This window comes from Saccopteryx leptura, chromosome 2 (assembly GCF_036850995.1).
Source record: "Saccopteryx leptura isolate mSacLep1 chromosome 2, mSacLep1_pri_phased_curated, whole genome shotgun sequence".
NCBI lineage: Eukaryota > Metazoa > Chordata > Mammalia > Chiroptera > Emballonuridae > Saccopteryx > Saccopteryx leptura.
The window spans coordinates 183,498,416-183,638,824 of NC_089504.1; the positions used below are offsets into that span (position 1 = coordinate 183,498,416).

The 140,409-nt window shown below is 48.8% G+C and overlaps 5 protein-coding genes and 1 long non-coding RNA gene across 13 annotated transcripts; 5 read left to right on the plus strand and 1 right to left on the minus strand.

Moving 5' to 3' along the window:
* The first annotated feature begins 4,284 nt into the window (after window positions 1-4,284).
* HOXC4 (homeobox C4) lies at window positions 4,285-64,212 on the plus strand. 5 transcript variants are annotated; one of them, XM_066369661.1, is made up of 4 exons: window positions 4,285-4,381; window positions 61,055-61,181; window positions 61,352-62,569; window positions 63,062-64,212. In XM_066369661.1, the coding sequence occupies exons 3-4, from the start codon at window positions 62,131-62,133 to the stop codon at window positions 63,415-63,417; spliced, it is 795 nt and encodes a 264-aa protein (XP_066225758.1). In that variant the 5' UTR covers window positions 4,285-4,381; window positions 61,055-61,181; window positions 61,352-62,130; the 3' UTR covers window positions 63,418-64,212. The 5 variants fall into 5 exon arrangements, with proteins under 5 accessions (XP_066225758.1, XP_066225757.1, XP_066225756.1 ...); XM_066369660.1 differs by lacking the exon at window positions 4,285-4,381 and adding an exon at window positions 26,659-26,745; XM_066369659.1 differs by lacking the exon at window positions 4,285-4,381 and adding an exon at window positions 28,673-28,796.
* HOXC9 (homeobox C9) lies at window positions 9,516-12,660 on the plus strand. The gene is made up of 2 exons (XM_066369663.1): window positions 9,516-10,053; window positions 11,738-12,660. Exons 1-2 carry the CDS (start codon window positions 9,516-9,518, stop codon window positions 11,980-11,982), a joined length of 783 nt encoding a protein of 260 aa, XP_066225760.1. The 3' UTR covers window positions 11,983-12,660.
* On the plus strand, window positions 18,723-22,205 carry HOXC8 (homeobox C8). Its single transcript, XM_066369664.1, has 2 exons — window positions 18,723-19,204; window positions 20,554-22,205. Exons 1-2 carry the CDS (start codon window positions 18,769-18,771, stop codon window positions 20,844-20,846), a joined length of 729 nt encoding a protein of 242 aa, XP_066225761.1. The 5' UTR covers window positions 18,723-18,768; the 3' UTR covers window positions 20,847-22,205.
* On the plus strand, window positions 26,628-39,953 carry HOXC6 (homeobox C6). Of its 4 annotated transcripts, none has more exons than XM_066369667.1 (3): window positions 26,628-26,745; window positions 37,721-38,066; window positions 38,791-39,953. In XM_066369667.1, the coding sequence occupies exons 2-3, from the start codon at window positions 37,913-37,915 to the stop codon at window positions 39,096-39,098; spliced, it is 462 nt and encodes a 153-aa protein (XP_066225764.1). In that variant the 5' UTR covers window positions 26,628-26,745; window positions 37,721-37,912; the 3' UTR covers window positions 39,099-39,953. The 4 variants fall into 4 exon arrangements, with proteins under 4 accessions (XP_066225764.1, XP_066225763.1, XP_066225765.1 ...); XM_066369666.1 differs by lacking the exon at window positions 26,628-26,745 and adding an exon at window positions 28,686-28,796; XM_066369668.1 differs by lacking the exon at window positions 26,628-26,745 and adding an exon at window positions 28,736-28,796 and having other exon boundaries at window positions 37,904-38,066.
* Window positions 42,294-43,809, plus strand: HOXC5 (homeobox C5). The gene is made up of 2 exons (XM_066369669.1): window positions 42,294-42,747; window positions 43,433-43,809. The coding sequence occupies exons 1-2, from the start codon at window positions 42,294-42,296 to the stop codon at window positions 43,645-43,647; spliced, it is 669 nt and encodes a 222-aa protein (XP_066225766.1). The 3' UTR covers window positions 43,648-43,809.
* A 20,855-nt stretch (window positions 64,213-85,067) lies between the features above and the next one.
* LOC136395232 (uncharacterized) lies at window positions 85,068-89,725 on the minus strand. The gene is made up of 4 exons (XR_010749297.1): window positions 89,592-89,725; window positions 88,772-89,495; window positions 87,317-87,387; window positions 85,068-86,555 (listed from the first exon to the last, which is right to left on the minus strand). It is a non-coding gene; the product is annotated as an uncharacterized lncRNA (long non-coding RNA).
* Between the last annotated feature and the right edge of the window lie 50,684 nt (window positions 89,726-140,409).

Sequence of the window (140,409 nt, forward strand, 5' to 3'; positions counted from 1 at the left end):
CAAGTGCTCCCCACCTATCCAAAACGAGGAATAAACTTAACCGCCGGAGGGGGACACTAGGAGCTCAGCCACCCCCCACCCCCACAGCAGCAGCAGAAGCGCGGCAACGGCAGCAGGAGGAGGCGGCGACAAGGTAAGAGAAGAGGTTTCTTGTTCTTCTCTTGGCGGCAGAGTGGGGACTAGCGGCGTCCCCAGGTGCCTGGTGCACAGCGGGCGGAACAGAGAGGAAGGTGTTTCGGGCATTCGAGCTTTCTGAGAGCCCAGGCTTGCTTGTGGACGCCGGAAGCAGTGGGCAGTGGCGGTGAGCTCCCTCTCCTCCCCTCCTCAGCCCGATGCTGTGGGATTCGGCGGTTTAAACGGGTAAATTGGTAGGTTTTGGCTTCTTTCTCTATGCCGGCACTTAGGGTCGCCTCAAGGTTGACACATGGGTCTGGTTGTTGTTCAGTCTGGTTGTCTGCTGGGGTAAGCAGAGGGAGGGTGGGCTGGAGAGGACTGGAGATTGAAGCTTAGGTTTTTCTGCTGGTTTGGATGTAAGCCTTATCCAGGCTCTCAGTCCCCAACCGTGGGGATTTGCCAGGCAAGTGGCCTGATTGGAAGAGGCTCTGGAGCACAGGCTCTGTGATTCCGCTACCCATAAATACAGGGAAGCCAGAGTTGAACTGAGAGTGAGAGGATCACAGGGAATCTAGGAGGAGAGTGCAGAAGAGCCAGATGGACAAGACAGGGGACCCAGCTCAGGAGTGGAAGGACACTCCAGCTTCCCCCAGGGCCAGAGCCAGAGGCAGAGGAATAGGTCCACTGCAGTGCTGGCGGTGGGGTGGGGGTTTGGTGACTGGGGGCCCCATTTCACCAGTTTCCCTGGATAATTTGTTTAGACCAGAAGCTGATGAGGCAGTCAGACCCCCTACCCACCCAGCCACCCAAAGTCTAGTTTAGTCCTTAGGGAGGTTGTAGGGACGGAAAGGGGGACGGGGCTGAATTTCTTCCTTCCCCAACCCCCTTCCCATCTCCTCTTGATAGATGCAAAGCCGAATCTCTGGCCCTGCTTGCTCAGCTGATTTGTGGCTTAGGTAGTTTCATGTTGTTGGGATTGAGTTTTGAACTCGGCAACAAGAAACTGCCTGAGTTACATCAGTCGGTTTTCGTCGAGGGCCCCAACCCACCTATCCCGCTCCGTTCCTCCCCAGTGGGACAGCCTCACAGCCCCCTTCCAGGTAGAACACCCTGGATACAGACTGAGGAGGGAAAGCTGTGAGTGGGGCTGGACAAGCCTGAAAACCCTACTTTCTACTGCCCACTCCTCAGCCTGTCCCAATCCCTGTGGCTCAGGGAGAGGAGTTTCTCCTGCAGCTATTGTTTCCTAGACTCAGCTGATGGACACAGACAAAGAAAGTCTAGCCAATTCCAAGGAAATTCAGGAATTTGAGTAAGAGGTGGCCTGGTTGGCCAGCCAAGGTAGGGCAGGGTCACTGGGAGAGAGAAGAGCACAGAAAGAGAAGGGAGTCTCTGAAAGGGTTAGTTTTTCTCACCTGCCACCTCAAAGGGAAAACTATGCCTCCAGATAGCTGGGGCTGAGGCTTTCCTTTAGAAAAATGGGGTTCATCAGGGTTTCCAAGAGTTGGGGACCTCTGAGCACCAACTGAGCTACATCCTCTTGTCTTCCATAACTCCATCACCAGGAGAAGGGCATATTTAGGATGTTAGTAGGTTAAAGGAAAGCATCAAGTCCAAGTAGAAACACATACACCCTACTGGGAAACATTAGGGCAGGAACCTAGCTCTGGACTCTGTCTAGATGTCTGTGGCCCATAGGCTTTGGTCTGTTGTGTCTGTGGTTGTCAGGCAGCTGCTTGTTTTTGCACCGCGTGGAAATGTCTGGGTGAACAGTGGCTGCCAGTGCCCACCATTACCATATTGTAGGGAAGGTTGTTGGCTGATGCCAGGGGGAGGAGGGAAGGATAATGGAGCAAGGGGAAATCTGAGCAATGTGGAACTTTGCAAAGCTTCTTCCCCTCTTTTCTCCACCCCTCAGTCTTGGTCCCTCAATTCTAGACCTTGTTGCTAGAGAGAAGCTCTTAAAAGAGGTTGCTCTTCCTGCAGAGAAAAAACGGGGGTCAAAGAGAGTGGAGAGATATACTCCTGTTCTCAGAGAGGCCGAGAAAGAGAAAGCCAAATGGAGGACAGGTTTTCTGTTCTCTTACTTTGGAATTATTATGATTATTAAAACATTATAAACTTTCAGACATGAAAATAAAGTCATGTCCCTGTTAATATATATATATATATATATATATATATATATATATATATATAGAGAGAGAGAGAGAGAGAGAGAGAGAGAGAGAGAGAGTTTCATAGTCTTTCAATTGTCTGCTGGGGGATATCTGTAACCTTGTATGGGTGTGTGTCTGTTTCTACATCTCTATCTCCTCCAGGCTCTCTCAAATCTTCTGTATATATTTATGTGCATGCTCATTTATTTTTCTCTATCTTATACAAAAAGATTTCTTTTCACCCCGAGGAGGCTAGAGGAGAAAATGGAAATAAAACTTCTCTTTTCTTCAGCTAAATTTGTCAGTTTGTCTTTCCGTCTGTCCCTTAGCCATTTGTAAGGGGGACAAGTCTTTTCTCTTGGATAAAAGTGCTCAGATCTCTCTATGACTCTCTGAGAAACAGGGAGGTTTTCAGAGAGGAAGGCCAGCTGGTGAAAGGCAGACAGGGGGCACTCCCCGATTTGGGAGCCCCTAGCAGCTTCTGAGTTTTCAGACTGTCAGAAGCATGGGGCCAGTTAAAGCAAAGGGAGTCTCACGTAGGAACAGGGTGCTCAGGAGAGCCTGTCTTGGAGACAGGGTCCCTAATGGGCCGAAATTCACCAATGAAGGACTTCTGTGCTTTGGGTCTCTCTGCCTCCATTTCCGTTTCAGAGCCCGAGAGCTTATGGGGGGGGGGGAGGGTCACAGAGCCATGAGTCTGGTTGTCCACCCCAAAAGAATCCTGGTGAATGGGGCAAGTATCTCATAGGGCCAAGGTGATGACCAGTGTGAGGGCCAGTCTGGTGGCCAGTGCCCGCCCTGGGGCCCTGGGGCCATGGATCATGGCTAGGGTGGTGGTGATTATTTATTCGCTTCGCTGGAAGGGAGTCTTCAGAAGAAACAGCGTGAAACGGAGGGGAAAAATTATCTCTCTCGTCTGCGGATATTAAGATGGATTTTTATTTCTTAAAGGACCCTCCCCGCCGAGAGCGCATAAGCGTAAACTTAATATATGCTCCACAGCCCAACTCCAGAAATCGCAATAAAAGTTAAAACCTCCCCTACTGGTTTTTTTTTTTTTTAATTATGATATGGGAAAGAGAAGCAGGATTTATAGAGTTGAATTCTCGGCATTGACTGTTTAAGACTTGTGGGAGAAGGAGGAAAAGGCAAGACCTCGCCAAGGAGAGCCTTGGTCTCTGAGATATCTCGCCGGCTGCGGGACCTCTGGCTTAGTCCGGCCGATCCTCTGTGGCTTCCCCGGGACCTCTGCTCCCCAGCACCCTCCGCTCAGGCCCACCGCCTGGCCTCCACGGGGAAATGCAGCCCTTTCGGAAACAGGTGAAGGGCAGCGGCCGCGGGGATGGGAGGCTGCGGATGGGAGCGTCGGGGCACAGGGCTTTGTGTGGGTCCCGTGCAAGGGTTGTTTGCAGCCCGGGGGCAGGAATGCAGCCGAAGTACGCCCTGGAGGGCGCCTTGGCTGGGAGAAGTGTCCAGGCCGGGCGCAAGAGCACAGGCTAGGTGGATTGCGGGCGGACTTTGGCCGCAGATGGAGTGGAGCGGGCTCCCGGGCGGAGGCCCGGGGCCAGACGGACAGCCGGATGTTGAGTCTGTAGGAAGGACCTTGAGGTCTGTAGTGTACGGGCTGCCTGGGGCGGTGGCCCAGAGTCTGTGTGGCGCGCAGTGCGTGGGGCGCGGCGTTCCGCGTGGGCAAGGCAGCGGGCCTCGCCCCCCTCTGCAGGGCAGGACCGCGGCCAGAACATGGGAACCGAGGCTGACTCGGGCTCAGAACATGAAAAGTAAATGCAGTTGAGGGCCTTTTCCCTGTCTTTTGCACATCAGAGGTCTTTTCTTTTTTCTCTCTTTCGGAGATACCTGGATTTGATCCAGAACAGGTTGCCCGCGGGAGGGCCCGTGAGCGGCAGCGCGCGAGGGCGGGAGAGAGGGAGGGAGGGAGGGCGGGAAGGAGGGCGGCGGCTCTCCTCCCGGAGCGGAGGCGGCTGCCTGGCATCTGTGGCCGTGGGGAGCCGAAGAGCAGGTAACGAAGGCGCTTCCCAAGGCGGGATTGGACCAAGCAGGAGGGACCGAGTCTTCCAGGTCTCCGCCCAACGCCCTGGAGGGGAGAGAAGGTAGGAGGTCGGTGCCCGGGGCCTGGCAGAGAGGCCCCGGGGAATGTTGAACCTGTATTTGATTTTATGCTCACACTCATGTTGTGAGTCAGTCTGCCTTTGGAGTTGCGGTTTGCCTGCCTGCCTGTCTGTCTGTCTGTCTGTCTGAGACGTCTCAAGCCCTAGGCTCTCCTTCCAAAGGCTGAAAAAATCGGGAAAATCTGTGGGAATGTGCATTTTCATTCATTGGCTTCTCTGCAACTCAGCAGGGCTGATTGCTGCGCCCCCAAGTTGGAAGGGAGCTTGACTCCAGCCTCCTGGAAGCCAAATTCTCTGCTTCCCTCCGCCACGGGCTGTGTTTCGGCTCCAGGTTCGCGGGTTGCCCTGAGGTTGGAGGCCAGACAGATCCCAGTCGCGCAAGGAGGGCAGAGGGCGGGGAGAGACTAGGGCTCTGGCCCCTTAATTGTACCCGTATTGTCTCTCCTTTCGCCACCTCTGCTTCCTCAGTCTGGGCTCCAAAGTCACTGCAAGTTTCCTTGCGACACACACATCACATAAGGATCAGGTAACAAGGCGCCCAGGGCCACGGGGGCTCCAGGCAGAGAGCACCCCTAGCGCTGGGCCCTCCCCTCCAGCCGGGAAACGAGGCCGGTCGGGGGAGCCGGAAACAGCCCCGTTTGCTGCGGGGCCGGGGCGGCAGGAGTGCAGGCCGTGGCGTTGAGAGGGCCACGTTCACAGGTCCCAGGGGTTTCACTCCTGCTGGGCTTAGGGGCCCAACCGCAGGAGCGGAAGGCTCCCGGATGCCCACGTGGGGCGGGGGCCGGACGCGTCTCCTCGCGGCAGGCCCGGAGAACTCGGCTTCTGCTTCCAGCGCGGGCCTTAGCAAGGAGGGGTCGTGTGTGGATGTGTTTTTCCCAACAAAGAGGGATCAGGAGAGAGAAGGGGGGAAAGGAGAGGGGAACCGGGGAGGGGCGGGGAGGGGGCGAGGGCAGCGAAGAGGTGAAATGAGCCCATTTCAGAGGGATAAGGAAAATGAAAGCAAATGGAGCAAAGCCTCCTCGGCGCGGGCGGTGCTGACGAACCCGGGAGCCGGTTCCCTGCCTGTGCCGGCCGGGATAGCCCACTGGGAGCACCGCGGAGGGCCTGTTTTAAATTTAATCCGAACTTGACGGTGTGGATTGAACCGGAGGGAATTTCAATCACTAAAAAGGAGGCGCAGGGCAAGGGGAGAAGGGTAACTCTATAACCTGTCTGCCTCTCTGTCCCTCCCACGGCGGTACTACCTTGGTTCTGGTCGCAGCTGCTCAGGTTTGAGGTGGTGGAGTAAGGCTGTCCCTCCCCCTTAGGGGGCTCTCCTGTGCCCAGTGAAATCTTTTAGGGTTGGAGAGGAGTTCTAAGAACCAGAGTAAATGCAGAGCTGCCAGCCAAAGCTGGGGTTACCCCCTCCCCAACAGGGACTCCCAGTAGCCTCCAGTCTCTTGGGTTTGACCCATCTGCACTGGGAGAAATTGAAGGGAGTGGTGGGGGTAAAAGGAAGTCTTGGAATCTGGCAGGAGATTCAGCAGGAGTAACTAAACCTGGGAAGAAAACCTCCTTGTTGGTGACCCCACATCCCTGTATCTCCTACCTTCTAGGCCTGGATTTGATGGGAGCCTGAAGGTCTGCTTTAAAGCCCTGACCTGCCACTCTACCTTGAAATGCAGGTAATGGAAGTATAAGCCACATGCAGTTGTAGAACCACAGGGACCTGGGCCTGTTGAACTCAGGAGCTCCCAGTGTCTTCCAGCACCCCTCCCCAAGGCTGCCTCTCTCAGCTAGGCCTAGGCAAAATGGGGTATTTGTGGGGAGGGGGCTGTGGGCGAGGCCTACTTCCTGATCCATAGCTAAGTCTATGCCTGAGTGGGGAAGGTCAGTTAACGCTCTAAAACTCAGGTGACAGTCTCCCCTCAGTTTCACAGGGAATTTGACAGCAGCAGGGAGGGTGGGCAGGATGATCCTGGCATCCCCGCTGCTGCTGCTGCTGCTGCCTCTGCCGGGTGGCCAGGCAAGATGGGCAGGCTCCTCAAGAGTTGAAAAGAAGGTAGTGGCCAAAGAGGATAGGGGAGAAACAAGCATCTGTTTGCAGCCACTCTGCTGAAGGGCTCTCTCAAAGAGTAGAGGCCCACAAAAAAGGGTCTTCATGGGCATCTCTCTTCAAAGAAAACTGAGATTGGTGCAGATGTGCCTTGTTGCCTGCTGAAGATGCAAAAGGAGCAGGGTGTGAAACCTTCTCCTTCATCATGTCTTCTTTGCTCCTCGACTAGAGCATGGCTCAGCCCCAGCTGCCTGGCTGGCTGTCTAGGCTGAAATGGGGTCCTATATCCCAGGAGCCTAGTGTACCCACAGAAGCAGGTCGCTAGGAAGAGCAGGAGGAGGCCTCTTCCTCCTTTGTGTCCAGACAGAAGTGGCCGCTAGGCTTGGAGCCTGTCCCGGCAAGCAATCGGACTGCACAATGCCATGGCTGCTCCGCCAGCTCTCTCTCTACCCGTCCTGCCTGCCTATAACCGCCCTTCCTCTGTCTTGCTCTCTGCATGCCTTCCATTCTCTGCTATCCTATCTCTTTTCATCTTGCCTCCTCTCTTTTCTTTAATTCTCCCCTCCCTCCTTTTTTATCCTAATCCTCCGTTTTCTTCTTTCCTTTCCTCCTTCCTTCCTCTCTATGGGCTGCCGCCCTGTGTTTCAGTTGTTCTGTCTCAGGTTTTCTCAAGCTCAGTCTCTCTCAGGCTCTGTCTCTCGCAGGCTCTGTCTCCTGATATCTTGGTCACAGTCTGGCCCCGGGCCCGCCAAAGGCTACATGTCTGCCAGCAGCCGCCCAAGAGCTGGGCAGGGTCCTCAGCCGCCAGGGCTGGGGGGAGGTGCTGACAGCACTAAGGACTTGGAGAAAGCCTCGGCAGGGGGACAGGAACCTCCTGTCTTTTCCTTGAACTAGTGAGGGAGAATTTTTGATTGACAGCTAACCCAACTTCATCGAGGCCAAAGAGATATTCTTTTTCTTGCTGTAATTTGAATTTTCCAAAGCAGTCCAGTCTGGGGGAGGAGAAGATAATCAGAGCAAGGGTGAGGAGGCTGAGGCCCCGGGTCTGCTCTCCCCAGCCAAACACTTCTCACATCCTCCCATACATTGCGTTGAAATCCCAGCCCCGCTTGGCCGAAAGGGAAAGAACTGGAGAGAGAGAGGAGCAGAGGCTGGAGAGGGGGCCTTGAAAGCTGGGGTCAGTGCTTTGGACTTCAGATCTATTTCCCCTCCTCAACTTTTCTCCCCCCTCCAACACACATACCACACTTTCTGGGACACCCCTCTCTAGCCCTTCTCTTCCCAAAAGGAGACAGGTCAATCTAGGTGCAGGAGAAAACCAGCCTGTGCCCCCACCCCTGGCGTTTAGTCCCCTCCTGGGGACAGGAGTGGGAAAGAAAGGAAAGGCAGGGATCTTGGATCTGGGAAGCCTCGTTCTTCCCTGCTGTCTCAGAGCCTTCCTCTCAGCTTCAGCTTCTGCCTGTTTCTTCTAGCGCAAATTGGGACTCTTCCTTTCTGATCCTGAAATTGCACACCTCCTTTAAACTCACTCTGCCATGCCTCCGTACATCTGCCTCTAGGGATATCACCTGCTCTTCTTTCCCACCAGCCAACCTTCCTGCCCCCTCTTTTGCACCCTTACTGAGAATTTCCTGCTTGCTTAAAGCCCACCTTTACTAAACCACCATAGGACAGTCTGATGGAAAGCAAGAGGGCTGGACTTCAAATCCCAAATTCACACAGGAGGGTAGCAAGCAACTTATTGGGGGGGGGGAGCAATCCTAGTTGTCTGATCTTCCCTACAATCACGCTGCTCCTCCAGAATTCCTGTGTCTGACCCCAAAGAAACTGCTTTCTCCCATTCCTCCGATGCTTTTTTCTCATTCCAAAAACAGCCTACAATTTTATTTAATGAAAGACACATTTATGAACAATCAAATGATCCTCATAAAATTTTTATTGAAGGACGTAAAAACAAGCTACTTGCCCACGACTGAGGTCGTTCTCTTGCCTTGCCCGCTCTCACCCTGGCTTTCTGCTGGCAGAACCCAGGGGTGACTTCTTTTTTGGGGGGGCAGAGTGTCGCAGAGATGGAATTGAGGGCAAAAGAGAATGAGCAGGAAGATGGGATGGGGTCGCCCCACTTAAGCTGTGTAGATCTTTTCTCCACTTCTTCAAGCTGGCAAAGAAAGATAAACAGATATAGATAATAAATTTAAAATAAAGGCGCTTGCATATCTGTACCAAAGCAAAGAGAAGACTTCTGACGATAAAGGTGTATGAGGTGCAAAGACCCTACCCCTCCCACCCGCGGACCGCCTTCCCCGACCTTCCCCTACCCCAGGTTTGGGGGGCTGAGTTGGCCAGTGGCAGAGGGACTCTCCCCTTTCCCTCCTTCCTTCCCTCCACCGCAGCTTCCCCAGTCCCCTCCCACCCTCCCTCCCTCTCTGCTGATGCTCCTGAAAGAAATACATACATACACACTATTTAAAAACGCATTTTTAAAAGCCACGTTCCGAACTGACAATCGCTGATCTCGGCTCGCGCAGAGACTGCGGGAGCGTTGGGGCCGACAGAGACGGATTACGTCAAGAAATAGTTCCTCCACCTACCTCGGCGGCCACTGCGTCCCTGAGGGGCTCCGGCGCCCAGTTCGGCCCTGGGGGTCCAGTAACCCTGGCTTCGAGGACTGGAATTTTCAACCTACTAAGAAATCCTCCTGGGGGTAGGGGCGGGAGGCCATCTGCTTAAGTGTGGACATGGGCAAGGGGATTCTCTGACGAGATACGAGTTGTCCTGAGGGGGTGGCCGATGCCTTAGGTCCAGAGTTCCGGACCCCCAGGAAAACGCAGGTCGCGGGGATCAGCAGAGAAGGGGGTGGGAGAAGGTTTAAAAAAAAAAAAAAAAAGGCAAGAAAAAAAGCCCCTGCGCATTGATCCGCGCCGTATTTTTGGGTAAATACGATCACGTGGGGGTTGGAGAACCAATGAGCTGCGAGGAAAAGGCTGGAAAAATAATTACCTGCCTTGATTGTTCTGTGAGCAGATAAAAAGTACATATACAGTTCATACAATAATCTTATGTATGTAAAACCCCGTTACGATGTCGGCGACGGGGCCCATCAGTAACTATTACGTGGACTCGCTCATCTCTCACGACAATGAAGACCTCCTAGCGTCCAGGTTTCCGGCCACCGGGGCGCACCCCGCCGCTGCCAGACCCAGCGGCTTGGTGCCGGACTGTAGCGATTTTCCGTCCTGTAGCTTCGCGCCCAAGCCGGCCGTGTTCAGCACGTCGTGGGCGCCCGTGCCCTCGCAGTCGTCCGTGGTGTACCACCCGTACGGCCCCCAGCCCCACCTCGGCGCCGACACGCGCTACATGCGGACTTGGCTCGAGCCGCTGTCCGGCGCCGTCTCCTTCCCCAGCTTCCCGGCTGGGGGCCGTCACTACGCCCTCAAACCGGACGCCTACCCTGGGCGCCGCGCCGACTGCGGTCCGGGTGACGGCCGCAGCTACCCGGACTACATGTACGGCTCTCCCGGGGAGCTGCGTGACCGCGCCCCGCAAACCCTGCCCTCGCCCGAGGCGGACGCCCTCGCTGGCAGCAAGCACAAAGAGGAGAAGGCCGACCTAGACCCCAGTAAGTTGGGAGCAATTTTCCTTTACAGCCAGCGCGGGAGGGGAGGGGAAGCCGGGCGGGGGGAGCCAGATTACAACCCCTCGGAGCGGCGCAGGGAGCGCGGGAGAGGGGTGAGGGCGAGGGGGCGAGGACTCAATAAAAGCGAATTACCTTGGGGAGCTTTCAGGGGCAGGAAGGTCTGAGAAGGGGGCCCAGGGAACCAGGTTGGGAGAGGGCTGAGGGAGGCTGGCTTTGATGAGAAACCACGGCCCCTACACCCCCAACCTAGGCTTTTTGGCTCAGTTGCTACTTTCGAAGAAATGAAGACAGGGCCAGGGGATGGGGTGGGGGCGAGGTTCATTTTATGGTTTGAGGTGGGATGGGGCACAGATGAGGAAGACACTAGGGGCAGAGAGGAAATACCCCAGGGAGAAAAATCACCCCTATCTCCCAGCCAGCATGGGAGGTCTTCACTCCACTAGAGATTCATAAAACAGAAGGTCCATGGACTTCTCTACCAGGAGCACTGAGTGAGGGGTATGGGGGATTTTACAGCCTAGGAACTTGGAGAGACAGACTTCCAGAGTTGGGGGAGAGAAGTGGGGTCCCAGTCTCAAACTTGAAAGTCTTCTTCTGAGGGTCTGCAGGAAAAAAGGTAGAGAATGGGGGGTGTCAGAATGGAGTGGGAAGAGATTAGAATATTATATATACACACATATACACACTCACACACATACACACACTCCAATCAGGGAGACAGGAGCCTTCTGAGTGTTGCAAGGAAGGGCAGGGATAGGTGGGGAGGGGCAGGTGGGAGCTCTAGGGCCAGAGAAAGGAGAAAGAAGGGAAACAGCGGGGGTTGGGGGGGTGCAGCCTCTTGGGTGTGAGGAAGTATCAAGGGGAGTCCCAGGAGGGGGCTCCAGGAAATCCTTTCCTCCAGCCCCATAAGGGGCCAGGGCCTAATTATACCCCTCTGAGCCTTCCCTTCTTGCCCCCAGCTACTCCTATAAACCTGAAATTGGAGGCTTGGCTCCTGCAGAGACTGTCCTGAAGCTGGTAGGAGGGGGGCACTGGAAGCCAATCTGGGAAGCTAAGATATAAGGGAACCTGTTTCCAAGGCCAGCAGTCTCTGTGGGAGAGGAGGAAGGTTTTTCTCAGCCCAGCATCACCCTGAGAATTCGCCTCAGCAGGGTTGTACTGGGAGAGTGAAGAGAGTGATGAGCACTGGAGAAGGTAGTGAGGGGTTTAGGGACTTTCAGGGTCAGGAAACAACTGCTGAAATTTCAGGGCTTGGTCGAGGGCTGGGAGGATGGGAGGGGTAAAGGAGGAGGGAAGTGGGGAGGAGAGAGACCTTGCTATAAAAATAAAAACAAGAGAGAAGCGTTTATGGGCCTATGAAACGGTTGGGAATTTGGACTTTTTATGAGGATATTCTCGAATTACTACTCTTGAAGCTGAGGACCAGACTGTAGTGGCTTTGATAGCTTTGATTTCCTATAATTTTATGTGCTGGAAACTGAAGAGGGGGGAGATGGGGAGGAGGCAGAATGCAAAAGGAGTGAGGGGAAATTCCTAAAGTAAAACTTGTCCAAATTCAGGTTCAATTATTGGGTTTTGGGAGCCTGGCTAAGCCTGGGGGTGGAGTGGCAGGGATCCTGGTCTGGAAAGGGTCTCCACTGACCCCTGCCTGTGTTTGGCCCTCCAGGCAACCCCGTGGCCAACTGGATCCACGCCCGCTCCACGAGGAAGAAGCGCTGCCCCTACACCAAGTACCAGACGCTGGAACTGGAGAAGGAGTTTCTCTTCAATATGTATTTAACCAGGGACCGTCGGTACGAGGTGGCCCGGGTTCTCAACCTCACTGAGCGGCAGGTCAAAATCTGGTTTCAAAACCGGAGGATGAAGATGAAAAAGATGAATAAAGAGAAAACCGACAAGGAGCAATCCTAAACCCTGCCCCGGCCTGCTGCCCCGGCACAGCCAAGGGTAAAAAAAAAAAAAAAAAAAAAAAAAACACAAAAAATCCCAATCCAGGCGGGAGAGAGCACGAAAAAGAAAAGGAAAGAACAAGATAGAGAAAAGTCAATCAGCTTAAAAAGAAAAAAAAAAAAAAAAAAAAAAAGAAAAAAAAGGAAGGGGAAAAGGATACTCTTGCAATTTGGGAGGGTTCAGTGTTGAGAAATTGGTGTTTTAGAGTTAGTTCTACCCAGCGAGGAGCAGGAGGCGGGGAGAGAAACAGCATTCTCTTCTCCCAGCGCAACTGAAATAAATGACACACAAATGTGATTTTTTTCTCCTTTCTTCAGAGAAGCCAGTACTTGAATTACTATATTTCTATTTTCCCCCCTGTATCATATTGGTCCCAGCCAGCCCTCCCCAGGCCTGGGGTGTTCTGCTTGCAGATTTTGTACAAAAAAGATATACACACATACACAATAAGGATTCCCAGCCCAGGAGCTGAGGGATGAGGACTGGGACGACGGTGCCGCAGGCTGGGTCCAGCGGCACAGGCCGGCGCCTCTGGCATGTACATAGTAGTGTTTCCTCTCATCCCCAGCGTCCGTCCTGTAATGTGCTTATGTTTGTTATGGTAGAACAGCTCTGTGTTAATATATCGAAGTCACTTAAAAAACCAGAAACCCAACTGCATCCAGTTCTCGTTATTTCTCCTCCCTGTGGCTCCCAGACCGCTGTCCTGAAGGAGGCAAGTGCTCAGATCCTTTGGGGGAGGCTGGAGCCAGGAAGGGGCTCCCTCGACCTCTGAAGGGCAAGTGCCTGCTGCTTCTCTCCAGGCAGGGTGGGGTGGGGGTGAGGGCTCCAGGGCTGGGGTGGAGGCAGATTAGGCCCTGGTACAGTTTGTGCCTGCTCCGATAGCTGCCTGCGAGTTTCCTGGTAGCTCAGTGGAGTCCAGGGGGTGGGGGCATCGCATGAATGGTTTTCCCTGGCTGTAATTAATTGTAATAATTTATGAGTACATGAGATGGGAGGAAAGAGATAGGTGAAGATGAAAGTTGGGTGCTGGGTGAGGGCCCAGGCTGGATTCTTGCCTGGCTGCATCCATGCTTCGAGGAATTGCTGAGGGGAGTGAGTAGGGAGGGTGTGCGGTGAGGAGGAGGAAGGCCCCAAAGAGCAGGACAGGCACTGAGGACTGCATTGAGAATAAAAAGAGGAAAATGCAGGAGGAGAGAATAGAAAGGCAAGAAAGGAAAGAAGGAAGGCAAAAGATGGCAAAGCTAATATAATCAGTTATATTGTTTTCGCTTCTCAAGGCATTCTCAGCTTCTTCATCTCTCTCCATCTCCTAGTTCTCTCTTTTTTTCTCAATCTTCCTGTGTCTCTTGATTGTTTACTTTGAATGTTGTTGGTGGTGGTGGTGGGTGACAGGGTTATGTTTATGCTGTGAGGTTGCAGCATTTCTGGGGGATGGTGTGGCCAGTGCCCAAGGAAGCTGGTCAAGGATTAGACAGGAATGGGGTATTTTCTGGTGGTTGTGGGACCCCAGGTGTAGGATGTTGAGATGTGTGTATAATAGCTCAGTGGGGCTGGTCAACTGCACTGTACCCCAGAGTGCCTTCCCCAGAACTGGCAGTTTTCATCTGCTAATCAGAAGCAGACACATGCTGCCGGGTATGCCTCTGCCTGAGCGCCCCCTTTCTCGGAAATCCCCCAATCTGGAAACTATTAGACTCAGACTGCCTGAAATATAGCCCTTTAATATCTCAGGCTGCCCACTCTGGAGAGGGTGCAGAGTGTGGCTCTGAATACTTGGGGTATACCACTATAAAAGAAAATTATTGGGGAGCCCAGGCCCTATGCAACTCCCCAGGCCATTACATCACCTTACAGGATTGGTGAGGCACTTGTAGGGACCAGCCCCTCCCCATCATTTGAATGTCCTACCCCCTCCTTCCATTAAACACTCTAATTTTGGGAGCTGGAGGAAGGTGAGAAGGGGTGAACATTTTGTTTTGATAATATTTTGAATGGAGCAATCAAAAGTCGCCAGCAATGGTGTGGTTTTCCCAGTAGCTGAAGCACTCTTTCCTCATTCCCGCTTAAGAGACATCCTCCTCAATTCCAGAAACGATTGTTTCCTTGGTCCTTTTGAAATGTGCGTTGCCTGTAGTTTTCTCTCTTTTCTCGCTTTACTCACTCTTCCCCTTGGCCATTTTGCTGTTCTGCGACCCCGGCCTCAGTTCTGCACCCATTGGAGAACAAGGCACCCATCTGCCTGGGGTCCTGACCGCGGGGACTCAGGCTTCTCTCCCAGTCCAGAGGTTGAGAGCTTGGCCGCCTTTCCGAGCTTCCAAGCTGTCCCTGCTCTAAGGCCCTGTCGCCTCCCCTCGTCCGTCAGCGGGGCCTGCTTCCTGCAGCCTCCCAGAGCCGGCCTCATTACGGGCAGGAAGGAAGGCCGCAGGGCTCCAGGGCCCTGAGGAGAGCCTGGGATCCAGAGAAGGCCCACTCCCACCCCACCCACTGTTCACTACCAGCTAAACCGCCTGCAGGTCAGAATTGGATTAGATTTTTATTTACTATAATTTGTAAGTTAAAACCACCACAACACAACACACAGCTGGGGAAAGAAACGAAAGCTAGGGGAAAGAGAGACTAAGCAAACGCCCTCCTTGACCTAATCTTCCCTCCCACCTCTCCTCTGCTCCTTTGTCAGAATCACAAAACCCTAAAGGTTGTTCCACTTGGGAAGGCAGAGGATAGGTACATTTCCGTAGCACCGAAATGCCACTTTTATGGCGCTGTTTGTCTCCCTGCTCTGAATTCTGAATGGGGCCGAACAAAACAGCAGCGCGGAGCTGGCTAGACGTCTGGGCTTAATTGTTTTATGGTTTAAATAAGGTGGACACTCTTTCCTTTGAAATCAGATTATAGGAATGTTTTGTCTATGGCCCACGGAGAACAGGACCTCAGTGACTGGGAGAGAGGTGGAAAGAACGCGCGTGAGAGAGGGATGGGCTACAAACCAGGGGGCAAACGGCCGGGCGCGTTGAGAGTCCCACCCCAAAGTCCGGCGGGCAGCGGTGGAGTAGGCGGCGCGGAACACGAAGCAGGGTAAGAGGAAAGAGGAGTTTAGCGTGCGCGCCTTGGGCGGGCAGGCGGTCGCGGGAGTTTCAGAGCGTGCATGTGCGTGCGCAGAGGTGTTCCCAGCCCAGAAATGCTCCTGAATTGGGGAGGAGGAAGATCGGGGCAGTTCTTTTGCACTGTCTCTTAATGCGGGAAGAGCGGGTGACATAAAAAGAATAGTGTGAAACCTTTGACAAGGTTTATTTCGAGACTTATAAAACAAAAGAACAGAGGTTCCGGGAACTCCCTACCAGGTCCACCCTACATTGTCCCCCCACCCCCACTCCGCACCGCACTTGCACCCATTTAGAAATTCCTTCCTCTCACTTTCCACCTTTGGGCCAAGCTTGAGGACCTGCTTGCTTTATCCGTTGGCTTTTTTTTTTCCCGGCCGGATTGTATTGGAGAAAGTGGACGCTAGGTGGCGCTGTTGCTCAATGTTAGAGGCGGCGGCGGTGCCCCTAGCCGACCTGGCCGCACTGGCATTTGAGGCCCGGCTCGGAGAAGCCACGGCGAGAAGGCCCCGCGCCAGGGTCCAGCCTGGCCCTACTGGCTCTGAGCAAATCAATCCTCTCACCTGCGAGGTGTAAATAAATCGCAAGTGCCGGCAGGAGATGGGCCTTTGCTCTGGCAGCAGGTTCAGGAGGCTCGGGAGGGCGAGCGTCGAAAATAATCGCTTTGCGGAGGAGAGGAGATAACGAAGCAGGCAGTGCGTAATTAACACAAAAAGGCAGAATGACCCGAACAAACGAACATAAATCCGTAGTGCCTAGGGGGGCGGTGCAGGCCTTGAGGCGAGGGACAGAGACTCCCCAGCAAGGGAGGCTGCTTGCGGTTTTTTATTTCCAGGCTCCAAAAGCAAAATCGACCAGTTATGTATAAAAGAAAAAACAATCAAATGAAAGGAAGGAAGGAAGGAAGGAAGGAAGGAAGGAAGGAAGGAAGGAAGGAAGGAAGGGAGGGAGGGAGGGAGGGAGGGAGGGAGGGAGGAAGGAAGGAAGGAAGGAAGGAAAAGAAAAAAAGGAAAGCAGGGACCCCCCCCCCAAAGGGGAAACCGAGTCCAGCCAGGGGTTTCAGGACTGGTGAGCGCTCGGAGCCGGCGCTGGTGGAGGCACACTCGGGACAGTCGCATTCCAAGACACAAAGGCCCGGAAGAATAGCTGTGTGGCAGGGATTTCACTGGACCATAAACTCCCGAGATATCCCCCCCCAGCCCTCTAAAAGATAAGGCGCAGGCCCCAGAGCGGATCTGGCCTGCCGAGCCTTCCCCAGGCAGGGAAGAGAAAGTATTTATGACAGTCCCCAGCGACCCAGAAGCTGGGAACCCAGAATTCATCTCGTTCAGCTCGGTACTGCAGAGCAGGCTCAGAGAAGGCAGGGCTGGGACCAAGGCTGGAGCGTGTGTTCTGGTGATAGATGAGACCCCTGTCGTGCCCTTACTATCCTGGACCCTAAAGAGACCTACAGCCCTGACACAGTCTTCCTCTGACCCTCTCCTCCTGCTGCTCTAGGGTCCATGTTCTGGGTTTCACAGAGTCTGGACAGTCTCTAACTCAAATAGGGGTGGGTTCCTCTGAATTCAGGGAATAGTGGAAGTGTCTCTTGCTGGGGCATCAGTGCATCTCCTTTGGGAATTTGGCTGAGGGCAGCCATTTCCCCAGTAATTATTTAGATATTAGAGGAATGGGGGGGCGCATTCTCTCATCATCCTCCCCTGAACTTCCATTCCTTCCTCCATTTCTAGAGCTGGGCTCTGGGTGGGGAAAAAAAAGATCTGGTTTTCTAACTGCCTCCTTCACCCAACCCTGAAGCCCTAGATGTGAAAAAAAAATTGGTAGCAAATTTTTCACGATGCAGAGAGCTAAAGATGTATGTGCGTTTGTTAGGTATGATTTCCCTATGTGCCTGGGTGTGCACATGTGTGCACTGTGTCTGTGAAGTGAAAGGAGTGTTTCAAGACATGTATGATTGTTTAGTGAACATGCATGTGTTTTCTTCAGGGTGGAAGGTAGCACATACAGTATGTGTATGTCCTGAGTGTGCCTCAATGTTGCCCTGTGTGTAACAACCTCACACACTGTATAGGGAAAGCTTCAGAAAATTTATTTTTATTCCTCTTCTTCATTTGTATGCACACAGCACACATATCTACAGCTCTCTCACTTTCTCCCTTTTCTCTGTCTGTGCTCAGCCCACACAACTGTACACACATGTGGCCAGAGAAGGGTGCTGATGGACTAAGATTATTTTATTCGTTAGAATTAATCTGAATTTACCCTGTCTTGGGGGAGAAGGAACCCCTCCCAGAGAAAGTATGGGTAAATATTTAAAGAGTATCTGATGGCAGTTTTCATCCACATCCTGGCCTGGGCAGCCTGCTTGGGAAAATGGGGGTTTTGGTGAAACCAGGGGGCTGTCCAGGGTGAGCTGGCGTTTCCTTGGATTTAGGATAGGTGGGGGGCAGGTAAGAGGCCTGCTCCAGTCTCCTCCAACACTGATACAAGTTGTCTCCTAAGAAGAAACATCCTGAATCAGTCCAGCCAGAAGCCAGGGAACCACCAGCTGCCCTCTCCTTCTCTGTCCCCACAGCAGCTTTGCTCTCAGAGCCTTCAGCCAAGCTTCTGGCCATCGCTTGGGCTACATGCCTCAGGCAGGAGCCGGAGCCTAAAGGGGCAGTGCAACCTGGACTGGGTATATGCAGATGCAGGGCTCCCACCTCTGGCCCTCTTCTCTACCCACAACAGGCAGGCCAGAGAGCCTTAAGGACCTAGGGAAGACATGGTAGCTCCCCACCCTGGGGAGGAGCAAGAGACGTGGAGAGTTCTGATGCTCAGAGTATTTGGGGGATGGGATGTGCTTGTTCCTCTTCAAAGTCTCCAGACTTGAGAACCCCCTGGAATTTCATCCTTTGGGTTAGGGGACTTGCTTTCCCTTGCTGGTATTCAACCCCCTGGGGTTCTTATACCTGTTGAGGTAACCTGATGTGACCTCCTGGCCCAGGTAACTATCTCTGAGAAGAAGGAAAAGAGAAGGGGTGGGGAGGCACCTTCAGATCTGAATGCACCTTGGAAAAATTGGCCCCAGCCATTAGCTGGGGCTGGCTCACCACACGCACACACACACACACACACACACACACACACACACACACACACACCACCCCATCCCTCCCCCTTCCTCCCCTCCCTTCAGGTCCCCCCAGCCCTGAACCCCTCAACCCCCCCATCATCTCTTCCTCCCTCTCTCTCTCTCTCTCTCTCTCTTTCTCTCTCTCTCTCTCTCTCTCTCTCTCTCGCCTGTCTTCATGTCGTGGATTGATGAACGCGAATCGCGTGTAAGCGCCGCCACCGCCGGGAGTCTGAGGAATTCGCCTGGGCTGTTAAAGGAAAGAGCTAAGTGAGGGAGCGCGAGCTCTACCTACCGACAGTGAAGAGAGCCGCCGCCGCCGCGCCCGCTGCCGCCGCCGCCGCCCGCCCAGCCCGGGAGCTGCGTGAGCCGGCCGGCCGGCACCGGCGCCCCCCACCCGCCCAGCCCGGCCCAGCCCCGGGGAGCCAGCCGGCCGGGGGTTCGCTCCCGGGGGGAGGGGAGTTTCGGGGGTACCGGGCGGGGGAGTCGCGAGCCAAAGGGGAGGGGGCGGCGGGTTTTCATGTGCCCAGCATGAGCTCCTACTTCGTCAACCCCCTGTTCTCCAAATACAAAGGCGGCGAGTCCCTGGAACCGGCCTATTACGACTGCCGGTTCCCCCAGAGCGTGGGCAGAAGCCATGCGCTGGTGTACGGGCCCGGCGGCTCGGCGCCCGGTTTCCAGCACGCCTCGCACCACGTCCAAGACTTCTTCCACCACGGCACCTCGGGCATCTCCAACTCGGGCTACCAGCAGAACCCGTGCTCGCTGAGCTGCCACGGAGACGCCTCCAAATTCTATGGCTACGAGGCGCTCCCCAGACAGTCCCTTTATGGGGCTCAGCAAGAGGCGAGCGTGGTGCAATATCCCGACTGTAAATCCTCCGCCAACACTAACAGTAGCGAAGGACAAGGCCACTTAAATCAAAACTCGTCTCCCAGCCTCATGTTTCCATGGATGAGACCCCACGGTGAGAAGCCTTTTCTCTTTCCCCCTTGGTCTCCCGCTCTCCGGGGTCTCCCCCCTCCCTTGCCTCCTTTTTGTCTGCCCTAGCTTTCCCTCTTGGCTTTGGGGTCTTCCCGGCCCCACCTACGTGCCTGAGCGGGTTTCTCAAGGTTGGGAGGTTCAATGGGGGTGAGGCACGGGGCTTGCTTGGGATATTTTGGAGACTGGGTTAAGGTGGGGAGAAAAGTGGTGTCTGGGTGTAATGGGTTAAAAATTGTTTTCTCCACCTATCTGTCTGTCTGTCTCCCCCTTTTACCATCCCTAAGACAAAAGTTGGGGAGGTGGCTGGGAAGGGGCCTGAGGACCCTAATGTTCTCAGGCTTTGGAGCAAACCAGTGTCTTCACAGGCACAGAGCCTTAGTCCAGGGCAGTGGCTGTCCTGGGGTAAGGGGAGACTCCTGTTTCCCTTCCTTAGCTGAGTCAGAGGGTGGTGAGACCCCGAGAACAGGTGTTCTGGTTCTCTGGGAGTACCCTCTGCCTTCTCTCAGTGAACAAGCCTTAGGGCCACTACCCCAACTCTGCTGCACTTTTCTCAATTGAAGAGAAGAGAAGCTAAAGAGGAAAAAAAAAAAAAAAAAGAGTGCTCTAAAAGAGAGGGGCCATGCAGAGTAGAAGACTCTGAGGTCCTGGGGATCCTAGTCAAGCTACCTCCAATCAAAGGCTAGTGGGGTCTCCCCAAAACCTTAGGAATGGCTCAGGGCATGAGCCTCTCAAAGGGTGGCCTCTCATGGCCCAAATTCGAAGTAAAGGGGGAAACCAGAAAGCGACAAGTTCCAGCAGGGATGGTCCGTGATTTATTTGCTGGTCTCCAGTTAGCAATCAGGCCAAGCAGTGATACATTCCAGAAGATCAATTATTTTCTTCTTGGCAAAGCATTAGGCAGAGAGATTCAATGAGGGGCAGTGAGGAAAGCCCTTCTTCTTTACCCCAGACCTTTTCCCTTTCTTTTGGAAACAGACTGTCCCCAGCCCTGCACACCAAATGCCACTCTGCATTTGTAAACAAAGCTGCAAGGGCCAGTTTCCTGGGACTGCAAGGCCCAGAAGTACTCTGCAGTGCTCCCCTGGCCCCTGCCATCCCCCAGCTTCCAGACAGACCCTCGGTCCTGCCCCACCTCAGCCTACCTCCCAAGGTGAAGCAAACCAAAACAAGCCCCCAAACTTTCCTGCCCTTGTCTGCTTTTCGCTCTTGCCTTTTCTGCAGGAGGGAGGGGGAACTGAGAGATCAGAGTGGGGACTTTAGGGGAGAAAGAGTGACAGGGGAAAGCTGAGCCCCCACACAAACATAACGAGACTGGGGTTCTGTTCTGTCCAGCTCCGGGGCGGCGCAGCGGAAGGCAAACTTACAGCCGATATCAGACCTTGGAACTAGAAAAGGAGTTTCTCTTTAATCCTTATTTGACACGAAAGCGCCGGATTGAAGTCTCTCACGCCCTGGGACTGACTGAGAGACAAGTGAAGATCTGGTTCCAAAACCGAAGGATGAAGTGGAAAAAGGAGAACAACAAGGATAAACTGCCTGGAGCCCGAGATGAGGAGAAGGTGGAGGAAGAAGGAAATGAGGAAGAGGAGAAAGAAGAGGAGGAAAAGGAAGAAAACAAGGACTAAGCAAAAAAGAGATCCCCCCCCCCCCACCCCTTTAGCAACTCCCTTGAAGTTTTGTTTTATGGTAGCGGATAAATTGAGAAGTTTACGACTGTCATTTGCTTTTATAGAGAATAGAATGACACTCACAACTCTAACTACCTGTCAGATACTTGCAGTTCTGGTTTTATTACCTTTGGACTTCCCCTGATCTTTATTTGTTCGAGGGGGCTGGGGGGGGGGACTGAGACACAGCGAAAAGTTCGGAGTCTCTGTCTCAGTTGTTGCCCTGACACACACACTTGTCCTTACCCCCACCCTTCAGAGAACAGCCTGGATTTTAAGGTCTGAGACCTGGCCTCTTTGCCCCCCTCTCTCGGACCCTTCTTGCCACACTCTCACCTCCCTGCTTCTTTAGTATTTATTTTAGAGGGGAGCCCCCCTCAAAATGAAGAAGACTCATGGCTTTGTTCTTATGCTAGGATTAGTGTATTATATTTACTTTTTTTCAAAGGAAAGAAAAAATGAAGGAAGAGAGGAAAAGAAAAATGTTGAAAGAAAAAAATTTAAAAGGCTAGCAAGAAATATCCCTTCTCCCTTTCTGGGGCTTCCCCCCTTAGAAAGACACTTTGACTTTCTCTAGGAACCTGATAGAAACCTGGAGGAGATGTCGGTCTCTGCTCTCCCCCCTTTCCAGGGGGTGGATAGGAGCCTGCAGTTGCGCTAAAACCCTACCTAGCCATCCCATGGTCACTAGGGCCCATGCCTCCCTCCCCTTCGCTATCTGATTTCTGTTATTGGGCCCAGCTTCCTCTGAGCTCCATTAGTGTTAGTGCTCAGAAATCACCATAATCATGAAAATAATAATAATGATAATAATACTGATAAATCTTTAACATACTACCTAAAGGGAACCTGCAATAACCTTAAAAAAGGAGAAAAGAGAAATTTTAAGGAATCCTAATATGGGAGAAAAAAAGAGAAAAAACTTAAAATAAAAAAAACTCCAAAATATTTTATCACTACCTATAGAAAGAATTCCTGTTTTGAGAGTATTTGTAATGCGGTTTTGTTGTCGTTTGTTGCTGCTTATTTCACTAAGAAAACCCAACAACTGAGACTGCCTAGCTCGCCGGTCCTGTGCGCTTTTATGCTTTTATTGTGCTTCTAACCCCAGTAGAGTAGAACTAAATTGCACTGAATGTATAGTTACTCTGTCTTGAATTCTCTGTTTATGCAATGTGCTCGAAAGAAAAAAAGTTTAAAATATATCTATAATAACTTTTGGTCATTTGTCTTTATGTCCAGCTATGAATGTAGATTTTGTGTCCCGGCAGCCCTGTTCCTGGTCCAAGTACTTTGTATTGTATACGTGAGTCAATAAAAAAAATGGGGGAGAAAATATTTGAAGCTGGAGTGACTTTTTTTTCTTGCCCTCCTTATCGTTCCTTCCCAACACTCTGGATAAAGGTCTTCTCCACTAACCTGACTTTGAAGGGGGTGTGTGGGGGGGAAGTCACGTGGAGTTGAGAGAGCAGGCTGAGCTTGGAGGGCAGGTGAAAGAGGGAGGTGAAGAGAAGAAGAAGAGCAGTGCGCTCTTGGGAGAACCTTGACCCCAAAATGGGTTTCTGGATGCCAGAATACCAGTGGGGAGAAAGCACCTCCCCACTTACCCACCTTCCTCCTCCTCAGCCCTGGGCTAGGCCCAGACAAAGAATCCGTCCCCATGCCCTTCACACAGCTAGGCCTTTTTCTTTCAGGGTCTGAGGCTGGGGCTGAGGCAATGGGGTTCATTCTGATCTCCACATGCCCCTCAGGGCCAACCCTGGGCACCCAGCACCCAGCACTAGAACACTGAACAGGATGGGGAAAAGATGAGGCTCAAGGCAACCTGGAGGACCAGACTGTAATGATGCCTAAGGTTCTGGAAGGAGGAAGTTTAAGCTTGAGGGAAAGGAGAGAAGGGGAAGATGATTGAGCTGCTACCTCAAGCAGTGTGGATCCACATTCTGAACTTCAAATTCAGCCAGCACAGAACCATCACTGTCACCTAACCCGCATGCACCAACTCCAGCCTCTCTTCTTCTTGTTTCAAGCCCACTTCAGATTCACCTTGGCAACTGGGCAGTGTGCCCTGCACTCACAGTGGGGTCATCGGCCTGGGGAGAAGGGACTGGCTTGCTAAGTGGATAGCCCTCCCACCTCAGCCACAGCAGGGTAGGGAGATTCTTCACTGGACTCTTCATTCCCTAAAATAAAGGGTGGAAGACTAAGAGACTCAGGGGGCCAAGGGGTCTCTCACTGCTCCCTGGAAGGTCCTAGAGAAATCTGTTTCTGCCAGAAAGATTCTGGTCAAATAATACCAAATTCCAGAGATACAAGTCATATGGCTCAGTCAGGAGAGGAGAAAAGGGGAGGAGAGGAGATCTTCTGGTCTAAAAAAACAGATCCCGAAGACTGAAATATTTTTGAGGCCAGATATGTCTCACTCTCGCTCGCTCTCAGTCAATGATTTTCCCAGACTTAGGCCCAGGCAAACTCTTGTTTTGTGTAATTTTACCAGTTTCTGCGTCCTGGCTCCCATGCAGAGTGGTCCTGAAATCAGGATTGGGTAGGGCATCATGGATAGGGGGCTACTGCCATCTGAGAGAAGGTGCCGATTGGAAGCACAGGCTGGGGGCAGCCAGAAACAGCTTTGAGCAGCTCTGGGGAAAATATTTCGGAACCTGGAGTCCCTGCGGAGTGCCGCGGAGCCAGCCAGGTAACCCTGTTTGCTGCGGAGAAACACCGGCTACCCACCGGCGAGGCCCTAAAAGAGAACATTTCCCTCCAACCTTGGACCTTCCCACGCGCGTCCGCTCCAGACTCCGAGGTCCGGCGGAGGGCCGGTTCATTTTTAAATATGGAATTATGAATGTAATTAATAAAAATCGCTGCCCCAGCAGCACAGTGGGCTACGTTAAGTGGCTCCAAAGAACCTCGCCGAATTTCCCCCACACCAAATGTCCCATTCATCCCTGGCCCTGCTCAGCAATGCCCGTGGCCCCAAGCCCATCGTCGGAGGGCGGAGTGCATCTGGTGCCGGGCATCTCTTGAAATGTGGGCCAGACCTAGAGAGCTTTAGTCGCCTCTCTTGCAGCACCCACTCCTCCACCCCTTCTGCCCACCTCCTCCGTTTTCTCGTTTGGAGAGAAAAGGAGGTAAAACCCGTTTTCTGGAGGAACTTAATTACGAGCGAGATGCACTCCCTTTAGAAAGTGTCCTCTCAAACGCTCCCGCCGTCCTATTACCCGAATGGGGACCATTCGGCTGCAGCATATAGGACTCTCTCCCATTCCTAACTTTTTTATTAGCCAATCAAAGTGGCTTCCGAAAGCTATTTGTGATTTGTGAAAAATAGTATCTTTCAAAATGCTGAGTTGAAGCATCTCTCTTATTTTGCCTTGAATTTATTATTCTAATCTCAACAGTAGAGACAGCATACTGCAGCTATTAAGTTGGGGGGCAAATTCGTTTCTCTAGATTTAAAAAAATCTCGGCATTTCCACTCTCTCCCCCACTTCATTGCAGAAGCCAGGAGACGTGTGGGCCTACAGGGAATCCAGCGGGTGGGGTGAAGGTGATAGTGAGTGTCCTAAAAGGCTCCTTGGTGGACACTGGGAGGAGAGAGTGGATTGGGCAAATGAGATGCCCCAGGGACTGGAAGGCGGCTGGAGAACGTTACCCTGCCCCAATTAGAGAGAACTCCGGACAGGTTATGCCACAGACAAGAAGTAAAATTTCCGCCGAGCTGCCCGCGGTGCTGTCCCATTCTCCCCGCGGCCCATTGTGAAAAGCTGGGCGAGCGCTTCCTTGTCGTAATTTTTAACTACCTGTTATAAAATTTATGGGTAGGTTTGTAAAAGAAACGAGGTCCCTGCATCCGGCTAAGGGAACTGCTTCGCTTATGTGGAGGAAGTTTGGGGAGGAGATGAGGGACCCCTGTTGGGTGGGGTAGAGCACCCAGCCGAGGATGTCGCCCTGCCAGCTCCATTAGGGACCAAGAAAAAAGCTATGGGCCTTCAAATCTCTAGCTGGGAACAGTGGCTGGGCAGTGACTGGTTAGCAAATAGTCTTTATGGGGACTTCATTCTGGGCTCCCCCACACTGGACTCATCGCTAAATCTGGGGGTCTGGAGAAGGGTGAAGGGTGCCTCAGGTGCTCAGAATTTAGCACAGAAGGTGGAATTAAGGAAGAAATAAGGTGGGGTGTTTTTTTTTTGTTTTGTTTTTGTTTTTTTCAATGACTCCAAGGTGTGTCTTAGTTGCTTCAACACTGGAATTTTCTGAAAAAGGCGGGCAGGTGTGGGCCACCTGACAAGAAAGAAAAGGCTTCAAACTGCCTTGCACCTAAAGGAAAAAGAAGTGGCAACCAAGATTCTGGGCCTTCATTTTACTTTACAATCTAAAACAATTGGGAATAAGCTGCCATCCCAACCTTGGAATTGAGAAGACTAGACAATAGAGATAGTCTTGGGGGAAAATGGCATTCTCTCTGAAAAAGGAACCTGGAGATGAAGGGTGTGTTAGGGGTTTAGAGGCTGCCCCCAATTCTTACCCCTCCTACTGTCTCTGCAGGACTTCCCAGGGCCAGTCTAAGCCCTGTCAGCTCTGCAGACCACGGTCAGGTCAGACTGGCTTGTGAGGCTTCCAGAGGCCTGCCCCTCCCATTCCTGTCTGGGGTGGAGTGGGGGGCTGCTGGGACACCCCATTGGGAAGGATGTTGTTCACTTACCCGGGGGAAAAAGGCTGGGGTAAGGAGCAAATTCCTTCTCAGTCTCTTCACCCTGCCAGCCCTCACTGTCCCAATGCCACAAACCTTTGCAAAGCTTCGGTCCCCCCAGATCCAACCTTAATGCCCCATTTATTAAGGAAAAGATTTAAAATTCGGCAGGACAACGGGAGGCAGCCAAGTCAGCGCCAGAATCCTTCCTTCCTTCCTTCCTTCCTTCCTTCCTTCCTTCCTTCCTTCCTTCCTTCCTTCCTTCCTTCCTTCCTTCCTTCCTTCCTTCCTTCCTTCCTTCCTTCCTTCCCTCGTCTCCATCCCCCTTTGCCCTATCGCTAGCCTGGAGCAGTCTGGCCCTTAGGGAGTGGGCGGTGGGTGGGGGTGCTGTGGGAGTCGGGGGATGCTCCCTCTCCGAGAGAATTGGGTAAACATGGCGACCACGGCGCCCATTTGCACACGCTACACAAATGCATCGCATTCCCGGTTGTTTGCAGAAAATTTACAGCTGAGTAATAAAAGTTTACGATCGACTCACAAGTTGGATTGGCCACAAGAAGTCATGTGGATTCCATCCATGAACGTGAACTTTTTATTGTGGTTTGTCCGTTCGGAGCGCTCCGCAGAACAGTCCTCCCTGTAAGAGCCTAACCATTGCCAGGGAAACCTGCGCTGGGCACTCCCTTCATTACCAGTATTTTTTTTTATTAATCTGATTAATAATTATTTTCTCCCCCCCCCCATTTAATTTTTTTCTCCCAGGTGGAGTTGCCAGAAGCTGGGGACACCTGGGGAGGGGGGAGGAGGAGAGGCAGGAGAGTTGAGGGCACCTCTCTCTCTCTTCCCGACCCTCTAGCCCCCCAAGGGGCAGGAGGAATGCGCGAGCAGGAGTTGAGAGAGGGAGCTGCAGATGTCTCCCCCTCCCCTCTCCCAGGCTCTCCCTCCTACCCTCTTCTTGCAACTCTCCTTAATTTTATTTGTCTTTTTGATTATTGGGACTATTCTTTTTATTTTTTAATTTATATAAAGTATATATATATGTGTGTGTGGAGCTGAGACAGGCTCGGCAGCGGCACAGAATGAGGAAAGACGAGAAAGAGAGAGAGTGGGAGAGAGAGAGGCAGAGAGAGAGTGGGAGAGAGAGAGTGACAGCAGCGCCCGGTAAGTGTTTCCTTATTGGTTCAAATATGTAACTAATGGTCCGTAGCTGGGTGGCGGTTTCAAGATAAGGACAGCAGCGGCTGGTCTGGGTTAGAGAGGAGAGGGGGCTGACAAGAGGGTGGGCGCGTGGCAATTATGGGGAGGAAATGTGGAGGGGAGAGAGATTGGGTTAAATTGGAATATGGTAATGGGGAAATGTGTTGTCCTGATGTCAACGTACGCGGAAGTTGGGGGGGGGGAGAGAGCTGCGCCTGTGGGGCTCAAGGCCGGGGGTCTTGTGCGCTGACCGGTTGCCTCATGCCCACGGTAACCTAACCTGTTACATAGAGTTGCGGCCTCTTGGCTAATGGAACTGGGACGAAGGGGGCCCAAAAGCTCAAACTCCAGGGCAGAAGAGAGAACCTGTAGGTTGTAACCCTTGCCTCTCGAGCAAAGTCAGCTCCCCGACCCCTAAACAAACTTTCCATTGCCCACTCCCTGCTCCGCAGTCCCCCCCTCCCCGAGAGTGCGGCCGCGGGAGCTCACACATGCGCAGTACGGGCCCAAGTCCGGGCCTCGGAGCAGGAAGAGAGTGCGGCTCCGCAGGCGGCGGAGCCTGTTAATTGGCAATTAGGGGGGAGGCTGGTGGCTAGTGCGCGTCAGCAGAGGGGAGAGCGTCTGCCCACCCCCTGCTCCCGCCCTCACTCGAGCGTCTTGGAAAGATGGGAGGTGACCTGCACTGCGGGTAGATGGTGGGGGTGGGGGATGTGGTACTCATCTCCTGCTCAGAGGAAAGGGGTCTGCCTTCTCTCCGCCAGCGCGGCGTCTCTTACCCCCAAAAGCGGGCACCCCACCCAGGATACCCACTGGTCTGCTTCACCCACCTCATCCTGGCTGCACTGGGTTAGGATCAGCCCTGTCTGGGCAGGAAGTAGGAATTGGGGAGGCCCCAGGCTGGGTGGGGACAGGCCCAGGCCTCGCTAGCTAGCGGGGCCTCTGGGCGAGTGGAGGCCGCGAGGGCTCAAGGCGTGGCTGGCTCTTGGGGGTAGGGACGTCAGAATGCGGCGTCCCGGAGGGTGCTGGGCGCCCGGGCTCTTCCTAATAATTGGTGCTAATGGCGCGTTGTATAGTCTTAACCCGACACATATGGTTTCATAACACAGTGGCTTAATTTCTTCCAAATGTACGTGGCCCTGAATGTGTTGCAATTTGATATATGACCCCGCCCTGCTCCCTGGCCTGGGTCCGAGGCGACCGCTGTGTGTATGAGCTTCTGTTTATAAAGGGCGACGCACACGCAAACGCTTACACACCCTGGCGGACAACATCCCAGAACTGGGAGAGGGGGCGCATATTCTTTGAGAGGGCTGTGAGTCTAGAGGCCAGACTCACCTTCGGTCCGAGCCAGGAGCCGCCCCCTCCCATCCTCTCCTAAAGGCGCGGCTAGGTTTCTCCTCCAAGCCCGAGTGGGGGAGGGGATCGCTCCTCGATTTCCTGTTTAAACCCTGACCCGTCGCCTGGGGGTGGGGTGGGGGTAGAGAGAACCTGTTTTTATCAAATTCTTAAAAATATAGTTCGACTGCGTGCAAATAAAATCCCTTGGGCTCGAGTTGACGGTGAATCTTCCCTCCCCTCCCCCATAATCCCCTTGCCTTCCTCTCCTGCCCCCCCAAAATTCCCCTTTTGCCGACGACATAAAGGCCTCTGAGGTATTCTCACGGGGGAAGAAATGGCACTTTCTCTCCCCCTTCTCCCCCCCCCCCATAGGACTGGTGTGTCTGCGGAGGCGTCTGCCGAGGGGCTAATTTCGCGTTCCTTGTTTACGATCGAGAAAAGCGCTTGGCTCTCCCCAAATGGGCCCAGCCCGCCGCATGCTCTGGCTGCCGCGCGCGCTCTCCCGCCGCTCCAGCGCGGCCCAGAGGCTGCCGGCCCGGGAGCCAGGCCGCAGACATCGAGACTCGGAGTCTGTGGGACCCAAAAAGGGCAAGGGGAGTACACTGGGCCAGTGGAGGGGCCTCGGAGGCCTGAAAATGGGAGCCTTTCTCCTGGCGTAATGTGGGAACCGCCGACCGGTGAGGTCTCTATTTCTCTTTCGCCTATATTTTGTCTGCCCCTGCAGATGGCCGTACTGTCTGGGGGTTGGGGGGTGGGCACAAGTCTTCTTTGTTCGCCCCCCCCCCGGAAAACATTTTCTGGAGAGGCCAGTCGGGCCAGTGGGGATTCACCTAGGATATTCGAGGGCCCCCTCCCTTCCAAGGGTTGGGCCTGGGTGAGGCGGGGGTATTTCTCTAACAGTACAGGGGGATGTGTCCGAATGTGCTGTTGGTGAGATTTTAGGGTGTTAGGGTTCGTGGTTGACGGGTTAACAGCACCATCCTGAGATGTCCTTGCATAATATTTTTATCAATTGATTTTCTGTCTCTTTTTGGCTAGGGTCCTATAGGCCTCCAAGCCCTTCACCCCTAGACTCTTCATGAGACAGAAAGATGCAGAGAAAGTATATCAGCAGTGACTGGCCCTGATTTTCCAGTCTACTAGTCTGGCCAGGAGATAACCCCAGCCCCAAATACCGGCCCCCTTCTTCCCTCTTTACTTTCGATTTTCTTTCTTTTTCTTCTCTCCTTCTCTCCTCCGGCACTCAAACAGAAGCACAAGAGGGGCTACTAGTGGCAATTCTCAGACTTCTTGCAGGCCAAATTCCCTGTAGACATGGTCCTTAGTGCTGGAGAGCACTGCAGTGATTATCTATCTAATAATAGCCAGGGTGGCTGAGAATAGAATCTGGCTCAAGGACTGCACACCCGGGGCTAGGGCTGGTCAGAGGCACTGAATTTGTGGGTCAGCATCTGGCAATGCTCCCTGAAGCCCAGGCCCCCAGTGTTCAGCTATGAACCCACTCTTTGGGCACCTCAGTCCTGCCCCTTACAGGCTTTGTCAGCCCTGCCATGGGTTGTATTGCATGCACCAGTTCCTAGCTAGGAAAAAGTGGGCAGAGCAAACCCTTTCTCTCCCTGGTTTGACAGTTGTGATCCCCATGAAGAATGCGACCTTGTTGGAGAAGGCAGCCTTGTTGGGTTGGCTGTTGTATTCCAAAACCAGGCTTGGTAGGTTTATACACTTATTATATACAGGTTCAAATGTACAGACTCAGACTTTTGCATGAATATATACAGAATCATATTTTCTCATTGGTTAATTATATATTATCATGCCTATATTCGCTCAAACACCATTTTATGTGCGTGCAAAATTTTGTTAGCCTTTGCTACATGTGCATGGGCTCAAGGAGGCACTGGGCATACCAAGAAGGTTCTCTGTGCGTGCTCTGCTGAAAATATGTGCATGCTGGCATCGAAGTATGCGGGTTTCAATAACCAACGGATGCTATAAAGGCTTTCTCAGACCTTAATTCCTCCACTGTCCAAGCAGCTGGGCTGGAGAAATACTGATCCCTTCTGTTTTCTCTCCACATCTCCCCCCCACCTAATTTCCCTAACTCAGAGACCGTTTTACCAGGGGAACCCAGCTGTGTTGAAAGTGAGTTCTGTGGGAAACTCTTTTGTGGGTAATGTGGGCCTTGAAGCAGTGGGTTGGGCCCTGATGCTTGAAGTCTTTCTGGGGCAGTGATGTTGATATGGTGGCCTCTGGGTAGTGGTCTGGGGTGGCTGTGAGCTTGGGTACTTGGAAAGGCCTGTGGAGAAGGTGCCAGAATGGGTAGGGGTGTGGTGAACATTTACCCTTTAGCTCTGATCACGCTGTCGGTTTGGTTTCCCAAACCCAAGATTTGCCTGTGTCGTCTCTGGGGCAGATTAGGGGCTCTGTAAATTCCCCAGATACCCAGATCTGGTTACTAATGGGAATCTGTTTTAATCCTGTCTGCTACCCAAGCTGGGGAGGATGCTGATGGGGCAGTTCCAGAGGAGAAGCTGGGTCTAGCCGCCTGTGGGCCTGGAGTGTGGGCTGGGGCAGGTGATAAACCAGCTTCCTTTCCTAGTCTTTCTCCCTTCCGGGGGCCACAAAAAGACTGGGAAAGGGGGATATAGAAATGTCTGTAAAAAAAAAACCCATAAAAGAAAGTAAGGACAGGAGAGGGGCTGGCAGCATTTTTCTCCACTCCTAGGGGATCAGGTTCCTCCCAAGACTCTCCTGTCCAGACATGCTGTGGGGGCCGAGGCATGCAGCTTCCTTCCACCTTCTTTCTGTTGGCACCAAGGGCAGCCATGGGTCTTCAGGCCTCGGGTACCCTTGGGTGCTGGGGTGATGTTACCCCCAAACTGTGCCCCTCCCCTGGCCCACGGCCTCTGCTGCGGCGCTGCAGCCGCCCCTGTTTATTGTGTCTGTGAGGAATTGTTTACTTGTTTTGTCTGCTGCCACCCTGCGTCTGAAACCCGCCAAACCAGCAAACTCACCCAGGAGAACAAAGTGCAGTGCTATCCTGAACTCCCTCCCCTTTCCAGCACCCCACTCCAGCCCTTACCTCTCCTCCCTCACTCTCCCTTCTGAGGGGAGGAAGCAGAAATTGCCCCAAAATTAGGCAGCTGTTTATAGGGTTGGGGGAATTATGGGGACACCATAAACCTCCGGTGTCCTGGTGGTGGAGAGACAGCCCTCCCCTTGTCTCCAGCTTTTCTTCCTTCCCCCTGGCAACTACTTGGTTAAGGGGGCCACAGTCATTGAGAAAGTTGAGCCCCCCTCACCCCTGTCTCTCACTCCTTTCTGCAGTTTTCCCTGAGACACAGGTTGTTGGGTTTTAAATCAAGGTAATGTTGGCAGATTCGTAAAGCTAGATAGAGCATGTCGCTCACCCTCCTCTCTCCTCAGCCCCCCAAAATAGCAGTGAATTTAAGCAAATTCTACAAAATTAAATTGCCCCTTCACTAAAGATCCTATAAATTTCTTATCCTGCCAGGTGTAGAGTCAGAGACGCTGCTGCTTGCCTCTAATTTTGCTTCTGGCTATCACATCTAAAAGGGTATCATTGAAGTAAATAATCTTGTTTCTGAAATTAATTTCCCTCTCCCCATCTCTCTCCCTCTTTTCACCAGCACAGATTAAATGATTCCTTCAGATCTGCAAACAATAAAGGGTAAAATTATTTATAGGGAAGTAAGGACTATGTTTTATTGTTGGTTTATTGTTCCAAAACATTATAACATTTTATTTTCTAGTGGGAGAACTTAGACCAGGAGAAGAAGGGGGAAAGGAAAAACAAGTGAGGGGAAGCAGGGCATCTACACACACAACTCCTGCTGTATATAACTTTTATGACATTTACAATTTCTTCATGATAACACTGTGACGTCAAAAGTGCCCCGTTCTTGAATTTTATAATTTTTGTAAAGCTCCAAAACTGGGCTAAGCAGTGCTTGCTCAGTGTGGAGGGATATAAGAGAAGCCAGGATATTGGGGATCCTTTGGCCTCATTCTGGGGGCCAAGCATATTCTGAATAATTTGCACTTTCATTTTTCCTCCTGGACCAAGCTGAACCACTTACTTTGCCTCCCTGGACTGTCACTCGGGGTCTGAGTTCTATCCCCATTCCTGAAGGCTCTCTGCATGCCACCTCCTTAGCTAATAATTAGCTGCTTGGGGTAGAGGTGGGCAGGCGGCTTGCGGACCAGGCCCCAAAATCCAGAAATAATTTCATTCAGAGGGAAACAACAGCGGCTCAGGACTAAGTGTGACAGAACAGAGATGCTTGGGACCTATTTTACTTTTTAACCTTCAGCCAGAAAAGTGAATTAAGAAGCTATACAAACACCGGTGTGGGAGTTAGTGTCTACTGATGGTAGCATTAAGTGGAGTGGTAGTAGTGAAAGGTCAGGCAGAAATCTGGAAAGAGAGGGAGGAGAGAAAATATGATGTGAGTTAGCAGAGCTCCTCCTTGTACGTTTCTTCTCTGTTTAATGGCAAATAAAACAAAAGCAGCTCAGGCAGCCTCTACACCTCTTAGCTCAAAAGAAGTCACCAGCCCAGGCCTCTGAGGTGTTTGAGGCAGTTCTCAGGCACTTGACATGCCCCATCTGGCCTTTTCCTTCTCCCCTATTCCCTGTAGACCCCCAACTTTATTCAGCTGGCTATCTTAGGCCCTGTTCCCATAATATCAGCACCCCCAAATGGAATCCATTTCCGGGTTGGATGTGTCAAATTTCACTGTTCTCCAAGTGCCACCGTGCCTGAGCTCTGAAAGGAGAAAGAGCATGTTGGGGAATGCAGTGTGTATATGGGGAGGCATATGCTCAGACAGCTTCTCCCACCACACCTATGAGAAACTGGGGGCTCCTCCAGTGAGCTATTCTTTGATGTCCCCAGGCAGACCCAGTTCCCCGCATTCAGGTTCTCCGGTGGACTAAGACTCTTTGCAATCCTTTTCCTCCGGATTCTGTGGAGATCAAAGGAGCTCATGCACAAAACACTAGGCATTTGGAACAGGATTTATTCTTTTAATTTTTAAGTAAAAAAACCTAATCGTAAGCCAGTCGGGTCAACTGAATAGTCGCGTTAGAACAGCAAAGCCTTAACCAAACAGTGCGATTGTGAAGTGAGCTGACCACCATTGAAATTCAGCTTTCTGTGCAAGAGGGATTTTAGCCCTTGCCCAATGGCACAAAAAGGGCCAGTGGGGCATCTGCTCCTCTCAAGTTCCAGAAATCGAGAATTGATGGGGTGGGTCAGGCAGCTGCAGAGGCTTCCAGGCAGCCAAGCGCCCAGGCTGAGCACTGAGTCCTTTGGCTCCAGTGCCTGTGTCCCTGAGCAGCCTCGCGAGGCGCCGAGCTGTAGTTGGTGGTGCCGGCAGCCAGGAATGGAGTGTGTGTATCTGCGAGGCTGGGTGGGTCACAGACATCTGAGCAGAGTTTGGGGGTGTCTAGGAAGAGAGAGAAAACCAGCAGAACACAAATTTAACAGGACCTCTGGAAAAGAATGCCCTCAAATGAAAATTTCAGATCTCATCCCTCTCACTTCAGATACCCTTCCCTAAGAAATTAATATATTTCCCAGAGCAGACTGGACGGCAGAGGCGTGCAAGGTGAGGTCTCCTTATGAATCTTTTCTGGGCCAGAGCCCAGTCCCACCCATTCTCTCCTCCATTCAGAGGTACATAGGCCCTAGCCCCTGGCCTGGAGAGGGGTAAAGCCAGAGTAGGAGCGCTTGTCTCACCCTGGGAAACCCTCAAGTGCCCAGCCTCCAATACAACCCTTAGCCTTGGGGACTCCAGGCCAGTGATTGCTCCCCACTCAGGCCTATGGCATGCCTGCAGTAAGTTCCTCTCCTATAATTAGTGCTCATGAAAAGCATGTGTTTTGGATTGGGGGGATACTGGAGCAGTAAGCGGCAACTTTCTTGCTTGATTCCTGTTCTGTGTTTTTTGAATTCTGTTTCTGAATCCACTAATTACAGCTCCCAGAGCAAAAATCTGCTCCCGCGCCAAACCCCCTTGGAATGCCTGATTCCTGAGGCCGAAAGGGCAGAGCAACTCAGAGACCTGAGGGCCTGATAGGGGGTGTTTTCTGACTCTCTAGGCCTGTTTTATAGAAACAAAGAACGAGTTCTCCTCCCCTTCCCAGGACCTGTACATATTTACAGAACTCAATTGCAATTTTAATAAAACATCTGTTCTTGCTGCTGTTGATGACTTTCCGTAACTGTTTTCAGACAAATTTAACAAGAAAATATAAATATATTTAGAAAAACTCAAGTCCTAGTTTTCTCCCCATCAACATTCTTTTGCAAAAAGAGAGAGAGAGAAGAAAGAAAGAAAAATAGAAAAAGAAATTAACATGAAGTGAGAAAAGAAAAATTTAACCCAGTGAAGGGGAGATCGGTTTATCTGACCTGCTCTCCCCCCTTGGAACGAAACCTTCCAGCAAATTTTAGCTACATAATTAAAGACCTAACTGAAAGAAGAAAGCTTCTTTCCTCAGGAATGGAAAGTGATGGGGGAAGAGTGTGTTGGAAATAAATTTTGCTGAAAGTATTTAAGCCTTGGGAGGAATTATTTGTGTTTCTTCTTCCCCTTCTTTCCCCCTTCCAGCATTTCTGCCTTTTTGCCCCAGCAGCTGGTTTCTGTTCATTATAAATCTGCGAGACCTTTCAGTCTCTGCCCTCTGTTTAGGGACGTAATAAAACACTTAACTTTCCGGGGCTGAGACTTACATTCTGCTCCTCAGGTTGCCCACCCCCACGCCCACTGCCTTTAGACCCTAAAGGAAACTCTCCCCAACTTTGGGGCCCTTTTCCCTGCTAGACTTGGTTTAGGAGGGTCTCAGGGAAACCCAGGCATCCTTGCTGGGGAGCTGCAGCATGAATTTCCCCCAGAAAGTCCCTTCTTTTTTCAAAAGTCCTTCCTTCCCCTACCCACCCATAAAAGAGATTTTAAAATACATAGAAAATCAACACTCATTGAAAGCCAAACCTCATTAAGACATCCTATCTTCTATCCTTCAATTTGTTGTACATTGCAACAATTTAATATCTTGAAGGAAATATCACTGACATGATTTATCCCTCTAGCATTCTCTCACTGAAAGAGGGGGATTACTTTTTTTTTTTTTTTTGCCTGTTCTGTGTTACACCACTGCCCTTAGGGTAGAAATTAGACAGGGGAACTCTGAGAGCGGCTACTTGTGTCTAGGGGTGCACTGACTTGTTCCTTAGCTCAGCCCCCTGGGTCTCCCCGCCCCTAGTTCTTTCTCCCTCTCCCTTTTGCCCTCCAGGGGGCCTGGATCCCCAGCCAGCTGTTGGAAACCTCTGTCCAGGCATGCCATGAATTGGAGGACAGCTGAATTCTAGACCGGAAAGCAGTTCATGCTGGTGTCTGTGTTTATGTACCTGCCATATCACCCCCAAATGAGACAACTCATCTCAAAATTTCTTAATTTAAGAACCCTCCTTTACCCATTTACCTTCATCTCCTTGGAGAGAAGAAAGTATGGTTCAAGAGGAGGGACTTTGTAGTTACAGGGGCCTTTCCCATACCCTTCAAATACCAACAAATTTCCTTCTCTGAAGGACTGAGCCTGTATTTTTAAAAGCCAACACAAATTGTCTGGCAGGGAGACTCTTTAACCCGGTAAGGAGCTTCGTGTATTAGCTAACATGTTGTCACCATCAGCTCCTACGTACCGTCTGCTTTTGGGTCAAAACTTTATTCTTTCCCCCCTAGCAACACTCCAGGGAAACCTTAACATTACAGAAGATGAATAAATGAGTTTTTTCCACCGTAGTCCCGTTTATGGCTTTATTGCTACCCATTGATTACTCCGCTTTGTTACACAGAAGGAACAGATCATAAAATCTGGCGACATCCGGGTCCTTGTTATAGCCAGTCCTTCCCCCCACCAAAAAATTATGAGAAAATATGAGCTTTCATTTCTCCCTTCACTTACCCCATCAGCCCTTCATTGTCAACTCAAAGCGTGTTCAGCCTATGTCATGATAGCAAATTAAGTTTGAATTAATCTGGAGTAAAATCCTATCTGCACACCTTCCGCTGCTTCAGTTTGCCCACTGCAGCTCTCTTAGAAGCCTCGGACTCAACCGCCTTTCCCTAACCTCTTCCTTTTCTTCAGCCTCAAGGTGGAAAGAAATGGGGGTAGGGGCTGCTGAGAGGCTGGGCCCCACCAGGTGTAGCTGGCCCTTGGGTACAAGCTCCTCAGAAGCACTTTGCTGAAATATACAAGCTCCAGAGCTCAGGTCCAGGGGCACCTCCCTTAGCAGGGCAGAGTCTGGAGGGGGCAAGGGGCTTCTGACATGTGCAAGGGCTTGAGCCTGCAAGATGCTATGCATCCATCAGAGCTCCCCAGCCTTCTCTTTCTAGCTGGATCTTATGTGAATTATCCCACCGGCCCTTGCTGGCTCCAAATCATAAATTCTCACCAACATAAACAGGAGTTGATGTCTAGAAAGACTCTCAGAGTTCTTTCTTCTTCCTTTCCTTTCTCTCTCTCTCTCTCTTTCACATTTTACTTCTTTCTCTCTTTTTTCTATTGTATGTTTATATATTCTCCCTTTTAAGCAAAAGTGTTGCCAGAGTTTCCCCAAAAAGGGAGTCCTGTGGAAGAGGCAGAAGGGAATTAGGAAGAAGAGGAAAGCAGATGCCTGGCCCCTCTGCCCACCTCAGCTTTGCCACTCTACCCTGAAGTCTCACCCTTACCCATTGAGACCTATTTGCTCCCCACATTCCCTACATCCAAGACTCAGCCACACCCTCCTTCCTCTGAGCACCATGATTCATACCACTTCTTCCTACTCCTGATTTAATATATACTATATTTATTTTATATATATATGTATGTATATATATGTTTGAAAGTATACTGGTTTGGTAGAGAGGACTCACTTCATGAAGTATCAAACCAGGATTTCCCATGGGTTTCTGAGGATCACCCTGAGTTGGGAGGGAGCTCCTCCCATGGAGAAATCAGGATGTAATTTTAAAAAGGGGACAGAGATAAAAAATGAAATCAGACTGAAAATACAGGGAGTCTTCAGCCCTGGCTCTGGCCACTGCACAGCAAAGTTAGCTGGGGCTGAGAGGTTTCCTGGGAGTGCAGCTCTCCTTTCCTGGGCCCCATGGCCCTGCTCACGGACATTCACCCTTCATTCACCTCCAAATCAATTTCCTAACATATATATATATATATATATATATATATATATATATATATATATATATATATATATATATATATATTAAAGAAATCCAAGTCTTACTTTCAAAGCACACACTTAGTCTCAACTAGGGAATCAACAGAAGCAGAAGCGATTTTTTTCCCCCTTCTTGACATCTGGCTTGCGATTGGCTGGAAAGGGGTCAGCTGACTTTGTCATTTTGTCTGTCCTGGATTGGAGCCGTCCCTATAACCATCTAGTTCCGAGTACAAACTGGAGACAGAAATAAATATTAAAGAAATCATAGCCCGACCAGGTAAAGGCAAAGGGATGAATTCCTACTTCACTAACCCTTCCTTATCCTGCCACCTCGCCGGGGGCCAGGACGTCCTACCCAACGTCGCCCTCAATTCCACCGCCTATGATCCAGTGAGGCATTTCTCGACCTATGGAGCGGCTGTTGCCCAGAACCGGATCTACTCGACTCCTTTTTATTCGCCACAGGAGAATGTCGTGTTCAGTTCCAGCCGGGGGCCGTATGACTATGGATCTAATTCCTTTTACCAGGAGAAAGACATGCTCTCAAACTGCAGACAAAACACCTTAGGACATAACACACAGACCTCAATCGCTCAGGATTTTAGTTCTGAGCAGGGCAGGACTGCGCCCCAGGACCAGAAAGCCAGTATCCAGATTTACCCCTGGATGCAGCGAATGAATTCGCACAGTGGTGAGTTTTACAGCTCCGAGATATAAATTAAATAAACTGAACTGGCTTTATGACCGGCTTCCCTAGAAGAACGGGCGGAGAGAGTTTTTTATGGCCCCATAAAAACAATCACGCTCGTCTCCTCGCCGACGCCGAGACAGGGCCCCCTCTTTTGCCCCCTCTGCTCGCCTCCTGCTTGCTCGCAAGAGCCTGGCCCCCTCGGCCCCTGACGGATTGGAGGGCTCCAAGGCGAGCTGAGGGGGCAGGAGCAGGGCAGAGGATGAGGGGGGGAGGCAGAGGGTGGGGGAACCCCCAAAGTCGAGTCAGTCTGAGAAGAAGGGAGGGAGAGAGGAGGGGGAAGAAAAGTGGGGGAGAAGTTTTCAAGGAGCTACGGTGCTTGGGGAGGTGGGGGAGTCCAGCCGTTAAGACAGGGGGCCCGCATCCCCAGTGTTTGGGATTTTTCAAAAACCAGCTTTTAGATTTACAGCCTGGCTCTTGCCCCCTCCAGCCCCCTCCCCAATTCTTTGGGACACATCCCTACCACCCTATGGGGGAACTGAATGAAGTTGGGATCCTGGTTGTTCCTCTAGCGGGGCTGGGCTAGGCCGAGTGGGAGAGAGCTGTAGTCCGAGGGGACCCTGAGCTGCTTGGTCAAGTTGGGAGGGCCAGGACTTCTCTAGGCTAAAACGTCTGCGGAGGAAGCTTTGCTGATTGTTTTTAGTGTGTTTTGTGCCCGGATCTCTAGGGGTCGGCTATGGAGCGGATCGGAGGCGCGGTCGACAGATCTACTCGCGGTACCAGACCCTGGAACTGGAGAAAGAATTTCACTTCAACCGCTACCTAACGCGGCGCCGGCGCATCGAGATCGCCAATGCACTCTGCCTGACCGAGCGACAGATCAAAATCTGGTTCCAGAACCGCCGGATGAAGTGGAAAAAGGAATCTAATCTTACGTCCACTCTCTCAGGGGGCGGCGGAGGGGCCGCGGCCGACAGCCTGGGCGGAAAAGAGGAAAAGCGGGAAGAGACAGAAGAGGAGAAGCAGAAAGAGTGACCTGGACTATCCCTGCTACCCTTCTCTCTCCTTTTCCCTCGCTTCCCCAATCCCTCCTAACCACACACTCTGTATTTATCACTGGCACAATTGGTGTGTTTTGACTCCCTAAGACAAAATTAGAGAGTCATATATGGACCTGAAAGTCAACTCTGGACCCCCTCCCTCACCGCACAAACTCTCACCAGGCGCCGCCTCCTCCTCCTCCTTGCTCCCTCGCTAGTTAGCTCGTTCTCGGCTTTTCTGCAGCCCCCCCCCCCCCAGGCCTTGGGGGCTCTGTCCCTGAACCTCGCTTCAGACTTCACTGTTCTTCCTCCAAATGAGGACTTGGCCTTCCACCTCTGAGGTGCCCCCCCCCTGGGCATAGAGCCGGCTCCCGGGCCTGGGGCCTCTGCTCGGGGCCTCAGGGCCCGGCCTGGCCGCGGGGGAGGGCGGGAGGCCCAAGGAGGGCACGTCTCGGTCCCACAGCAACCCCCAGGGCCTCCCCGCAGCCCCCGCCCGGCCCCTCTGCCCCAGCACATGCCCAACCCAGGCAAATTGTATTTAAAGAGTCCTGGGGGTCATTATGGCATATTACAAACTGTGACCGTTTCTGTGTGAATATTTTTAGCTGTATTTGTGGTCTCTGTATTTATATTTATGTTTAGCACCGTCCGTGTTCCAATTCCATCTTAAAAAGAAAAAAGAGAGAGAGAGAGAGAGGGAAAATTACAAAAAGAGAGAAAAAAGTGAATGACGTTTGTTTAGCCAGTAGGAGAAGAAAAAAATTTAAAAATCCCCTCGTGTTACCCCCCTGTATAAATCCAACCTCTGGATCCGTTCTCGAGTATTTAATAAAACTGATCTTATTTTTAAAACTTTATATCAGGATTTCTGTTAATTCGCTCGCACGCCGGCCTCGGGGTGAAAGTTGGAGCAGGCGCCCAGCACTCCGCATTTGCCGGCCGCCTGCAAGCCCTTAACCCCTTCACTCGCTTTTCCCAGAGCCAGGAACCAGCCCAGGTCTCCCACTCTGGTGATCGCGTTGGGGGGCTGGGAGGCCTCTCTGGGCTCCCTACACGGAGCAATACACTCACCCCACAAAAAAAGGCCGCATGGGATTTCGATGGGGCTGGGGGGAGGGGGAAGCCGGGGTTAGTCGGATTGGTCTCCAGCCCCACACAGGCCTTTCTTCCTGACTGTGTTAGTCTGGGGTCCGTCTTCTCAACCCCGAGCCCCCAAAGACCAGGAAAGCAGCATTATCCAAGACACCAGGTCGTTCCTGCTCACACCCCAAGTGAGGAGGGGGAGCCCTGTGAGCAGTCCCCTGCCAACACCAGGCCCACAGTTGTGAAACGTGGCGGAGGCGGAGAGCAGAGGGGGAAAAGAAGACCGCGGGATTTGAGCTCTTCCCCGGGGATTGAGCGATTCAAGGACACCTCGAAAAAGCCTGGAAACAGCTCTCGCCTGCTCTGGGACTCCTCACGTGGCAGGGACAAAATTCCTTCTTTCTCACAGTCTCAGCCCCAGTCTGGTTCCTGACTCTTCTTCCCTCAAACTCCGCGGGTGAAGAGCGCAGCCAGGCCTAACCTTTCCCCAGCTCAGGCCTTCTCTCCCTAAGCCCAGCCAGAGAAACCTGAGTGGACCTAGGGGGTGAGGTAGTAAGGGGGTCTCCCCGAGGAAAAAAAATCTGCTAGTTTTCCAGACCTTCCAGATCCCCGCCAGCGCCCCCTCCAGCGCCTCCGCCTGCGGGAGTGGAGGGGCTGGAGAGGGGTTTCTCCTGGCAGGGGCGGAGATTTCCAGGGGAGAGGCATGCAGGAAAGAATAAGACTTGGGGCTTGGGGAGGAGGATCAGAAAGGGGCCGAATGGCGGCAGAGTCCCTGGCCATGAGCTGTGAAGGTTGCCCAGACGCCTGCTCTGCCTACCCCCCCCCCCCGCCCCCAGTGAGTTCTTTCTGCGCTTCCATATAGCTCAGAAATCTCTCTCCTGTATACATTGTGGATCCAGGTCCCTAGAGAGCCTGGTGCAGAGACCTTTTCCCCACAGGGCACAAAATAGAACTTGTCCCCTGCCCTGCTCATGTATTTGTGGAGGCTTCAATCTTGCTTCTTCATGCCCCCAATTAACATCTATTTTCTATCCAAAATAACTGACATAGATCCCACATGCAGGTCATACATAGGGCTGAAAGGCAGGCCATTGTGTCTGGTTCAAAACACACACACACACACACACACACACACACACACACACACACACACACGTTTGGAAAATTGCCTGTTGCCACTTTGGGGTCTACTCAGCTACCCTGGCTCCTCACCTCCAGGCTCATCCCAGAGCCCCCAGCACTCTCAGCCTCATGACCCCTCCCACCCCCATCTAGTTCTGCCCACCTAAGATCCCTTCTCCTGAGCATACTGACTACCTCTCCAGAGGCTTGGTTCATTTTTCCATGCAAACAGGCATCTTCTCAGCAATAGCAACGCCTTGGGACATCCAAGGATAGGGACCACCAAGTAGAAGGACATCCAATCTGAGATAAACCCCTTCAGAAGTCCAACCAGGGCAGGTCCCCCTCTCCCCCTACCTAAGTCCCCTTCCCTTAGCCATTTTTGAAGATTGGAAGGTCCTGGGAGTGAAGAGGACGGGTATATCCTTAACAGAAAAAACCCTCAGTGCATCCTAAATGAGGCCTCATCTTTCCTTAAAATGAAATGCAATTTAAAAGGCCATTTCAGGGGTTTGTTGCAGCAGCAACCAGCTTTTCCTCTACAGGGTAGAAAAAACAGCGGTCTGGAGGGCGAGCCGGCGAGGTAGGCTGCAATTCTTCCAAGTAGGCACCAGGTGTCGCTGTGGGCTCGTTGTCCCGGCTACCCCCAATTCCAAGAAGCATTTTTTTCCCTCCCCCTACTCTCTCTTTCTCGCTCTCACTCCCTCTCCCCCCAGGTTAGGCTTTGCCAACATATCAAGATGCGTTTCGCCGGCTTCCATCACTAACCTCCCGGAGGTCATCAAGCCAAATTTATGAGTGGCCGCTGGAGTCACGTGACTCTATTTAAGGCTCCCTTATTTGGGAAGAGCGCATAGGATAAAGAAAGAGATATCTCCACCTATAAATTGTGCACTTTGGAGAACAAAAAACCCCTCAACTTCAAAGAGTCACAAATCACCCTTAATCAAAAAGGGTGCAGAAATTTTTTTGGGCCCTCCCCGCCATGAGCTCCTACGTAGCAAATTCATTCTATAAGCAGAGCCCCAATATCCCTGCCTATAACATGCAAACTTGTGGCAACTATGGATCGGCCTCAGAGGTGCAGGCATCCAGGTACTGCTTCGGCGGATTGGACTTAAGCATCACTTTCCCACCGCCTGCGCCTTCCAACTCTCTCCACGGGGTAGACATGGCTGCCAACCCCCGGGCTCACCCCGACCGCCCCGCCTGCAGCGCCGCGGCCGCTCCGGGACACGCTCTGGGCAGAGATGAAGCGGCTCCTCTGAACCCCGGGATGTACAGTCAGAAGGCAGCTCGGCCAGCGCTGGAGGAGCGAGCTAAGAGCAGTGGGGAGATCAAAGAGGAGCAGGCGCAAACAGGGCAGCCTGCCGGACTGAGCCAGCCACCGGCCCCGCCACAGATTTACCCGTGGATGACCAAACTGCACATGAGCCACGGTAAACTTTAGGACTTCATTTTGCGCGCTCGGGTCCGCCTGGGTTTTATAGGCCATGCGGGGCAAATAAAGAAAAAAAACCCTGCGGCCATAAATTTTACGATCCAGGCATCAATGGCTCGTAAAACTGTCCACTAAAAGGCTTAGAGGCTGTGTGCGCCCAAATTTACGACGACATAATTGGATCATAGGAACAAAACGTGTATAAAAGGCAATATTCAATTTTGGGGGGAAAGGGAGGGAGTAAAAAAAATAGAGGGATCTGAAGAGTGAGGAGCGCGGGGATCCCCCCGCCGCTCCCACCCTCGCCTGTGCAGCCGGCTCGGCCTGCGCTCGCCGCTCCGGAGGATTCCAGCGACTCGGGAGGGGCGGGAAGGGGGGTCCCCGGTGATCAGGTCTCGAGGGTGCTTATTGTTCGGTCCGAGCCTGGGTCTCCCTCTCCCCCCACCCCTTAGCCCCTCCGGCTGCTGAGTGAGGCTGCGGAGGAAAGTTTTCCTGCCTAGGCGGAGGCGCCTTTCCCGGGGCTGGACTGGGCCCGGCCCGCCTGCGGCCCTCAGGGCCTGTCTCGCCCTGTTTGTCTCCTGTCCCTCCCTCCGTGGGTCGGGGCCCGGGGCTCGGGTGGGTACGCTGAGGCGCTGCACTCTATTCACCCCTTCCTGGCTTGGGGGGGGGGGTTTATATTCCAGAGACGGACGGCAAGCGGTCCCGAACCAGTTACACGCGCTACCAGACTCTGGAACTGGAAAAAGAATTCCACTTTAACCGCTACCTCACTCGCCGCAGGCGCATAGAGATCGCCAACAACTTGTGTCTCAATGAGAGACAGATCAAGATCTGGTTCCAGAACCGCAGGATGAAGTGGAAGAAAGACTCCAAAATGAAAAGCAAAGAGGCTCTTTAGAGGCAGCGGGGGTGGGGTTGGGGGGCAAAGCACCCCGATCCCGTTTCGCTCTCCTCGCCTTTCCTTTTCGGTTTTCCCCTTTCTCTATTTTGGGGCAAGGGCGGTGGCTGGAGCACCGGCTCGGGGGCCTCACAGACAAAAGCGCTTTCCCTTGGCATTCCGAAGCCCGCCGACCCCAGGTTCCCAAGGGGCTGCGCGCGCTGTCCTGACTCCTCTCAGTTCTACTTAGCTCCGGGATCCCAGAACTGTGGCTTAAGAGCTGGTGCTGACCATACCTGGCCTGGGCCGCCTCTCAGACTTCCAGCCCCAACCTGACCCGCCGGCCCGAATTAAGGTGGGCCCTGCGGTCGCCTCAGGCCTGGCGCCCCGACCCTCCAGCCTCGCCTTCTCCTTTGTTCCCGCCCTGCTGACGAGGCGGCTTAGGGCTGGTGAGAAAATGGTTGTGCCTGGGGGAGTCTGGCGCTAGACTCGGGGTACATCCTTGTAGCGACTAAACTCAAGTTGTTCATTTTTTAATTATTTGCATAATAAAAGGGGGAGATGACTGAAGTTTGCCTAGGGCCCCTTTGGTTGCTCTATGCTCTCCAAACCTTTTCCCCCAACCCCAAAGCCCAGAACCTCTTCAGTCTGCGTCCTCTGCATGGCCTTTCAGGCTCCCAGTCTTAGACCACTAGCTAGCTCAACTATCCAGGTTCCCTGCCACAGGACCCCACCAAGTGGTCCTGGAGACTTCTGGCTGCCAGTAGTCTCTGCCACGACTTTCTGTGCCCTCTTGCCCCATTGCTATTGTACAACTATTTATTAACTTCAGGTCTTTCCTGGAACTATATTTTGTCATATTAAATAAAGACAAAGAGAACAGGACTAAAGATGCAGTGGCTCCTCTCTGTTTGGGGCACATATTGGGCAAAAGTGTCTAAATGGGCTGTGAGGTGTAGGAGGAGGCCCACAATTGTTAAGCCTTTCCTTTAAAAAAAATTTTAAGAGCTTCTTGAGGTATTGATACAAGGGAGGTGAAACTAAGCTCCCGTCTTGATCCCTGGCTCCATGAAGGACCCCCCTTTGGGGGTGGGGAGAACACCCAGGTGCTGTACTGGCCTGTCCCATGCTGTGGCTGTCCAAGGCATTTAGGCCTTGCTACCCCACTCCCACTTCAGCTGGATGGATCTGAAGCCTCTAAACTGACAGAGCCCCTCACTGCATGTCAGAATGAATCTTCAGGAATTGGTGGCTCCGATATGCTCTGAAGACCTCTCCTGGGGCTAAGTGATCCCTGAGGGTCCTCAGTGGACATAGAGAGAAGGCTGAGCCCTCAGCCTAGGGTCCCATTTGGACTTAGAAGGATGCTCAGAAAGAGTTGATGCTGCTTGGTAGAGGGGTGCTGGGGAATTTGGAGGAGGTATGTCTCAGCTTTCTCAGATTCTGGTAGAGGTTGAGTAGGAAAAGCGAACTGCAGGGTATACCTGCCTGGCAGGAGTCTTCCAACCTTCCTCCACCTTCTAGGGCCTAGGGCTATGCAGGGCATTTAGCTGGGGGAAAAAGCTACATAGACCAGTGTCTGAGTTGCATCTGTTCGCCAACGTTTAATCTAGGATCTGGGATTTTATGTAGGGAGAGGGTGAGGGAAAAGGACGGAGAAAAGGCAGATAATTCAGGTGGCGCCTGAGGAAGGCTTAGTTGAATGAGCTCTGCTCTGCTCTTGGCTTTTGGGATGCGATGGGGGAGAAAGTACTTTATAGGAGAAACAAATGTGGGAAGTATCCATAAAACTTTACTGCATATCCTCTTCTCCCTCCCACAATGGGGTGATTTCCGAGAGCCAAGCCTAGCCCCCCCCCCCACTGAGGTAAGCGGGGGAGGAGAGGCTCAGGAGCTGGGCTAAAAGGCTGCTCTAGCAGCCAAGAGGGAAAGGAACTGAGAGGCTCTGAGGAGAGGGAAGGGGGAATATTTGTGATTAATAATGCTGATGCTCCTGGGATTTATGATAAGGACTGACTTCCCTGCATCTTATTGCTTAAGCCACCTGTCATTTTTTAAAGACCCAAGAGCCTTTCCTCACCCCATGCTAGCATGTAGGAGGTCTCACTAAATGTTTATGGAACTGCACCCATTGCTGTACCCTTCTTCATACTGCACTCATTCAGACCAGATTAGTCTCCCAAAATGTCTCTCCTCCACTAGCACACAGCAGACAGCCTGGCACCAACTCACCTCCTCTTTTCTTTCTTTCTCTCTCGCAAATAAAATGTGTAATTTTCTTCAGGGAGTTATTTTAATTTTTTTTTCATGCTGAGTAAAACTATTGGGCAAGCGGTGAAGCGTGGAGAAGCGCTGGCATCTCCAATGGGTAGCAGTTAACTAAGAAAGAGGCCCTGGTGCCTACCATCACCTGCCTCAACCTCCCTGGATGCTGAGGCCCTGCATTTCTTCCCCAGGGGATGCACTGCCCCAGGGGGGAGAGTCAAAGGCTTTGCCAGTGGTGGGGGCAACACTGCTCAGACCTGCTGGGCAGAGCGCACCAGCACCACTATGCAATGACTGCCTCCTTCCCACAGGGTTTGGACCTTTCTTTCGCTGGAGGAGTTGGAAGACTGACTTGAGTTGTACAGGCTTGGGTAGATGCAACCATTACTACCTGTTTTCCCTGCTCCTGTCACAGTCTGCAGGTTCGTGCCAGCCCCCAACCTCTGTTTCAGCAACATCAGTGGCCACAACCCTGCACTGGGAGTTGAGTACAGCCCAGACCTTTGCTTTCTCCCTGAGCAGAGGCTTCTACTTTGGAGTCTGAGGTGGTTTCCCCACCGGCCAGCCTCCTGGAATAATCTCCAAGTACCAGAGTTTAGCATTAGTCTGAAGGAGTTTGTTGAGGGGCTTCTGGGTCCCAAACAGAGACCATGAAGCCTGCCTCTTTACCCTGAAACCCACCCCCTCTGGCATCAAGAAAGAAGGGGAAGAAGCATGACTTACCTTCCCGGGGGAGTGGGAAGAGGGGGACACGACCCACTCTGAGCAATTAGAGGAGAGGAGGTAAAAAGTAGGAGGAAAAAATATCAACACGACCTCCTCGAAGGCGACAGGTCCTTATGGAAATAAGTAAGTAAATAAATAAGGATCCACCCTCTCCCCACTCCCCACCCTGAAAGGGGGGTGTGGGGTGGGGCAAAGGAGCAGCTCGGGGCTTTTTAGTATAACTGAGCATTAGAAAAATAAGCATGGCTTCTATGTGAATTTAGGAGTTTGAAACTTTTGGAGGTTATTTATGTGAATGGCCTGAAGGCAAGCCCGTGAGTGGCTCTTGGGGGACCACGTGATGTCATTAAACCAAGTTTTATGGTGTAGGGAGAGCTGACAAACCCACAATATATTTACATCATATATAATCTTAACTGTCCAGCCACGCAGCTGCTGGCGAGGTTTAATGCTAGGACAGAGGGCCTGGCAGTTAGAGGGGATTACGGCGCTGGGGATGACGGTGAGAGAGGTTACATCTTCGCAAATGAATCCCAGGCGAATGCTGTAAGTTAATTTTCTGTCTCTCTGACCCTTTATCCTGTTTACCTCATTTTCTCTCTTCAAGAGAGAAGGCAGTTCCCACTCATTAAGGGGAGGGAAAGGCCTCCTCAGGCTGGGGTGGGAAAAGAGAAGCCGCTGGGAGTGGAAGATAGGGGAGCTTGTCTCCCCAGACCAGCGCTCCTCTCCACTCTCCTTATCCCCTGTCTGTGAGTCAGCTGGGGCAAAGAAAGGCTTGAGTTCTTTAGAGCTTTGCTAGGTCTCCCTCACCCTTTCTCCCTCTTCAGTTGGGAAGAAAGACAGCAGCAGACACATGGGTGTTTGGTATTTTAGGAGTGTGTAAACTCTAGATGTAAGCGCAAAAATGCCTCTGGGGCCCTCCTGGTCCAGGAAAGGGCTGAGAAAGGAGGTCTTTGGGACTTCTGAGCCCACAGGCTGTGAGCTGAAATGGCAGAAGCATCTTAAAAGTGACCAACTGAACCCCAGGGGTTCCAAAGCACCAGTGTGGTTTCATGCCTCCTCCTCCCTCTAGCTGTTGGGGGTCTTTCCTGGCACCCGTAGCCCTTGCCTAAGGTAAAACTAGGCCTGGGAGACCTAAAGGTTAGTGTAACTGGGTGGGGAAATGGAGGCAACTGTTTTTATTTGGCTGGCCAGGTTCCAGCTCTGAAGAGAGTGGGTTCTGGGGAAGGAGACAGAGCCATCAGGGCCCAGAATGGGCATGGCACCCTGGGGCCAGTCTTAGGCTGGGGCTCCCTTCAGGTTTCTAAGAAGGAGCAGCGGAGGCATCAGGCCTGGAAGGCACGTGTCCTCCACACCTGTGAGTGCGCACCCCTCCCTGTGCGTCACTCAGAGTTAAGCCACGAAAGAGAAAGCGACAACATGTGAACTCAGGCTCCTTGAAGGGATCCACCAGAATCTCAAGGGATTCCAAAACAGGGTAGAAGTTGGTCCCATGGAGGGCAACTTGAGAAAAGAGGAAGGGAGAGGAGAGGGAGGGAGAGCCAGATCTGCGCTTTCCCAGAGTAGCGGGTACTACCTTGGAGTCGGAGGGCGTCTGGGCACCCACTTTGTGGAGAGATGCATTTGGGAAATGGAGAGAGGACATTGTTAGCGTGCTCCTGCCACCCAAGACACTGAGGAAGAAGCAGGGATCAAGCACAAAGAGCCCAGGCAGACTCTAGGAAGGTGATGGGAGACAGAGACCCAAAGACACCGGCATCTGGGTTGCCCGGACTTAGCAGTCTGTTGTCTGAGTGAGGAGCGCAAGCGTGGGCGTGGGCGTGGAGTACTCCAACACCTTTCCTCAGGGCCTCAATTCCTCCCCAAAACTGAGCCTCCACACCCTCCCTCCCACTCTTTTATTTCCCAGGGAAGTGTTAGGATCCGAGAGGATTCTCCTCAGTGGTCCATTTGAAAAGTTAGCTCTCAGGTTCTCCCTTCCTCATTACTGGCCCCTCCTGGACTCTCCCCCCCCCCACCTGTCTGTTTTTGAGGGTTTCTAAAAACTTTCTATCCAAGCAGCAGGGAGATGGGAGTTTCTTCCCTTGGTCTATAACTTCTCTCTCTCTCTCTTCTTTTTTAAAATTTTCCATTGATTTGGGAGAGAAAGGGAGGTGGGGGAAGGGGAAGAGAGAGAAGCATCTACTTGTTGTTCCACTTAGTTATTCTGTTTAATTTTGCACTCTTTGGTTGTTTCTCATATGTACCCTGATCAAAGGATCAAACCTGGGACATTGGCGTGCCGGGAGTGACACTCTACCTACTATGCCACCTGGTCAGAGCAAGAGTCTAATTCTTTAACCCATAATTTAGACAGGGCAAAGACCCACACCCAGGCAAAACTTGCAGGCTTCCCTGACTCCTGGTCAAATCTCAGTCCAATTCCCTTCAACTCAGTGTAGAGTGGTGTACACATGTGTTTCTGTTTTACAGATTTGCACAGAGTCTCTTGGGAGCCTATGACTTCCTTGTCCCCTTTTCTGTTTCTTAGGCTCAAAAATATCATCCCCTCTTCCAATCTCAATAATAATAGATCTAGATCGTCCTTCCTCTCAAATAATTTACTTCAGTCAGTTTTTGCTGTTTTGTAGGACAAATACAAATGGAAGTAGGACGAATAAAATGGGGCCTGAGGTTCTTGGTTTTATTCACCCCCTCCCCATGCTTCAATTGTAGGGGGGGAATCCTTTGTAGAGGGGAGATAGGCAGTCAATCAAGTGCCAAGGTGCCCCAGACAACCCAGAAAGCTTTAAATTTTGTTCCTAGGCCTTTAGCCTAGAAGTGTCAAGCAACCAATCAGGAATGCTCTAAGCAGGGTCATATGGCCTCCACCAACAAATCAGCCCCAAAATACTAGGTCTCTTTCTTGCTCTACCCCTTCCACTCAGCTTTCTCCCTCCCTCCTTTCCCACTACTCCCTATAGCTCCTGGGTCCACCCTATTCCAGATGCTAAGGGGATGAATAATGCTGAAACTATTCCATCGTCCTTCCTGTGTCCCAGAACCAGCTATGGAGAGTCAAGGACTTGTGTCCTCTAGTTATAACAAAATTGTATCTCAAAGTCAATCTCAATTGTACAGTGATCTGAAATTGTGAAGCTGTTCCCTGGATTACTCCCATTTTGGCCTTCATGATCCTACCCAATTCTCTGGGCTTTGTAGATATAGATATATACTCTAGATCAGGCTGTACGGCAAGTGCAGATATGAACTCAAGCCCTAAATTCAAATTCTGACTGTGATTATTCCCTATACACTTACCTTGTACAAGTTTTTATTCTCTTCTGATCTTCTTGAGGGCAGGTGAGATGATTAGAAGAGAACTCTTTTAACTTGTGTTTCTGGAAATGCTCCAGGAGCCATTAACGTTATCTATGTGATGATCCTGTGGTCTGGCCCATAGCTATCAAAGGACAGAGCCACTGAAGGTGTGAATTTCAGGGTTTATGTTTACATGGGTCAGATTAGAACAATCAGTGGATGGGGAAACTGTTTCTGAGGAAGAGCATCTGATGGTACAGAGAGAGTGAATGTATGACAAAAGTGTTTATATTTTCTGAACTTTTTGGGCTGGGCCTTGAACCAACCCACTCATGGGTCCAAGACCAGGTATTTCTCTCTTCATCCCCCAGTCAACAGGGCTTTATTCCAGGGTTAATTTTCTGTTTGAGTTTCTCTCTCCTCCCCTTCTCCTTCTGATCTCCTATCCTTCTTGAGCTGACTAAGGGGCAGGAGTTTTGATGGGCTGTGCCACTAAGAATGCTAAGCCCTCCTCTGCAGGCATCAAAGGTGCAGGCATGGGAGGGGAAGCCCTGTTCGAGCTGGGCTCTGATTGCACCCTCTTGCTTGTTTGTCTTCTAGGTAGGGCAGATTTGGGGACCATGCCACAGGTGGGAAGGATTAGAATGAAAAACCAGAGAAACTGCAGCTTTTCTCAGAAACCATTGAGCCCCCACTTTCCACATTGCCTTCAACCACACTGCTCTATTGACTTTTTTTTTTTTGAGTTAGAATGAAAGCAAGCACACTTCTTTTTCCCTGGTAGATGATGTGGTAGTCTTGACTGAGACCAACCCTCACCTCACCCTGGAGTTTCCAGATTTCATGAAGCTGGGGAAAGACAGGGGGCATTGGTTGTCTAAGCAGGCACTGGAAAGAGATTTTATCTCTTCAATCCCTTCTAATCTTTCTGCCTCCTTGACTCTCCTTATTTGTGTATGGTTGCTTTGGGCTGTTTCTGACCTGAAACATCATTGTCCTGGGCTTCAATTCTGTGTTGTTGTCTTTCATGGAGATGATAAACACCACTCTGAACCTCCTCCTAGTGGGCCTGTAAACCTGGGAGCCCTTTGAGGTGCAGAAGGGAGAGAATCAGGATCCTAAGCTAGGGCTTTTTGGGCTAAAGATTCAATGTAAGGCTAGAGATTCTCTAGGCTTCTAGAGAGCCAAGAAAATCACATCCCCTTTTACTGGGTCCTTGTAACCCAAAACGATGTCTCTGTTCTGATAATATCTCCTTCACAGGCTTTGATGGGACCCCAGGAGCTAAAGGAGTTTGAACTGAGGAACTGGGGTGATCAAGATTCTTGGTCCTTGAGTCCTACAGAACCCTGGAATCCATCTCCCTCTCCTATTTCTAAGGCTCACTGATGGGCAAAGGGAGCAGAGACACCCAAGAGAAATCAGTGTGTATGTGAGGAGCAGGGAAGATGAAATTTGGGACTTGGGAAAGTTGCACTAGGCAATCCAGCACCTTGTTCAGCCTCTGATGAGCAGGCCTTAGATGCTACAATGACAGATTGTATAGAACGCTCTGGGCATGCTAGGGAGCCAGCGCACAGAGGAGACTAGTTCACACCTGACACAAGTACAGAGAAATTTCTACCATGATCTGCAGCCTGCTTGTGCTGGGTGGGACGTGTCAGCTCAGTTTCCCCGGGATCCTTCAGTATTGCATAATCCACAGTTCTCAGAGAAGTAGAGCAGACTGAGTTCTGCCTTAGAAAAATTCCTACTTCTCTCAGCCCCTGGCCCCAAACACCGCACCTAAACACGCAGAAGTACATGTATGTGCACAAGTGTGGTATGAAAGAGTTCTGAAGCTCAGGCTATACAGAGTAAACCAGCCTTGAATCAACTTCCCAGTTCTGGTCCTGCCCCATTCTTCTTATCCACCCAGCCTGGAGACCATTTGTCCTGCCCTCCCCACACCTGCCCTCAAGCCCTGGGCAATTGTTCAGTTTTCTCCTTTCTGTTTCATTCCCCTCTAGAAAATGAAAACCCTGGAGCAGCCCCCACAAATGGTGGCAGCCAAGCTCTTGGTGACTTTTAGTGTCTGCTGAGTTGTGAGGCATTAAAAAAAGAGACTATGAAGCCAGGCCCTTATCTGATTAAACCCCCCCTTTGCCCTCTGTTCTAGGCTCAAATTCCAAATATTTCATGACTGATTCTTTGCTCAGACATTAGAGAAAAATCTTGTCTAGTAAATACTTCTTTAAAAAGTCAACTTTCTGGCTAGAAAACCCGATGTGTGTGTGTGTGTGTGTGTGTGTGTGTGTGTGTGTGTGTGTGTGTGGTGAGTAAGGGTCAGGTCCCTCATTTCAAATTGTGTCTCTCCCCCTGCTCTGGATAGAGGATGGGGGAGTGGGCCAAAGTTTTATTGAGGGTGCTTTTCCTGGTGGGAGTAGAGACTGGGTCGTAAAAGCCTAGAGGAGGCTGTTTTGATCTGGTAACTTCTCAGGAAGTAGCATCTGAGGTTTTGCTTTGTAAATCACTCTCCCTCAATCTGGCCAGAGAGATTGGATTGCACGTCCCCAAGCCCACCGGGGTTTACCTCCATTTCCCCAAGTAAACTAAACAAGAAAAATGAAAGGAAATCCAAGGCTCCCAATATCTTCCACTTCCAAAAAGAAAAGAGTTCATTGGTGATTTTCCCCCCTCAAATTTCCAGAATTAAAAATTGATTGAGCAACCTTTCATTTTCTTTTGTCCACACAGACCTTGGTCCCCCAGCCCCTCAACTAAAAAGGAACCAACATCCAAGGCAATCAGCTTCTCAGCCTTGTGGTAGATACCATGACTCCTGGGACCTCTGCTCTTTTCTGGGTTGCTGTCTCCCTGTGACCCTTTCCCAAGCCCCAAACTCCTTCTTGACAAGGTAGAGCAAGGGGCATAAGAGAGAGTTTATGGAGAGAGGGGGTTGGAGGGAGGCATATGGAAGACCCCATCTAGCACCATATGAATAGAGGAAATTTTGTAGTCCTGTGACTGGTTTTATGTAATTAAGATCAGTGCAAGGATGTGTGTGAAAGCCCACAGACTTCTTGCACCTCTTTCTAACAGAGCCTTCTCCAAACAAAATCATATTTTACCTAAATGGCTCCATTTTGTAATGTTAATGAGCCTTCATCTCCTATAAGCACCCCAATTTCCCATGGGTCTCCCCTGAGCCTGGGGTTAAGGAGCTGAAGGGGAAAGAAGTAAAGAGCCCTCTACCTCCATCTCAGTTCGGGATCTGTAAGTCAGGACATTCTCAGACCCAGGCATCACTGCTCCTATCCACTGCCAGAGAAATGAGGCCACAGGTTATATGAGTTCCTGGGCCTTCTTAGCAATTGCACAGGTTCTAGTGTACCTTTGCTTATTTCCCAGAGAGGTCTGGGCTGGGGCATCCCAAGCCTACAAGCACTAAAGAATCACCCTCATTTCTAGGACTCCACACAAATACACATGTCTTTATAGAGAGCTGAGCAATACTGTAGCTATAGACATGAAAATGCATTTATAGATCACTCTATGTCTCTGTAACAGGATGTATGTTTTACATCTCTCTATTCCACATTTAAATGCAGATTTATAGATCTCTGGATTTATAAATCCATATTGAACATAACAATACTCTGTCGAATTCCTGTGTGCACATTACCAATCTTTCTATAGTGTTGGATGTACATGTTAGGATGTATTGGTTCAGCTCTCTCTCTCTCTCTCTAAACATCTAGATGAATATTTGTTTTTTTCCCCCCTCACTTGGAAAGAAGTATGTGTGTGTTGCTCAATCTCTATTTTGACATTTTTTTCCAGATTTATGCAAGGGTCTCAACTCATAAAATAACTACATATTGAAGAATACTTGGAGAGCTTTACAGTCTGCAGCTCTGCTGGAAACTTAAATATTTGACCATGTGTTTAGAGATGGTTTCATGTATATATCTATATGTAGAGGCATAAATCTCCCTCTGGAATGATTTAAACTTACTGTATCTCTCTGTCTCTCATCTCTTTGATCAATAAAATCATCAGGTGAACAGGGATAGGGAACAAATATCTTTTGAATGTTTTGCTTATTGAAGTGAGCGATTCTGTTGCAATCTCCAAGGCTATCTTCAAATCTAGTCCAACTGAATTGTCTGCCCCCTGAAAACCCACTCTAGGGACCACAGTTTATCTCCAGGCTGTCTCTGGGACCTGAAATCCCAGCCCAGGTTCCCCAAACTGCAGTAACTTTTAAGAGAGCCACTACAGAGAAGGGGACTAAAGAAAGGGAAGAGTCCCTTCAGCCAAGTTCCTTTTGGCTGCTAGGATAGAAAGGCTGACAGAGGCATGAGAATCTCCTTCCCACCCTAACTAGGCCTTTGACTTTTGGGGAAGAGGATATTCAAGTCCCCAACTATTTTTATAGCGTGCCCAAATAGTGCCAGGTCACTGCCCGACTCATAGGTGCTCCATCCCCAATTGTTCTTGGTGCCCAGGGCCCAATTAAGCAGCCGCCCAGCTCCCGGCAGCCGCGCTCTTATCGGCGGGATTGATGCCTCCGCGGCCCCTGTATATCATTTCCAAGATTTTTTCTGTTCAACTCCTCGGCTCCTTTGGCTTCCACGGCTTTGACTAATGATTGCTACAGATGCCAACGTCTCCAGAATCCTAATAGCCAAGCAAGCGGACTCTTATTTACCCAGCAACATTGCTGCGGGGAAGGGGGATGGGGAGCAGAGGTTAGGGTAGGTAGGTCGGAGGACGAGGAGAAGGTTGTGACTTCAAGTTTCACTGAACTTCTTCCTCAGTGAGAAAGATATTCCCAATTCCCTCCTCTCCCCATGGGAAAAATATAATCATAAAATACTGCTAATAGTAACTCAGTGCTTGCTTCCTTGGAAAGGATCAAAGAATGAACAGGCCGTGGGAGAATAATCAGAGAGGTGTTTATTAGTTGTAAATAGACGAGAGATTAAGCGGAACACCAGCGATTTGGGGAGGAAAAAGAGTTTTTTGTTTTTTTTCTTCCAGAGGCGAGAAAGGGAAAGTCAGCCACGGTGGGAGAAGGGGCTGCTTTTTTAAAATTTCAAGTCTTCCCCTTCCACTCCCTACCCCAAATCTATGCTACTTATAAATGAAACTTCCTCCCCCTCTCCCTTCCTTCGCCTCACCTTCAGTCCCTCGGGTGTAGAAACTGCCTGGACGGAGGTGCCGGAGGTCACTGCTGACGTCCGAGGGGCCTTTGTCGGGGCCTGTGCGGTGACATCAGACCCACCGGCTAAATGCAGTTTGGGGGCTCCGAGCCGCCAGCCCGGAGGTCCGCTCGCGTTTAGCAAATGGAAAGTTGTGACCGCATTTGCTTCTCTGGGAGCTTCTGGGCCGCGGGCGCGGGGCCGGGTCCTGGGAGACGCGGCCGGAACTCCCCGCCCAGCCCGGAGCCCGGAGCCCGGAGCCCGGAGCCCGGAGCCCGGAGCCCGGAGCCCGGAGCCCGGCGTCGCGCTTCCTCGGGCCCCGGGGCAGACCTCCGAGCACCCCTTCCCCGCGCGCGGAGGAGCCCGGCCCGGCGTGCGGCGGCAACTCCATCGCGGGCCGTCTCTCTGCCCGAGAAGAGCGGGCACGGAGCGACCCGGGGCGAACGGGCGGGACCGCAGGCTCGGCCCCGCGCGGCCCGGGGAGGACCGTTCCGTGGGCGCGTAGGGCGAGGCCGCAGCGGGACCGCAACGAGGCCGCCCGAGGCTCAGCCTCTATTCGCAGCCCGTCGGGAGGACTCGGAAAGACAAAAAAAAAAAAAAAAAAAAAAGGGTACGGAAAGATTTAAACCAGTCGGAGGCAGAGGCGTCCCGATGCGGTCAAAGCGAAAATCAATCACGTAATTAAAAGGGGGAGAGGGCGAGAGCCTAGGCTGGGCGTCCGGGGTTGCGAGGAGGCGCCGAGGTGCGAGCCGAGGTGAGGGCTGAGGCGCCGGCCGAGGCGGGCGAGCGCCCGGGGAAGGGACTCGCCCTCCGGTTCCGAGCGCGGAGGGGCTGCGGGCAAGTTTAGGACAGATCGCTATTGATCCCCTCTTGGCTGGGAAGAGCAGGCTGGATGTCCTCTCCCAGGGCGGATCCTGAAGCCGCCGATGGACTCTCCCATTTTTGTGGGATAATGGCAGGTAGCTAAGGGCTGCTCCCGATCCCAGTGGTGCCAGGGATCTGTCTAGGAAAGTTTGTCTGAGAGCGCAGGTGGCACCGAGATACTGCCTCTGGGTTTAAGGGGACAGAGGAAAGTGGTGCCCTGGTTTCAGGCATTTTAGATATTGGCTTGGGCCTTGATTTCCTCAACCCAGAAATCAAGGTTCAGACTCCGGATCTATGGGCCCAGGCTTGAAAGAGAATAGGAGGCAGGTGGGCTTATTAAAGGGGAAACTTTGGGCTGAGCAAACTGGGCCCCTCTGGGCAGGGAAAGAAAGGGAACAGTTCCTGAAAGAAGAAAATAAGGCACACAGGAAGCTCTGTTTTGTGAGGAAACGATGTTCTTGTTATTATTGAGGTTAATAATGCTAATGATCAGGTATGGCTGGGTCAGCCTGGAAAAATGATCTCTACACAATTTCTCACAGAGGCTTCTCTGGAGAAGTCAAGGCTTTCTCAACTTTGCTGTGATTGGGGAGAATAAAACAAAGACCTTCCTTTCTTCCCCTGCCCTTTTCTCTTCCATTCCTTGAGAATTCCAGCAAAAAGGGAACCTTATAAAATCTCTATGCCCACCCCCATAATTTTTCTCTGCTCTCTCCAGTTCACTAAAATGCAGCCTTTTGGCATTGGGTTTTCGTGGAGAGCCCTTCTTATGAAGTTCGGCAGACAGTTAACAGACCAAGTCCCCACGAATCCTGTCTCTGACCCTGGAGGAGACCCAGGATTCCTTGCCTGCTCCATGGAATTCTCCCTCGATCTTCACCCTTTCCCAACCTCTGCCTGCTTTGGCCCTGGGTACCTGATCCCATGGGTCTCTGGCAGCTTAGACACCAAGAACAGATGAGGGCAGATGTCCTCATCAACCCCCAAAGGGATCACAGCTCCCTATCCTCACCTTAATTCTGAGAGCACCAGGGCAGGTAGCCCTCCTTAAACTACCCTAAAGCCAGACTGGCCCCTGCATCTTTCAAAAGTGCATTTAGCTCTTTTATTTTTTTATTTTTTTATTTTTTTAATAGTCACTCTGTAGTTTAATTATACTTGCTAACCCATTCCATCATTTAGCTCTTTTAAAAGTGAATGTTCTCCCCCCACTGACAGGAAAGGCCAGGTCACAAATCTCCAGCAGTGCACTCTTAAGTCAGAATTTTGAATAGCAACAAAAATAATATTGATAATAAGAAGAATTAAAGCATGCATCAAAGGGAAAAAGGGACACCCCAGCCCAAGTTTTACAGGGTTTATAATCCAGCAGCTTTGGACAAGAGTGGGGATCACTGAGGCTAGGATGAGCAAGGAAGGGGGTGGGGAACCCAATCTCCAACTAACAATTTCTTCAGCATAAAAATGAAACATCAAATTCGTTAGCCCAGGGCCCTCATTTTTCCCCTTCCACATTATAACTAGTTATTGAACTCGCTGGAAGATCTAAAGGCCATTTGCGAAGAGACAAATTTCAATGGCGTTTCCCCATCAATAACCCCATGGCAGTGACCTATTGGAACAAGTCAAACACCCGAGGTGAAATGCAGGTCACTCTGTCTAACCAATATTAAAATGCGGCCACTTTTTAAAAAGCCACTTTAAACGAGATTTGAAGAAAATTGAATTCCAAGGAAGGCAAGTCAAGGAGGGGGAAAGTCACAAGAGGACCTTGCTTATAGTCTCTGAACAAACAAGGGAAATTTATCTTTAATATTTTAGAGGGGGGGGAATTAACATTCCATGATTACTTTTTTTTTTTTTGAGACTATAAGCAATTCCAGGAGGGAAAAAAAAGGTTGAATATTTTCTGGTGACATATCCGGGTTATTAAAATCATTTTAGACCAATTTATTACTTTTACTGACAAGAGATTTAAGGAAAAAATCAATTAAGCATTTGCATATTCTTTTGCATACATTAGCCCTGCCTGCTGGCATTAGAAAGGAACAAAACACACATATATACATACAAGCACACACAGAGGGAAAATCGGTATAAGAGTCTTGCTTTAGTTTGGGGTTTTCAAGATGCTTGGAGAAAAGAAAATGAAATGAATTATTTGATTGCATACCATCTAAAAGTCAATTTATTTCAGGAAGAGGAAAGAGAGAGACATGCTGCAATTTTTAATCTCTAAAATAACAAAAACCACATACATACATCACCCCCCCCCCCAAAAAAAATCCTGCCCTTCTGGAACAAGAAAAGGAATGCCTCTCATTTTCCTTCTCTTTGCCTTCTAAATCCTACATTGGTCCTCCCATTTATTTTCCTCTCTAGGAAAATTCAGGGAGTCTGAGAGGTGCGTTTTAATGCCGCACAGTCTGTGGAGCCACTGAGGTCTCTCAGCCGGCAGCTTGTTACTGGGGAGGGGAGGAATATGGGTTATCCAACGGTCAGTATGGTAATCCAGGCACAATAAGGCCTCGTACACAATGGACACATATTTTTCTTCAGCAGTGTCAGAAGGGAAGCGCTTTGTACTAAAACATGCTTCCAAAAGAGAAACCAGACAGAGATTTAGAGAGGAGATGGGTTCGGGGGCATTTAGAGAGTGTTTAGAAGCTGGCAAAAGGTGATCAGAAAAAAATAGAAAATAAAATTGGGATAGAGAGAGACGAAGGGCAAAGCTAGGGTGGAAAAATCTTTGGGTTGGCAAGGCAGGAGGCAGGAGGGTGAAGCACAAAAGGAGGCAGCACCAGATACTAGGCTTCACCACAGGCAACAGCAAGCTTTAGTGCCCACCCCCTACCCCTTAGCCATTGCTAACTGCAGGAGCCTTTGGAAAGGGTATGATTTCTGTACTGTTAAGTAACTGAAAATGTTTGTATGTGTGCGTGTGATGCAGTCTGGCTTGCTATTTTCCCCATGTGATAGGCAACTTCCTTGCTATTAAATGATAGGAGCCCAAAGAAAGTTCTTTTAGTAAATGATGTAGATGAGTGTGGGCATATTGGGGTGAATCTCCCTGATTTCATATTATGGATGTGCATGTTGAATTAGTTGTGCAAACCTGGAATGAGAACCCCACCTATTTGTGGCTGCATAAGGAGCCATTTAATATATTAATGCCTATTAATAGTATGTATGCATATATATTTGTTAGCCATAATAACCAAAGACAGACTTGACATTTAGTTGGAGGCATCTGAACTCTCTGTATCTACTTACACATACTGGCCCAAAGTAGGTTTCTTGCTGCTCCCACTCTTTCAAGCCACCTGCAGAAGCTCAGAATCTTGGGGAAGTAGCAAGTAGGATGAGCAATGCCTTGGGAAGTTCTCCCTAACAAGCCCAAGGGGGTAAAAAGTTGAAAAATTAAGGATTGAGATGGAGGCAGGGCTGCTAGAAGGTGAGTGTTAGAGCTGGGAGAAAGAGCGAGGCCACAGCCTCATCGTGTCAGGTGGGGATGTCACCTGGGCATCCCTGGAAGGGATGTTAGAGGTGAGGCTGGAAGGCTTTCTTTTTCTTCAGCCACCCTACCCCCACCCTACCTGAGATTCCCCTGAGCTTTGGCTCTCCCTTTGAGGCAGTCTGGGGCAGTGATTCAGACATTTTATGTAGATCAGCATTCAACATTGGTTTCTTTTTGCCTTCTTCCTGCTCACCCCCCAAATAATTACAAAAAATAAGACCCTCACACACGGCAAACCATTATTAATAAAGCAGTTTCAAGTTCCTCTTCCAACCAAACTAGACAGCCCTCACACGAAGAGGATCCCAGACAGGAGTGGGCAGGGGTTCTCAACCAACTGGAAATTTGGGAATCTTCTCCAAGAGATGGAATACCTCCATGAAGTTTTTGATCCCTCACCTGCCTGATAGCAGGGGTCAGGGCACTGCCCTCTTGGGGAGAGGGTATCCAGGGACCCCCCTCCCACAGGCACTTTGGGTGAGTGTGGGAGGCCTGAGCATTGGCAAAGGAAGGCAGCCAGGGGCCCAGGGGGAGAATCAGCCCCTTTGGGCATCAGCTGTGGTCCAGTGAATCTCTCATTCCGCCTTCAGGGTGAGCCCTGATTTTGAAGTGGGGACCCAGAGGTGATGAGAGAGAGGTTGAGAATCTCCCACCTTCAAATCTCCCTCTCACAAGGGCTTTGTTTTTCTCTTTCCCCTCTTCATTTCCTTAATTGCATATGTTCTAATTAAACCCTCAAATAGTTGTTATGCCATTTTAAAAGGTACTTATTCAAGTGTCAACCAGGCTGGGCTGGGAGGAGGCAGTGTAGGGCGTTGAATTAAAGGTAGATTGACTAATCACGGCAGCGATCATAATAATAAAATCAGAGGGAAAAAAATCACATTACGACTTTTCATGGAAAGGAGGGAGCAGGCAGCCAGCGGCCGGCAGCCTTGCGCTGCCGCCGACACAAAGAGTGCGGGCGATTCCGGAGACTGATTTATGACGTTTTACAGCCCTATAAAAGCTGCACGACGAGGCAAGCACTCCTACCACCGCTGGCAGATTTAGTCTAATAAATAAAACATAAACAGTTAACTTTATGTGTCACTTTTATTGTTATCAAGTAAAATATAGCCGAGCCCCGGCAAGCTATGATTTTAAACTATAATTGTTATCAAGTACAACAAGGGGACCCAGCTCACTCCCTGGGCTCTCCCTTCTGCTACCCCCCAACTCTGAGTTATGGGATCAGTTAATCGGAATTGGTGGCATGATGTGGGCAACCCTATGGGGGGGGGGGGTTTGAAAAGCAGCCCTTCTTGCCCCCTCTCCCTCCATGGCTCTGCCACCTGGCCACCAATGTATTCTTGTGGATGGGTAACAGAAAGAGGGGAGGGGGCAGGAATGAACTGGAGACGCCCCTCCTCAGGTGTGCCCAGCCTCCCCAGCTTGGTGAGCTCACCCCTCAGCTTTTGGAAGGCAGCCTGGAGCTGGCCCTTGGGAATGTGTGTTTACACATGTGTTACGTGGATACAGTCTCTGGCTGGAAGCAGGCTCTATCCATACAGGCCTCCCTCTTTGCTAGGTCTGCCCTCTGTGGGGATGAAGAAGGAAGAGCTCCCAAGGCCTTGGCTGGACACCATCGTGGGAGCACGGACTCCTGGCTGATCTCGCTGCTCCTTGCCCCAGCTTCCTAGGAAGCAGCCTTGGAGGTAGTTGTCAGAAAACAGCAGGCCTGACAAAATGGAGAGTGGAAACAGCAACCAGCAGAAGAGATCCTCTGTTCCCTGAGCTGGGGCAGGGAGGGTCAGTGGGTATTAGGGGAGGGCAAGGCTTCTGAACTCTGCTTTTGCCAACCACTTCCTGTCTCTCTTCAGCCCAGCCGGGGCTCAAACCCCCAGACCTCCAGAAATGATGTCAGAATCTTTGCACCCTGCTGCCTCTTACCTGCCTTGTCCAGCTGGGACCCTGCCTCGCCGGCCCCAGGCCAGAGGGTTGGGTGAGTGTGTATGGGTGAAGGAGACTGGATTCTGGTATCCTTGGATAGGGGGCAACCCAGGCTTTTGAGCTTTCTGAGCTCAGTCTGGGTCCCTCCTCATCCAACCTCCACTCCAGTCCTCATTCAACTTCCTCTTCCTGAGAAAGAGGGGCGCTGCCCAATGACCTACACAGACTGAGACAGGATCGCCATGAATGGAGACCTTTGGAGAAGCTCAGGAGCTGAGACCCAAAGGGCCCATCGGAGGCCCAAGGGGAGACTCTGCCAAGGGGCTGAATCCCAGCATCCCGACAGCCCCTCAATGCCCAAGCTTTGGAGGGAGCTGCGGGCTTACCATCTCCTTTTACAGAGGAGGGCTGTCAGTCTGCGGGGTGCGCACTGGGGGACCCCAGCCCCTGCCGGCTAAATCCATATCACAACCACCACCACCCCAGCACCAGCACCAGCAGCACCCCAGAACCACCACCACCACACGCAAAAAAAATTGGATACATTTTGAATAAAGCGATTCGGTTCCTTATCCGGGGACTGGGTTGCTCTGTGTGATTGGCCGGCGGAGTCACATGGTGAAAGTAACTTTACAGGGTCGCTAGCTAGTAGGAGGGCTTTATGGAGCAGAAAAACGACAAAGCGAGAAAAATTATTTTCCACTCCAGAAATTAATGATCATGAGCTCGTATTTGATGGACTCTAACTACATCGATCCGAAATTTCCTCCATGCGAAGAATATTCGCAAAATAGCTACATCCCTGAACACAGTCCGGAATATTACGGCCGGACCAGGGAATCGGGATTCCAGCATCACCACCAGGAGCTGTACCCACCACCTCCTCCGCGCCCTAGCTACCCCGAGCGCCAGTATAGCTGCACCAGTCTCCAGGGGCCGGGCAATTCGCGAGGCCACGGGCCGGCCCAGGCGGGCCACCACCACCCTGAGAAATCACAGCCGCTCTGCGAGCCGGCGCCTCTCTCAGGCGCCTCCGCCTCCCCGTCCCCAGCCCCGCCAGCCTGCAGCCAGCCAGCCCCTGACCATCCCTCCAGCGCCGCCAGCAAGCAACCCATAGTCTACCCATGGATGAAAAAAATCCACGTTAGCACGGGTAGGCAACTTTGCTTTTTGCTCTCCCCCTCCTTCCCCTCTTCCCCAGCGCTCCCCACCCTCCAGGCCCCCTCTGGCCCCCGTCCTCCTTTCTCTCCTTCCCCCTCTCTCTCCAGGAGCGACTCTGGGTTAGCACAATTGAACTGGATTTACGAGCGAGAATGGGTAATTACATCCCCCATAAATTTTATGGCTTAGCTACTCTGGGCAGTCCAAGCCATGTGCTACGATCTGTTATGTATGTGTGAAAACTATGCTCGCTTTCTAAGGGCGCATAAATAATTCAGTGTCGTTACAATGAGGATTCCCCTCTTATTACACTACAAAGTCTCCAGCTTCCTTCAACTTCTTTATAACCCATTTAGCTTGATGACTTTATTGCCACCACCCCCTCCTCCTGTTCCACAGAGCTGAGGTTAGGGTGAGGGTGGGGGGCAGGGAACCTGCTGCCTCTGAACCCCACTATTTGCTTTTCTCCTCCCCATCCCCCTAGTGAACCCCAATTATAACGGAGGGGAACCCAAGCGCTCGAGGACAGCCTACACCCGGCAGCAAGTCCTGGAATTAGAGAAAGAGTTTCATTACAATCGCTACCTGACCCGAAGGAGAAGGATCGAGATCGCCCATTCGCTGTGCCTCTCTGAGAGGCAGATCAAAATCTGGTTCCAAAACCGTCGCATGAAATGGAAGAAGGACCACCGACTCCCCAACACCAAAGTCAGGTCAGCGCCCCCGGCTGGTGCTGCGCCTAGCACCCTCTCGGCAGCCACCCCGGGCACTTCTGAAGACCACTCCCAGAGCACCACGCCACAGGAGCAGCAACGGGCAGAGGACATTACCAGGTTATAAAACATAACTCACACCCTGCCCCCACCACATGCCCCCATCCTCCCTTCACATACAAATTGACTCTTATTTATAGAATTTAATATATATATATATATTTTTTGGTTCGTTTCTCTTCTTCCCACCTATCCCTTGTCAATTCCAAACAGACAAAACAGATAAACAAGCCCCCTGCCCTTCTCTCCCTTCCACTATTAAGGTCCCTTTTAAGCATGTGATGTTGTCTTAGCATGGTACCTGCTGGGGTTTTTTTTAAGGCCATTTTGGGGGTTATTTATTTTTTAAGGAAAAAAACTGCAAAAATTATATATTGCAAGGTGTTATGGTCTAGTTTGGGTGAATTTCAGGGGAAATGAGGAAAAGAAAAAAGGAAAGATTTTAAAGCCAATTCTCGTCTTTCTTCTCCTCCTTCTCCCTCCCCCCCCCCCACCCCCTTCCTTAGGCCTTTTGCATTGAAAATGCATCAGGGGAGGTTAGTGAGAGAGAAGTCATTTTAAGGAGAACAAAGCTATGAAGTTCTTTTGTATTATTGTTGTGGGGGGGAGGCTGGGAGGAGATGGGGAAGACAGCAGACAAAGCTAAATGCTTCTGGAGAGCCTCTCTGGCTGTTCAGTTTGAGAAGCCAAAAGAAAATAAAAATGAACTTTCAGTACAGAGAGGCAGTCTATAGGTAGAATATTTCCCGCCCCCACCCCCCGTTGTGGTTATTGTGTTTTTGGACCAAATTTTTTGATTATTGTAAAACCTGCAATAAAGAATTTTAGTGTCGATGTGAAATGCCCCGTGATCAATAATAAACCAGTGGATGTGAATTAGTTTTATGTCAGTGTCTGATGGTTTCTTTTTATCCCCCTTCTCTTTCTGGCCTGGTAACATCCCACCTTCTCTCTAGTTGCCTAAGTTTACTCTAAGCAAACACACAAATCTTAAGCCTGAACTTTAGTTTTCCAATGTCCTTTGAAGACTTTGGAAAGAGGTTTGGTTCAGGGGCTCCTCAGAAGAAAAGATGTGGAAGATTAGGGCTGATTTCTCCTGTCCCTTCCCTCTGAGCCTGCAAAGAAGTCAGACTCTTCTGGGGGTACAAACAGTGGAGCTGGGAGGGGGTCTCACTTTTTCTATAGTCAGGCACAGTGCCTTCTCTTTTCTATTTCCCTCTCCTACCTTTTCCCTTCTCACTGCTAAGTAGGCCTGCCTAATTTGCAGACAAGAAGGCAAGCTTAGGTAGTAGGAGGGAGAAAAGTTTCCATCTTTTAGGGCTCTTTCAGGATGAGGGCTTAAGAAAGATGCCGCCTCAACATGTGCATTCTCCTTAAAAGAAAGATTTTTGAGTTGGTGTTTCTAAAACAGCAAAGTAACCTGTCAGAATGACTCTTCTGTTTGTTTAGACTTGGAAAGAAGGGTGAAGTGAAGGCCAGAGGCCTGGGAGGCCCCTTGCATGGGTAGGCCTCAAAGCCTGATGCCTGGAGATAATGAAGAACTTTTATTTCCCCCTTATCTTTTATTGTGGACCTGCCAGGTGTTAAGAAAAGATATAGGAAGAGGCAGGAACCACCACTGTTCCTGCAACCTTCCAGATCCAGGCAAGGTTGAGGGAAGGCTAGAACAAGGCTCTCTGGATGTAAAATTTTTGTCTTAAAATTATTTCCTCAGGGCTAAAAAACAAAAATTGAAAACAAAAAGAAACAAAATAAGAAAACTGGTCTAGATTACTTAATTAATTAAAGCCAAAGTTTCCTAAATAATTCTGGTCCTGAAGACCAAGCTCTAAATAAGACCCGCTCAGATTTTTGTTTTTTGGGGGGAGAGGGGGAGAAGGTGGAGGAGGCAGTTGGTGAGCCTCTTAGGCAATTTATCCAAATTTTAGGATGGAGAGCTATCAGAAGTAGAAGAGAGAGAAAGAAGAGATCTGGGGTGTGTAGGGGAGCCAGGGATACTCTTTTCCCCTCTCCCAAAATTCAGGAGTGAAAGGCAACAAGGGGACCAAGTTGTGAAAATCTGTTTGTGTGCTCTGGATTTATTTCTTCTTGTGCCACTTGGTTCTTGGAGTAGAGTGCATGGGTGTGTGCGTGTGCACACCCGCTGGAGTGCATGTGCTGAGGGCAATCACTTGGTCCTGTAGGTCTACTTTCTCCTCCCTCAATGGTGCCCTGGGGACAGCAAAACATGCTGCCTACAGTTCCAGGAAGCAGGACCAACAATCACCTCGAGTTATTTTAAGTAATCAAGTGAATTAGGGGCCCAATCTGACCGTCGCTGCTGTCATCTTGAGGCAGTTGACTTTGGGGCAGGAAGAAAGGGTCTAGTTGTGCTTGGGAAGGAAAGTCTGAGATGTGGAAAGAAAGGGGCTAAAAAAGAAATTAAGATCTATAGTCCTCCAACTTTGCTCATTTAGTTTTAGGGGAATTTATTCCCTCTCCTCCCAAAGTTGGAAGAGATGAAAGCCAAGAGGGAAAATATCACTGTCTTTTATTTCTTAAGCTTCTCCCTGAACTTGCTGAAGGAAAAGCAACTTTAAAGGATTGAGACAGTTCTTTTATTTCTTCTCTTTGGGGGCTCCGGTTTCTCTCTCCTTCTCTCACACATATACACATAGTTATCTCTATCCCTCTTGGCCCAAAACTTCAGAAATCCATAATTTTTTACCAATAAAACAAAACTAAACCCCTTTACATTTGAGTTTGTGAAGATTTCAGCCTCTGGCCTTCCCTCCAATGGGTTCCATTCTCTCCTCTTTCCCAAAAGCTCTCCTTTGCCTTGGACCTGACCACCCAGAATGGGATCAGGCTGTTCAGTCGGTGGGTTGGGGAAAGGGAGATGGGGGTCAACCTGGGCCAGAGCCCTTATCTCTGGCAGGCGTGGTTTCCCGTTGCTGCTGTTCTACCCGATGCTGCTACAGCCTCACTGGGAAGCCCAGCGCCAGCCAGGGCTGGGGCTTTTACTGAAGTTGGGTTGAGCAGTGGGGAAAGGCTGGGGTGGGGGGGGAGGGAGTAACAGCCTAGGTTCACGAGAAGGACACAGCATTTTCTCTCCCCTCGCCTTTATATTCAGCAGCGCCTCTGACCTCTCCCCCACCCCGTCTCACACCCTCCCAAGCCAGTCCTGGCTCAGCCGCTGGTCTCCAGATAGAAAGCCACTGCCTTTGTGGGGCTGGCGATTTCTTGATTTCTTGCCCAGAGTAAATGGAAGAGGCAAGGTGCATGAATGCCTGCTAGTGCATTGTATCTCTCTCTCTCCAATGACCAAGTAAAAAAGAAGACAGAGCGAAACAACGACACCAATCTTCTAAGGTCCTTCTCTGCAAGCACAAGGAGATCCCCACAGGTCAAAAATCCCCTTGACATGTAAGTAGTTAGCACTCGATCTGTTCTGCGGGTGAGAAGCATGCAGTTTCAACTCTATCTGTTTGCCATTCACATTTTATCTCAACTCCAGTCTTGGGGAGGGAAAGCGGGAAATCCAACGTTGAACAGAGGGCTTCTGCTTGGGGAAAATGGAGTTTCTGCGCTGATTCATGTACTTGAGGAATAAAGAAACTTGGCTCAAAAAGGGGAGGGAGCCCAGAAAATGAGACTAAGGGAAAGGACAGGAGAACTTTCTTTCTCTGAGGGTCTCTCACTTCTGTATGTATGAAGTTTCCTACAAAGCTTTTCTGCAATCTGTGCATCAGCTTTTTTCGTGCATGGACTTGATGGTTTGCAATCCAGATTGTGTGTGTGTATTTGGGAGAGTGGTAAGGAAGATAAAAACAATTAAGGGGTTCTACAGAGCTTGGGGAAGCCCCTACTAGTCACAGTTTGTCTGTTTTCCTAAGATTATGGGACAGTGACTACCAACGGAATCCTTGAGATTGAGGTGCTATGACAGGGAGGAATAGGGGACTGGGGCAATTTTACCATGCCTTTTTCTGCTTTTTTCCTGGGAAAGCATGCCCTCCCAAAGCCACTTTTCATAGTTTCCACAGCTTCTATCTGGCACTCCACCTTTGGAGAGCTAATTCTAATTAAAATGTTCCCTTTTCAAGAAACTGTTTTCAAGCTTTAAAAAAGAGATGGAAGATCCCTCAACTCTAGCGGCCATCAGAGCAGAGGGAATATTTATTACCTCTCTGGATATCATTACCTACAAATACAATTTTATGAACCTCCTAATCTGTTAGCTTGATTTATCTGGATGGGCAGGAGCCCAAAGTAAACACTTGGAGGATTTGGTAGAAAAGGAAGTCTTTGCCTCTGACCAATCTTTCTACTAGAACTGACCTTCTCCCTCCACCTGCTTTTTCCACACCCCAGATCACCAGCCTCATTTTAATTTTTCTGCTGCAATGGTGCACGGATTTTTAGCTGCCTGTTGGGAATGAAAAATGGTAGAATGCATTGTTTGAACCAGAGATCTGAAGGGGTCCCTCAGCCACATTAAAACTTGCATAGCTTGAGGAGCTCAGATCCCTTTAGGATTTGGAGAGCAGAGAAGAAACCAAGCTTTGCTCACTGCCCTCCAGATCCAGGGGCCCCTTCTCAGAACTGGCTCTCCCTCCATTCCTTGGGATTTTTCTGCTCTGCTCTCGGGTGTCAGCTTTGTAGCTTCTTTGAACACAGGGTCCATCTGTCCAGAAGCGAGCCCACATCCCTGTAAGCAGGGGAAAGGGCCTCTGCAGCTCCACCTTCTTGCTTCCTGTTCTTGCAGGCCCAGCTAGCTGATAAATCAGGAGGCCAGGAGAACAAGGATGGTAGAGAGGGTCTCAGAACGTGTTTGAGTGTGAATAGGGTTACAAGCCTAATAAGGGGAAGGGACGATTTTAAATTTCCACTTTCATCAACAATGGCCAGATTCCAGGAGAGTTGGGTCCTCTGAGATCTGCTCTGCCAGTCGAGATGGGGTATGAGTCAAGCCCAAAAAGTGTCACCTCTACTCACTCCTCCTTTCTGACTCTTTCTTCCCAGCATCAGAGATTGTGAGAGCAAAATATATTCGAACTTCTAGGCAGAGAAACCCTAAAACGGAGCATGTAGGGGAGGCACTGCCAAATAGCCTAATCCTAGGCTCACGCTCTGGCTTCTGACTTCCCAGAAGCCAGACACTAGAGAATGGGGCACAAAGCGGCTTGCCTTCACCGGAGGTCCCAGCGCTGGGGATCTTGACAATCGCGATGTGAGCACAGACGAGATGTAAGAGGCCGGCGGTAGCCTGGCTCCTCCTCCGGGTTCCACTCGGCATCCGCCCTGGGGCGCGTTGTTGCCCTTAGCTGGGTCACGACCCCGAGCTTGGCTCTCGGACAATAGGGTTGGACGCTGGAGGCCACGGGCTGCGTGGCCGCCGAGCGGGTTCACTGCGCGGTGAACTCTGCTCCACACCCCTGGGGTTTCACCCTTTAGAGCCCAAGCTCCCTTTTCTCTTATTCTACCTTCCATTTTTTTCATAGATAATTGAGTGGACTCTCAATTGCTCTTCAACTGACCAATACCCTAATGTTACAATCACCAGATAAGATTTTATTTTCTTTAGAAATGAAAGGATAGTTTTCTGAGTTACAAGAGCAGGAAAGGAGACCCTCTCAAGATCTGGGGAGAAGGGAATGGAGATAGAAGATCTAGTTAGTAGTGGAAGCAGTCCCTAACAGGGACTTGGCGGGACTGAAGAATCCCAGGCCGTCAAACCAACAGTCTCTTCCATCAGAGGGAATTCCAGGCCAAGAATGGATCTCTCCCCCAACCACATCTACCTCAAATCGTAGGAAGAATTGCCTCCTTGATCTCCTGGCCTTTGTCTGTAGAGGCCAGGTTAGGATCAGGGCTCTTATAAAAGAGGAAACACATTCTCAAATCTGATGGGCAGGGACAGAGCTGGGCTATTCTTGGGGGTTGGGCGGGTGGGTGGGGGATTGGGTGAGTCACTTGAAATATTTCCCCCAACCAGTTTGTTCTTGTGGGGGAGATCTGTCCTCACTCCATGGCTCTTATTTGTGACTCTGTTCCTTTGGGCACTAGCACAGTGTTTGTAACCTTGTACATGCGGAATCTTCCCATTCAGCTGGAACAGATTTTGGGAAATAAGGTTACAGAATACTCTTGAGTTTCAGCTCGAGGGAAAAAAGGCAGACTGTTTGGGGAGAAGAGAAAATGGGGGAAGTATGGACTATTCCTCTTATATATTTGCTTGTGGCTTTAGCTGCCTTCCCTAAGTCTCTCACCTCGCCCTAACTGGATTCAAGGTGAGGTGAGGCGATATGGGCCTCCCAGCAAGAAACCTTTCTTCTTGGACTCAAGTTTTCTTGATAATTTTGAACTGTTTTAATGTGACTGCTTCCAGCTCTGTCTTTGCTCAGCTGTTTGGAGATCTCTCCCCAACATTTTTGCTGCTCTCTGTGTTCCGTATTTCCTCACATCCTTGCTCCTCAGCCCCTCTCATCCAGCTGTAATCTTCTGGGAAAATCTCCAGCCCCAGCACTCCTCCTCGAACTCCCCTCCAACTGAGAAAGCAGAGGAAGAGGAACCAAAAGGTGAGGGGGGGGGGGTGCAATCTGGAAGGGATAGCTGAGGTTCAAAAGTTTCTTGCTGAGCTTCCAGTCCAGACCACCTCAGGGGCTAAGCTGACAGCTCCAGAGTGGCCCCTGGTTCAGCAGCGAATAGAACAGGTTTTATAGCCTGGGGCAGATGTTGGTTTAGCCATCTCACCCAGATTCCCCTTTATCTCTTCTCCACCAAAGAGGCTTCAATCCCCACTATACCTTTGTTCTCTTTCCTTTATCTCCCTCCTCCCCCTTCCTCTTCTTCCGTTTGATCCTTCCTGCTTTCCCCCTCAAATTATTTCTTTAGATCTGGAGGCATCTGTTCCTGCCTGCCCCTCCTCCCAACACCCTCCTTCCCTCCTTTCCCCCATCCCTTCACCTCCAGCAGTCAAAGAAGTCCCCAAATGGAGCCTCTGTCCTCTAGCCTGTTCTGTTACCCCAGGATCCAGAAACCTTTAAGCTCAAACTTTGAAACCCCTCCCCAACCCCAAGTCACTTTCTTTCATTCTCCCAGCTGGAGAGGGGCCTGGAATTGCACAACTGAGTCTTGGCCTGCCAGGGACCAGCCTCTTCTCTCTCAGGGACAATTATTCATAATTCAGGTTTAAAAAAAAGGGAGGAATCTGAAGTCAGATGGTTTGGTGCTGAATTATTTAGATAATTGCCCCAGTTGTCTGCTGGGCTCTTTTGGGCTCCAGATTTTGAACATATCTTCAATTCTGATCATACAGGGGAGATGGCCTTTTCTAACCTCTTTATCTGGTTGTTAATTATCAGCCTCTCCATCATTTTCTGAGCAATGAGAATGCCCCTTAGTACTTCGCAGAATTCCATAACGTAAACTGAGAAGACCAAGGCAGTGCATATTGGAGGGCCTTTCTTCTTTGTCTTCCAAAAAATAAAAAAGAAACAAAACAAAATTACTCCTTCATATCCTCCTTCCTCTACTCATATTCAGGAATATGTGGCCTCCCAAGCTTGAAGGAGAGGGTTGTAAACCCAACAAGGCAGACTATTGCCTGTCTTTCTCTCTTAGTCAATCCAGTTGTATGAGTCCAGATAATTCAGGCCCAAGACTCTTGAACTCTGGTTGGTAGACCTTTCTCTAGCAACAACCTACCTTATATCTCAGAGCACCAGACTAAAATATCCCAAGGTCCTTGTTCTAGTGCCCACAGTTGAAAACTACTAGAAAAGAGTAAGTCCTCGCCTGACCAGGCAGTGCAGTGGTACAGTGGATACAGTGCTGATCTGGGATGCTGAGGACCCAGGTTTGAAACTTCAAGGTCACAGGCTTGAGCATGGGCTCATCTGACTTGAGCATGGGGCCGTCGCCTTGAGTGTGGGATCATAGACATGACCTCAAGGTCGCTGGCTTGAGCAAGGGGTCACCGGTTCGGTTGGAGTCCCCCCAGTCAAGGCACATACAAGAAAGCAAGCAGCCTGACCTGTGGTGGCGCAGTGGATAAAGCGTCAACCTGGAAATGCTGAGGTCGCTGGTTTGAAACCCTGGGCTTGCCTGGTCAAGGCACATATGGGAGTTGAAGCTTCCAGCTCCTCCCCCCTGTCTCTTTCTGTCTCTCTGTCTCTCCTCTCTAAAATGAATAAATTAAAAAAAAAAAAAAAGCAAGCAATGAACAACTAAACTGCCAAAACTACAAGTTGATGCTTCTCATTTCTCTCCCTTTCTGTCTGTCTATTTCTCTCTCCCCTTCACAAAAAAAAGTAAGTCCTCCTCATTCCCTGCCCTGCCCCCTCTTCTATCCTTGAACCTTGAAGATTGGTGGCTGACCAAGACCCCCACATTTGTGCTCCCCATTGCTCTGCCACTCAGTTTTTATGGTGATGAAAGACAACTGAACTATCTATCTCCTCCCCTTCTCCACACCACTGGTTGTATGGACATAAGACCAGCCATGATGTTCTCTGAGGGAAACTGACCTAAGAAAGATACAGGTGATGGGAGCCTGTATTTTGTTATAGCATCTTTGATAATTAATCAGGATGGATGGAAAGACTGGGGAGAGAGTTGCTCCTTCTAGCCTATAATTTCATAGACTTTACTTTCTGCACACATGTTTACCTAAAGGCACACCCTCAAAACACAAATAACACATACATGCAAGGACCTCAACACATTCATTTTTTCTGTTCATATATGCATGAGTAAGTGACTTTGCTAATGGTGATGTGTGTGTGTGTGTGTGTGTGTGTGCACGCGCGCGCAGAGGTGATAAGTGACAGAGAATAACATTCCAACTAGAGCACCTATGAAGTAGGTTCATTGATTTATCACTGATGATACGGGTAACAAAGGCTTTTGCTATTCCCTTTTCCCATACACTGCACTCAAAGACCTGCACCTTTGCTGAAGACCATGTGGCTTAAGGACTCATTTTTGATCCTACACTTATCTCCTTAGACCTGGGGTAACTAGCAGAAGCAGGTGGGAGTCAGAAGTTTCCAGAAGATCAGATTCCTTTGCTTAATATTCTTGCTTCTATGTCAAAGTTAAATCAAAACCACAAACATTTATTTAACACTTCAATCTATACTATTCTCATCATATGGCAGGACCTAGGAAACAACCAACACCACCACAATAGCAGTAGTCATTACAGAGCAACTATGTCCTAGAGTTGTTAACAACCTTGCCATGGTACTGTAGGATTAAGAAGATTAATGTATGAAAAGCACTTATATGACTATTAGGGATACAGTAAAATTTCAGTAAGTGCTATTATTATTATTAACTATAAAGGGCCTTTTCTTAAATGCCGATTATGTACCAGGCACTGTGCTAAATTCATTATCTCATTTGAGATTTATAACAACACTGTAAGGAAGTTGTTATACTCCCATTTTGCAAAAGGGGAAGCTAAGTTAGACCCAAGAGACTAGTGATGTGTCCACTGGCAGAACCAGTACTCCAATAGGACTTGTCTGACACTAGAGTGGGTTCTCTGAACCTCTCCACCTCTTTGCTTATGATGGTCATGGGCACTGGCTGTTAGGATGGGTCTGAGATTGGCAGGGTGCACTAGTGACGATGCAGGGTGGTGCCTGCTTAAGGACAATAAGCCTACAACAATATGGGTGTTGCCACCTAGCTTGGTTTTACCTTGGAAGTTTCTTGTCTTTATTGGCAACAGGCTCTAACTCAGTGATACTCAAGCTTTTTGGTCTTAGGACCCCATAACCCTTTTAAAATTTATTGGAATCTCAAAGAACTTTTTTTAATATCAGTTATTCCTATCAATATTTACCTTCTTAGAAATTAAAACTGTAACCTTTAAAAATATTCTAAATAATAATAAATCTATTACATGTTAACATAACTTTTTATGAAAAATAACTATATTTTCCAAAACAATTTAGTGAGAAGAATGTCACTGTTTACATTTAGGCAAATCTCTTTAATGTCTAGCTTAATAGAAAATGATTGGATTCTTATATCTGTTTCTGCATTCAATTTGTTGTGATATGTCATTTTGATTGCAATATATGAAGTACAAAGCCTCATGCAGATATGTAGTTAGGAGAGAAAGGACCTCATAGAGCTCCTGAAAGGGTTTCTGGGACACTCAGGGATCCTTGGACCACACTTTCAGAACCACTACTCTAACCAACTGAGATAACTAGCAGAAATCACTTCATAATAATTATATTGGGCACCTTTTTATTCTTTAGTGGTGCTTTTAACTCCAAAACCCATCATCATTTTACTATTCTATGCTATATTCAAATTGTGTTATCCTAGGCAAGTTACTCAATTTTCCTACTCCATAAATAGATTAGATAGATGGATATGTAGATAAGTAGATATGCTATGCATGTTATAAATGTATAGTCATTATTTTTTTAAATTTTATTTATTCATTTTTAGAGAGTTGAGAGAGAGGGAGAGAGAGAAACAGAGAGAGAGAAGGGGGGAGGAGCTGGAAGCATCAACTCCCATATAGTCATTATTTTTTTAGCATGAATATGTACAGTAAAATATAGATTAATAGATGAAATAGCTTTTATATATTTAACATTATTTGACATGGACAGCTTAGCTATTAATATTGATCTTGTTTTTCAGAAGGGGAAACTAAGCGAAAGAGGGGTGATGTGAATTGCTGAAGATTATATGCTCAACAAGTGGTGGACAGTAGGCTAGACCTCTTGTCCTCTGACTCCTACACCTATGCTCACCTGCTCAGAATCCCTTTCTCTAAAGATGTGAATGCATAGCATACATATGGAAGGTGGATGTGTGGCATGCACAAGCTAGTTATGGAAGCACACTGCTCACAAAAATTAGGTGATCAGAGAACATGCAGATACTCAAGTACTTTCAGCCTTCTGTTAATTTTTTTTTTTTTAGAGAGGAGAGAAAGTGAGAGAGAGAGAGAGAGAGAGAGAGAGAGAGAGAAGGGGGAGGGAAGAGCAGGAAGCATCAACTCCCATATGTGCTTTGACTGGGCAAGCCCAGGGATTTGAACCCGTGACCTCAGCATTTCCAGGTCGACGCTTTATCCACTGCGCCACCACAGGTCAGGCAACTTTCAGCCTTTTGTATAGTGCATTTTCACCAATGAACTAAAAGTTGGTTCTGCATCTCATTTGCATAATCGAACAACTTTCTTTGACTTGTCATTTGCTTTTCTGATGTTCATGTTTAATAAAAAAAAATCAAATGCTTTTTTTTAATTGCTTCATATTCATTTTTAAATATCCCTAATTTTTGTGAGCAGTATATGTAGATTGTTATTTTTAGCTGAACACACCTATGTATGAGAGGAAAAAATATTTTGAACCCTTGTGTTCAAAGTTACAGTGTGACTGAAAGATACAATGTACCAGCCTTCCAATGTTTTCCGTTTCTTACCAAACTCTCCAAGTGTCTGTGATTCAGGGCTTGATCTATCCATTGTCAGGGGCAGGGACAACTTTTCCTTCCAGATTCCTTGTTGGTACATTCTCATCAAAAGTATGATAGCCCAGCTCTTCAAATGAGCACATACAATAGGCACACATAGAAGTAACAAATTTTTTTTGTATATCATGTCTAACATACCTTTTAAAAATAAGTGATCTATAAGTGTACAACCAAGGAAAGCATAGCTGTTCAGTTGAGGTGTGTATTGTCTCTGCAGATGCAATGTGGAACCCTTGCACATCCATATATTTGTCTAGGTATGCCTCATGCAAATGTATGAACAACTGGAGCCTCAGTTCTTTCATTAATCAGATAGGTATTTACTCACAAGTTCTATATTTTATGGCTGAATGAGGCTCATCTTTATGCACAATGCAATGAGAAGAACAGTCAGTGGGAAGTCAGACTGCCTGAATTCTAGTCAGAGCTTTCCACTCCCAGTTTGCCTTAATCCTCATCTGCAAAATGGGGGGAAATCATTGTCTCAGCTATCCAGATGGGGAGTGTATGGGGAAATAGTAGGAAATGCTTGAGTGAATGTTATTCTTTTCTACTAAGGAAAAGTCAAATGAAATAATAGAGAGAATAATATAATCAAACACTCACGCATTCATCACCTCACTTTGACAATGATCGACTCACAGCCAATCTAGTTTCATCTAAATTGAACCCAACCCTACCTCATATATTTTAAAACAAATCCCAGACATTCTATCATTTCTTCTGTGAATACTTCAATGAATATCTCTATAAGATAAAAAACATTTTTTACAATATACTCATAATATGATTATCAAACCTACCTAAAATTTTACCAATTTTTTTTAGCTTTTGAAGTATAAAAAAGATCTAAAAAATGCAGAGCAACTGATTCCCTTGTGCCTCAGGCTCAAAGTTGATAAATATCAATAAGGAGAAATGAGAATGGGGAGGGAAGGATGAAGTTTCCTTTTTTATTTCCACCTTAATATCCCAGTTCACTTCCAGAGACTCCTCTCGACCCATTAGGTACACTAAAAATGGGCTGAGAGGGGACCCTGGAGGTCCAGATGTTGTGGAGGCAGACAGAAGGGGAGTCCTTGGCAGATACTGCAGACCTCATCTTGGAAGAAAATGACTTTTGAGCCAGAGGGATGTAAGCAGAAGGACTGCCCAACCATTTTCCAGCAGCAGATTTCATCCTTGGTTTGTCAGGCATTTGAGAGACTTCTGAAGTCTCACTGGAGCTACTGATCTCCAAATACATGCAGATACATGTAATAGCATCCTCTTACAGAAACCCAAAGGAGATATGCACAGAGGCACAGACAAATCTACCTGCTCATACACAGATCATGTACAAAAGCATGCAAACAGTCAGAGACAGATGCAAATGTACCAGTACATATCAGCAAACTCAGGCATGTGGGATAAACCCAAACACTTACACATATGTGAATATGCAAGGATGCAAACATGCAGGTCCTGGAACCAACATATAAAAAGTCAAATACTAAAGCCCAAAAAGAGACATACAAATACACATCGGGCCTTTTCATTTTGTTTTGTTTTTTTGATAGCGAGAGGGATGAGAAGCATTAACTCATAGTTGTGGCACTTTAGTTGTTCTTTGATTGCTTCTCATATATGCCTTGATGAGGAGGGGGTTCCAGTTGAGCCAGTTAGCCCTTGCTCAAGCCAACGACCTTTGAGCTCAAGCCAGCAATCATGGGATCATATTGATGATCCCATGCTCAAGCCAGAGATCAAGGTTTTGAACCTGGGACTTCAGCGTCCCCAGGACAATGCTCTATCCACTGTGCCACCAGTCAGGCTGGGCCATTTTTACTAGTGACCAGTTAACATGGCCAAGCTCCATTCCAGTTGACTCATTCTCTCTCATCCCAACCAATGGGCCAGTTACTGGCCAAAGCTCCACTCTGAGTTACATTTATGCAAATGTGCAACTGAGATAAGTCATCCCAAGATTTTCTTCTCACTGCCCTCACCAGAGCAAATTTTTTACCTCCAATTCCTCTCTCTCCCCAAAACACAAGACTAAGAGTGGTGTGGCATGGTATGTATGTGTGTGTGTGTCCATATAAACACACATTTCTTTGTCCTAAAAAATCAGTTCAGTGAGGAAGGGGAAGGACACAGGGTAGGTACAGATTTTGAGTCACCTTGTCAAGCTGACAAGGGACCATTTCCTCACCTACACTGTGCTACAGCTATAGGTTAGACTGATTTTTTCACTGAATTGATTGACCCAAATGGGTGTTTTGGCATCGTATAGACTTGACCTGAGAGTGCATTCTCTGGGCCTGAGTGAAGTGGTGTCAATCGTCTGGGTTGATTCTTGGGAGTAAATTTACCAATCAATTCAAAGAATAACAGTGATGGAATTGATTAGGACTTGGATGGCCACAGAGTGACTCTGAGTCAAAAAATATGGACAGACTCTGACAGTTTAAAAACAAGATCCATCAATTAAGTAGAGATAAACTGGTGGAGCTATTTGGCCCTATGTTCACCAAAACCAGGCAATTGACTAAAATGTTCTCGTTTCAACCAGTTTTGGTGAGATGTAGCATGTCAGGGGACCCAAATGTGTTTGTATTGCCAGTTGGATCTACACTGGTGTTTAGAGTAGAGAAAGGCTCATGTAAGTGACTGCACACTCAGAAGGATAACATGGTAATTCGAAGCTGTGAAGGTGATGACATGAGTACCTGCATCTAGAACTGTGTCCACTTACTATTCACATCACCGGCAGGAAAGGAAATGTAAATGTTGTATAGTATAACCTGGACTTTCTTTTTATATAGAAGCACAGAATGTTAGGTATTGGAGGGACCTTAAAACTCATGTGGAAACTGAAGCATGGAGAGGTTTAAATGTCCTATTGAAGGTTACACAGGAAATGAATGGCCAAGACATATTTAGACACCATATTAATTTGCTATGGCTGCCATAACAAAGTACCACAGACTAGATACTTTAAATTTATTTTTTTCACAGTTCTGGAGGCATGTAATCCAAGATCAAGGTGTCGGGAGGGTTGATTTATTTAGTTATTTATTTTTACAGAGACAGAGAGAGAGAGAGAGGGATAGACAGACAAGAACGGAGAGAGATGAGAAGCATCAATCATCAGCTTTTCGTTGCGACACCTTAGTTGTTCATTGATTGCTTTCTCATATGTGCCTTGACTGTGGGGCTACAGCAGACCGAGTAACCCCTTGCTCGAGCCAGCGACCTTGGGTCCAAGCTGGTGAGCTTTGCTCAAACCAGATGAGCCTGCGCTCAAGCTGGCAACCTCAGGGTTTTGAACCTGCGTCCTCCGCATCCCAATCCAACGCTCCATCCACTGCGTCACTGCCTGGTCAGGTGGGGAGGGTTGATTTCTTCTGAGACCTTTTTCTGTGGCTTGTACATGGTCTTCGTCACATGCTCTTTCCTTTGTGTCTGTCCTAACCTCCTCTTCTTATAAGGACAACAGTTATATTGGATAATGGGTAGCCATATGACCTCATTTTACCTTAATTACCTCTCTTTAAATGCCTGTCTCTAACTACAGTCACATTCTGTGGTACTGTGGTTAGAACTTCATCACAGGAATTTGCAGGGGGACATAATTTAGCCTATAACAGACTCCAAGGCTCTGGACCACTGAGTCCAGTGCTACTGTGCTTACATCAAACTGACAGGGGATCTGGTTGATTTTTCTCTGAATTGGTTCAATTTTGTTTTGTTTCTTAGGAGTAGGGAAGTTGTTGTCTAGGACCAATATAAAATTTTAAAACGTCTTCCAGATCCAAGCCTGAAAAGTAAACTGAGTGAGCACTGCCTGAAGAATCTAGGATTAGACAGACCACCAAACATTGGAAGAAGGACATTTCCAACCAGAATCTTTGGACTAGAAGGAACCCTGTGAGGTTAGCCTGACCATCTCGGGAAGGGGGTGGGGGTAAGAACTTACCTGGTATATTCAGAGAACACAGGTGTCCAACAACTCTCATGGCTGCAAGGTCTTTCTTACATATAATCAGCATTCCTTGTGCTAAGCTCAGCTCCCTTCCCTTGCATTCAGTCCTCAAAATTGGACAATAAGAGTTTTTCCTCTAACCTTGAGGAAGGCGTGACAACACATTACGGAAAACTTTCTATTCGACAGCCTCCTCTTTCTCTCTTCATCTGAGGTTGTGGATAGTAAGTCAGAGGCAAAAATGACACTGTTACCCTTTTGGTCTCTGTGCTGGAAACTTCAGCTCCTCTCCAGGCCCTGGTCAGCTCTAGGGAGTGGACTGAGGTGGTGGATGTGTAATGTGGTGCAGACACAGGGGAAGAGAGGCCCTCTAATTTCACAGAAATCACCGATGGGCTGCGGGAGGAGTATGGAGCATGGTGTAGGTATGTTGGAGCATGTGCCAAAAAGTGGCCACAGTCAGGCAGGACAGCCCACACCATTATGATGGTTGATGCCTGTGTTCTCTGCCATAAAAAGCAAGCTTGAATTCTGGGGTTTAGTGAAAGTAATTCCAGTACTATGCAGCTGAAATGCAGTGTGGTGGTAGAAAGAACTCTGGTTTGAGGATCAGAACACCTGGGTTCTAGTCTTTGTCTGAGCCTCAGTTTCCCTTCCTTTACAATGAAGTGGTTCAATTAAGTTATCATTAAGATCCTTCCATCTCTTAGTCTCTAAGCAAAAACTAGAGGATGCTGGGGGGCAGGGAAGGAATACTCTTTATAGCAAATCAAATGATGGACTATGTGTCTCCGTGAACCAAACCAGGCACAGAAAACTCTCTATCTTCATTCTAGAGTTGGTGGGGGGTGGGGGAGTGGGGATGTCAGCTGTGGAGCTGTAGTGTCTCTTCATTTGACAACTCAACCTTTTCCACAGGGCCCCTGCAGACATACCATGGGGGGCTGTTTTCCTGAAGGACCCTGCCCCTGAGGGGAGGGAGGAAAAGACAAGATGATAGGGAGGGTATCTGCTTGATGCTAGTCACCAGGTAAAAGCAGAAATCAGCCCACTATCTGCTTAGTTTCAAATATCAGAATGAAGGGATCCAATTTTACAGCTTTCATCTGAAGTTAACAGATAATGAGATGCAGGATCAGCTTTATGCAGCGATGCTGTTTAAAACCCCTGGGAAGGCTCTGCTTCCCCCTCCCCAATTATCTTGCCACTGAAATGCCTCAAGTTTGACCATTAGAGCACATGGTGTTAAGTGTAGTCCTACCAGATCACATCCTTTAAAATACAAAAGCACCACAGGGATACTTTATCAAACAAGGATAGAACCAGAAAAGTAGTGCTTAGAGGGGAAGCTCAGGGAGATGAGGGGCTCTGAAGATTAATCTCTAGATACTTCTCAGCTCACATTGGCTGGCCTTGTGTGAAAGCTATACTCTGCCTGGGGAAGTAGGAACTCAAGGACTCTTCTAGAAACAGATAGATGCCTGAAATATAAGTATATTTCTGGTCTTGGGAAAGAGGTGGGTAGCTATCATGCTGAAAAATCACAGGCACTGCCAGCAAAACTGCATTCAGGGAGATGAAAATTCTGATAGTGCAAATGCACTTGGATAGAATGCCACTGTAGACGCCAGTGTAGAAGTGCCTTGTGGAGCCACCTCTGTATGTCCAGAGGATGTAAAACTATTTCAGAAAAAAAAAAAGTTTTCATTTCTGTGATTACCTGCTGTTTATCTAATCCAGGAGTCATGATTTGGAGTTAACTCCTAGCAGATGGGGAAACACACTGCCAGGGTTCAAACCTGGTTATGTGACCTTGGGCAGGTGACTTAACCTTTCTGAGATTACACTTCCTTATCAAATACAGCATAAAGCACCTGGCATTATAGTAACCCTCTAGAAATGGAAGATATTATATAGTTATGAATACGGAGGGGGCTTCAGGGCACTACTCATGAATTGGACCTAAATCATGGAATGCATGACTACCATGTTCTCAAATCAGAAGCTAGATCCTGATAATTCATGCATAATCTTCTTACCTGGATGGAATCCAGTTCTTGTCCCACTTAATTTTACCTCTCAAGATAAAAGAAGCAGAAAAAGTCCTAGATTCCTCCAAGCAGCTTGGAAACCTTAGGTATGAGACAAGTTTGGCCTTACCCACATACAGGATGGGCAGTGCCTCCATGATATGGTTTTTAAAAAATCATAAACCATACTCACACAAATTTATATCAAGCCACCTGCCATGGGTCTAAAATTCTAGCATTACAGGTATTTCCTTCCATCTGGGCAATGGCTTCTGAAGACCCCTAACAAAAGCACACAGTTTCCTGGAAGAAAGTGCATTTCAATACATTGGTGAAGTTTCCTAATCTGGCACTCTGGCTCAGTAGATATTGGGCTAGGACTCTAGACGAGTAAATTTTGATAGAATTGGGGATGTGAAAGTGCCAGAGGCACACAGTGGAGAGCATGGGTAGCGGAAAGATATTAGGACCATGGAAAGAGGAAAAGACACTTCATGGGCTATGGGACCGACCCACTGAGAATGTTAATTATGCCACCTATGATTTAGAGAGCTAAAAGTGCATTCAGTTCCAATTTTTTCAGTTCATCTTGATATTGACTACCTGGCTCTTATACTCTCTTGTCCAGTGCTTCTTCCTTCACAGGCGCAACTGTGTACTTGGGCAGAGAAGTGGAATGCTGACCTCAGTGTCTAGGTAGTTTGAGCAGAAATACCCAGGATCTCAATGACAGGCCAAGCAGCTTTGTCTCTGACCTAGACTGTTACAACATCAGTACAGTTCTCCACCCTGGGTTGGGGCCAAGGAAATGAGTGTCTAAGAGTATGCTGTGCAGATAACTGGGACTCTAGGGGGCCTTTTAGGTGGTCTAAGTATCCACCCAGAATCTGTCATCCAAGAACATGTGTCTGGTTTGTGTTTTAATTATAATCTCTGATAAGATCTGAATTTATATATAAAAGTATGAAGAAATGAATATTTTAAAAAGTATAACCATTTTCATGGTTACTCACTCAAAAATGTGTATGAATATTATATATAAATGTATATTTATACATACATATACATATACACATACCTTCCTTCCTTCCTTCCTTCCTTCCTTCCTTCCTTCCTTCCTTCCTTCCTTCCTTCTTTCCTTCCTTCCTTCCTTCTTCCCTCCCTTCTTTCTTTCCTTCCTTCCTTCCTTCCTTCCTTTTCTTTCCTTTGCCAAAAGAGGCCAATGAGATATGTGGAGCCTGAGTTCTGTCTGGCTTGAATAATCTGAAAGCCACTGATGTGGATGTTACGTTTGCAGGAACTGGGCATGTTCATACACTTGAGTCATCTTGGCAACACAAATCCTCTGTCTAACCTGGTCTGCCTCTAAGCCCTGTTCAGGCAGTTTCTGCCTCAAAAGATCAGAGAAGTAAGACTTTGGTTCCCCACACATTATCCTAAATACTGCTGTGATATCAGGGAAACAATATTAATACCTACAACTCTCTGAGCCTCAGCTACTACCCTTCTCCAAATTATAGGAAACTTCCTTAATTAGGATGCAAAAAAAACCCACAACAACTAGGAATGAGAAAGAAGAATTGGGAATGGAGAGACTGTGTCAAGCATGCGTAAAACACAGGGAAGGGTTCTGTGAATGCTCCATCTCTGAGAGGGTGACTTTGTGAATGGGAGGAGGAGGAGGAGGAGCTAGAGTGGTAATTAGCTTATTATTGTTTCCCCTGGGTGTTGTGAGAATCCTTAGGAGACACTTGTATAAAAGCCAAGGGAAGACAGTAAATACACATCTAATGATATGCTAAATAAATTATTATTGTTAGTATTATGACTATTATTATGGCATTGCAACTTGCTCCTTGTGCCCAAGTTTCCACTAGAGATGGGAGTTGGTCCCCTTACAGCCTGGCCTCCACTACTGCCAATATGTCCCCAGACTCCCCCAACCCTCAGGAATTAGAGGAGTAATTGGACAGTGTAGACCAGTCTTTAGTTAATAGCCATTCTCTGGTTTCTACAGAAGGAGAGCAGATAAGGAGCTCAGCATAAGCATGCAAGCCCTCTGCCTGGTGCTGCTCTAGTAAAGGAGAAGGGCTGTGCCCGGGAATGGCAGGGTTTATATATGCAGAGGAACTTTCTGACTCTCAAGCAAGGGGACTCAGGAAGGGCTAACGCAAAGCCAGACAACTAAGGATGGGTCACAGAAAGAAAGGGAAGATATACAAACTAGGGATACTTAACACAGATGTCCTGTGCTTCCCAGGCAATCCTGGTAACTGTGAACAACACTGAATATAGCATTTTGCTATGGCAAGAACACATTGTTTTTATCAGCTTCCCAAAGGTGGTCTGAAATCCAGAAATAGCTAAGAGTCATTCCAGCCCATGTAAAGGAACTCAAAATCTTTAGGCTCAAAATGTGTGGCCAGTGTCTCTATTTCCTGCCTTTGGACAAGGACAATTGTTACCTGGAGCCCCATAGGTTCTGAGGTTCACAGCGCCCCCACAGACACCTGCCAAAGTCCCACTTAAGCAAACATATGTAAATGCTGGCCCCTCATTCCTCCCTCCCTGTGTTTCTTTAGGAAAAGCATCCACCATCCCTGTGGGCATCAGTGTTGGGGGGAGCAGAAGGGAGGGCTGGGTGTCTGAGGAGGAAACTCAAAAGCTTAGGGGACCAGAAATGAGATCCACATTTAAATTAGCTCCCTCTCTGGTCCTCAGCCCCTCACCCAGACACGGGACAGGTCGCCTCGAAGGATTCTTAGGGGAAAAAGGAACCAAATTTGGGAAGGTTCACCCTGCTCAAAGCCTCGATGAGAGAGGGGAAGGCCAACCCTTCCCTGCAGAAGGGGATCCTCACTAGATGGGGAAATTCCCACCTGTCAATCTCATCCCACTCCTTGACAAAGACTGCCTGTCCCTAAACACGTGGAAGGGACTATTTCACTGAGACCAGATTGTGTGTGTGCGGGGGTGATGATGATAAAAAGTCACTTGATGAAACAATGCTATTAAGGAGTATTACTGGATTAGAAAATGTGTGAGCTTTTAAAAGTTTAAAAACAGTTTTTAAGCATTAATTCTGCTGTTTGGTAATATCCCTAGAGCAGAGCCAGGGCAGGGAGAGGCCTTTCTCTTTAGCCAGGCTGGCTGTCTCTACTGACATATTTTTATTTGTGTATTTTTTAATGGGCCAGGAGGTGATCCCTCTTCGGGCCCATCAGGCCTACACGTGGCTCCTTCTCAGGCCACATCTGGGCTCTGGTTTAGTTTTCATATACTTGGCGGTCTGAGGAGCCAGGAGACTGGGAGTGGGGGGCAGGGCTTGCCTTGTCTCCCCCATTTCCTGGCCTTGGTACCTCCCTCAATCTCTTACCCTTCATTTCTGTGGTCAGACTTGGGCTCTCCACCCTCCCAGAGTCCACCACAGCCAGCAGCCATGTTATCCCCATCCTGGCTCCAGCCCTGGGACCTAGGTGCCTGCTAGCCTGCTGTGGCCAAGGAGGGTGAGACTCCCTCTGCCAAAAGCTTTTGAATTGATTGCCATTTAGTTTACTTCAACAAGTATGTATTGGGCAACTCTTCTGTGCCAGGCAGCAGAGAGGGTCCAGCCCTAGAGGTCCAATCCTGTGAGCAGAGATGTGTGAAGGGAAGCACTTGGTATTTAATCCCAGCCCAGGGACCTCAACTCTTTCCCCAGTATCCTAGAGATTATGGAATCAATCTAGCCACTGAAACTGAGTGCAGGGAAATCCTTCACACAATCCATTTTGCAAAGATGCTTGTGACTCCCTGGTTTAAAAAAAGAAATAAACTGGAGTTGGGCATGTCCTTTTTCCCTGGATGGTTTGTGGCTGGGGAAGAACTGTGGAGCCTTGGCCCAGGGTGCTGGGAAGGGGTTGGCAGGAGAGACTCTTACAGACCTGAGAGGAAGAAGAGAGGGCTAGAGGTTCAGGTCCAAGCTCCTTGCTCTTCAAAGTCAAGTTCTCCCATAAACACACATGCAGGGATGGTAGGAGCTGGAGGAGCCCTGATGTACTCAAAACAGAGAAAATCCCCAATTTCAGAAACAATAGAAGAGTGGCTCATAGAGCAGGAGGATTAAGGCCCTGCAGCCCAGGCCTCCAAGATGGGTGGGTGGGGAAGGCCTCTTGAAAGCCCCATCAGAATATGCCCAATATTGGAAAAGTCACCCCACAATCCACCAGGCCTCCAGTCTAAGCCATATAACTTGCCAGCAGAGGTACAGGGGCCCAGGTGAAAGCAAGCTTTATTTGTCAGCATGACATTACTTCCTGGCTGTATTATCAGAGAGCAATAGTGGTAAAAGTGAGCCCTGTTCTTTGCCTTTCCCTCCTAAATCTTTTCACCCCTGAAGCCCACTCTTTGAGACCCCAAAATTAGGGTTCAAGAAAAATGCATTAGCAATGCAGGTGGGGTTAGGAAATAGCTCATCTTAATACTCTAAAAGCCAAACTGGTGGCTGCTCCGTCCCTGGCTAGAGGGTATCTCTGAATTGTAGGACTGTTCACTGCCTTCGCCTCCATAAGACCTGCACCCACTCCCGTTTGCTGCCAGCCCTCACAAACCCGTTTACCTTGGTGAGTGTTTACCAGGTGTTTATCCCTTTCCTTCCAGTCTGTCTGTTCCTGCTGAGCTCCAATCACCCTGCATTGCCCTCCTCTCCTGTAGGCTTCCTCCGCTCTGTTTACCCTTTTGTAACTCCATCATTCCATTAGTAGGAACTCTGCTGGCTGGCTTCCTAAATGGCCCATACAACTTTTCAGTTGGCGCTCTGAAAATATTTCTGTGAACAAGTCTCTCTCCAAGCCCCTACATATAAATATGTCTGTACAGAGATAGACTGGGCCAAACCCCAATTTATACCCATCATGAGATAATTACACCCTTATATACATACAGATATCACAATAGAGTTATCTTTGCAAGTGTCTATAACTCCCATGAGAGAGAAAGCAGCATGTACATACAGGACTATAATTACTTATGCCTATTTTTATAACTATGTAGTTATAAATAGATATGCCTACAGATAGTGATAATAATATAGAAATATCTTCATAGCCATATATGGTTCAAAGTGAATGCTCTAACCACTCTATATCACAATAAGTATATATCTACTGATACATATTCTGACAATATACATTTATCTATATAGCTGCTCAGAGATATAAATCTGTCAGGGTATCAAATGTCCATAAAGCTGGATGTCTATAAGAGAACCATATATTTTCCCATATATAAATCTGCTCCTGTAACTATTGTATATGTACAAATACAATGGAAATAATTATATTTTCCTTAAGCATAAATCTGTAAATACAACCTTAACACATTTAGATATGGTTAGAGATAGAGCAATATTTTCTAGACAACAGTCTGTCAATAGAGCCACCAGTGCTTCCAAACAGAGAGAGTTCTAGTGGGAGTTATAAATAAACTCTCCAGATGTGAACAGATAGTAGAACTAGATATAAACATGCAGCTTCTCTTCTTTTTCTTTGTAAGATAATCCTGAAGTGAGTGCAGTCGTATATGACAGGGCACTGAGGTGTTTGGTCACTGGTATTTTCTCCCACGTGGCTGGACTTTGGGAAGTCATACAGGAGTTCGGAGTTGGCAGCCCAAAAGTTCCTTCCTTGTCGGTCTCCTGGTCTCCCGGTCGCTGAGAGCTCAGGCAAGTTGAGAGGCCTAGAGGAGAAAAATGAAACCAAGACTGGCTTGAGTCACTTTGCCCCCCATCTTAGATCCCAAAACCTTGCACCAGGGAAGCCTCAACCCTGTATCCCAGCAGGAGGGGTCTAGAAGCTGGGGAGAAGGGAGCTGCAGGCGGGGCTTGGGAGGGGGAGACTGAGTAGTGCCTGCCTGCCCAAACACCCCATTCCTGGGCAGCTGCGTTGCCTGGCTGCTGCCTGGAGTCCAGACCTGGGCCCTCTACTCCAAAGATTTGCTCTGTGCTCAGTGCTGTGATCAGTTTTATTTATTTTATTGTTATTTTGCCCAATTGGTTATGACAGTGGCATTCACCCCTTGTGGTTTTCAAATGTGAGGATGCCCAGGTTCTCCTTCGAACCTTTGTATGTACACTGGTCTTAAAGGAGTGACTCAGTGGAAATTGTGTTTCTCTGTCTCTTTTCAGACTAGATGGGTCACCGGCTGTTGAAAAAGCAACCAAATCTCTGAAAAGGTTTGTGACTTAAATCTTTTAAAAGTTCTCCTGCTCATTTGTTATGGTGATTTTCTTTTCTATCTCTTGTAAAAGTTAGTTAATTTGTGTGTTTATATGTCCTTTTTGATTTTTTCATAGATACAATCGTTTTTTTTTAAGGGGAGGATTTCGTTAGATCCGAAACTGAGGGGCGGCTTCCTCCCTGGCTAGGATCCTGTCTCTACACTTCTCACTCCCTCCTCCCCTAAAAAAATAAACAAATACAATGATCAGAAAACAGTACCTGGAGAGAATGAGGCAGACACGGAAGGATCTAGACCATGCCTTTCTTCTTTCATGGAAAACCGCTCTGCTCTAGCCGGCAGAGGAAAATTCAATGAGCCTCCACCCCTTCCTCTTTTTCTTCTTCTTTTTTTCTTTTCTTCTTCTCCTCTCTCTCTCCTTCTCTCTCCCTCTCTCTCTTGAAAGACCCTGGGAAGGGAACTCTCCCTGGGCCTACCGGAGCCCAGCCTCGCTCTCCCCTCTCTCCAGGCAGCCATAAATTCATCCCTGCCTGGCAGGCCACTCATCCTCTTCCAGGGCTGTGGGACCAGACTGCGGCCATCGCCTTATCTGTGTCTGCCCCTCAGCTTGACCCTACATGCTTGGCATCCCCTTTAAAACAGGGGCTCCAGGGAGTCCCCAAAGCCACCAGCCTTCCCCATATGTGGGGTCCCTCCCCCCACCCCCATCACACGAAGCAAAAAAGCCGGAGAAAAAGCAGCAGGAAAGAGCAGCTCCCTGTCCCTCCGTCTGCTTCACTGGCTGGAGAACCTTATCTGGGGAAAAGGTTCCCAAACCCAGCCTCCCAAGGACATAGGAAGAATCTAACTTCCTTTCTTATCTTCCCCTCAGAAGCTGTGATCATGACTTCTTCTCCTGTTTCCTCTTCTGAACGTCTCCTCTTGCATTTTATTGTTGTCCTGCTAGGGGGGCTGTTAACTACTGTTTTTATTGTTATTTGTTATTTATTATTATGATGATTGTTAGAAATTTATTCACTGGGTTCAGGGGACAGCAGCCTGACCCAGAGGGAGCCTTGCTTGCCACACACACACACACACCTACCTAGCAGGTGTGCATACACAGTATACGCCCACAAGTGCCTGCTGTATTCAAGCCCCTGCACAACAATTCACAGGAGGCAGATATTTTCCTCCCCCAGCACGAAAATAACACACTGCCCGCACACACCACTATTCAAGAGAGAACACCATCCCAGACCCATGCCAAAACCCACTCACACAAAGCTGGTAAGGAAAGGAAAATAAGTAAAAACCCACTTACAAAGATCCCTTCTTTCCACAACCTGGAGGGGTGAATCAGGCCTCTGTCTCCCCCCTCCCCCCCCCCCCGATTTTTTTATCCTTGTTTACAGCTTCAGAGAGCTTAAGGCCCATAAATCTTAAGGGGCCTACAGAGCAGCGCAGAGCACATTTGTATGCATCGTTAGGACTAGCTAATACCTAAGCCCATTAACGAGCATGTATGTGCGTGGTTTCCGGTGTGTATTAATTTACAGTTAAATTCTGGAGGAAAGGGCATTGTGAATTAACATATACCAAATCCATCACGGGCTTTTGTCATAGATTAGTTGGCCACGGGTTTAGGGAAGCAGACTGTCAGAGTCCGGGTGTACAAACCCTTCAAACTTTCTGGAGCAAGCCTGGGGGTACAGAGAAAGACATGACACTCTTACCCCAGCCCCCGTCGTTCAGATTCCCCAGGCCAGCGGCTGCACACTTTCAGGATGGTGGAGTGTGGCAGGGGATCCGATCCAGAAGGCTGTCGCCAGTGGAGGGAGGTCGGCTAGGGGAAGCCCGGCCGGCCGGCGGCAGGCCCGGGTTGTGCTGGGACCGCTAGGCCTGTGGCCGCTGGGCCGTCTGCTTTCTGCTTTCCGAGAGAAGAGAGAGAGAGAGAGAGAGAGAGAGAGAGAGAGAGAGAGAGAGAGAAGACGGGAAGGAAAGGCAAGTGGAGTCGCTGAACTTTAATTAAACCGAGAAGACAGTGTGGGGAGGAAAAACCGATCCGAGTAGGAGGCCGAGAGGCCAAGGAAAGGAAGCGAGTTCCGGCTTCAGCGCGGGAAGCCTGCAGATCTCCGCAAGGGATGCAAGTGGGATGGTTTTCCTTTTCCCCACCCCAGCTTCTCCGCTCCAGTCCTGGCAGCCAATTCCAACCCTCTTAGAAAGGAAAGAAACAGAAGGCCAAAAAAAAAGAAAGAAAAAAAGAAAAAGAAAAAAAAGAAAGGAAAAGAAAAGAAAATTCTTCTAAATATATGGCATGTTTCAGCCAGGTGTTGTGGTTCCGATCACTCGGAACATACGGAACTCCAAGGTTCTGTATAACTGGGTCTGTTCAGACAGAGATGAAGAATGCCAGTTCTAGAGGGAAAAAGGGGAGTGGAAGGTCCATCTCTTGGGATCCTGTAGAAAATGCCAAAGACAAAACAAGCTAAATTATTGTGGCCCGGGGGATCCAGTTGCCTACTTAAATACCGCTAGCAGAGGGGTGGGGGATACCCGGTCAGGATGGAGCGCCGTTGAGTGAAAATGCACGACCCCAACCCCACCTTTGCGAGCACCGTTAAGAGGCCTGTTCCTCGAGGCTCAGGCGGGCGCGGCAGGCCGGGCTGGGGGCTTGGGGCTTGGGGCCTGGGCTCGGGCTGGGGCCGGGCTGGGGGAGGGGACAGGAGGGGAGGAGTGGGGAGGGGAGGGGAGGCGGGGGCGGGGCGGGGGGGGGCGGGCCCTCCCCGGGCGCTGTGAACTTTAGCTGGGCCGCCGCCTGTCAGCCCCAGAAAGCGTTAAAGGTGCAGCAGCCTGCGCCAGCCTCCGCAGCCGCCTTTGTACGCGTGATTTATGACTTCAATCTTGGTTCACCAAGAGTTCACACGGCTTTCGCTGCTGTTGAAGGTTAAAAGATGGTCTTCGCTTGACAAGTGGGACTATTGAAAATTCCTTCTTCTTCTTTTTTTTTTTTTTTTTTTTTTTTTAGAAACGAAGAGCGGAGGCTCAGGAAAAAATTGGGGGGAGGGGACAGAGTTGCAGGTGGGGGAAAACGGTAGATCAGGGAAATTTGCCCCCTACATTTAAAATTTTTGTAGCTAGAATTTGAGAGTTTCTATTGGGGAGGAGAATAGAAGGAGCGAGGGAAGAAAGGGATTTAAAGATATCATCTATGAAGTCTAAAGTAGTGGCATTTTTTCAAAAACAACTCATGCTTTTTACAGCTAATTATATGGATAACTTGGATCACACCTAAGTGATGCTCCTCTTGATACCAAAAGTGAGGCCAAAGAAAGAGAGAGCTTGGGTTGAAGGGTTGGGTGTGTAGTCCCCATGCCCAGCCATTGTGTTTGGCTGAGCATCCACCTCGCCTGGAAGCAGCTTTTCACGCACGCCTCTTGTACCCACAGGTTTGGACAAGGGTGCTTTTAGGTCTCAATGTTCCAACTCCTTTCTTCCAGCAGATTTAGCTTGACATGCATATTTGATTCAAATGATGAGGCTGATGGGAAAGCTGTAGAATTGGGACTGGAAATCCATTCTAATGTCAGATCCTCTTGGCCCATGATATGTTCACTTCTTCCCTCTAGCATTTGTAGAAGGTGGTCACAGCAGAGATGGTGGTCAAGGACTGCCTAAAGGCCAGAAAATAAGGCCCCTTTGTGGCCTAAGGTGTTGATTATTTGAAAGAATAGGCTCTCTCCCTTTTTTCAGATGAGAGATAGAGAGAAAGAGATATCCTCCAGAGCTATGAGGGTCTAAGCTGCTCTTTGAAGTTTCTTTAAGATATTTTAAAATCTGCTAGAGTGGGAATTTGGGATTATGGGTGTTGGGAGGGAAGCATCAGAAAGCTGAGTCTCGCCTGGCCAGGCAGTGGCGCAGTGGATAGAGCATCAGACTGGGATGCGGAAGACCCAGGTTTGAGACCCTGAGGTCACCAGTTTGAGCTCGGGCTCATCTGGTTTGGAAAAAAAAAAAAAAAAAAAAAAAAAAAAAATATATATATATATATATATATATATATATATATATATATCACTAGCTTGCACCCAAGGTCAATGGCTTGAGCAAGGGCTTACTCAGTCTGCTGTAGCCCCATGGTCAAGGCACATGTGAGAGGGCAGTCAATGAACAACTAAGGTGCCACAACGGAAAAACTGATGATTGACGCTTCTCATCTCTCTCCGTTCCTCTCTGTCTGTCCCTATCTATCCCTCTCTCTGACTCTCTCTCTGTCTCTGTAAAAGAAATAAAAAAAAAGAAAGCTGAGTCTGGTTTTAGACATGCCTCCCTAACCCATTATTGATGTCGTGTAGATGACTTTTCAGGAGGTCAGAGTCAGCCCCTCAAACCCAGACCAGGAACCAATGGCATCCACAGGAGAAGGGGTGCTCCCTGTTTCCCTTCCTGCATAGAGTTGGAGTAGCCTTCTGCCACAATTTGAGGGCTACTAGGCAATCCCCATGAGAAAGGAGGTGGGAGAGGGAGAAAAGCCAGAAAGATGGTCAGCCCCTCCTGCAAGGCACACAGTGTATATACATATACATATACATATATATACATATACATATACATACATATACATATACATATGACAGGCAGCAGGGAACAGAGAGACCCTAAAAATTCAGAGTCCAGATTCTGAGGTCACATTGGCAGGGATGGCCCTCTGGCCGCAGAAAATAAGGAGGTAATGTGGCACTGTGTTTAGAAGCTTTTTTGTGGGGGTAGCTCTTAGGAGGAATCAGCCAAAGGAGTGAATGAATCCTTCCAGGTCTAGTGGGGAAGCAGAGGAATGAATGTAAAGGCTTCCAGAAGTAATGGCTGCACTGAAATCCCCTTCCTACCCTCTCCAACTATGTTCCTCCCTGGGAAATAATTTCAGTGGGTTTGTGCTTATGTGCAAGTCTGGAATAATTATGAATTATTAATTCATAATTAAGACTGTTAATTGTGACCATTGCTCTCTAGTGGGCTCATTTATTTCCTTCTCTGAGAAGCACAGAGCAGTCTCTGTTAGCCCTTGCCCTAAGAACAAGCAAATTGGGGCCTGGCACCTCTGAAAGGTAACCCTTGAACCTGAATCCTATGTGGAATGGTTGCCTTATTACTACTCAGGTCATGTTGCACCTCATAGAGTGGTTGCAGTCAGTAAACTACCTTACCTCCCCCTAACTTCAGATTTTATAGTGTTTTGTAGGCTTGACTCCAGGAAAAATATAGTGGTGACTGGGAGTGAGATCCTAACAAGGGAAGCAGCTTGGTCAAGCTCTGTGTAGAGACAGGGATTAAGGACTGGTGGCAGGACTCCCAGGCAAAATTCTTAAGTGGTGTAGGATCAGGGATTGGCATTCTGCCTGCCCCACCCTTGGGAGATGCTGCTCTCCTTCAGCCCTCTTGGGACCCCTGAATACATACCTGGCTCCTTTTCCTGACCTCCCTTTCCACCCACCATGCTCTCCTATAGGAAATAAAGACTTCAAGGATGATTGGAGCTGGTAAGCAGGACCTGACAGTTGTTTCACTTCTATAACAGCCTGGAGAAGGAGAAAACTGTTCCTGCCCTGTGAGACTATTTCCATTTAAGTCCCTGCCTGCAGCTCACCTCCCCCACTCAGAGACATCTCTGAGACATCACTTTATCCCCTCCTCTACTGCCCTCTGGAAATGCTGTTGGGAAAGTCGAGGCAGCTGTGCCTAGAGAGAGGTGGAAGTAGGAAATGGGGGAGGGGGGTTCAAATCTCCTACTTCCCATGAGTTATACCTCCATTTCTCAATCCCAGTCAATAATCCTGATACCAGGGCCTCACTCCTCTTTCCTAACTCTCTCTCCCCCCCTCCCCTCCCTGGGGCTGCTCTAAGGACTTTGCTCTAAGAACATGCCACCTTCCATAGGACATCCAGGGACCCAACCCCCATGCATCTCCCAGTGCCTGTTTGGTCCAGAGGGAAGCCAGTGGCCCAGCCAGCACATCACCACGTCATGCCCTGGTGAAGCCGTCCATGTATTCATCTCAAGCACTATCCCAAACCCCATCTGCCCTTCCCCTGAGCCACCCCAGGTCCCTGAGTCTCCCCCAACCCAGGAGGCAGGTAGGAAGCCCAACCAGAGGGTCCCCCAGAGCTGGCAAGTATATTTTAATTTACTGTTTGATGGCAAATAAAGAGACCTTGGGAAAAAAGGGAAGGAGCAACCACGCCTGGCGTCCTCCCCGCTGCCCCGCCCCTGGACATTGGCTTTCTTGAGGAAACAGTGCACTGTTGTTCTTGGACAACCATTCCCCACCATCTCAGTTTGAAGGGTTGAGTTTCACCCTCCATTCACCCCCATTAATCACCCCAGCAGCTAAACATCACCCAACCCCCTCTGGCCCTTTCTCTTCTTCTTGCCCTTAGTATTCATGGTGGGGCATTCCTCACTGCTGCATGCCTTACAAAGACCCCTCCTCTGAAACAAGGTCCCTCCGCCTCTCCAGCTATTCAGTCTACAGTGGCCCAGCCAGCACTCCTGCCCTTCTGGCTTCCAGCTCCCACTCCTAGACCCCAGTCCTCAGCTGTTACCCCACCCACTACCCTATTGCCTCATCATTCCCTCCTTCAAGTACCTCATCCCATCCCAGCACAGCCTGTCCAGTGCCTCCCACTCACCACCACTTTCCTGTCTGCCCCACCATGTGTAGCCCCTTTCTACACTCCTTGATTTTCCCTTCCCCTCTCCATGACATTCTCTAGGCCCTTCAGAGCCTGGCTTTGAAGCACTACCCTTCCAGCCTTGAGAAACTAAGAAGCAGGGTAGCAGGTAGCATATTGGTTAAAAGCATGGATTTTGCATTCAAAATCCCAGGTCTGTCACTTGCTAGCTGTATAACCTTAGGCAAAGTACTTAACCTCTCTGAGTCATCCTTAATATGGACAGACCCACTGACCTTATAGAGTTGTTATGTAGATGAGATTAAATTTTATTTGCATAGATTCAAGCATTCAACAGGGGCTTGATGAATGATGGTTATCAATATTAGAAACTTTTTGTGAGGAGAGAAAAGTACACTCTTCAGATCCCAATAAAAGTGAAGGAATTGCTTCCCACAGCAGCTTAAAGGGAGGGATAAAAATTACACAGTCCTGCGGATAAGCAGGGCCCCTTTACCACACAGCCATATTCTTCTGTTAGCTCTAGAGGTTCTCATCTTTTGCTCCGCATTTTAAACCTAGGCAGGTTTTAAAAATATTGATACCTAGCTCCAGATTCTAATTTATTGACCTGGAGTAGTGCCCAGGCATCTGCATTTTTAAAAACTTCTCAGGTGATGCTAATATGCAGCCAGGGGTTGAGATGTGGACCCTAGAAGGTGATATAGGAGGTGAGAGGAGGGCTGCCACTTTGTTCTTCTCCTGCGTGTGAGCAAAGAGCAGGGAGGGAAGAATACTCAGCTGAGAGCTTCTTCTCCATATGGGCACCCCCTCAGCAGCCAGCACTGCCTCAGTGGGGGAGGGTGTCACTTAGGATATGCTTCTTTCAAGACCCCAGAATTTCTGAGATTCTCATCCTTTTCATTTTCTATAACTATTAGAATTTAGAAATTTGTCCAGGAGGAAACAGGGGAATGGACAAATTGATCTTTTAGAGGCCCCTCTCTCATCGGAAAAGCAGATGGTCCCCAGACCACCGATGACAGAGGCAGAGGCAGCTAGTGGAAAAATTTGTTGTTACATAGTAAATGGAGTTTCTACCTGGTTGCTACAATAATAGGCCAAGCAATTAGGATACAAGTTTCCAGGATCTTTTCCTATATTTCCAAAAAGATAAATCATCCCCAGAAACAGAATCTGCATATTGTAATTAACTGATAAATATTTCATGCCTGGCTCAAACTTTCTTCTCTTCTATTTAATAGCCACAAACTTGAGCACAGAAGAAACAGGGGAGTGAGGAGAGGCGGCAGGGGAAAGCCCCACATTGGCCTTGGGGGAGAAACTGTCTTAGCTGCTTTTTCATTTACTCTCGTTCTGTTCCCTTTTTTTTTGTTTTTTGTATTTTTCTGAAGTTGGAAATGGGGAGGCAGTCAGACAGACTCCCGTATGCACCCCACCGGGATCCACCCGGCATGCCCACCAGGGGGAGATGCTCTGCCCATTTGGGGCGTCGCTCTGTTGCAACCAGAGCCATTCTAGCTCCTGAGGCAGAGGCCACAGAGCCATCCTCAGCGCCCCAGCCAACTTTGCTCCAGTGGAGCCTTGGCTGAGGGAGGGGAAGAGAGAGACAGAGAGGAAGGAGAGGGGGAGGGGTGGAGAAGCAGATGGGCGCTTCTCCTGTGTGCCCTGGCCGGGAATCGAACCTGGGACACCAGGCCGACGCTCTACCACTGAGCCAACCAGCCAGGGCCAAGTTCTGTTCCTTTAAAGAAACATTGCTCACCTGAAAAAAATCAGATACCAGGTGGGCAAGGGTGTGACTTGGGCTTGTTGGCCTCAGCCCTGACCTCCACGAGAGGCCAGTCTCTAATGACCCTGGAGGTACTGGGAGCAGTAGGCTTTAGAGTCCAAGGGCCCAATGTTTGAATATAAGCACTGTTCTGTCATTTATCAATTGGTTGGCTTTAGGCAACTTACTTAATTTACCTGAAACTCAGTTTTTTCATCTGTAAAATAGGCATGGCAATCTTTTTCTTATATGATTGTCTGTGCCCTGTAGGCTCTCCAAAACATAACTATGATGCTCAGAAGTCACAATTTATAATTAATAGTACCCATTGCATTGCATTGCATTGCACCCCTTCCCTTGCTCAACCCTACCCCAATGTTTAGGGCACTTTAACTGAATGCTTACTATGAATAGGGTAAATGCCTTATCTTATTTAATCAATCTACCAACCCTAAGAAGGGAGTATATTATCTTTATTTATTATCTGTGTTATGCAAATGAGAGAACTGAGACAAGCATCTTGCCCAGGGTCACACAGCAGAGTGATTAAGAACGTAAGGCTCTGCTGTCTGACTGTAGTTTCAAAGTTGGGCCCTGCCATTTCCTCAATAGCTGTAGGATGTGGCGTAAGCTACTAAACCTCTCTATGTCTCAGTTTCTTCATCTGTACATTGGGGGTATTAATGATATCTACCTGGAAGGTAATTGTGAGAATTAAGTGAGAAATGCATGGACAGTGCCTCACTCAGTACTGGCACATGGGAGGTGTCCAATAAATGAATGTTAGTTGTCATCATCATCATCACCATAATCATCACCATTATACCACCAGTGGCCATCAGGGCCATGGTGTCTCCTGTTCTTTGGTGTTGTTTGGAGGTTGTGTGTGAGGGCTCTCCACAAGCCACAGAGCTGCTCTCATTACCACCCCCCCAACACACACACACTTTAGTACCCAGGACTAGGGAAAAGGACACTAAACAGATTATGACTCCATTTCGGGGATTAAATCAAAACTCAAGACTAACTCAATTTGGCTTCTGATGAGAGGGAAAGGTTAAAAGGGATTGAAGAGGCGCCTGGACATGCTCTCAGAATTGTAATAGGCTCTGGATCTTAGCCCCCAGCCCCTCCACAAGGCCCAGGCCCAAGGGGAATCCCTTGGGGCTGGAGAGTAGAAAAGCCTTAGAACTCTGTGTCACCTGGAAGTGAGTGAAGGGTTGGAAAGTCCTCCAGGAACATTTCCCTAAGGGGGACCTCTCCTCACAGCCCTTAGTCAGCCTAGCCCTGGATTGAAAGGAATCCCAAGACTGGACAGGGAATAGGGCTTAGACAGTGAGGGGACCACAACGGAGTGTAGAAAAAGTTCTGCTTGAGACAGTTGCCTCCCTGATGTGTTTCTCCTTATGTATGTATGTATGTATGTATGTATGTATTTATGTGCTTCTCTTTAATGACATCTGAGCAATACTGATATTAACACCTCTTACATTCAGATAAATTTATTAGACAGCCCCAAAACATTATGACTTGTGTATGTATATAAACACGTATTCTGTGTGTGAATATCCACCCAGCTTTAAGACAGCTTCATATGTTGGCCCAGATTATTCTGTGTTCTGTGAACTAAAAGTAAAAATCGATTTCTACTTCAAGGAAAGTGGTAATTTTTCTCAGTATTGTTTTCTTTGAAGCTAATACTCTCCATCCAGGCTTAGATAAACCGGTATTTCCCATTGTATAGAAGAGGAAACTGAGGCTCAAGGAGCTGAGTAGGTTGTTCAGAATCACAGACACAGTGTAGGATCCTAGGACAATTCCAGAACAGAAACTACATACTGCCTTGGGGGAAAGAGGGCAGGGAAGATTCTTCCTCCTGACCTCAGGTCTCAGGCCTTCCCAAAGCCGAGTGGGTTGGGGACAGTGCCCGGGAGTCAGGTGCTGTGGAGGGAGAAACTCCCGGGCTCACCAAACAGTGGGGCCTTCGGCTAGAGTGTCGCCAGCTCGTCCTCATTCTGCGATTACTGTCAGGGGACCATCCATCAGCGCCGCCCAGGACTCTCTGCCCAGACTGCCCGCCGCCTGCCCGGGTCTCTCCAGATCGCATTAGCGTGGGGAGAGGGCACAGTGCAGCACCTGCTGCTGGGAGAGGGGTGGATTGGCTATGCTGGGGGGTGGCATGGTAGGGGAGGGAACTTGCCCCCCCCCCCGTAGGGCCACTGCAGTAGCAGGGTAGAGTCTGCCTCAGGATACTGCCCCTTTTTCCAATCTCCTAGTCCTGGTGTCTAAAGTCGATAAAGGAGGCGCTAGACAGGGGAGAGGGGGGCCAGGGAAGTGCCTAGAGGAATCACCAGAAACAAAAAAGTAGAACACCTGTAAAGAGAAAACAGAAGGAAGTTGGCTGGGGAGCGCAGATAATGTGGTCAAGGGGGAGATAAGGATTTAAAGGGGTAGAATTGGAGAGGAACAGTGAGAGAACAGGAAACCCGGGGTAGGGAAAAAGCTTAATCTGGTGCAACCCCCTCCTTTTACAGATGGATAAACTGAGGCCCAGAAAGGGATCTCTCATCCAAAGACCCACTCCAACTCCGAAGGGGCCAGCTCTTGGCCCCAGACTCATTTATCCATTCATGGCATAGGTTTTGAGCATGCGTTCTGTGCCTGGCATGGGGGCTACCATGTAATAATGCAGGCTCAGTTCCTGCCCCCCAGAAGCTGCAGTTTTTCCTCGTGGGTATGGAAGGCTGAGCATCTAGGAAAGTTTCCTCACCCTAGCCATTCAACACCCCCTCCCCCCTGCTGTTCTGCTTATATCCCCATGAATTGTGAAGGTTCCAAAGAAGAAACCCTTCTTCACTCTCCACTGGAGTCTTCAGGAGCTGAGTCAGGTGCTTGAGCTTTGGCTAATTCGTTCTGCTCCTGGACACCAGAGGCTAGGCCTGCAAGCAAGGCCCTTAGTCCTCTCTCAGTTTGTCCTCTGAGGAGATCAAAGCAAGCTGTGGTAAGTGGGACTGAAGCTAGACACAATGAGTACTTCCAGGCACCACAGTCTGGAACCATTTTTTGTTGGGACACTAAAGCAGCTGTCCTTCCCTGAGGATGGAGTTGGCATCTTCCAGGGAAAGACTTGTCCTCTGTGGTCAGCTTCTCTAGCCTGCCCTGTGTGAGGCTTGTGCTGTGCATGTTGGGGGTTCCTGAGGACCTGGTCCCTGTCTATGATGTTTGTGCTCTAGACATGAATGAACTGATGATACCTTCTTGGCTACCTTCCCAGTCCCTGCTGGCCCCCTGGCATCATGGAATCTCTGAATCCTTTGCGATTCCTGCTCCCCCTGGCTTTGGGAGAACTGTGTCTGAGTGGTTCCATCTAACCCTTCACAAGCTCTCTCCTTAACCCCATTCCCTGACCATCATGAAATGTCTCCTTATGTCTAAACTGGATCCCTTCTCCCCATGGTTAATTGTTATCACTTTGACTTGACTTGGGCTCTTGTCAGGACCAGGGCTGAAGCAGCACATCTTTCCACAAACAACCCTCCCTCCCAGCGATACTTACCCAATCCTCAGAGGCCAGGCAGAGAGTGAGACAAAGAGCTCTGGAAACTTCCCTCAAAGAGCTCTGGAAACTTCTCTTTTCTCATCTGAAACAAGTTCCTGTATGTTCTGAGGTTGTGGTGGTGGTTTTAAAGAATGGGTCATTTTCTCTCCACAGCCCTGATTACATTTAGAAGGAGGCAATGTGAGAGAGTTTCCTACCCAAGATTCTTAGCCTCTGTGCCAGGGCTCGGGAAAGGAGAGACATAAGCAGAGCAGGAGCAGGAGCAGATTCTCAGGGGTGGTGCCCTCAGAGGGCAAGACAGTTAGACACTCTTGAAGCTCCAAGCTAAAGACTGACAGGTGAATTTCAGTGTTATTGCTGTTTGCAGTCAAAGCAATGCCCTCAAGATCTAGCCAGTGGAAAAGCCTGGGAAAGAGGCTATTTCTGCAAGCCCTGACACTTTACCCGGAGGAGGATGTCAGCCTCACTCCAGAGCAGTACTGGAAGCTAAGAGGTTTGGAGTAGACGGAAGCAATTCTTCCAAGGACCTGCTGGGTTTTCATGCCAAGCCCAGAAAAGCAGCCAAGGAAGGAGGCCTTGGCAATAACTGTGTCTCTGTACTAACTCTACATGCATACATTGTCTCATGTGATCCTCAGTGCTGAGTTCAGTACCTGGCACAGAATACAAGCTTGTTGTACAAACAGATGAATGAAGAACCATGGAAGGAAGGTCATGATCTTATAGATGAAGAAACAGAGGCACACAAAGGTTAAATGACTGGTTCAAGGTCACATGTCTAATCAGAGGCAGGGCCAAATTGCAATGGAGAGTCACTTTGGTGGTCAGTGGTGGTAGAGAGAAAGAAGGCAGAAAGGGAGGGAATAAACTGACACCACATCAGGGGACAAAGGACAACTTCATAAAGAGATGACTCTCTGGGAAAGATGGCATTTAAGTCATAGACATTTTAAAATATCTCTTTGAAGGTTGATTTGTAGCATTTACACAGCTCTGCAAATAATGGAGAGGTCAAGGGGAAGATCAGGTCATTGAAGATCAGGAGAGGTCAAGGGGAAGATCAGGTCATTGAAGATCAGGAGAGAAAGCCAACACTGAGAATCTGGAAAACTGACCCCCAGAACTTTGCTAACCCCTTAATGCTGTGTGACATCAGATTAGCTACAGCCCTCTCTGAACCTATAGGGAATGGAGATACCAGATTGGAGGGAGGGGAGGGGTCAGCAGGTATGTGGGCTGGAAGAGCCAAGTCATTGTCCTCAGGCATCAAGTTCCAACCTCCTTGGATCTATTCTTTGTTATTATTGTTGTTTTTGTCTGATTTTAACTTTTTTTTAATAGAAAATACATGGACATGGTTGTATACCCAAAGGCACCAAAGGTTGTACAGTGACAAGTAAGTCCCTCTTCCATCCTCAGGACTACCAAACTGCCTGGGTCCTCTCTCTATTATAATCACAGGAACCACTGTCTTGTATAACTCTCTAAAGATATGTTTTACTTTTCCTGGCTTATACCCTGAAGTCCCCACAAAGCTGAGTTGAGAACTGAGGTTTCAGAGAAAGGTAGCAAAGGCTCACACCAGATACTCCCTCCACACACACACACTGAGAACGTGGCTACACACCTTAGCTGCTCAGAAACCTTGCAGGTGAGAGAAAGGGGTCAGAACCAGGCAGAAGCAGAGACCCTCTCCAGGGCTCTAGTCCCCTCACTGTCACTGCAGGGCTTTGTCGACCACAGGGCCCTCAGTGTCAGCCCAGCTGAGGTGTCACCCAGTGGGTCCTACTCAGGTTCTCCAGAGAGCAAGGCTCCATGCCTTCCCTCTACTACCTGTTACACTGTTGGGAAGTTTTTCTTGCTGTCTAACTCTAATTCTTTCTACTTTAGGTGTAGCCCATGGCTTTTCATTCTGCCCTCAGTGGACATGGAACATCCCCTTTGAAATAATGACCTTGTTTCCTCCACTGACTTACATACACAGTCTTCCTTCAGGCCCTATAATTCTACCTTGATCTTTTTTCTAGACATAAAAGATGCAAATGCCTGCTTTGCTATCTCTCAGCTGCCTTCCCCATGACCTTGAGGGCCTCTGAATTCCCAGTGCACCATTTATTTCCAATCACTTCATTCTTGACTAGCACATCCTTTTATTATTATTATTCCAAAGTACAGGCTGATCATGGAGATGATGCAATCCCAACCTACAGTGAAGTTTTGCACCAGATTCAGGGGGTAAATCCAAGTTAGTCTCTTTTCCAATGGAATCCCCCATTTGGGTGATGCTGTAGCCCAACTTGCACTTGTGCTCATCACCTGGACCCTCAGTTCCTTGTGGAGGGCCTGTGGTGAGATAAGGCACAAGTTAATCTCAATCCTGAGCCTTCCCTTGCCCTCTCCTTTAAACTCTTCCCTAGTTAAACTCATCCTTTGCATTTGCTCAGTAAGCAATTATTAGTGAGCACTATTCCAGATTCTCAGGATACATCAATGAACAAAACACAGAACGACCCCTGCCCATGTGGAGTTTGCATTTTAGCAGAGGGAGACAGTAACAAACAATACGTGTATTAAATAGATAAATTATATTTATATATTAAAGCTTGCAGAAAAAAAGTAGATCAGGATAAGAAGGATCAGGATGGAGGAGACATCTATAATTTTAAATATAGTAGTCAAGGAAGGCTCATTGACAAGAGAGTATTTGAACCAAAACTTAGAGGTGAGGGGGATAAATAAGCCCCAAGGATATCTTGGGAAAGAGAATTCCAAGCAGATGAAACAGCTGGTGCAAAGGCCCTGAGGCAGTCACATGCCTGGCAAGTTTATGGATCCTGGAGACTAGTGTGGCTGGAGTAGAGTGATCAAGGGGATGGCATCAGAGAGGTGATGAGGGGACAGATGATATAGCGCCCTGTGAGCTGTCTTAATGATTTACTCCAAGTGAAACAGGGAGGAAAGACATTATTGGAATTAAGATTTAAATAGTCCTCCTGTTTTTTATGTTGAAAATAGATCGCAAGGGGAATAGAAGATGTGGGGAAAGTTGTCGAAAGGTTATTGCACTAATCCAAATAAAAGGTGAGTGGCTTGGGCAAGGGTGGCAGCAGTGGACATAGTGAGAAGGGCCCAGATTCTGGATTCAGGGGTGTTTTTCTCTTCTGTGGATTCCATCCTGCAGCACTCTTCACTATCTGTTTTATATTCTAGATTGTGTGTTCTCTTTCCTTGAAGACTGAGAGCTCTCTGAGGTCTGTCCCCAGGATCTGCCACAGCATCCAGGGCACAGCATGTGTAAAGGGCAACAAGTCCTAGTGCTGCCTGGTAACAGGCTGACAAGCAGGGTGGCTTGGCAACCCTCCGCAGCTCCAGGCTCCCTGAGCCGAGGGGAGGAGGTTGCTGTCTCTAAACACATTGTGATGGACAGTTATTGAAGGCACTCAGCTGGGGACTCCACTCTAGTCTTAATCTGAGCTGCCCTCAAGGAAATCATAACCAGCTCTTAAAAACATGTTAAGACCAAAGCTGGTGAGTGTGTTTGAGCAGAGATTCAGACAGCTACTTAACACCAGGGGCCTCTGGGCCTTAGATTCCTCTACTCTTCACCCTGCCCTCTCCCCTTATCTGGCTGGTGTTTATCGGCCAAGACATTGTTTAAATCACACTCGTTTCCTATAAACATTTTACTTGAAATGCCACCTGCTCCTCCAGAAATTCATCTATCACCAGCTCAGGGGTGTACTTGAGGAGCCTCAGGGTGATGGCTCCCCATCTCTCTCCGGTCCCCTGTCATCCCTCCTCCCCTGACCCATATTCTCAGGTTTCACGCCATAAGAACAGCTTCCCCTCAGTGGAACAGCACACTTAGTGCCAGGATTATTTATAATAGTAGAGATGGCAACGGGCTATGCGGAACAGCCCAGCCATGAACACTTTCTCTTGCAAAGCTCAATAAATGGACCTGGAACATTGTTTACCACCTGATGACTTGGCCACTTCTGTGGTTCCTTCTAGCTTCAGAGAACATGGGGGTATGTGCGAGGGGAACAGGAGTCAGGACCAGGCCAAAACTGTCCTCAGAATGTAAGGTGCTTATAAACCAGGCCCCAAATAAATGACCCCCTCACTGGACCTCTATTTCCTGCCTCTCAGTTCTGGCCAGGCATTCTCCTGCCTCGGGCAAGCTCCTGTGTTAGAAAAGAGCTGCTCTTGGGGCTTGCTCTCTGGTGGGGAGTCTGCCATCATCATCTTGCCACCACAGTGGCAGAGCTGGAACTCAAGCTGAGGAAGGCATCTGATCTGGACTGGAATGGGGGTGCAGGAGGTTCTGGGGAGAGGGTTCTTCCAAGGAAAGGTTTGAATTGATTCAACTCAAGCTAGAGTAGAGGCAGGGAGGTGGGTGAAGTCACATCCTGAGGACTGAAAGCTTTCTGACCATCCTTGTGCCCCTCTGCCCCCAGCAAGAGTCGTGCCTTGTGGTACTCATTTGAAGGCTCTGCTGGTGTTTATTTTTTGTTTTGTTTTGTTTTTTTAATTTTATTTATTTATTTTTAGAGAGGAGAGAGAGACAGAGAGGGAGAGAGAGGAGAGACAGAGAGAGAGAAGGGGGGAGGAGCAGGAAGCATCAACTCCCATATGTGCCTTGACCAGGCAAGCCCAGGGTTTCAAACCGGCGACCTCAGCATTTCCAGGTCTACGCTTTATCCACTGCGCCACCTCTGCTGGTGTTTAACCAGCATAAAATAGTCATAACCCATTTAATGGCTCCTTTTCTGATTTCATTTATTTCTCTAGAGTCATGTTAAGGAAAGGCAGCATCAGACCTTTCCAAAGGCTCCCTCCCCAGACGCTGGGGCATCTCCATTCTTTTCCTTTATACTTGTGCCCACCCACCATACTGGGGAAACTTCTAAGTAAGTTCCAGGGAAAGCTCAAGTGAGAAATTTCTAGAAGGTAGAGAGGAATCAGGGTCAAATCCAAGGTGGGGCAGGCAGGGGAGCAGCCCTGGTGTTTGGGGGTCAAGTAATGCCCCTTTTCAAGTCAAATGAAGAAAGAAGTTCTAAGGAGAGCATATGACTCCATAAAATAAAGGGACATAATTGGGAGCGATATCTAATTTATCTATTGAATGCCTCCTACATACTCTTTTATCACTTAGATGGACAGAATATAATTGGTGTGCTGAACGCCATCAATCTCAGGGCCTGGGCTTCCTGTGCTGGCTACACCTATTACTGTCAGATTATGACACTGTAATACCAAGATCAATGACATTTTAAATGTGCTCCAGTTATGGGCAATTGCTGACAATAAAAACAGTGACAAATTGATGAAACTTGGGCAGCAATGATCTGGTGTCAAAAATAAACCATAAATAATCTGCTTTCCAAACTGGGAGAGGTGCCTGAGATACCAGCTTAGGAGGGAAAGGCCCAGGGAGAGGAGAACCCATCCCACCCACAGCATCTTGGCCACTCAGGAGGCCCCACCTGCTTTGGAAAACTCCCTCCAGGCTGAGCTGCAAGGCTGCAACAGGGAGATGGAGAGACAATCTTGGGTCAAGACCTGAAGTTTCTGCAGAGAGAGTCCCCATCACTGTAGCTTTGGGAAGTGCCTGTGTGTGGCTGCCAAAGCAGGTAGGTGGCCTTTCAGGGTCCTGCCCACAGGAATGAGGGAGGCCTGACTGGCTGAGTCACAGGGTTGCATTGAGCCAAAGTTAAAGCTGGGAGAGACCCTGAGAGCCTGTCTTGTTGGAAGGTGTTGCGTTGTCCTCCAAACTGGCTGGCAGAGAGACCTGGATCCTTCCTATGCCACCTTTACCTCCCTGAGGCATTCTTTCTCTAGAACATCCCTCCATCCCTCTCCTGGGGATGCTTAGTGTGTCTTTCCTCCAGGTAGGGCTTAACACAGCTATATCCTGGGTACTGGGCACCAGTGGGGGTGGCAATGGGTTAGAGCAGTGATAGTCAACCTGGTCCCTTCCGCCCACTAGTGGGTGCTCCAGCTTTCATGGTGGGCGGTAGCGGAGCAACCAAAGTATAAATAAAAAGATAGATTTCACCATAGTAAGTTGTTTTATAAGATTTATTCTGCCAAACTTAGTGAAAATCCAACATAAAGTACTTGGTAAGTAATTATTATTATATGCTTTAACTTGCTGTAACTCTGCTTTATAAATTTTATAAAGTAAAGTTACTTCCCTACTTTATAAATCACCATTACTATGAAACGAGTGGGCAGTAGGTATAAAAAGGTTGACTACCCCAGGGTTAGAGGAATGTTTGTTTGGGGATCAGGGGGAAGAGATGCATAAAGAACATGAAAGAAAAGACGAAGAATATGAGCTGTGGCTCCTTCTCTGGTTCTGACTTATGTTAGAGGATCTCCAGGCCTTCAACCAGCAGAGCAGTTTGGGGTTCATTAAGGTAAACCCTTCCCCAGTTTCTTTTTTTTTTATTATTATTATTTTTTTTCTGAAGCTGGAAATGGGGAGAGACAGTCAGACAGACTCCTGCATGCGCCCGACTGGGATCCACCCGGCACGCCCACCAGGGGCGAAGCTCTGCCCACCAGGGGGTGATGCTCTGCCCCTCCGGGGCGTCACTCTGCCGCGACCAGAGCCACTCTAGCGCCTGGGGCAGAGGCCAAGGAGCCATCCCCAGCGCCCGGGCCATCTTTGCTCCAATGGAGCCTTGGCTGCGGGAGGGGAAGAGAGAGACAGAGAGGAAGGAGGGGGGGTGTGGAGAAGCAAATGGGCGCTTCTCCTATGTGCCCTGGCCTGGAATCGAACCCGGGTCCCCCGCACGCCAGGCCAACGCTCTACCGCTGAGCCAACCGGCCAGGGCCCATTTTCTTATTTTTAAGGGATTGTCTTACTCTGTAGTTTTGCTGTCACACATTTCCCTCATTTTAATAATCACAATTTCTTAATAAGGGCACTGCCATTCATACTACTATTACTGGGTTTAGTACTATTGGGGAGCATTTATTGAGCAACTACTACATATTAAACTCTGTTCCAGGTGTTTTACACATATTATTTTTAATCCCTTAGCAGCCCTGTGAGGTGGATATTTTTTCCCACATTTTGGAAGGGAGGAAACAGAGGCTTAGAGAGTTGCTAACTTGCCTAGTATGACACAGCCAGGTAGCAGCAAAGAGAGGAAAATAAGATGTTGACTCCAAACTCATATTTTTCCAGTCTCCTTTACAGACTTTTTTTCAAAAAAATCTATTCTATAGATGTGGACCCAGAGGCCAGAAACCTCCCTCAAGAACCTACAACTAGTCAGGGAAAAAGCTGGACCTAAACCTAGCTTTTCTGACCCTTCTTATGTTACATCCATGCTTTTTCTAGATGTACCTTTCCCCAGCAGGCTACTTATTCTTCACTCAGCCAGGTGCTCCAGCCCTGGATCCTGCAAGGCAGCCGGGGGCTGAGATCTGCTTGGAGGCAAGCAGACTGGTATTTAAATCCTCATTCTGCCACTAGGCAATTGTGTGACCTTAGGGAAGCCACTTCACCTCTCTGAGTTTCAAGTGTTTGTAAGAATTAAAATAACATGCCCTGGCCGGTTGGCTCAGCGGTAGAGCGTCGGCCTAGCGTGCGGAGGACCCGGGTTCGATTCCCGGCCAGGGCACACAGGAGAAGCGCCCATTTGCTTCTCCACCCCTCCGCCGCGCTTTCCTCTCTGTCTCTCTCTTCCCCTCCTGCAGCCAAGGCTCCATTGGAGCAAAGATGGCCCGGGCGCTGGGGATGGCTCTGTGGCCTCTGCCTCAGGCGCTAGAGTGGCTCTGGTCGCAACACGGCGACACCCAGGATGGGCAGAGCATCGCCCCCTGGTGGGCAGAGCACCGCCCCTGGTGGGCATGCCGGGTGGATCCTGGTCGGGCGCATGCGGGAGTCTGTCTGACTGTCTCTCCCTGTTTCCAGCTTCAGAAAAATGAAAAAAAAAAAAAAAAAAAAGAATTAAAATAACATGATGCATACAAAGCATTTGCCACCAGGACCTGTCAACCTGGAACATTGAGGTTGCGAGTTCAAAACCCTGGCTTCCTTGGTCAAAACACATATGGGAGTTGATGCTTCCTGCTGCCCCTCTTCTCTCTTTCTCTCTTCGCCCCTCTTCTCTCTTTCTCTCTTCTGTAAAATAAATAAATATTAAGAAAATGTTAAAAAAAAGAGAAAGAATTGAAATAACATGATGCATACAAAGCATTTCCCACCAGAACCTGGCACAAAGAAAGTGCTCACTGAATAGTAGTCATCAGAGCTATAACCTGCAACAATGGCAAGGAAGTTTGACAAATTAAAAAATCAAACAGAGAAGGGACTTACTTGGGAGACCACCCATTGAAGCATTTCTCTCTTGGGGTACAGGTACCCAAGGGCCACACTACAGTGGCCAGGTGTCATAGGATAGTTAAGAAACCTCTCTGAAGACCAGAGGTCTTTTTTTTTTTTTTTTTTTTAAGGAACAGAGAGAGAGAGTCAAAGAGAGGGATAACTAGGGACAGACAGACAAGAATGGAGAGAGACGAGAAGCATCAATTATCAGTTTTTTGTGGCGACACCTTAGTTGTTCATTGATTGCTTTCTCATATGTGCCTTGACCGTGGGGCTACAGCAGACCAAGTAACCCCTTGCTCAAGCCAGCGACCTTGGGTCCAAGCTGGTGAGCTTTTTGCTTAAGCCAGATGAGCACACGCTCAAGCTGGCGACCTTGGGGTCTCGAACCTGGGTCCTTCCACATCCCAGTCTGACGCTCTATCCACTGCGCCACTGTCTGGTCAGGCACCAGAGGTCTTTTGATGGCAAAAAAACCTGTTTTTGAATAGTTTAAAACATTATTTTAATATTGACATACAACATATACTATGTAATAAAATGCCAACTCTGCATAATTTTAAAATTAAAACAAGGCCTCAAAAGATTTTGGTGCTTCCCAACTTCTTGGAGGGACAAGTGGCGTTCAGCCACCCAAGATTAAGCAATAACAGGTCTGTGATGCCCTTAGATGTCTGGGGCTGCATGCAGCGTGCTACACTGACTGGCTCAGTGTGTGCCTACCCTACTCCGGCAGGCACAAGTAACCTGTTGAACCACATTCGTGATTGGGATTGGGGATTGCAATTATTCCCCATGAACCAGGAATTTCCAGTAACTGCGGGTCATAAGCTTGCGTTGATTAAGTCCCTGCCCTTTGTACACACCGCCCAAAAATTTTTTTATTTTTATTTTAATGGGGTGACATCAATAAATCAGGGTACATATATTATTTATTTTTTTAAAAAAGACTTTATTTATTTATTCATTTTAGAGAGGAGAGAGAGAGAGAAAGAGAGAGAGAGAGAGAGAGAGAGAGAAAGGAGGAGCAGGAAGCATCAACTCCCATATGTGCCTTGACCAGGCAAGCCCAGGGTTTTGAACCAGCGACCTCAGCATTCCAGGTCGATGCTTTATCCACTGCGCCACCACAGGTCAGGCCAATTTTTTTTATTTTTAAATAAAAAAAGAAAAAAAATATTTTAGTGCTTAGTGAGGGCACTTCAAACTGAGCCCCCAGGCTGCTGAAGTCCATCCAAATCACTCTTCTTCCTCTAATACCAAAGGTACTTTGGTAGGAAAGGCTGAGAATCCTTTTGTCAGGGACAGAAACTGGGCTAAGAGCCAGGATTTCTGACTCTGTTTCTCTTTAAAAAAGCAAAACAAGCAACATGACTGTTTCCACCTTCTCACTGTTTAACCTTCAAGTTTAGCATTAAGAACATGAAGTATTCAGTTTAAGTTAATGACAACTTATTTCTGACTCCGTCCTGTATAATAATTACTAGCCAAACCACTAATCACCAACATGATGAACAGTCACACTTTATAAACAGCTGCAAAGCAGAACATTTAAAATTCATTCAATTTTTCACAAAAGACCCAAAGGCTGACTGTCACTTAGATCTTTGAAGCTTTAATACTGTGGAAGGAATTTGCCTATCTGGTCTTATTGACCTTTTCTCCCTTTACCCTCCCCCATTCTAGTCCATTGCAGGTGCCCTCTGTTGGCCCAACCATGGACTGCCCAGGGCTCAAGGCTTCTCTGTTCTCAGCGGGCCCTGGAGTGGCCCTTGACTCATTAGGACATCCACAGGACTTTATTACTCACTCAACAGCAGCCACTACCACAGCCTTCTGTATCTACACTCCTAATTCCTGGCTTTTCTAAAGTTTTACTTTCTTCTTAAAAGTACAAGTAATATATATAGTGATTGTAGAGAAATTTAACAGTCCAGACAGATGAAAAGGAGGAGGAAAAATATCCCAGTGGTTTTTCCACCAAGGCAGAACCTTGGTCAGCTGGGCAAGTCACATGACTTCAGGGAATCTGTTGCATTTCCACCTGTTTAAGGTGGAAATCTACATAGCATGACTCTCTGCTCTGTATTGGAGTTCAGAAAGGTGGTATTCTGCAAGGTGTATTGCTCTGATAAAAATTCAAGTTCATAATGGGAGAGGACTGATTTGAGGATCATTAGGTTGGTCCTTGGTGACTCCAGGGGTTGGATCCAGAGGACAGGGGGCCTTTCCAATGGATCTCACCACCCTTCCAAGTGGAAGATTCTTGGAGAAGTGGGATGACCAGACCCTGGCCATCCTTACCGAGATTTTTCCCTATGTCTACACCATTACTTCATGATACTTAAAATTCCTTGAATAAAGAACAAGTCTAGCCCTGGCCAGTTGGCTCAGCGGTAGAGCGTCGGCCTAGCGTGCGGAGGACCCGGGTTCGATTCCCAGCCAGGGCACACAGGAGAAGCGCCCATTTGCTTCTCCACCCCTCCGCCGCGCTTTCCTCTCTGTCTCTCTCTTCCCCTCCCGCAGCCAAGGCTCCACTGGAGCAAAGATGGCCCGGGCGCTGGGGATGGCTCTGTGGCCTCTGCCTCAGGCGCTAGAGTGGCTCTGGTCGCAACATGGCCACGCCCAGGATGGGCAGAGCATCGCCCCCTGGTGGGCAGAGCGTCGCCCCTGGTGGGCGTGCCGGGTGGATCCTGGTCGGGCGCATGCGGGAGTCTGTCTGACTGTCTCTCCCTGTTTCCAGCTTCAGAAAAATGAAAGGAAAAAAAAAAAAAAGAACAAGTCTAAATTGGAAGAACTCTTAGAAAAGAAAGGCATGTGACTTAAATCCCTAAGAACTTGGCCTGACCTGTGGTGGCGCAGTGGATAAAGCGTCGACCTGGAAATGCTGAGGTCGCCGGTTCAAAACCCTGAGCTTGCCCGGTCAAGGCACATATGGGAGTTGATGCTTCCAGCTCCTCCCCCAGCTCCTCCCCCGTCTCTCTCTCCTCTCTCTGTCTCTCTCCCTCTCTCTCTTCTCTAAAATGAATAAATAAAATAAAAATTAAAAAAATTTAAAAAAATCCCTAAGAACTTCATTTCTGAGAGAAGGAAATTCCTTACTCTGCCAGATCAAACAAAACTTAAGTGACCCTCTGGTTCCCCCAAGAGAGGGGCACCGGAGATGATAAAAACATTCCTGCCCCAGAACACAGGGATGATATAAGAAATGCCACTTAACAATTCCCAGGATCCAAAGGACTCTGAGGCCAAGCTATCAAATGTTTAGTAAAGGGTTAGAAAGAAGGACAAAGGCAGATGAGGAAGGAACTGGGAGCTGTCAGACTCAGCTCAGGAATCTGTGGCAGGGACCAGGGAAAGGGTAGGTCAGGGAAGGCTTCTAGGAAAGGGGACTATGTTAGAGAAGAAGAACAAGACAAACAGGGAACTGTTTTTTTTTTTGTTTGTTTTTTAATGAAGGAGAGAGAGAAAGAAGAATAGACAGGAACAGACAGACAGGAAGGGAGAGAGATGAGAAGCATCAACTCATACTTGTGATACTTTAGTTGTTCATTGATTGCTTTCTCACACATGCCTTGACTGGGGGGCTCCACCTCAGCCAGTGACCCCTTGCTCAAGCCAGTGACCTTGGTCTTCAAGCCAGCGACCTTGGGTGCAAGCCTGTGACCATGGAGTTATGTCTATGATCCCATGCTAAAGCCAGCGACCTCACGCTCAAGCTGGATGAGCCTGCACTCAAGCTGGCAACCTTGGGGTTTTTAACCTGGGTCCTCAGCATCCCAGGTTGATGGTCTATTCACTCCACCACTGCCTGGTCAGGCAAAAGGGGACTGATTAAAGGTGAATTGGCAGCCAAGGATGGGTGATGGCTGGGCTGTGGAGGGTGGGATGAAGAGGAAAGGGGTGGCAGTGGCTTTGAGAGAGTTCTTTGCAGAAAACAGCCTTTTGAGTTGATGACCAGAACTCTGGATCTTAAGAGCAAGAAAGCAGGTTATATTTCACAACCTTCCCTGAATAGAGAGATTGGATTTGATCAAGAATAAGTCCCTAGGAAGCAATTGTGAGCACCCGCCTGTCCATCTTGTTGATGAATATGGAGTGGGAGCAAAGTTGGGAGTGTGGGCATCTGACAAGGTATTTATGATTCTAGAATCACTTATTACACCTTCTTCCTCCTCCTCTGTCTCGGCTAATGGCCTGTGTGTACCCACCATACAAAGGGCAGTTAGATACTATTGTGGGGAATGCAGAAGCTGGCCCTGCCCTCCTGGCCTTCTGAGAAAACTGGACTTTGAGTTTGGTTTGTTTTTCACTATCCTTTGCCCCTAGCAGGGCTGAAACTTTCCCCTCCTCAATCTCTGGTTCCCTTCAAATCCTTCAATCCTGAGAACTGGAAGTCTGGTCTGCTCCCAAATATCAATGCCTCCCGTGTAACGCAGCCTTGCTTCTTGTGGTCCATCCAGAAAGATGGCTTCTGGATTCATCTTTCCCTGTAATCCTGCTTTTCCTCCTGGGACCCTTATCTTGGAGACAGTCACACTGGGCCAGGAATCTGGTAATCATCCTGGATTCCCGCATGCCTATCAACCTGTCTGTCAACAAATATTTATTGAGCATCTTCCATGAGCCCGGTCCTGTTCATGATGCTGGAGAACAGCATGTATAGAGCAAATCCCTGCCCTCAGAAGCTTGTCATCAGGGACCAAGGGTGGGATTTGACCTTCTGAACATCTATTACTCTTTCTTTTTTTTTTTTTCTTCTTTACAGGGACAGAGAGAGAGTCAGAGAGAGGGATAGTTAGGGACAGACAGACAGGAACGAAGAGAGATGAGAAGCATCAATCATCAGTTTTTCGTTGTGACACCTTAGTTGTTCATTGATTGCTTTCTCATATGTGCCTTGACCACGGGCCTTCAGCAGACTGAGCAACCCCTTGCTTGAGCCAGCGATCTTGGGTCTAAGCTGGTGAGCATTTTTTATTTTGCTCAAGCCAGATGAGCCCGTGCTCAAATTGGCAACCTCGGGGTCTCGAACCTGGGTCCTCGGCATCCCAGTCCAACGCTCTATCCACTGTGCCACCGCCTGGTCAGGCTATTACTCTTTCTTATTGTCACCAGCCTCGGTCCTTCCCTGTCATCTGGAATCCCCTGCTTGTTATCCAAAGTAATCTTATAAACCTAGACCCACCCTTGTCGGTGCTTTGCCAAAAACCTCAAATGAAGACTTTTTTTAAAAATGCAGCCTGACCAGGTGGTGGTGCAGTGGATAGAGCATCTGACTGGGATGCGGAGAACACAGGTTTGAGGCCCCAAGGTCACCGGCATGAGCGTGGGCTCATCTAGTTTGAGCAAAAGCTCACCAGCTTGGACCCAAGGTTGCTGGCTTGAGCAAGGGGTTACTCAGTCTGCTGTAGCCCCACAGTCAAGGCACATATGAGAAAGCAATCAATGAACAACTAAGGTGTTGCTGATGATTGATGCTTCTCATCTCTCCGTTCCTGTCAGTCTGTCCCTATCTATCCCTCTCTCTGACTCTCTCTGTCTCTGTAAAGAAAAAAAAAATGCAGAGTGGAAAAAATCCAAGTTGTAAATTATATCATAACAGCTGGACAGCTTTTAAAAAATTACTGAAGCAGCCCTGGCGGGTTGGCTCAGCGGTAGAGCGTCAGCCTGGCGTGCGGGGGACCCGGGTTCGATTCCCGGCCAGGGCACATAGGAGAAGCGCCCATTTGCTTCTCCACACCCCCCCCTCTCCTTCCTCTCTCTCTTCCCCTCCCGCAGCCAAGGCTCCATTGGAGCAAAGATGGCCCGGGCGCTGGGGATGGCTCCTTGGCCTCTGTCCCAGGCGCTAGAGTGGCTCTGGTCACGGCAAAGCGACGCCCCGGAGGGGCAGAGCATCGCCCCCTGGTGGGCAGAGCATCGCCCCTGGTGGGCAGAGCGTAGCCCCTGGTGGGCGTGCCGGGTGGATCCCGGTTGGGCGCATGCGGGAGTCTGTCTGACTGTCTCTCCCCGTTTCCAGCTTCAGAAAAATACACAAAAAAAAAAAATTACTGAAGCAATGTAATATGTTATTCATGGATATATATATATGGTAAAAATAGAAAAACATGGACTGGAAGAATGATCCCAAATTCATGATGGTGGTGCCTCTGGGAGGGGGGAGACTGGCACTGGGGAGGGAGAGGGCAGCTTCAGTGTTATCGGCAATTACCCATTTATTAAAACAAACAAACAAACAAACTCCAGAGCAAAGTTGACAAAATGTTAATAGTGAGTACAAAAGTGTGACATTATTCTGTTTTCTGTATTTTAAGAAAACTTGTCAGAATTTAAACCATAAAGCTTCAGGGGTCCCTCACTCTCCTCACCCCCTCAGGCTGATGTACTGGACCCTTAGGAGCTTGTGCCAACCTCCTCTACACACTGAAGGAGCGGCAGTTCCCCAAAGATGCCACAGATGCTCTTGCCTCTGGGCTTTTGCCCCAGCCTGATGCCTTTCCCATTTCGCTCCTTCATTCCTGCCCCATGGCTGGTGTGGGGAGCTGGCTAGGATTGGGGAGGTAGAAACATTCTGGGGAGGAGAGTTCTTTCTTGTCCTGGTTTGTATTCAGCTGCAACTAAAGAGATATATCACCTGTTTCTTTTTATTTAAAATCTGGTTTGTTTCAAAACTGTTATCAGGGAGGGGGGGTTGGAAAGAGTAAGATGCTCCACAGCCTTCCCAAGTTCTACAGCAGAAGTTTCCCAGCTTCCCAGTTTCCTAGCTTCCCTTGGTCTGGCTCTGTTAGGACGATGGATCATCTGGCTTTCCCCACTGCTGTTGTAAGAGCTGCTTCGGTGCAGGTTGGTGCCATCCTGTGTCCAGAGGGAGGAAACATGACCTAGACCTGATTGGACCATAATTCCTGGTGGGATGCTAAACAGGCACACAAACCCTGGCCCAGAATACCCTTCCACACCAGTTTGTCCCTGATTTCTCTGCATCTTTTGTGGTAGATTTGGGTTGCCTCTTCCATATTACCCTTGCTTCCGCTTTCACAAACTAGGGTAGGTGTCCTTTATATGCCTGTCCCCATATAGCAACAGTCCTTTCCCTTCACAGCACACATCACCCTAAATTCTAAATGCTTGGTATGTGCCTGTCTTCTGCACCAGATGACGCTCTTCGGTGCTCTTCAAGGGGGCAGGGAATGAGTCTGTCTCGTTCGCAGTTGCATCTTTAGCTCCCGTGACTCTACCTGGTTCATAAGTGCTCAAAACATTTTTTGATTAAGTGAATTGTCTCCCTACTAGACTGTGAGCACCTTGTTGACAAGGACTATGTCCTGATCATCTCTGGATCCTCAGTGCCTTGTACAGAATGCTTGGCACATAGTAGGTGCTCAATAAATCCTTATTGATTTCAGTGACTGAACCTCAGTTTCTCCCTTACAATCTAAGCAGGAGAGAATCCTTGATTCTCTCTCCCTCCTCCCCAGACTGTGTCAGGGCTGGTGATTGAAGCTGTGGGACCCTTCCTACCTTTTGGGGTTTTTGTTTGTTTGTTTGTTTGTTTGTTTTAAAGATTTTATTTATTCATTTTAGAGAAGGGGGGAGAAAGAGAGAGAGAGAGAGAAGGAGGGAGGAGCAGGAAGCATCAACTCCCATATGTGCCTTGACTGGGCAAGCCTAGGGTTTCAAACCGGCGACCTCAGCGTTCCAGGTCGACACTTTATCCACTGCGCCACCACAGGTCAGGCCCTTCCTACCTTTGATGACTATACATCTAAACCTTGAAATGGTACTACAGAAAGTGGTGGTCAAATCCCTGAGTCCAGGTATCTTTCCCATAGCCTACCCCAAGTACGGGCCCCTTCCCACTCACTTCAATCTCCAACATCATCGAATATCTCAATGTTTACCCTGAATTCTTTCTGCTACTGCACAAATCTTGTTTCATCCTACTCAAGTGTATGTGTTGTGTTCTTCAATCCAAAACAAAATACAGAATCTATCCTTCTTTAGGACCAGTGTTCCCTCATCTAGAACTTATTTTATATTATATTTTCAAATCCAGTCTCCTCCAGGAAGTCTCCCTTGATTAAGCTAAACATGTTTCAATTTTCACCCCTTTCTCTCATTACTCTATATCCCAGCAACACTTGCCCTTTATATTGTTTAAGTGTGAATTCTGTCTTCCTAACCATACTGCATAAGTATGGGCTATCTTAAGCCGGCTTGATAAATGATTATATCTTCTTATCAAATTTATAAGAAACACACACACACACCAAAAAGAAAGCAGATTCCACCCCCCCTTTTCTGCTTTAACACAGAATGTGTCATTTTGGTGCTTGCAAGTTCCTTAGCACAATGAGCAGAGAATTAGATTTTTTACACAAGATTTCAGGACAAATAAAGTATGTGTAAATACTCAGGAATAAAGACCATGTTTTTTATTTGTATTATTTTTCTAATTCTTCCACTGTATTTGCTCAAAGTCATTGGTTTAAAACCCGAATGTTAATTGGTTGACTTAGCTTTGGCTTGCGGTCCACTGAGATCCCTGGATTCTTTTAAACCAAAGAGTTATGCCAGCCATGTAGATGTGGGTAGAAGAAGGACCTTTAAGTGTGACACATAGGAAGAGGTTCTCCTGGGCCTCAGTCTCCAGTCTGCATGTGGGGTGGGGGGCACGCAGGGGCAGGGGCAGGGGTGGATGGGGAGAGTAGAGACAGACATGTTACTAAACTGGCACTTGCAGGCAGGGTTGGGGGAGTGTGGAAAGGGGAAGAGAGAAGTCTGGGCCAAGGCCAGAGGTGGCTCCCAGGGGAGCCCTCAGAGCGGGCAGCCGGATGTCGCTCCATCCTTCCCGCCTGACGGATGGGTCTGTTGCTCAGGCACAAGCTGTCAGGCCAGGCCGCTGCCAAGGCAGAACACTAGCGCTTCTGTGCGCACTACTCGGTGAGCCTGGAGAATGGGGCCCGCCCCGGAGGCCAAAGGAATGATGGAGAAAGCAGACGTCTCAGAGCAGGAGCCATGAGGGGTGGGTACCGGGAGCCACAGGAAGCATGTCTGCCGCCCCAAAACAAGGGCCAGAGGATGCCAGCAGAGGGGGTTTGTTGGAGAACCCTCAGGTGTGTGGGGGTAGAGGGGGTGGGGGAGGGGGGAAATGGATTGGGAATAGCTCATGGGAGGATTTTGGGGTTGCTGTTGGTCGGAAGAAGAGGCTGAAGAAGGGTTGGTGTATAGAGCTCAGTCCTTTGGCCAAAAGCCTCCTTCCCCTTAATAGCAACAGCTTTGTGTCTTTAGTTACACAGTGTTTGTTTCGTGGTCAGAAACTCAAGAAACCTTTCTTTTTTTGTTTTTTGTTTTTTTGTTGTTGTTGTTTACAGACAGAGAGAGGGATAGATAGGGACAGACAGACAGGAACGGAGAGAGAGAGATGAGAAGCAATAATCATTAGTTTTTGTGACACCTTAGTTGTTCATTAATTGCTTTCTCATATGTGCCTTGACCACGGGCCTTCAGCAGAGCGAGTAACCCCTTGCTTGAGCCAGCAACCTTGGGCTCAAGCTGGTGAGCCTTGCTCAAACCAGATGAGCCCGCACTCAAGCTGGCGACCTTGGGGTCTCAAACCTGGGTCCTTCCGCATCCCAGTTCGACGCTCTATCCAGTGCGCCACCGCCTGGTCAGGCTCAAGAAACCTTTCAACCTCCCCCGCCCCCCATGGTCTTCGCCATCTCCGCTGGCATCTTCCGCAGCCTCACTCGGCCCTGGCCCTCGGCGCTCCCAGTCCCATAGGCCAGCCGGGCGGGATCGCTGAGGTTCACGCTCAGGACTGGGGAACCACGAGGCTACGCGATCGGCCCCTGGCCGAGCTCCGACCCCGCTCGGCAGCCGCCTCCCCTCAGCGTTAATTAAAATTTGCGAGATGAAGAGGCTGGCGCGGGTGGCTCCGTTTTATTTGCGGCATCTTTCATGCTACTGACGATAGTAAAGGGCTTTAATATTGAAATATGGGCCATTTTCCCAGCTCCAGCCCTCGCTGTGCGTTTCCCACACCTCCACACCCAGCCACACCGCGCTTGATGAAAGAGCCCCTGCAAATCCATTAAGAAGAGATAATTGAAAACTCCGAGGTAATATTTAAGGCCTCGTGTAGACGCGGGGCGGAGGGCTGTACTGCGCCCACGGAGCCCAGCGGAGCCGGTGCGCTCCTGTCCCCCGCGCTCGAGGGCCAGCACGGCCACGGCCCGCAGCTTGCTCGCTGTACTGCCTCACTCCCAGCTCTCACAGGGCCTACTCTGCACTTCCTTGGCTCTGCCGAAGACTTGCCTCGAGAGTCTCCTAGTTCCATAAAGAGTGACAAGTCACACAGGCGCCAATGTACACGGTGAATGCAACATCTTGCCCCTCTGGTCTGGCATGGATTTTATGCCCCTGTGCACTGACTGCATTTCCTGTGCTTGCAATGTCCCTCCAGCATTTGTGTACACAGAGAACTGCCATTCCTATTCCTCTTTCCTCCATCAAAGCCAGCCCGGCTCCATCCAAAGTAATGGTGCTGTGGAGGGGGTGGGAGTACAGTCTCATCCAGAGGACCATGAGGTGATTTTTGTTGCACCTGGTGAGGACACAGGGTTTATTTATACTGTTCTATTTTTGTGTGTTTTCAATCTTCCACAACAAAAACTTTTAGAAAGCAGCTCAAGTATCTTCCTTTTATGCTTCACTCTCCTGTTGTACTTTACTGTCCCTTACCACATGGTGTTGTCATTAAAGTTTATCCCCCTATGGGCTATGACACTTTGAGGACAGGGATCAGTCTAAGATCCCTCCTTAGCCTTTGCTCCTGGCTCAGTGCCAGGCACATACCATGTGTTTGGTAAATGTCATTTAATTGACTGCTTTCTGAGTCCCTAGAGGTCTCCAGGGTTTCAAGATTTGAAGACACTGGAGACAGAGGGGAGGCTGGAGCAGAGCATGGGAGAGGGGCAGGGTCTGTGAGGCTGGGGGCTGGGTTGGGGGTCATGTCCGTTTTCCACAGTGACTGGCTCTGGAAAGTTCCGAGAAGGGGCAAAGGGGTGAAGGAAGGGCTGAGGTCCCGTCTGCACTGTGGTAAAGGAATCCTTGGCTCTTTAACTGGGGAGTGGTTTCTCTACTCCAGTTGGCTCACCCTCCCAATCAGGTCAGACTTGACAGTTCTGCTGTGTGTGTAGGCTCAAGGGCACCCACAGGTGTCTTGGGTGAAGGACCGGGAGAAAAGAGAAGGGAAGGAGGTATCTGAAGATCCACTTGTGCAAAAGTCATGAGCAATTCAGGCATTTTCATCACTACCTAGATGGCCCCTGTTCACCCCTCTTTTTCTGTTCACCTCTCTTTTCCTGTTCACCCCTCTTGTCCCAGATTTCTCCACATAGTGCCCAGCCCTGCCGGGGGTTATACTCACAGGAAGGTACCATTGAGGGAGGGCTGTCTGACTTAGCTCCCACTCCCATGGTGTCCCTAACCACAGTTGCAGGGACACCCTCTAAATGGCCAGGATTAGGCTCATGTCTTTCTAACTCTCCTTTTCCAACTCAGAGGCAGTAACTACCTGTTAGAGCCACAGACATCTGAGCTGAAAGGGGCCAACAGAACATTGGGTCTAGCCTCCTCTTAACATCTGTGGAGCAGCTGAGGCCCAGAAAGGGTATGTATGTGAGGCCATTAGTGACAGAACCCCAATCTCTTGACCTACTTAAATACACACAATTAGGATTTAAAGTGTTTTTTGCAAACTTTACTTCATTTAACTCTCACAAACCTATGGCATTGTATTATACAGTTACATCTACAGATGAGGAAATGAAGCTCAGAAAGATTAGTGATTTGTCCAGTCACACAATAGTAAGTAACAGATCCAGGATTTGAACCTCTGCTTGACTGGCTCCAATACCAGTGCTCACTTCTCCAATGTTCACTCCCCTGACCCCAGCACACAGACACACAGGCAAGCTGGGCCAGTCTCCCACTCACCTTTCATCACCAGGACTGCTGTAGCCAAGAGGTCTTTCTTTCCTTAGCTCACTTCCCCCTCCCAAGTCTGTGGTTTTCCCCCAAATGCAGGGCATGGGGTCCTCTGCTATGGTTCATGAACTAAAGCCACACAGAGCCTGGTCTCCTGCACGTAGCCCAGCTCTTGTCTGTGGCCCCCAAGACCTCAGTCATAAATTCCCAGGTCTCAGCTCATAACCATTAGCAAGTGATTGGGCTCATCAGGACGCACTTATGAGACTTAGGTCAGATAAATGGATTGTCGGAGGTCAGGAACAAGGTATCTGCCTGCCTTTCCTTGCTTCAGAGGTGTCCCCAACCACCCGGAGCCTGGCAAATCCCATAGACTCACAGCGAAAAGAAAAAGTAGAGGTGTTGCCACAGTGGGGTAAAGATGTATTCCCAGGTAATCACTCTTATGGAATGAAAAGGGCTTGGAGATGTAAAGCCAAAATAGCTCATGGCCATGAGGGCTAGAGATAAACACACACACACACACACACACTGTCTCTGATTTAAATTCAAACTTTTCAACAACCACTCCCCCCATCCCTGCCCACCTCAATGATGTCCTCATACTGTTCCAATTTTGAGGTGTTGTTGTCTTCTCAAGTATCACTGTACATACAAATGACTGGGGATCTTGTCATTTTGTAGGCAAGGTTCTGATTCAGTAGATCTAGAGTGGACCCTGAGATTGTTTTTCTAACCAGCTCCCAGGGAGGCTAACACTACTTCTTCAAGGATTTTAAACAAGGGCCCTGCCATATTGAAGGGATAGGTGTTTTCAGAATGTGGAAGAGTAGGAGTGGCCAGTGTGAAAAAGTCCCCCTAACCCGTGGAAATTCTGCTATGAACACCCAGGTGACTGAGGCATTTCTAGAAAGCTGTTTCTTCACTCTTCACAGGGCTCCAGCTGCCCTTCAAATCCCAGCACAAATGCTACTTCCTCTGATAAAACATCTCTTGACCACCCAATCTAATGGGCCTTCACTCCCCCCCATCTGTGATTACCTTAGCCCTCTTCATAGTAGGTATCACAACTTGCATTTATGTGTCTGTTTACTTATTTCTTTTGTCTTCTTGTCCCTTAAAGTGTAGGGTTCCCGAGATCATGGATCATGCCTCTCCTGTTCATTTATGAAGTCTCAGCACCTACTGCCTAGCATTCAGTAGCTACTCAGTAAATATTGCTGAATGAATGAATGAATAAAGCACTTTCATACGAAGGATTGTGAGGAGAAGAGTATCTAAACCAGGTGTTGAAGTCATAGGCCATTAGAGAAAGCTTCTTGGAGGAACAAAAAGGGAAGAAAAAGAACATTGTGTGGAGACTGAGGAGACATGACCCAAGGAAAGGGGGGGAGTGCATTTGGGTAACAGATTGGCCCCATTGGTCCCAGCTGACATGAAAGCATCTTGGAGGAGAGATCCTAAGGGAGGAGCAGGTGCTGCAGAGATTTAAAAACCATCACAGGCAATAGAAAAGCACATGGTCCTCTTCCAACCTCCTCCTAGGCAAGGATCTTCATTTATTTATTCTTTCTTATGCTTGACAAGCCCTTCTTGAGCCTCTGTTATGTGTCAGACACTGTGCTGTGTGCTACATATACAGTAATGAACAAAACAGATCTGATTCCTGCCCTCGTAGAGTTTATTGTCTTCCAGGAAAGACCAACATTAAACAAATTAAAATGTTATAGTTGGGCTAAGTCTACAAAGAAGATATGATGGATGGTGGAGAAGCTTTCCCCTATGGGATGACAGTCACCCAGATTCCTGAGGAGTGGGGCTTTTCCTCACTAGTCCTCTGACTGCCTCAGTGTCCATTCTGCACTTTTCCGCATTCCTCAACACTGTCCCTTTAAGACAGTGATTTTCAACCTTTGTTTCTCACGCACTCATAACCTAATTACTAAAGAAAAAGGGGCCCTGACCTCTTCTTCTTTAGTAACTAATTCATTTGTGCCATGAGATGAAAATGGTTGTATTTAGTCAGGGGCACTGACCTTAGTAATTAGTGTGTGTTTGTGCCATGAAAAAAAAAGGTTGAAAAATCACTGCTTTAAGAGGTATGAGTCTTTCCTGAGCAAAGGAGGTTCTGGGCACACAGCCGAGCCTGCCAAGGTTGTGGGCTATAAATCAATGCTGGCACTCCCTTGGCAGTGGGCTCTCCTCTGAGCTGCCCAGATGGCGGGCAGGCCTGGGACTCCAGGGGCAGTCAGGCACACAGAAAAGGGGAGATGGGCAAGGGAGTTGGGCCCTGGGCCCCAGTGACAGCTGCCCACCTCTGTCTAAGGGCCTTGGCCCAGAGAAAATGCCAAGGTTCTTCTATGCCAGTCACAAGGACCTTCTGATTCCTGAGTCACAGGCTGGCATGGGCCTTTGGGATCACTGCCCTCACCCCTGCCAGTGGCCCAGGCCTCACAGACACCCTCTGAGACCCAATACCATAGCTCTACCTTTTACATGACCCCTTGGGGTCACAGTCTGCTCTAGCACCCAGTCTGAAAGCTCAGCCTGTGGTCTGACCCTCTTCCCTCTTGCTGTAGACAGAATGTATTTTTTATACTCTCTGAAGGACAGCAGCTTCCCATTTGGTGGGGGCTTTGGGACTGTGATAGTATGCCTCTTAGCCTTCACTTTAGGCCTTTCAGAAACATAGGATCAGATTTCTCAAGGTCAGCTGGAAAGGGTAGAACTCCACCCTCTTGGGGGTTGCCATCCCTCAGCCACCCTCACAGGTGCTATAACAGAGGGAACATATGTCACTCCCATCCAAGAGGACAGTGACATCTCAGCAGCCACAGCCCCACAGAGCTGGTCTCAGCAGGCCTTGACAGAACTGGAAAGGCAGCCTCTCACCAGGCCTGGGCCTGGGCCTGGGCCTGGGCTGTATGTGGAGGGCTGGAAGCAATCCTGGAGACCTCTCTCACAAAGGCACAGACAGACTTGATTGCTCTCCCTTTACAAATAGCCAACAATGTTTCTAGAACAGTGGAAAATCCTTGGGTTATAGAACAATAGAGATAACCAGGGATGTTATTGCCCTCAAATTGTCCTTTGAAAAGTCAGAGCTCACAGGGACTTAGAGATCCTCTTACACACTTATTGTTCAGGTGAAGAAACTAAGCCTTAAAGAAGTAACCCAGGTCTTCAGGTTATTTCCACTATACCATATATGCCCCCTGAATAGAAACCCCTGCGCTGCCACTAGGCAGAATGTACTAGGCTCCAAGTATAATAGAATAGATGGAGGTTAGATAACAAGCAGAACTGTCTCAGAGTATTAGATTTCAGAAAAGGATGAGAAAGAGTAAAAAAACTGAGTCCTACCAAACAGTGGGTGGGGGTGGGAAGAGATGGAATCAGGAATCAGATCAGAATATTGCAGAAAATATGGAGAATGGCAAAGAATGGAGCTGGCATGGACCCTAGAGCAGGGCAGCTGGGGGGTGGGGCTTCCAGGGTGCTTCACTGGGGACCTCCAACCTTTACCCATTCCAGATTCCTGTGTAAGTACAGTAGTTTAAATTCAGGCCTTACCTCAGCTGGTTGTCTTGGCTTATTCCCTGCTCTCCTGGGATGGCTTATCTGGCTGCCAGAGTCATTTGCCATCTCTAATTTGTGTTTAAATTAAGGTTCCCACAAACAGGGGCTTAATGTGCTGTTACCAAGAGCTTCCAGGCCCCCTGCAGCTCTGGGAAGTTGAAGAGGCTGGAGGAAGAGGCCATCTTGCAGGCATCAAGGCTGATCTTGCTGGGCAAAGGCACCTGGTGTGCATATCCAAATGAGTATCTCCGGTCCTTGTGCCCTCCCTAAAAGGGTGGTGCCTGGGGATAGGACAGGGTAAATCATGCTCACAGAGGGCTTGGATATCAACAGACTTAACCACGCACTGCCCAGTGGCTGTTCCCCCTTTTCAGAACTTTGGGAAGGAGGCAGGGGAGGAGCACAATAGGAAAAGGGCAGGGGGTAGAAATGAGAAGGCATGAGGTTCCGTTTTTAACACTTATGTGTAGTGTACCAGTGTTCCCAGTGTGCCAGCACTGTTCCCAGGACCTTCCAACTACAAACTTGCTGAACTGTCTCCACATCAGTATGAGAGAGGTGTTGTTTATCAGCCCTATTTTTACAGATGGAGAAACAGAGGCACAGAGAAGTCAAGTAACATGCCCAAGATCACACAGCTAGTAAGAGGTGGATCCAGGATTTGCATCTATACAGTCTGGCTCCAGATTCCCAGTGCTATGCTGCCACTTAAGCCAAGATTTGTCTATCACCCTCCCAATCCCTGATCACAAAGTAGGGCATCTCTTAGATTGCCTGAGTGACAGAGGCAGATGGGTTTCCATTCCTGCTCCCTCTTTCCTTCTCTGAGCCACGATCTTCTCATCTACAAAATGAGGATAAGGTACTTGGAGGAATTAAAGGGCTAGCAGGCAGCTGTCAGAGTGGCCAGCACAGGGCAGGCACTCAGCAGTAGTCAGTTTCCCTCCCTTTGGTCCAACTACAACCCCAGCTGTGTGTACTCACTCTTGATTCTGATTTCCAGGGAGCTAGAGCCAAGATCCCTCAACTGCCAATAAAAGCCCTCATTAGAGAGTTGTCGCTCAGTCACTGTTGCAAACCCTCTCCCTTTGGAAGACTCTGGAGAAGAGGGGTAATGAAGCTAACCTGAAGCCCCGAATTCCTCTACCCTCTACTCCTCTGTGCCCAGGTGAGCCAGTCAGGGTTCTAATAGGAAACAGACACATTCGAAAGGGTTTTACTGAAGAGATTCAACGACATGACAGTTTTCAAGGCACAGACAGAATTAAAGGAACCAATAAGGGCTAATGAGGCTCCAGGAAGCCCCAAAGGGGCAAGAAATGGAATAATGCCACCGAAGCCTGATGTGTGTGTTGGGGTCAGGGGAGAGGGGCCATCAACAAAGCCTTAGTCATTGGGGAACCACAGCCCCTACCAGGACCTCAGGCAAGCAAGGAGGAGGGTGGGCAACAAATAGCCTGGCTCCTCTGCTGGCCTGACCTGTTCAGAAACAAAAGGTGAAGAGCAAGGGTGAGGCAGGCTGTGTGGGGCAGCCTGGGGCCCAAGAAACACAGGAGGCAAACAGGAAATACCTCTCCCGCTTCCTGCAGGATGCCCTCCTGACCCTGGAGCCTTGTCCCGCTGTTTCCTGCCACTTTGTGACTGCCTGCAGCCAAACAGTGACTAACCGGGGAAGGAGGTTCGGACTTCTTTGACATAGATGGTCCAGCCGACAAGAAAGGTGAATCTGGGCAGAGGCTGGAGGGAAGAGGGCTGCTGGTGCTGTGTGTGAAGTGCAGCTGAGTGCGTGGAGAGGCTAAGGGGAGGACAGCGCTGGGATTAGTGATGTCAAAAATGACTTTCCTACCTTAGTATTAGGTACAAATCACCATAATGTTCCCTCTCTAGACTGAGCCCTGTGGAACAGGAATGTTGTCTTGTCTATCCTCGACACCTAGCTAGGTGCCTCCTAGGTGCAATCAGACTTTGCTCACTAAATAAGTGGATAATAAGTAAAAGAATTGAACAAGTCTATTCACAGCTCACGTGCACACCCCCAGGCCCACATCAGGGAGCACTGTTGAATGAATGACACACAGGCCTCCTACTGAAGTTTCATTTCAATCACCCACCACCTCAGATTTTCCATGTAGCCATTCAGTCACTGGACACACATGCCCACAGATGTTCACGAACTGGCCAGAGGCTGAGCTTTGATAGCACTCGTTCAAATGTGCAGTGACTTCATTTGGCTCCTTCTGATGAGGGAAGAGGGGAAACAGCAAGTTATCTCATTTCTCACAGCAGACTTCCTATGAGCTGGAGACATCTTGATCCATGGCAAACCGTCTGTGGGATTCCTGGCTGGAGCCCTTGGCAAGAGATGGGAGGCAGAATGGGAGTGCCAAGGAGGCAGCGGAAGGTACCATCACCCTGGGAGCCACAGCTCTGGCTTGCTTGTTCCAATAAGCCACAAAGACTGAGGGAAGCGAGCGAAGGGGAGGAGGTTACCAGAAAAACAAACTAGAGTTCCCAGATATAGTCACTATGCAAGCCCACCAGATGTAATGATCTGCACAGACTCTGGGGACAGGCGAATGGCCTTTATAATCCCTGCTCTGCCACTTGCTGGCTGAAAGACCTTGGGCAAGACACTATGCCTCAGTTTCATCATCTTTTTAAAAAAATGTAGATAATACTAATACCTACTTCATATGGTGGTGAAGAAAAGTAGATGAGTTAATAGTCATAAAATATTTAACAAAGTACATGGTCCACGGTAAGCTCTACCTAAATTTCATTACATAAAATTGAGCAGGACACCTGGGTTCTAGTCCTGCAAACTTTCTTTTTCTGTAATAAGCCCAGCCTTGGGTATGTCATTTCTGTGAGAAGTGAATTAATGCGTGTGAAAATTATAACATGTTAAAGTGTGTTATTTGTCATCAAGATCATGTAAGAGGCCTGATTTAGGAGGGGGTGGGGGATGTTAATGGGCTATCCATCGTCAACTTCTGATTATCTGCCTTGTTGAGGTCCCCGTCTTGTCAACATCATCGGCTCTTTGGCTTGTTCGAGTCTTTGGTTGACAACATCCAGGCCTCTCATGGTCTCTCCCACTCAGCAAGAACCAAAAGAAAAAAGATTTTGAAAGCAAAATTGGTCCTTCCCTTCCCAGGTAGAGCTAGCAGACAACTGTGGGAGAAAAGCCGCCATCTCCTCCGCAGCCTCCTTCACTTTGGGGCAGGAGGGAAGGGACCAAGCAGGGGAGGGTGGCCCGCTCCCTTCAGGCTGAGGCCTCAGAAGGAGATATATTTGCCATGCAGAACTAGAACTAAAAACAAATACACACTCCAGGGTCCAAGACCAATATGTTGCCACTTATAGGTGCCCATGTAATTTCAAATAGTCACTAATCCCTTTGTCTCCATTTTTTTCATCCTCAAAATGGAGATAATTATACCTAATTCAAAGGGTGAAAATTGGTGATATATATATAGGTCCCTTGGTACATTCTTAGTCCAATGAATGGTAGCTATTAGCTAATATTTTGCATTATCTGCACACCATCCCCTCTGAGATATGGAGAAGTAAGTGCTAATATGCAGACTAGAAAAGAAAGTGATTTTTAACTCTGATTTGTTTACATTTCCCTTCTGGAGCACATAGTGAGTACTCGTTTGTTCACTTGTTCATTCATTCATTCTTCAAATGTTTACAGAGTTCGTACAACTTGCCATTATTTTGCTTACTTGTATTACTTACCCTCAGCACTAGAACTGCAAGGTTCATGAGGGCAGGGGCATTGTCTGTTGGGTTCTCTGGATGCTTAATGAAGGCTTGCTGGGTGAGTGAATGGATGGAGCTCAAAGCAAGTCTGCAAGACTGAAATGGGCGGGGCAAGGAGGTTGGAGGAGTTCTGCATTCTGGGCTTAGTCACACTTTCAAGGACAAACCTTGCCCTTGACCCTGGAGCCTCCACAGACATCCCTTCTGCTGTGAGATACTGGAGGATTAGTAGGGACCAGACTCAGGATTCTTCCTCAGTGAGAAGACATTCATTCATCCACTTGAGTACATCTAAAAGCCCTGGAGAAGGCTTTGAGTCCTCCAGTCTGAGGAATATAGCATGTGACCAAAGTAACAACAACGACAAAAAGAGAGAATTTATATAGCTGCCCCTTCAGTAACTTAGCAGAGGGGGGAATATTCCAGCTTAGTGTATGTCCTTAACACAAAGAAAGACATGACCCAAGAACCTGCTTTTATGGAGTTGGGTGCTCCCACATATTAGACACTCTCTGGCCCACAGACCTCCTTCTATATGACCCAGCTGTCTAAAGATATAAGAGTAAAGGGAGAATCATAATATCCAAAAGGTAGAAACAACCCAAATGTCTATCAACTGACAAATGGGTAAACAAAATGCGGCATAGCCATACAATGAAATATTATTCAGCTATTAAAAGAAATGAAGCACTGATACATGCTACAACATGGATGAACCTTGAAGACATTACATTAAATGAAAGATGTGAGTCAGACAAGACCACATAGTATATGATTCCTTTCATATGAAAGTCTAGAATAAAGAAATCTATAGGGACAAAAAGATTAGGGTTTGCTTAGGCTGGAAGGGGTTTGGGGTAAGGAAGTGATATTCAAGGGTATGAGGTTTCTTTTTGACGTGATGAAAATGTTCTAAAATCAACCGTGGTGATAATTGCACATATCTAGGAATATACTAAAATCACTGAATTATATGATTTAACGATCAATTCTATGGTATGTAAATTATATCTCAAGAAACTTGTCTTTAAAATGAGAGCAGGGGGAGGAGCAGTGGATATGGAGCAGGAAAGCAGTGATCAGAAACAAAGCCCAGACACTGTTGGTCCTGGCTGGCCCCCAAGCCAAAGCCTGCAGGTCACACAGGCAGTCTTGTGACAGCCCTAGGGCATGACTGGGGAAGATAAATTGTCCCCAAGCGGTATGGAGCTGGGTCCCTTCTCCCCTGACAGTTCCCTCTCTGTGTTTTTTCTGGCACAAGAAACATTCTGTCTTCTTGTATAAATAGGGGAAATTTATGATACTGTTCCCCCTTTTCCCTGATGGGCTACTAGGGAGGGAGATGTGGGAAGGCTAGAGGGAGTCAGAGGCATTGGGCCTGCCATGGCTGTGTCTCTGGCTTTTCTTTGCTTGTTTGACCATCAAGATGCAGAGGCAGCTGGAGAAAATATGCCGCCATTCATTTTCCCAGGCCCAGGGAGGTGGGTCTCTGAGGCAGATATCCAACATGAGGGACATTGGGGGCGGGGTGAGGGAATCATGACTTGGCTATCCCAAAACATTATCGGAGGAGACACAGGCCCCTGCCTGGTTTGGGTTATTTTTTTTTTCTTGTGGGTTGTTCAGGCAGCTGATATGGTGGGAAGAGAACTTGTCCTGAATTCAGAAAAGTGACAGAAAAACTAAGTGTGTGACCTTAAGAAGTCACTTCCTCTCTCTTAGCCTCATTTTTTTTTTTTTTAGGCTTTGAGAATTTAGATTTATTGAGTTAAAAAAAAAATGCCCTGGCTGGTTGGCTCAGTGGTAGAACATCAGCCTGGCATGCAGCAGTCCCGGGTTCGATTCCCGGCCAGGGCACACAGGAGAAGCACCCATCTGCTTCTCCACCCCTCCCCCTCTCCTTCCTCTCTGTCTCTCTCTTCCCCTCCCGCAGCCAAGGCTACACTGGAGCAAAGTTGGCCCGGGCGCTGGGGGTGGCTCTATGGCCTCTGCCTCAGGCGCTAAAATGGCTCTGGTTGCAACAGAGCAATGACCCAGATGGGCAGAGCATCGCCCCCTGGTGGGCATGCTGGGTGGATCCTGGTGGGGCGCATGCGGGAGTCTGTCTGACTGCTTCACCGTTTCCAACTTCAGAAAAATACAAAAAAAAAAAAAAAAAAAAAGAAAAAGAAAAAAAAATAACTGTACACAGCAGGATTCTGTAACTAGTTTCTATTTGCTCCTTTTGTACACTCTGTTTACCTAATAAAGCCAGATTAGTCCTCCTTAAGGATATTTTTAAAATTTATTTATTTTTATTTAGACAATTAAATTTAACAGGGTGACATTGGTCAACTAGAGTTCATAAATTTAGAGAAATCATCTCCACATCATTTGGACAGTCAATTATGTTATATACCCACCACTCAAAGTCAAATTATCTTAGCCTCATTTATAATAAAAAAAATATGGGTCTGACTTGAGGTGGCACAATGAATAAAACACCAACCTGGAATGCTAAGTTTGCCAGTTCAAAACCCTGGACTTGCCTGGTCAAGGCACACATGGGAGTTGATGCTTCCTGCTCCATCCCCCTCCACCTTTTCTCTTTTCTTCTCTAAAATGAATAAATAAAATCTTTTTAAAAAAATGGGGGAGGATTGAATTATTAGGCATTTTCAAACTGGTTCTAGCTGCATAATTCTTTCTCCAAAAAAGACCTACATATCCTGACCAGGTGGTGGTGCAGTGGATAGAGCATCACCTGGGACGCTAAGGACCCAGGTCCAAAACCCTGAGGTCGCTGGCTTGTGTACAGGGTCGCTGGCTTGAATGTGGGATCATAGACACAACCTGATGGTTGCTGGATTAAGCTCAAGGTCGCTGGCTTGAGCAAGGAGTCACTCGCTCTGCTGTAGCCCCCTGGTCAAGGCACATATGAGAAAGCAATCAATGAACAACTAAGGTGCTGTAATGAAAAATTGATGCTTCTCCTCTCTCTCTCTCTCTCTCTGTCACTAAAAAAACAAAAACAAAAACAAACAAACAAAAAAGAAAACCTATGTAGCAACCCAATATCTAACATGGGTGTCCGCCAAGCCTCTTGTGTTAAAGTGAGAACAGGAGATGCCTAGGCCCCCGTGGTGACTGTGAAGGAGCCTGGCCACACATAGCATGATCTCCAAGGTGCCTTCTATCTCTGTTCTCAAGAAGGGATTTGCCCCATGATGGAGAGTTTAAGCTCTGCACACTCTCTGGGTTGGACTCCACAGACACTTCACTTATCTCTATTGGGCCTCAGTTTTCTCATCTGTAAATTGAAATGACAGTGATGCCTATCTCAGAATACTGTCATAAAGATAATAATATTAAGTAATGTGCATAATCTTAGGCACTTAATAAATATTATTATAATTATTCCATGATCTGATGTAATCCTGCTTGTGTGTTTGAATTGACAAATCTGGTGTGGGGAGGATGGCAAAACCTATAACAAAAAGGGTCCAAAACACAGTCACATATAGATAACCAGTTTATTTCTCACATAACAGTCTGGAAGGGAGCAGTCCTGGACAGCAGGCTGCTCTACTCCACCTTGTCAATCAGGAACTTGGGTTTCTAACATATTATTGCTTTGTCCTCTCAGAGATCTCTACTCAGTTGCAGTCAACACTCCGTCTCAGGAGCATCCGGTCCAGCTCATAAAAAGGAAAACTTACCCTGTGTCTTAGAGCTCTGATGATACCACTCGGCGCATATTCCCCTTTGGCCCCACCTCGCAGCAAGGGCAGCCGGGAAGTGGAGTGTTCAGCTGGGAGGCTGTCTGTCCTCATGCAACAGGGAGAGAAGAGAGTCTTAATCCAGGACTCAAACCCATACCTAAGATGCCTCTTCCATTTCCCCTCCCAGAATCCACAGCCCAGAAAACAATGGGATCCCAATGAGGCCCTGCCACCCATCCCAAGATCAGCAGTCCCAGGAAAGTGATTTGGAGGCCCTACTCTATAGAGAATATGCTTCTATCCATCTTCCTCACGAGAGTGTGAGAAAGGTTTCTGTCCACACTGCCTGCTGGCCATCATGCTTGGTCTCATCCCACTCTCTAACCCTTGTTCTCATCACAAGGTGTGACTACACATGTGGGGATGCAGGACAACCTGAACTAGGAATGGAAGACAAGATATGCTTTGCAGGCAACCCAGGCCTGGATTTCTGTGCCAGGCAAACCCAGCTACCAGATGTGTGCCTTGAAGTGGAAATAAGGGTCTCTGGGCCTTAACTGACTTTTTTGGACATAAGAATAAGAAATGCACTTGTCAGGGTTGTTGTGAGCATTAAATGGGATAATATACATACCTGGCACACAGTAAGCCCTCAGAACATGGTGAGTGATTGTACTTGGTGGCAGCAAGGCAAACCCAGGCAAATCAGATCCATGTCCCTTGGCCTCATTCAGCCTTTGAATAGCCCTTTCTTCCTCTCCTTCCTTGCCAATGCACCACTCCTTACCTCTTCTTTATTTAGTATCCTCGTTCCCTTCCCATCTGAGCCCTGATCTATACTTTCCTCCACCAGGAATTCTTCCCTGACTGAAAAATTCCCACCTGATCTCTTCCCATCCCCACTCCCATCCCCCCATCTTCCAGCTGTCCTGTGTCCTGGCCTCATGCAGATCCCAACTTTACACGTTTCTCACCTCCTCCCTCAGAAAGAAAGTGTGCAGCAATGGGAGGGAGCTAAGATATGTCATCAGGCAGATCAGAGTTTATATCCCAATTCTGACTCTTTCTTAGTTTTATATCTTTGGCAAATCACCTCTGTAGCCCTCTGATTTCCCCCACCCTCTCAAGTGAGGTCATGTGAGTGGGGCTGGTCCACAGAGAGTATTTAGCAAATGTCATTCCCCACCCAATCTCCCTCAGCCCACCCTCTGGAAGTGATTCTACCAAGGGAGCTGTTAGACCAGGAAAATAATTCCCCCGTCACAGCACTCGCAGGGGAAAATTCAGTGACTTTCCCTGAAGTCCGTGGGCACTGACAGAGGACCACCCACCCAAGAGCCAAAACAGAGGCCACGGAAGACCTAAGGCATCCCAGCTCCTGGGGTTTCACTCTTCCTGCCCTCACCACTGGCACCCCAATTGTTAGACCACATTCAGGGGTGAGGGTGAGAGGGTCGGTTTGATCAGTCTCAGAGAATCCACTGAGCTCCCAACCTCTAAGAGGTTCCGTGCCTTATTTCCAACCTCCCAGACCAAAAAAGCAATATCAATGGTCAACTATAATTGAAAAACATAAAAATTATTTTAAAGAAATAACTAATAATTATATGGGGCTTCCTACATGACTGATACTTCACATGTATTATTAACTCATGTAATACTCACAACAGCCTTTGATCTATTAACCCCATTTTACAGACAGGAAACTAAAGGATGCAGAGGTTAAGTAAGTTGCCTAAGGTCATACAGCTAGCATAAGTCAGGACTGAGAGTCAAAAAATGCAGTGGAATTCATACTTCTAAACACTACCCTATAATAAGAAGTAATATTCACTGGCAGTTTCTATGTACAAAGCACCGTGGAAAACACATTACATGTATTTCATCTAATCTCAGACAACTCCCTGAGCAAGGGACTATTATTACTATCCTAGTGTTACAGGGCAAGAAACTTAAGGCAAAAAGAAAAGTTAAGCAACTTGCCTAAAGTCACACAGCTATATAGCTTCACAACCTCTGGATGCTTTGCCTCCCAACCCCACCCTCACTCCATCTCCTTCTCTAGGTGGGTGTTTCAACTATCAGCACCTTTCTTTACAAACCTGCTTGGCCCCCACAGCCCTCCATCCTTGTCCTCAAGTACTCGGGTCCACTTACTTCTGTTCTTTTCCCTCTGGCTTTCCCCCCAATCCCTTCTCTCCTGCACGATGTCCCCTGGTACCTTCTGTCCCTCTCTCTCAGCTCCCTTCTGCCCTCCCCTCAGCTCCAGCTGAACCAGATGAATATCACTAAAGAGATGATCAGAGTTCCCCACTGTGCCTTGATCTCCCTCCCCCAGGGGAGGCACCACAGTGGCTAAGCTGAAGAGTCAAATAAATTCCTCATTTGACTCCACCACCCCCACTTCCCATCATTAATCTGGGACTCCAGAGTGAAGAAGGGAGCTAAAGTGCTGAGCATTCATTTAATATTAACAAATTGAAATGAATTCCTTTAATGCCAATTAACTTGGAGCAGCTCCTTATTAATAGTAATTTAGATTCATTCTTGGGAGAAGCTGGGATGGGGGCTCGGCTGAATGTGCCCGGAATGCCAATGTGACAACAGAGCTAGAGTACCAAGAGGGGAGGAGCAGTGACAGTTTTACTTCTGCCCAGTTGGAGTCTGTGTCCCTCAAGGAATGACAGAGTTACCAGAGGCGGATCTTCGGGAAACAGATTACCCTCATAATTTGATTTTTGTGCCTGCAATGAATCTGAAGAGGCTGAAACCATTTAAGTGTTATTGCACTATAAAGAATAACCTCAGAAATGGAATGTACCCCAAACTCTCCTATGCCAGACTCACTGATCAGAAAGGATCAGCTCTTTCTCCTTCTTAGTCGTGTTCATTCAAAGCCAGAGCCTGAGATCAAAATGGGATTGCCCACTCCCTGCTCCCTCCACCTTAATCACAAATCAAAGAGGCCTAGATATTGTGTATCTCTTTTGGAAATCCTCTCCCAGGAGGTAAGAGCCCCAACAAGGCTGACCCTGAGTTTATATTTAGGGGAGAAAAAAATATCTGCTTGTACTTAGAATTTAAGGGAAAAGATGAGAATTAAAAATTGAACTTTGTACCAGAGTTGCTCAGAATAGAGCCAAGGAGAAAGAGCTTAGTCCCAGACTAAAAAATGGAATAGAAATTCTGCTTTCCCTGATTTTGCTGGCTTGAGGTGGGGGGGTCAGACTAGAGGTGCTCAGAGCTAGAACCCAAGTGTAGGTTCTGTCTGACCCAAGTAGAACATTTTCTTCTTCCCAGGCATCCCTCCTTGGCTGGGAGGGTGAGTCAAATTTGAAGCTGGGAATTGTGAAATTTGGCGGTGGGGGTCCTGAGATGGAGGAGGCTGGAACGCAAAGGGGGCTGGGGAAGGGTAAGAAATCTACAAAGTGGTGAAGTTTATAAAATAAAAACTTTTAGAATGGCTTAACATTCAAAAGGTTAAAGAACAGATCGGGTATATTTTTTAAGGAGTTAAAAGACAGTACATCAAAATTGAGACACATTAAACAAAAATAAAGATGATGTATAAAACACTTTAAGTAAATTGTTCTTCAAAAGAGGAGGTGTTGGAATTAATCACAAGAGACCTTGTTCACACCCCCCATAGAGTTTCCCAAACAATACATTTATTTACAAAACAAAAAGAGAAACTAACAAAACTAACTCTTGGTCCACCCATGGAAGAAGAAAAAAATCAAAGAGATTCAGTACCAGCTAAAAAACTAGTGAGAGAGGAAAAAAACAAATTAATAAACTTGGAATCTGTTAAGTGATTATTTGTCATTATTGAAATTGGAAGACAGGTTGGAGGAAGGCGAAAACTTGACATTATCAGAGAAATTAAACTTGCAAAAAGCATAAAGTGCACCCCAAAGAAAAGTAAACTCTTCATAAGTAGAATGCCCCTCTCCAAAAGAAGTGAATATAAAATTTATCCAAAAAGTACCACTTGCCACTCCCAAGAAAAGTGTATTAATCTGAACTTAATTTTTCCCAAAATATGAAATAGATTATACAAAATATTTTTTAAAATAAGAAAAAAATTTCAACTAACAGAAAAACAAAATCGGATTTAAATTGTGGGTCAGGAAGGGAAACATTGTTTGCAGATGCCAGAAAGGACGGGGGAGGGATGTTTGAAGGGTGGAGGACCTGCTTACCTTGCTCTGGAGCCGCCGCCACGGGACAGAAGTGGGCGCGGGACTCTGCCAGGGCCTGCGTGTTGGGGGAAAGGAATAGGGGATTCAGGTGACCCTGGACGAATGAGGAAGGTAGACGGACTGGAGTTACCCATCTCCCCACTTCTGCCCGTTTCCCTCTCGCACCCAAGCCTAGAGAGCTACTGAAAGTTACAAATTGCTTCCATTATTAGCTCATCCCGGGCGGCCTGGTCATTGGCCAGCCCCAGACCACGTGGTCCCTCGTACCAATCGATAGCATTTCTAGTTGAAATTCTCCGTCTGTCCCTTGGTTCTGGGCAGTGAAGGGGGGGAGTGGTGGCGCGGGGGTTGGGGAGGAGCAATGGGACGGGGGTCTCTTTGCGCTCCCCCACACGCCTTGTCCCGGCCCTGACTGCCTCCCTAGAAGGGATCGAGGGAATGTTGTGGGCTGAGACACACCCAGGAGGACACAAACTGGAGGAAGCAAGAAACGTCAACAAGGACCCAGGACCCTTTTCTTCCAGTTCCCCGGCCGGACAGTCCCCGCTGGACGCTCCCTCCGTAGCACCCACCCAGTCCCGGCAAGTCCCCAGGCTTACAGCCTGGCCCCTTGCCCTGGGCGTTTGCATGTCCCCTTTCCGGATTGCTGCTTCGGCCTCCACTTTGGGGAAGGTGCACCCGACTCCTACTTCCCTGGGGCTTGCTCTGGATCAGGCGCCTGCGCCCTCGCCCTCGGGGGCGCCCTCCTTACCCAGACCGCTGAGTTTGCGCTCTGAGACCGTTTGGGAGAACAAACTTTTGAGTGGATAGAAATCAAGAGGAGCCCGTCCGGAGCAGGTGAGTTGGGTCGGGAGAGCTGCGCTTTAGCCTGAAAACAATGTCTTTCCTTGTGTGTGTGCTTGTCTTTCTCTCTCCTTCTTGCTCCATCCCTTTCCCCTGCAGGCAGATGCTAATCTGCCCACCTTGGAGGAATTGGGGCTGGAGGTGGGCGTCCTCACACACGTGGGACCAGAGCAGGTCTTTTCTGAGTTTGGGGATTAGGGAGGCAGCTGGCAGAGGAAAGAGAAGGGTTGCTTTTGAAACTAGGGAGGACGGGAGAAATTGGGGGTCAAGAGATTCAAAGAGTCTAAGGGGGATTACTTCTGTCCCCAAACGCAACTTGCAGGAACTTCAGAAAAGTTTTGTGAAGGGATAAACAGAAGGGAGCAGAGTTGGAATTTTGAGATTTAAAGTGGGAGGGAGGAGCGATCTGCTTCCAATGCGGAAGGATGAGTTTGCTGGTTTCCCAATCAGGGCTGATTACCGATGTAGGAAAACCCGGGCGGTGCCGAACCTGCTCACGCCAACAAGCCCTTAGAGACGCTTAGAGATCCGCAGAGGGACCTGGCAGCAGGGAGAGAAGTACTAGCGGAAGAAAGCAGTTGCTGACTCAGTCGGGTGTGGGGGTGCGTCCCAAAGCCTCCGCCCAGGACAGCCTCGGCCCCTGCTGCTCCGGGAGCTTCTGTTGATTTTAAATTAGAAATGACACTACAGGGGACGACTCCCAAATATCTTCTTTTAAGTCCAGTTTGACTCAGAGACCCATGCCCCTAAGATGGAGTCCGGAAAGTGCCCCACCCCACCGTCCGCCCCCAGCACAACCATCCCACTTTCTCCAGCGCGCAAAGGAGGGCGGGAAACTGCCCATCCACTCCCCAGGAGAAAACTTCGGGGAGGAATAGATGGAGCGGGCTCTGCAGAAAGGAGTCAGGGGCAAAGGGCGTGTTCAGAAAGCACGGCTGAAATGGGGCTCGGGGTCCAGAGTGGGGTTGTTGGCAGGCCAGAGAGGTGCTGAACCAGCCTGCGGGGTAGTCTGGGGAAGCGGGCGAGGGCGGTGGCTGCTGCAGGTGCAGCGGCGAGGCAGGGAAACCCGCCTGGGCGGAGAGTCCTCGCTGCGCCGGAGGTTCGCGGTGCGGCCTTGGGGCGGGCGGCAGCCGAGGCAGTAGCACCGCATTTTGGAAAGGGCCAAGAGGGGCTGTCGATCTCAGGAGAATCAATTCCCACGTGGACACCATGATGTCTCTGGTCCCTGCGCAGCCCTCACCTGCATGCACCTCGAGAGGCCGCTTGGCCCCGCTCAGCGGCAAAACCGCCCAGGCCGTTATTTTCGCGTCACCCGATGTTTTTCTGCTGGTTAATGCGGCGGCTGCCCTGGTACCTGCTCCTACGGGAGCCCCGGAATTGGGCCTGCCTAGCTGAGAGGTTTAGGAGGCCGCAACCGGCACCGCCTAAAGCCTGGTCTCCAAAACATTGGGCCTTGAAAAGAACGTGTCCAGGGGCAGACGGACAGGCGACTGATACCCCAAAACAAATCTAAGCCCTTTTCTTTTCTCCCACCCTGGGACCCTGCGCACCTCTCCCGCCCAGAGGAGTTGACTGGAAGAGCTCATCCCACCCCAATCCTAAAATTAACAGAACTGCCTGAGGCTTCTTTTGCCGCCGCGGGGCTCTGGGTGCGCTAAGAGAAGGCACCTGGCTCTGGGCTTTGCCTTCCTCCCTTCTTGATGAAGCCAGTCCTGTTTGCCCATGACTCCCCAATACTCCCCCCACCCGTCATCCCACAATATGTGGGACTATCTCTCTTTTACCCTTTCCTTTCTTCTCTCTCTTTTTTTTATTAGGATTGACAGAATGGCAGTTTGCCAAGGCTCCCTAAGCCCGTGGTGGGGAGCTATGGACCCAGCCCTGACTTCTCAACTAGGGGTCCAGCCCTATTCCTGGGTCCTTGCGATTGAGCCCCGAGTTGAGGGAAGATGAGAAAAAAATGGTATGAAGGGTGGCTGGCTGACACAGGACGGAAGCCCTGACTTGGGGAGGAGACTGTTTTATGCCATATGTCTATTGCAGAGAGAGGATTTAGAAACAAAGGAAGATAGGAAGGTCAGGGAAACAACACTAGGACTGGAAAATTGAAAACAACAAAGAAAAAAGACTGGTGAGTGCAGAAAAGATTTGAGAAAGCCCTCGTGCTGGGAGGAAGAGACCCCAGGAGGGTGGCTGGGAGAGAGATGAACCTGAAGGAAAACTTACAAAGGACAGAACGAAGAAGCAGGATTAGTTTTATGATTAAAAAAAAAAAGAGGGAGAAAGAAAACAAAGAGAAAGAAAGAAAAAATGAAAGAAAACAAATTACTAAAAGGAGGGAACTAGAAACTAAAAGAAGGAAAAGAAGAAGTAAAATTTTAAAAATTGAAGAATGAAATAGATAAAAGAGGAGGAAAGATAGGAGAAAGGGTAAAAGGAAGGAACGTTCAAGAAAAGGAAGACTAAAGAGAGGGGGAAAGGAAAGTAGGGCAGAAAGAAAGCAAAAGAAGGAAAGAAAAATGAAAAATAAAGATACAGTGCTGGCCGGATGCTTCGGTTGGTTAGAGCATTATCCTGAAGCACAGAGGTTGCTGGTTCTATCCCTGGTCAGGGCACATACAGGAACAGATCAATGTTTCTGTCTCTTTCTATCTTTCTCTCTCCCTTCCACTCTCTCTAAAATAAATAAAATAAACATTAAAAAAGAAAAAGACAGAGAGATAAAGGGGAAAGAAAGAATGGAGAAGAACAGAACTGAGTTAACAGAAAGAGGATCCCATTTGGGAGCAGCATAGGCAGGGAAGGCACAGGGTGGAGGGTGGGCAGGGAGAGACCCAGCGGGGCTAAGGCAGGGTCTCCCAGGCACCAGACTGCCTCATTATGCGGCACCCCAGGCAGCTGTGGCCCTGACCTACCACCACCATTTTCCCAGCCCCAGTGCCCACTCCAGGCCTCCTATGACGAGCTTCTCCATAGAAGCAGCTGACCAAGCTAGAGAAGGAGGTCCTCCTGCAGCTGCACCTGCCACAGTCAGGCTAGCCTTGAGGCTCAGCAGGTCACCATCTAGTTCCAAAACCAGCACATGAAGCAAAAGAGGCAGTTGAGAAAGGGGCAGGTGGCAGGCCCCTCTTCTAGGCTCAGTCCCCTCTCCCACTGCCCGAGTGTCTCCATTCTGACCTTGCTGGCCAAAGCTGACTGGAGGCTGGGCTGCTTTGTTCTTTGGTGATGCTCTGATTCTGAGACCCTGGGCCTCATTTGGTCACATTTCAAAGAGCTTTTCACACCGGAGGATCCTTCTGTAATCTTGATGAGCTTGCCTGTGTCTACGTAGGTGAGAGAGGGGCAAAGAAAAGGCCTGGTCCTCTCTGGGAAGGGCATCATTACTTTCTTGGTGAGAAGAAAAGCCGTTCTCCTTTGCTGTCCTCATCTGCGTCCCTGCCCCAGAAAACTACCTTCCAGGCCAAGGGCTTTCTCCATGCCAGAAGGGGTTGAATTAATCAGGAAAGAGCTTGGCATGAGTTTTGCAAGTGCTGGAGGAGCCAGAAAAAGAATCTCTCTCTTGAAAGAGAATAAGGACATTTCCTGCTAGGGCAACTGGACTTCAGGTGTGCAGTATATTTCAATGGACTCATACACACAGAGGTTACTTGGCAAAGTGGCTTCAGATTCTGCTTGTGAAGGCGCTCAGCTTGGGGTGGTTGTGTTTCGGTAGCCTGTTGGGCCTGTACTCCCACACCTGGCACAAGTGCAAGGGCACAACTGCTTAGTTAGAGCTGATTAGATAACCCCTCTGCTTCCCAAAGTCACTGAGGCTAGCCAGGTCTTTGAAAGACAGTACAAGCCTTGAGGATGGGCTAAAGGACTCTCAGACCAACTGGAAAGCCATAGCCACAGTAACCGCTGCGGTTCCCCTCAGGGGGCCTCAGTCCTGCACTTCCCAGCATTGCTCTTTTAGCTTTCCTCCCCTTTCCTTGAGCTTCTTTCCTTCTTTTATCTTTCTTTCTCCCTCCTCTTTCTCATTCTTCTTTCCTTTCTATTTCTCTTTCTCTCTCTCCCCATCTAGTCCAAGCTAAGTTCTTGTACTATCTTTGCATCCCAGAGGCTTTTCTCTGAGACCTTTAGGCAAACTAACAGAAGATAAGCCCTGTCCTCTGGAGTTCATTTGCATTCCACAGGATGCAAATATTGGGCTTGGAAGTAAGGAGCAAAATAGAGAATAAGCTTTGTTAACCAGGTGTGGGATGAACCAACTTGTTTTCTCTGTTAGTCATGATTATTACCATCACATCCCCATAGCTCATTCCAGAAAATCCTTCCTCACCTCCAGCCACCTACAGGCCTGCCCTAGCCCTAGCCCATCAGGGTGCAGTTGCTGATGCCCGCAAGGCCGTTGCTCTCCCAGGGTGAGTGAGAGTCTGCAGAGAGGTAAGGTCAGTGATGCAAGGTCAGTGCCTTAAACTATTAAATGAGGAAGTCCTGTTTCCCTATTTCCAATGCATTTGGGGGTCCTCTTGCCCTTGGATAGAGAGACTGGTTGATCCTGGCTCTTGGCCATCTCTCCAAAGAACAGCCCTGGCTAGCCAGGCCCACTGCCATACACGTCTGTCTGCTCAGCAAAGAAGGGAGGCTGCTCACTCCAAGCCTTGGTGGAGCAGATGCAGACTGCCTGACCAGAGCTGCTCACTCGCCCCTACCTGGGCCGGCTGAGAAGGAGGAGACCCAGTTTCCTTCGCAGGATCCAGAATCTCAGCGCAGAGCCGACAGCTGCAGCTGCCTCCTGGAGCCTGACGCTGGAAGCAGCTTCTGCTTCTGCGTTCTCCTTCGTGCCTCGCCCTCTTCTCTGTTCTGTTTGCTGTTATGTTTTTCTCCCTCATTTAGGGGTGGTAGAAAACAGGAAAATGAAATATTTCTCTTTGTGCTCCT

What these genes read in the sequence shown, in the direction of transcription:
- HOXC9 (XM_066369663.1), top strand. Translation starts at nt 9,516, where the DNA reads ATGTCGGCGACGGGGCCCATCAGTAACTATTACGTGGACTCGCTCATC. An exon ending in GAAGGCCGACCTAGACCCCA is followed by an intron (nt 10,054 to 11,737) that starts GTAAGTTGGGAG and finishes TTGGCCCTCCAG; the next exon opens with GCAACCCCGTGGCCAACTGG.
- HOXC6 (XM_066369665.1), top strand. Translation starts at nt 37,667, where the DNA reads ATGAATTCCTACTTCACTAACCCTTCCTTATCCTGCCACCTCGCCGGG. An exon ending in GCGAATGAATTCGCACAGTG is followed by an intron (nt 38,067 to 38,790) that starts GTGAGTTTTACA and finishes CCGGATCTCTAG; the next exon opens with GGGTCGGCTATGGAGCGGAT.
- HOXC4 (XM_066369661.1), top strand. Translation starts at nt 62,131, where the DNA reads ATGATCATGAGCTCGTATTTGATGGACTCTAACTACATCGATCCGAAA. An exon ending in AAAAATCCACGTTAGCACGG is followed by an intron (nt 62,570 to 63,061) that starts GTAGGCAACTTT and finishes CCATCCCCCTAG; the next exon opens with TGAACCCCAATTATAACGGA.
- HOXC8 (XM_066369664.1), top strand. Translation starts at nt 18,769, where the DNA reads ATGAGCTCCTACTTCGTCAACCCCCTGTTCTCCAAATACAAAGGCGGC. An exon ending in TCCATGGATGAGACCCCACG is followed by an intron (nt 19,205 to 20,553) that starts GTGAGAAGCCTT and finishes TGTTCTGTCCAG; the next exon opens with CTCCGGGGCGGCGCAGCGGA.
- HOXC5 (XM_066369669.1), top strand. Translation starts at nt 42,294, where the DNA reads ATGAGCTCCTACGTAGCAAATTCATTCTATAAGCAGAGCCCCAATATC. An exon ending in CAAACTGCACATGAGCCACG is followed by an intron (nt 42,748 to 43,432) that starts GTAAACTTTAGG and finishes TTTATATTCCAG; the next exon opens with AGACGGACGGCAAGCGGTCC.